Source organism: Macrobrachium rosenbergii, chromosome 52, assembly GCF_040412425.1.
Source record: "Macrobrachium rosenbergii isolate ZJJX-2024 chromosome 52, ASM4041242v1, whole genome shotgun sequence".
NCBI classification, from domain to species: domain Eukaryota; kingdom Metazoa; phylum Arthropoda; class Malacostraca; order Decapoda; family Palaemonidae; genus Macrobrachium; species Macrobrachium rosenbergii.
This window is the reverse complement of record NC_089792.1, coordinates 16,672,621-16,816,799: the sequence shown is the minus strand read 5'-3', so window position 1 is coordinate 16,816,799 and position 144,179 is coordinate 16,672,621. Positions and strand designations below refer to the sequence as shown.

General features: G+C 38.2%; 2 protein-coding genes across 2 annotated transcripts; both read right to left on the bottom strand.

The window, feature by feature from the left end:
• Positions 1-27,300: 27,300 nt before the first annotated feature.
• ND-B12 (NADH dehydrogenase [ubiquinone] 1 beta subcomplex subunit 3) lies at positions 27,301-59,305 on the bottom strand. The gene is made up of 3 exons (XM_067095931.1): positions 59,150-59,305; positions 48,994-49,118; positions 27,301-27,663 (listed from the first exon to the last, which is right to left on the bottom strand). The coding sequence occupies exons 2-3, from the start codon at positions 49,116-49,118 to the stop codon at positions 27,486-27,488; spliced, it is 303 nt and encodes a 100-aa protein (XP_066952032.1). The 5' UTR covers positions 59,150-59,305; the 3' UTR covers positions 27,301-27,485.
• Positions 59,306-62,787: 3,482 nt separating this feature from the next.
• Positions 62,788-92,388, bottom strand: LOC136833718 (uncharacterized). Its single transcript, XM_067095930.1, has 6 exons — positions 91,947-92,388; positions 78,203-78,299; positions 70,497-70,665; positions 69,923-70,078; positions 68,765-68,973; positions 62,788-66,706 (listed from the first exon to the last, which is right to left on the bottom strand). The coding sequence occupies exons 1-6, from the start codon at positions 92,102-92,104 to the stop codon at positions 66,284-66,286; spliced, it is 1,212 nt and encodes a 403-aa protein (XP_066952031.1). The 5' UTR covers positions 92,105-92,388; the 3' UTR covers positions 62,788-66,283.
• Positions 92,389-144,179: the final 51,791 nt, after the last annotated feature.

The window sequence follows — 144,179 nt, the reverse complement described above, 5'->3', positions numbered from 1 at the left end:
GTTATAGACGTTAGGCCCATTGTGACTGGCAAAATAGGCATTTGTGAAATTTTGACTTTTAACTATGAAACAAGAATATTTTCATTACTTTTATATCTTAGTCTTCTCTTCAGTCATTCGTACAAGTATAAAATCATAAAGCTTTACAACCTCTAGCATTAAAAAACTACACAAGACAGAAAATAACAGATACTGAACTCCATCCATTTTCATTTGCAAGAAACTTACAAATTTTACAGTTGGAAAAGCACTTTAGTTTGTATTTTACCAAACCTCAAATTTTGGCAAAAGTAGTCCATACGAGTGGTGGGAATTCATACATGAATTGATGTGAAAACTAGTTGGGTGTTATGGGATGTAGTTTGAAAAACATGCAATGGATATTCTCACTTTTTTTTCCAGAAAATGTTTGAAATACACTAGTCAAATAATAATCTTTGAAACTGACAGTCTACTTCAACTTATAATGTCTTCTTAGTGGAGGATTTTGGCTTTTGACTTTTCATTATAAGCATGTGAACTTCTTTTAACATGGAATAAGCTCCTTAATTATTGTTATTGTTGCTAGAAAATCCTCAAAAGTAGATAAAGGTGTATAGATATAAATTACAACAATTTTTTTTTATAATTTTTACTAATACATGGTTAATACTTGTGTTTTAAGGGTTATATTGTTTTATGTTTTTTTTAGGTGGTTACTTTTATTACTTTTATTATTTTTTTTATTATTATTGGTTAATTTACTTTTATTATTATTATTATTATTATTTTTACTGTATTTTTACGGAGACTGTCTCTGAGGGCAGTAGCATTGGAAATTATTGCTCATTTCACAGCATTTGATTTATAATAGTGTCTTCTCTATTCGTCTTACAATCTTCTTTTCATCAGCATGTAACTGGCATATCAAGTTTCCTCAGGACATATAAAGATTTTCTGTTGTCTTAGGTTTATTTCCTCTTACATGTCAACACGGTCTGTGAGAGTACAAAAGTGAAAGAATTGAGATACATGATGCACAGGTATACATAGCAGCAGGCAGGGTGGTTTAAAATGGGTGGGTCAGTTATTGGGCACGAATTTTGATTGGCGGGGGTTGATGGTGAAATCTGTCCCGGAGACTTTGTGATCTAGGCCTAACCGGTGTTGTGGTCTGGACATGGGTGCCGTATTATTATTATTATTATTATTATTATTATTATTAATAATAATAATTACAGTAGCCCTTCAAAGATCCTAACTGATCAAGTTTTATAAAAGATTAACCTATTATATAATCATGAAAAAGTAGCACTATTTTATTGGGCTATTTCCTAATGAAGTTGTTAATAATGGTAAAATTAATAACAAAGTAATACAATAGACAAAACACTATTTTTGGTTGATTATTCCCCAATTAAGTGTGTTAAGAATAATAAAATTAATTATTTATAGATGTTAAATCAAGAGTATTTTACAAATTTTGCTCATAAGAGAAAGAAAAATAGTATGAGTGATATAAGGATTGAAAGCTGTAAAGTTTCCTGTGCTAAAGGACTCCTGTTCTACAGATTACTGTGCCCCAACTTCTTTTGTTTTCTTTGAACAGGCTATATTTTACTATAGATAGACAATTTAGTGGTAGGTAAATATTTTTTTACTTGTGAGAAAATAGCATATTTTGTTTCATAAGTAATTTTTTGAATATTCAGTTTATAAGAGAGAGAAAGATTGGAAACTTTTTAACCCTCTGAGCTCCGATGACGTAACATGACATCCATAGAAAATAAAAAAAAAACCATACGTATTTTGACATTAGGCAGCATTTGGGTGTTGTTTTAGTGTTTTGGAGGATGGTTTAGCTCTATTTCTTGTGGAAGTAAGGACTGTGTAAAGACAATTATCATTGTTTGGGATGAATCTTGCCTAATGTTAAAATAGGTTATATTTCTGCACTGATAGGTGATGAGATATAAACTATTTTTACAGTAGGTAAGTATCCAAATAATAAATTTTATTATGAAAATTTATATTATAACCATTCAACATTGTAAAATCATAAAAATTTTTTCTTATAGTTTCATGTTGTTTAATATGCGATACTGACATAAATATTCAGTAAACAGTATGTATATTATTGGAAAGAAAAATTGTCATTCTTTTTTATGGAGCAAAAAGAGATTATGAATCGTATTTTTTTATGCCTACAAAACTAAAAAAATTCTGCTCTCAGCTACATTCAGCACATTATTTTGTCCATATCATTTTTGTTGCTTTGCATATTCCAGGGTATCAAAATGAAGGTCAGTTTTATGGCTCCTAAATGACACCAAAACCAGCATTCATTGAAAGCAAATTTGCTTCAAACAATAAATAAAATTATCTCCTGAGTTTTGAAGCAGCAAGCCAAGACAGTGTGTTTGACCACGGACAAGATTTGAACCCCAAAAATTCTAAAGTGGTTTTAAGTTTCCCATACTAATGCATCCTTTTTTATCAGTTTCTGTTCATTGGCTATTTTCATCCACATAACCTTGTATTTTACAAATTTTTATTTAGATAGACAACTGTTCATTTGAAAATTTTCAAGTACAACCAGGTACCAAATTTATACTGATTTGTTTGTTGCTTAAAGTTTGTCATCTTACCTAATACTTTTCTTATCTTAATCTCTTTTTTCTTAATTATGTTTTGTGTAGTTATAAAAAGAACAGAAAAATGTCTATCTTCATAAAATCCATATTATTTTTATTATTATTATTATTATTATTATTATTATTATTTGGTTCTTATCATCATAAAATCAGTATTATTCCAGGCAGTCCCCAGTTATTGGCTGTTGATCAGCTCAGTGGTCTGACGATAAGTGAAAATTGCCGATAACTGAAATTTTGGGTGATTTTTATTGTGATCTGGCAGTGACATTTAAAATGTAACGCCGTACAATACCAAATGCCTTAGTCATGCTGATTTGTTTGTTGCTTAAAGTTTGTCATCTTGAATATTTTTCCTCCTTTTGCCTTCAGCTTCATTATGTTTTGTGTAGTTATAAAAAGAACACAAAGATGCCTGTATCTTCAGCCAAATCCTATTATTATTACTTATTATTTTGTTATTCAAGACTTAAATTATGGATTCTCATGTATTATCCTTGCTCACCAAAATGTGAAGTTACAGGCAGTCCCTGGTTACATCGTGATGGCTTTATTCCCATTTACCACCAGGATTTTCAGAACATCCAGAAAAAAATCATCACTAGTTGAAGATCTGCCATAAACCGGATGAATACCGGGACTGCCTGTAGTCATGCTCCAGAAACTCATCTAGCTGACTGATTTCTCCATAGCATCATCCCCTGTTGCCTTCTGACCAAGGGTGTCCTGAGACTGGATCCAGTCATCCTGTTGACCTGAAGTCCTCTCCAGCCACCTTCTGCAACACTGATTTCTTTTCATGCTGGGAAGAAAACTCATGGACCTAGTAGTCATCCTGAAAGGCTCACAAAATGTGAAAGTTGGTAGCCAAATACAACTACACCACCATGGTTATTTATATCCCATTTACCACCGATTTTCAGAACATCATTCAAAAAAATCATCACTGGTTGAAGATCAGTCTTGGATGAATACGGACTCATATACGCCCGGTCCACCCCTCGCTAGTCAAATATATTCATCAAAAATTCATCCCCCTTCCTGGGCTGAAAGGGTGTCCTCACGCTGGTGTCATCCTGTTGGGCTGAAGTCCTCTACTGACAAAACAGCAGAATAATAACAATTTTAGGGTTTGCTGGGAATGGAAAACAATAAAAATGTAGTCTGCTGAGGCGTTAGCAAGAAAGGCACAAAATTAGAACTCTTTTTCTTAGGAAAATGACGATTTACAACGATTTTTATCTTTACAGCAATTGAAAGTAGTCATTCAAGTGGTACCAACAATGGGGAATGAATATATATGCAATTATAGTTTAAAATAAATCACAAATTATATGGGAAGGATTGCCTAAAAATACAAAAATACATGACAAAAGAATACAATGCAAAGCAAAAATGACATAGAATATATGCTTCACTGAGAAATACACAGGAGGTTACTGTGAGCAAAACCCTACCAACAAGTATTAACTATTAAACTGCTCATTAGTTAGTTAGCTTGCAAAACAAACATTGCACCAAAAATACAGGAGAAATATCCATTCTAGATAAACAATGCTTAATAAATACTAGAACTCTCCAAATACAATGGCAAAAGGCAAAATTTATAGGAGAAAAACCAAGCAAGAGTGATGAACTGTCATTCTTTTCCTGTCAGATGGACAAAACAGTATTGAGTCTGGGGATATTTGAGACCAGAAATAGCGGCTGTTTATGACTTATGAAAAAATTAGATTTTGAACATTTTTCATCTAGGAATTGAATTACAAGTGTCTTTAAAAATGCTACTTATCCAGAGGAGGGGAATGAAGGTTCTCAGAATATTTATAGATTCAGGGAAACAAAGGTAAAAGTTTCAGTACACATGCCTAATACATGAGTTTGTGCCATGTATTTTTCAGTAAAAAAAAAACAGGCATTGATGGGGAAAGGGGAACAAGTGGGACGTCTTCCCATATAATGAGAGAAACTGTAAACTTAACAATGCAAGAGGCTCCTTTCTTGCCTTGGTGTATGAGATTATTTAGGTATTTGGTGTCATTGGGTATAATAAGAACTGATTTATTTGTAAAAACTCAGTGGTCTAATTAAACTATTTAGTAAGAATAAGAACAGTCCTTTAACCTCAGCTGCAGTTCTTTCTGCTTTTAACTTTTCATCTATTACCATCACTCTCAGATCTTGTTTTTCTCAACTAGAACTTTTTTGTTCCAGTTTTTTCCCTCAAAAAAAAAAAAAATTAGGAACTTTGAAATCTCCCAGAAAAATCTTTTGAATATTTTATGATGAATTAGGTAGTTGAACTTAGTATTTTAAATCAAAACCCTGTCTAAAATCTCAAAGGAGTATGAAAAGAGCAGTGATCTTTTAGGAAATGGAAAATTTCATAATATGAAAATTAGCACCTTCAGAACTGTTGAATTGTCAGAGTTTTTTTTAGAAAAAAGTGGACTTTAACATTAGGCATAAATGAATCATTGATTGTTGCAATGAGGAAGCAGTTGTTTTAGAAAGCACAACCTTGATGTTACACAGCGTGAAACTTTCTTTGCCACCCTGATTTGAATCTGCATCCATAACCTGTGTTTAAACAGGAACAAAGAAGTATTATTTTTTGAGCCAGCTGTTGTTGTTACTCTAGAAGATATGCTGTGAACACTAAAAGAAATTTCACAGAACTAACACATGTACAAGTGAAAATCATCCTGAACTCAAAAGACAGAAGTGAAGATAAGAAAACACAGGTCAACAATAGACACCATGAAAAAACATACATATTCATAAGTAGAAGAGAAAATGTTTGAGCATACAGAGTAAGGTACTGTAACCACACGCTACTGGCTCTTAAATACTTCAATACATTAAACTTAGGAAAATTTAAGTGGTAATGGAAAAATTACTCTAGTAAAAAATCTATAATATTTCACAACTATCAATATATTTTAATTGTTAACTGCAACCATCAGAAACTATTATGTTAAAGTCCTGATTAAAAAAAAATCCATACAAAACACATTTGAGTTGCTGTTAAAATGTGTGTGCCAGAGCACCATCCTTCCTTACTGACTGCATATGGTTCTTGGCAATTATTTTCTTTGATTGCGCTCTCCAAAATTACTTGTCATGCTAGCATTATAGTTTTATTATTTTGAAGCCAAATGGTTGTCTTGTTTATGCCAGCTATTGCACTGTAAAACACATATTTTGATTGTTGAAAGCTGTGACTTGGTAGCTTGCAAGTTGCTTAGCAATATTTTTCCTTTGATCACTCTATATAAAAGTTTCATCCTAGGATACTGGTTTGGTATGATTTTAAATCTGAACAGTTTTACTTTTTAAAGGTCTGATCAAAAACCAGCAGGAGATACAGAAGGCTAAAAGGACAAGTTAAAGTTAGTCCCCCAAAAATTTATGTGCTGTAGAGAAAAATCATATAAAAATGAGGTGAAGATAAATTTATATTTTGCTTCTTACCATGCCTTTCCAATAATGCATATTTTTATGCTATTTGTGTCAGCTATTGTGCAGTGAAGTGCCAAAAAAAAGCCAGAAACTTTTAGTGATGACACTTGATGGTCACTGCTCACATAAAAGATAGAGATTTAATGTTTGGAGAGGAGGAGAGAGAGGGAAGTTTCCTACAGTTTGAGGTACATAGATAAAGATAGAGATATGCAGGCTGTTCCCAGGTTATGGTGGGGGTTCTGTTCCAGCGGTATGCCGTAAGTCGGAAAATGCTGTAACCCAAATCGTCATAATAAAAAAACAGTATTTTAAGCATTGCCCTGGTAGTAAACCAGTTTTCTCACCTCCTCTTACACTGTAGTGAACCCTCCTGGTGGCTGCAGCTATGTAAACCAGTTTTATTACCTTGTTGCAGCGCTTACAGCTACACTGCCCAGAAATTAGTTCCAGCCTTCCATCACTTACGGCTTGCCGTAACTTCGGAACATCCGCCGTAACCTGGAACTGATTTTTTGATGAATATATTTGAAAAGCACTGTAAGTCGGAGCAGCTGCAACTTGGGGACTACCTACAGTACTGTAATACTTGTAAGAAAGAGGGAGAAATGTTTGTGTATGCATAAGCAGTATACTATATATATACTAGTACATATATACACACCTGTGTATATATGTCATAATGAAAATGTCATGAATAGGTACTCACCAAAAATTATGGTACCCACTGAAAAGTTCTCAAGTACAGTACTTTATTTAGAACCCTTGCAGTAATCAGACTATGCTGGAGGAGGCAGTGAAAATAAAGCAGTGATGCTACCATTTTATCATTCACAATTATGGGCCACTTAAACATTTTCAGCAAGTTCACTCATTTGTTGTTCTCAATCACAGGTAATAATTAAGTGAAAAACATCACATATTTACATTGCTAGAATGCAAGAACAAAATATACATCAACCATTTGAAAAAAATTATAAATTTAAACTTTTTAACTGCATCATATAATATGATGCAGGGATAATAAGGAAAAGTATCTTTCCAAAAGGAAGAATTTATTTAGACTCATGCTACAATACTTTATCTTGTTATTTCTTCTAGCTACAGACCCATAGTAAACACAACAATAAAATATTTAAAGGTAAAGGCATTGCCATTTTAGTAGATAGATACAGTGTGGTTATAAAAAATAGACAATATTTATTAATTGCCTTATAACCTCAAATGAAATGAAATTAAATCTAGTTAGTTAAATGGATATTTAAATTTTCTGTTGAAAATAAAGAAATTGCTGTCTTTTAATTGGATTGATACTGTAAGGGAAGACAATGACAAAGCCATACTTACCGGGACAAAGGGTGGAATTCCTGGAAGTCTAGTACAGTATATAAATTAAAACTTAGGTATTTGAATAAGAAATTTCAAGTTTTTTAATACCAAATTTTAATGGCTAAAAATTAGCCAACTTTATGTAGGTCCTTATTAGCATCAGAGACTACAAGAACTCTTGAATTTTTATAATTCGACATCAGTGGTAAATCTAACTGAGATCATTTCTCAATCTTTCATCCTTGTGGTTAATGGTTAAACATTTGGATTCAGTAAAATATGAAAGCAGATTGACAATACAGTGTTAGGACCATAATTTATACCCACACCCATTTTGGGATTTATAATGTCAGTGTTTTGATCAGTTAACAAAGGTTTTCTAATAGAAAACTTTTATGCTAGTAATCTTTCTATGGATAGTGTAAATTTGTATGCCTCAAGAGTAATATTTATTATATACTGGATCACACCACATCATCATGTGGCAGTGTGCTAAAGTTAGAACCTGCTGACATACTGTACAGTGACATCCAGTGTTGTCATTGCATATGCAACTAGTAGTGGAAATTTTTTATTAAATATTTTAATAATCCAGTTATATTTACTCATTTACTACTCTTGTCATATAGGTTATCCAAAATTAAGCATAAAACTACTTTTGCATTACCTCATGATTAAAGGGACTCCTATGAAATTTAGAAATACAGTAACATAACTAGTACAGAATCAGAAGGTGCAATTACAGTATATAAATGGGGTTCACTGACAGATGACTTCTGAATAACAAAAGTTATCACTATAGGGCTCAAAGAAATACAGTTATTAAAATTAAAATTGGAGCATAGCAATTTTTTTTACAACCAAAAATTAAAATTAGGGTAAAGGAACTTGTAAAATTTAAATAGGTGGATAACATATATTTCCAGAGTTCTGTTATTACCTGTAGAGAAATTACTTTTTGACACTGGTGACAGTTAGGCTTTTGGAAACTGATGATACCCATGATTGTCTATTTGTTCATAATGAAAAATTTTTAACAAAAATCTGATATCTTCGAAGTGTGACGTGACATACAACTAACAATATTTCTATCTTTTTGTGGTATGCTGTGCTGTATTGTGAATATTTACCATGATGTTAGCAATATTTTCATGTTTATTTACAAGAAGAGAATTTAATATTGGAGTGTCAGAGAGATGTAAACATACTGTAGTGTCACCTTTTAGTGATGTGGATAGGCATTCAACTGTTTCTTCACAGTAACTCTGTGGGATGGTTTTATCTGGTAACATTTATAGTTGAAAACTGAAAATCTCTTCCTAAGTCTAAAACTTTCTGTGAATACCTGTAAATGCTTATGTTCATCCCTCCATATGAGCAAAATGATGTTTTGTTTGCCATATGAGAGTTGGCAGGCTGATGGCCGAGATATGGGAACAATATATGCTAGGATTAAAGAGGAGTATGGAAAGTTAAATAGCAAAGTAGTTTTGTGATGTAGTTCATAAATATTTATTGATGAAAATATATTTAAGGATATTTTATATTATTTAAGACCCATGAAATAATGAATGATTTTTAAAATTTGCTTGATCACACTACTGTAAAATTTGAGACATGTTTCATAAACTGACTTTTGTGACTTAGGCTATATTTATTTAAAAATGTGAGATGTACAATAGCTATGTTGCTTTTGGGCAAGACAGTTTTTGAAGAATTAATCACCATTTATAAATTTTGTGTTGAATTTTGTTTTTGCAAACAGCCATAAGTTTGACAACTCGGTAAAATGATGATACTGCTACCATAGAAATACCATAAACATACATTTACTTGCAGTAAAAGCTTAATGCTTCAGAATGGCATTAAAACTCAAAATTTTACATGAGCCCTTTTCTCCCACTGGCAATGAAAATAGTTAGATCAAAATTGATAGAGGTACTGTTGGCATACCAGCAAGGGTAATGAAGTGACAGGCAGTTATTTCTAAGATGGAAGCTAAGCTAGTCAACATTTTCCATTTCTACAGTACGGATGATTTTTAGCTCTCTTGAAAAGTAAATTACTTAACTTCACCTCATGAAGAATAAGATGTGTTTGTATTTTATAACTGCAGTTTCAATGTTTTCTAATGTATTTTTTTGACAATCAAAATTGTGCAGAACTTTGAATTTGAATACAGCTTGGAATACACTCTATTTGTAGAAGCCCTTAAATGGTCTAAAATCTATCTTATTTTCTTATTTGATAAAATTGTAAGATTTGGTAAAAGTAAGAAACATTTGAGTGAGATTTACAGATTTAAGAACAGCACTTCCAATGCAGAGGGCATTAAGATTTTTAGCTCATTCTGCTTCAACTATTTATTATAACTAACTAGCCTCCCCCAAGTCAAAAGAGGTCACATCAATAAACCATCTAGAATTTAAAGGTTAAATTAGTGTTTACTGTATTTGATTTTTTATTTTATCATTATAAAATTAAAGCAGTTTTATTCCTAATTGTGTTATTAATTTTCTTTTTGTTAACACAGGCTTACTGATTTATGTAATGTATCATTACCTATTCATATTGTAACCAGTGCTATTTTGTGTATTGTACATGATAGTTTTGTATAATAATATACAGGAATAATCTTCCTTTTCATGAAATAAGTAGTCAAATAAATAACATTTGACTTTCATTTCAGTTTGTTTATATATAGACAGTGATAACTGAGTTGGAAGAACCAAACTTCATGTCAACCAAAATATCCACTTAAATAAATCTATGTACTACAGGTAGTTATGGGAGCAATGCCTGCAGTGTGCCTTGCCTAGCACACTGTAAGCAATACAGTACTAAAGTTACTTTGCAGCATCTCTTGCTGTGGTGGTTTCTGTCTTTATCTTTTATCCACACCCTAGGGTCTCTTCCTGTTCATCTCTCCAACTTCTTTAAATGTGTCTTACTCTAGTTTTCATCTATATTCAAGAATAATTCTTTCTGTTGAGCATCATGAGAGTGTACTGTATATGTTAGTTAGTTATGAAAGATAGTTTAACTATTTGGGAATAAATACTTTACAAAACACTTCATACTTAGACTACAATCATATAAATTACAAGTCAAGCTTTTTGATAATGACTTAGTAACAGTTCTGTGCCTTCATCATACATCAGTCATGTTTCAAAAAGTAAAGAAAAAGCCATTGTTCAGTCATTTTTTCCATATAATTGCTTCTTGTTTACTTTTTTTGGCCCAGCCACTGAAGGTTTTGGTTCACCCTGAAGTTGAAGAAATTGCTGCAGATCCTAAAAGTTTTTATTTCACTTTTTAAATGTTTATTTCACTCCTAGGAAGACATAGGTCTCTTCTCTACAGAAGCCAGTTTGTTTCCACATACCACTGCTTCATACAGAATTAGTTCACCCTGCACAACATGAAAAACAGATTACTGTGAGTCTTCCTCCTGTTTTTGGTTTGCACTCCAGTGACACTAGGAAAACATATTTCTTGGCTAGTCTGACATTCTTTTTTCTTTAATTGTTCTTGTAGTGTTTGCCATTCAGGGTCCTTCCTTCTTATGCAGTGGGTGTAGTAGCTTGCATGTTCACAGGTTAACAACAAGAGAAATAGAATGAAGCTACCAGCAAAGTTGGATCTGCCTTTCTATCCACTCTTTTAGTATAACCTTTTTTTATATAAATATTGTTGGTAACCACGATTTCCAATATAATCACTATTCTCAGTTAATGCAATAAAAAGCTTATGTAAAATATGGAGTGGTTAATTAAGAAACAAAATGCAGTGGTAAAAATTTTTAGTTTTTTAAGATTTCTTGTATTTTTGTTGACAATATACAGTAACATTTTGTTATAATGTTTAATCTATGTTTACAAGTAGCTTATTATTCCCCTACAGTAGCAGTGAAACATTTTATAAAGATCTCTTACTTTTAATTTCATTAAACATAGAATTTTTAATTTAATGTAATCTATTTGTAGATTTTTGTAACAAGGTCATTCAGCCTCCAGGGTAAAACTCAGATCCAGTTGAATATCAGGAGAGTAATTTCTTGACTAAATAAGTTAAAATGATCAACCCAATGTTGGAATATGGAATTCATCATATCAAGAGGAATGACAGACAAGTAGTTCTGATGTGTCTTAGAACTGGTCACTCTTGTTTGACCCAAAGCCCACGTCCTCCAGTCCTGATGTTTACAGACTGTAGAGTGATGCTAACAATTAATCATTATTGTATGAATGTTCAAAATATAATCAATAATGAATATCCAGTTTTAGCAACAAATCAGTTCAGTTTTGTCAGAATCTCCATCATTGTCAATAACCAAATTATAAAATTTTTAAAGCAAAATTTAATTTCTATATAATTAAAATGAAGACAAATCTTTTGAGCCAGTTCTATAAGGGCTAAGTAAATTAACTCGGTGGTCTGGTTAAACTACTTAATAGGGTTTAATAACGATAATGCATTCCAGCTCCAGTGAGTATTCTCATGTGTTTCTAAAGGTAGGAAAGGCCAGATTTCTTCCTAACATCAGGATAGTCTGTGAGCATGGCCTTGAATACCTCATCTTATGGCATTTTTTCATTGCCCATTTTATTTTTTGTCATTATTATTGCTCCTGATTTGGTGTAGATGAAGTTAGGTCTGCTCCCCTTTTGGTGGTGGTCTTGGGATTCACTTTTTTTTACCATAATGCATGGTTTTCCACTCTTTGGCCTCTTTCAGGTGTCTCAGTCCTACTGAGGTTTGTAACAGCTTTTGGGCCTGATTTAAACAAGGCATTTAAGAGTCCACACTGAAAGTGTCAGTTAGATAGAGGATCACATCTTATTACATCCTGATCAGATCTTTAGGAAGCATGACCTTGTGGCTTACCAAAAATTTTTTAAGGGGTGAAAGTCATGTTTTGCTGGTTTCTCATAGGTTGGGTTATCTGTAGAGATTTTCCAGCCAGATCTAGCTTGCCAACAATGTGTAATGAAAAGCTGCTCAACCTAAATATATAAGCCATAGTGAGGGCCACTGCCATTGTGTTCTGTTTTCATGGGCCCTCTTTTCTTGTTTTCCATTGGCAGTGTCTCAAACTCCTGGTTATTTTGTTCCATTTCAATAAAAGTGGTTGCAGTACTCCCTTTTCTGAGATTTCTTAGATCTCTTGGTGTTGTTCAGAGCTCAGAATATTTATTTGTTTGAAATACAGTATATTGGGTCCCTGCACATGTAGACATGAATTGAATAATTTTGCACCTCTGGTGATGGGGAATTGGTACTGCAAGTATTTTCAGTTGTCTTTAAATGATGAATGCACAGCTGCAGTTCAAGTGTATACAGAGTATTAGCACATACCTATAACTGAGTACAGTATATTTTAAAATATTATTGTGTTTTTAAATGTAAAATAAAAACCATTTATACATTATTATTCCAAATTTATTATTGATTAAAATAATCGTACTGCATGCAGGTCCTTAGTAATGGCAAAAACCTTGTGATTCCTTTGATATTAACAGGCTAAGAGGTGTACTTTCAGATGGTTAAATTTATATACTTTCCAATTATTTATGTTGTATTTTTCCACTGACTTCAGGGAAAGTTCAACAAAAATGTTACTTGTAGTCGAGAGTCATGATACTCTTTGTCAGCTTTGTTTCACTTTTAAATGTCTAATGATTTATATTTGACAGTGGTCAGTGTCAATTTTTATTTGCCTTTCCTTACTAGGTACTTTGGTTTGCCAGGTAAACACAACGTACTGTTGTCTATTTCAAAGAGAATACTGATTGATGTACTTTGACAAGATCTTTTCAGTCTCATGAGTTTTTTATTTTTCTGACAGTGTTACAGTGGCAATAGCTAGGTCAGTTCTTCCTGATTCAGTCTTCTATAGTTCCTGTTTAGCAGCAGTTTGTTAGACATTCATGATAACTGTAGTCTTGGGGTGCCCCTCTCATGTCACCACCTTTGTGCCTAATGCCCCTGGGTGAGGTTTTGTATTGGCATGCAAGAATGTTGTCTAGTTTTCACTCTTCTGGTTAGCTGCAAAAGTAATGCCTTTTTGCTTGCTTGCTTGCCATGGCTTCCATGCTGACCTGTGTTCCTGCACCCTAATACTATGTTTATTGGATAGTCATCAGATGTAAATGTTCACCATTTTCACTTGACCTTTTCTTATTGTCGAAGTTGAGATTCTGACATCTGTGCTTCCTTGGGCCTGCTTCTGAATATGTGAGAATTTCCAACCAAACGTTTTTCTGTAAGCCATTCATGTACCAGTTGCTCCTGTTCAAACTCTTCTGCTCCCGTGTTGCCTCATTATCACTCCTACCAGTCTGCCAGAGTTTTGTTGGTTCCTACCTGCCTTCATGGCTTTGTCATCTAACATTCTTCTACACTGGCAGTCTTGCCATCTGCATACAGTTGCTCCTGGTTCACATATAGCAATCCTTGGCTACTTTGATTCCAGCTGTACACCTCCCAATCACTTTCAACTTGGCTCTCATAGGTTATACGTTGACAGCTGTAATCCTACTTCCTTGCCTGCAACATCCTCACCGACTAAGCACACCAAGCCTTCTTGTTGCCCCTTTGGCAATTGCATGTCCAGCCATACACATGCTTCTACCATGCATTTGTCTTAATATACTAGTGTGTGTCTGCTTCAAGCCATGCTTTCCTGTATCATCACAACTTTTTCCACCTCTTCCTGTTGCTGACCTCATCCTGGCTATTGCTCACCTGGTGTCTATGGTCTGTAATCTACTGAGCCTTACCAGTCTCTTCCTCATGTCCATCTTCAGCTGTTTGTTTTTTCAGCTGCTTGCCTGCCTCCACATTGCACCTGCAGTTTCTTCATTGCAGAGAAGAACTTTGAACCAGTTTGTTCTCTCTTCAACTGCACACTTACAAACAGCCTCGCCTTCTTTCAGTCAGCCATACCATTAGCCACATGCTTGCTTTCTTCTTTGGCTTTACAAAGGTTTTCAAGATGATCCTACACAGCATTTGCTTTTTCATGTGTTTAAACAGCGCTCATGTCATCATTCCCTCTCTTTCCAGTCCCGGTGGCTTCACTCCATCCCCCACCCCGCAAAGACAACTGAGGTAGCTGGAGACCACTCACCTCAAAAGTGGCTAACCCTTCCCCAGCATTAGTTCTGCCTTCTGTCAGTATTTGCATCCTTCTTCCTGTCTTTGTGTGCATCAGTTATTTATTTTTGTTAGACTATCTTAGCTCGTCATCTCTCATCTTCATTTGTCAATCAATGCCTGATCCACAACACATCAGCCTTTCAGTTGGTCTTAGTGTTCTGCCCTGTGAAAATGTACAGCAGATTCTTCATTGACAAAAGCAGGATTACTCTTTCATGGATGACAGATCTACCCATGCTAGCAGCAGATGCTGCTCTTGTCAGGTAAACAGATGCCTCTATTGACCTTTGCAGTCTTATGTTCCTTTGTGCCTCATTCCAGGAGTTCTTTTCGTTTCTTTACAGTCTTTTTATCTAGTCAGCGTTAGGTTCTTTTCACATGGTCAGTGTCAGCAGCTCATTACCAACTTTATTCAGGTCATATGAAAGTACAGTAATGGGTTTGTGATAAAACTAATTAGTTTTTCAAACAAAATTATTTTCTATACAAACCCATGACATTAGCCAAAGTACCCTTCTCCTGGCCTTATGGCTCTTTCACACTGAATCACCTTGCACAAAAGAGTGATTCAACCAACCTATTAGGACCCAGAGACCAATCATGCATGCATTAACGTACCAGATCCAGCTGTTCTTATTGTCTCCTAGAGGTGCTTAAGATGTCTGGGATTTTGTTTGATATACAAATTAGGCTAAATTAAAGTGTTGTTTCAAAATTAATTTTTTTGACAGAAGGCATCAGCTAACCCAGTGAACCTATCATCCCAATTGCACAGCATGGTGAGGCAGTTAAACTTCACATAGGAATTTTGATCCAAATGTTTACACTGGAAACTCTTTAATATTTTGTGCCAAAAGTCATTTGTATTCTGGAAACTAAAATCTAATTTTACCCTTTAGTCATGCAATTATTTATTTTTTTATAGTAAAAGCCATTAATAGTTTAAATTCCATAAGTCCTGTCTTCTGTGGCTTTGCCAATAAGAACACCAAACATTAAGATCATAGCAAATTTTGGAATCAAGGAATTTTGATGTAAGTGTTATTTATCCCTCTGAAAGATGCAACAATTGTAGATAACTATTGAAAAATTTTGAGGTAATGAAGTTAAAATGTAATGCCTTGTCTCAATAACCAGAATTCATTACATGCAAATACGTTATTTCATTTATAAAACTGATACTTGCTGTCATTTTCATGTAAGACTAGCAGATCCAGCTAAAACAGCAGTTAGTGGTTTTTAAAATTATTATTACTATATTTAGATTATGTTTTTTACATGTTTTGAATAGTGATTATTAATATTAAAGGTTACTTTTAACTGAAAAAGATAATAATCACAGAAAAGAAAAAAAAAATTAAAAATAACTTTACATAAAGTATATAACTTACAAGTCAAAGGATTACTTGAATGAAAAATGACAGTAGCTTTTTTTTTTATTTGAATGTTGAGAAATCAAGGATTGATATTTTTTTTTATTATTGTACAAAACATAATTATCTTAATCTACTAGGTCAATTAAGTGTTTCTCTGTGATTACTAGTCACACTGAGCCCCACAATACAAGAACTAAGATGCATATCTGGATGTCTCTCATCCAAGTAAATGCACACTTTTTTCATAACATTATAATACTTCATTAAGATAAATCTGTTATCTTAGGGAGCAACTCCTGAATGTTTGAAATGGGTAAAAATGAAATAACTGAAGTTGTCTGTTTGTGGTTACCATTTTTCTTTATTTACTTTTTTTTTCTACAGTTGAACTCATGAGTGATGAACTCTGTACACTTTCCTTGATTGTAGGCATATGTGTAACTGTAAGAACACTTGAGTAATACAAACTATTGTATTTTGGCATGAAGAAAGCTGTAATGCATAACTGGTTTTTATTGTTTATCTAAATTTCTTGGTCATTCTGAAGAAATTTAAAATTTTGCAAAAGCTATCACAAACCTCAGTGTCTTGACTAATTATGTTTGTGTATTAAAAAAATTAAGGATATTTAGAATGAATCTCAGTATTACAAATCAGTAGTGCTTCCATCCAATAACAATGTAGACACGCATGATCATGCTGCTGCCTTCTTACTAGATGGATAGAAGGGGTTTAGACTTGTGCAAGTCTAATAGGGCTAACAGAATCCAACAGGAGTGCAGTTCATCGGGCAACTTTAGAACAAATTCTTTGGGTTCGCTCTATGAGGTGCACTTGTCTGTGTAAAGTATTTTTTACTTATAATAATAGCAGTGACAATGGTTTTGTAACTAACAACTCCCCCACCCTAACCACCACCACCACTACCAACACCACCAGATTATTCATTATAATGAACAATATTGTTAGAAAAAGTGGAATGAATGTTTCAAGTTTTAGGAGGTATGCCTTTGTACACACACAAATTCAAGTCTGATAAAATGCAAACACTCATAGTAAATACATAAATTTTCCAGTCTGTTAAAAGGCACAATAGGCAGATGTCATAAGAACTCCAACAGTAGTTTAGTCTTTTGTCAGAAGTGCACAAAGGAGAAAAATAATTATTTTTATGTCAAAGTGTTATGAATGAATATGTTAAGATTAAATTTATTCATAATTTGAAAATATATGAACTCAACTTTTGTGGATTCAGCATGTAATGGGGATGTAATGCTTGCAGCCCCCAGTAGAGAATACTTAAGTATTTTGCTTAGCTTTATCATAAGCTACTGTCTTGTATAGAAGCCTGTGTATTTGATACTATCCTCAATTTTTATTTAAAAATCATTGAAAGTATGTTGTACAAGGGGCTTTTAATCTTGCTCTGATTCCAGAATTTACAGTGTGAAAAATAAGCATTTTTCATTAAAAGAAGTTATATGGAACATGCTTAAAATTATTTTGGGTTAAGTTGGATTCATATCTCTTTAAGCTTCAAAATTGTCATTTTTCTTCTGACTAAAAATTAGTAGACCAAAGGTGCTGAGATTCTGATGAAAAACTTACCTTTTCAATACAGTAATGATATTTGTTTGGATCCATGTAACCAAAGGTTTTCACAGTTAAATACTGTGCAATACTTTTAAGCTATAGAGGCTATGTACGTGATGTCATAACATGCTATCATTTGATGAATTCCAGAGGAAAGAAAGGACATTGCTGCTGGGTAGTTGACTATCAAAATACTGATTCTGGTGTGACTAAAAGCATAACTGTTACCTTAAATGATAGAAGTTCTTTTGTATGGAAAATGGACATGTTTTCAGTAAATAAAAATTTATATCCATCCTATGGTCATGCAGGCAGTACAAATAACATCCACTTATGTAATGCCTCTCCTAATATAATATGCCCAGCTGTGAAAAGCAGTACTGTATACAAATAAGAATTACTGGGTATATATAATTAGTTTCCAGTCATTTATTCAGGCTACTTAATTCTTAAGAAATCAACATACAGAAAAGAATTGGGGTGGGTATGGGGATGGGCTTCCCTAGTTGATCTGGATACTGCAATAAATTACAAGATCTTTTAATCTTATTCAGCAGTTTCATTCAACATTCCATGTCATACCATATACACCACAAAGTAAATGGCTGAATATGCAATGGCTTTGAATTATCTTTTTATCAGTTCCAAGGAATGTATTTTCAAGATAAATATATTCCAAAAGTATTCAAATTTTCATGTTGCAGATTGGAAAAGCAAATAATATTTATTTAGGTTTTCACGTTTCAAGTCGAAAAAACTGCCGATATATTATTTCATGTGTACTTGGTGTTAGTTAGCTCTAATGTCTTATCTTGTTGTAAGAAAACATGTAGTTTTAGGAGGAGTGGAAGGGAATATCAAGGCAATGAACCGTTATAAGGCTAGTGTATTTAGGTTTGTCTTATTTTTCCAGTAATCCCATTTCTATTAACAGGCAAAATTTATTTGATTATCCCAACTTGTTACTCTCAATTCTTTTACATTTTGGGTGGAGGAACACACCAGTGGGTGTTGCCAAATCCTTGAAGTCAATCAACTATTTTCAGCATTAATATTATTCTTCTAGTTGCATATAAAAAACTGTTTGATCATAATTATTGGTATTGTTACAAAAATTTCATTTCTTGAAAATACAGTACCTTATCACTAACAAGAACACTTTGAGGTAACACGGTCATATTTGGTTCAAGTACAGCCACATACATTTTTCTACTAAACTGCAGCAGTAAAAACCATTTTGTCACTTGATGCAATGGCAAAAATGCATAGCTTCTATAGCAGATCTTAGTAGGCACTGAGGTAAATAAACATGTCTCTACATTTACAACAGTTGAACCACAAATCCTTGCTTTTCAAGAATCATCATTTCTCTTATAAAAGGACTTTTGTATTTGGAGCTTTATAAGTTACTGTTGTCGATGTTTTATCACATTTCATCCTCTATCTGTGGGATTAATGATGAAGAATATGTCACTCACAGGATGGTTAACCCATACAAGCGTAGATTTAAAATGCTTCCTCCTTATTAAATACAAAAGGGGAAAACAGAGTTGGATTAGGGTTTTGTAATAACTGGTTTTGTACATAGAAGCATTGCCATAGTGTTTTGAGTGTGTTCAGAATTTTTGTGAAGATGCAATGACAATGAAAGAATATAGACATTCTTGAAAATGCCTTCATGGGAATTTCTGATGGTTCATAGCAAGTGAAATTCTCATACAGCTTAGATTGAGATACAATGTTTGGTAAGTCAGAAAAATGATTAACCCTCCTTGTAAAATTATCATCTTGTCTGTACTTAGCAGACATTTATATGTGCTATGGAAGTTTTTGAAAGTACTCAGTACTGTGTAATTTTTTTTTATAAAAATTTCATATACTGTAACACTTTTACTTACAAATGACAATATTCCAATCTTAGCACATTATTATATTTTAAAACTTGCATCCTCCCATCAATCTAATGCAGTAGGATGCCTATATTTCTTCATGTGGAATTTTGTCATCAATATGTTCAGTACCTCAGGAAGTGTAGCAAGTGTTATGTGGTAGAGGCAGTTTTTTATGCAAAGGTTAAGTAATAAGTTGTTTATTATGTCAGAAGCACTGAACGTATTACTAGAGTAACAGTAACAATAGCTTTATTGATGTGATGCTTTAACACAATTTAAGTAGTTGATATTTCCAACCAAAGGATTTTACACACGTATTGATGTTTTGTAGCAGAAATTCAATTTGAATATCTTGATTGATTAGTGGATTTATTGGAAAGACAGATAAATTAGTTTGTATTTGTCACATAACACCAAAGACCAAATTTATATGACCTGACCATTTTACAAGATGCACATCAGCTGTGTTCATTATGGTTAGGATTATGAAAGCTGTATTGTGTGTTCTTAACTTTTGTCTATTTTTCTTTTTTAATAATTTTATAATGCAGCTACAATATATATTAATTATTGCTGTTGTTAATTACTGATTCCTTTAGGATTTTCTAAGGTTTTTGTATGTACATATAATTTTTTAGGTTTCTTTTTATACAAACATAATTAAAAAGTTCATTTCATATACATCATAGGCGTTAGATGGTGATAAGTAGTCACACTTTGTGGCATGAGCATGCAAAAGAACTGATAATTATTTTTGTGTCCTCAGGATCGGGGAAAGTAATGTTCACAAGAGAAAAAGGCAAAAGTTTGAAGGTACATTCTCCAATTTTAGTCTCATAGTATTTTCTTTTAAATGGTTTTCTTGTATATTGTAACATACAGTCAGTTATTTAGTTCAAATACATTTCTATTTTATATATGAATACCCTCATAATTTTGCCTTTTCTTTTTTTGTGTGCTTCAGGCAAAAGCCCTTAATAACAATAATTAACTGGAAGTCTTTCTAAGACCTGCTTCACACTGAACAATAAAGATTAAAAAATAATTATTGAGTAAAATTTCTTCTTACCTTGTAGTATTTAATATTTAATTGCCAACTATGGTTTTGATGCTTATTTTTTAACCTTTAGACACTTTTCTTTATGCTTGCAGGAACCTCATACTAGGGGAAATTTCTGGTATGGCCTACAGTTGAGAGGACTGGTGACATTAAAATGTGGCACTTTAATGTATGTTTCAAAATTCTTACTGAATTTCAGCCTAAAGTCCTTAGATATTTTCCACAATATGTATGTTAGGTCTAGGCTAGTAGAAGAGCACACTGAATTAATTTTTTTAGAGGCATCTGAGCATTTGTAATAAAGTTGACTGGTACTTCCAATCATCAGAACCAACTTCCTCAAGTAAGCTTATTGTGAAGAAGGTAGCATTTTCATGTGCCCACATTACCCAGTCTATTCAGTAAACAACTTGAGATTTGTTACATCCTTGGTCACATGTTCATATAATTTTAAAACTTAACACCAACACTTTTCCTACTATTTCAGGTCTATTTGCAAGTGTGCACCATAAGCCAAACTATAGTTTTATATTGGTAAAGTCTCTTCACCAAAACCTTGAAAATTCATTACCTTTGGCCCAAATGTAACAAACTATTGACTCAATTGCATGGAAAAATTATTAAATCCATGACCGTATTCACAGTTTCTAGCTTGTACTAGTTTATACACCTTCACTCAAGTTGAACAAGTGCAGTGTACTTTTACCCAAAAAATATATTACCACTTGTACCTTTATGCTGATATTGTTTGCTGTATGTAACCAGGTAAACTGGATTCATCGAAAAAACTAGTCTGCATTTCTGGTTTACAGAATGGACTTGGCACTGACTCAAACCTGCACAAACAATCCAGGTGTAGTACCTCTGCTGCTACTTTCACCATGACTAGCTAGCCATCTATGAAGTCTTAAGCTAAACTAATGCATTAAAATTGCCACTAGTGCCAAAGTCTGGATGAAGACTTGTGAAGCTGTAACAATGATACAACACAGACCTCAAAACTGAAAACACTTCCCTGCCCACAATCTAAGGTATTCCCTTGATGATGGATTATCAAAACAATGAAGTTTGCCTACTTGAGGTCCAAGGATGCATGGAAATCCCCATTCCAGATGGACTGCTGCAGTGACTGGACTCGCACCATCATGAAGGGGGTATGCTGTAGATACTGTACAGGCACCAACTGCCTGTCACCTTAGAGAACACAAGAAAACCACCATAATAATCCATTTCACACTTGCTTCATGATCATTGACAAACTCACTGCCAAAAAGCCTTGACTTCTCCATGACATTATCTTTTATTCTGCAGTTTCGGTATCTGTGAAATCATGAAGGAAGATGTTCTGCCTGAGCCAATTGCTGCCTACTGAGGAATGAGGAATGAAAACATGTTCAACACTGTCTCCAACAATTTCTTCTCCAAATCCTTGGAAAACATGAATGGATCAAGCAGGTCTGAGACCTTCATGTTTCTGATTACCAAGGACAACAAGTCGGACAGATCCATGGTGGTTGTGTCCCACAACTTTGTGACAAAGCTGGCCAGGAGGTACACCACCAGTACCCTGCCATAATTCAATCGTGAGTCTGATCCACCATAATTTATCATGTTCATAAAGTCTACCTTTTATTAAGATAATGAATTTTAAGGGAAGCATGTGTACCATAAGCAGAAGACGACCTGGAGACTTCAGGGTGTCTAAGAAAAAGTAGGTACATGTAGTGCTTTAGTTACAGTAATTTGCCTTGCAATAATTCGATTTTGCGATGGGGTTAGCAGCAGTGTGCAGTGTACAATACGTTGGCTCGACACGGTGGATTAGAGTACATCTAGCTCTGAGATGACCTCACTTGCTCTTGCTGCATAGGAAGTAAAATTAGGTCAGTGTTCATTTGCATTTTTTCGCATTTGACTAAGTAAACCATTTAAAATTCAAATTTATGTAATACAGTATCAGGATGTGCCAAACACCCTTATGAGTCTCCTGCTGGTAGTGCAAAAAAGAGGAAGCATTCCATCACTTTGAAGCAGAAAATTAAAATTACCAACTAGCATGCAGCAGGAAAGGCAGTCATGGTAATTGCACATGACAAGCATCTATTGCAGTCAGTGGTATCCACCATCCTTAAAGACAAAAAATGGATAATGGACACTATAAACACATCTGCTTCAGTTCATTCAACGACTATACCAAAGAAGAAAATTCGGCTTTTGGAAAAAATGGAGCAGCTACTGGTCACATGGATGGAGGACCAGATACAAAAGCATATGCCACTCACCCTCAACCATTCAAACAAAGGCTCGTATGCTTTTCGAGGAACTAAATAAAAAAATATGATAACCAAAACAAAAGTTTTGTAGCAAGTGCTGGATGGTTTTGTTGTTTCAAAAACTGCCATAATTTTCATAGCGTAAAAATTTGCAAAGCAGAAAGCTCTTATGCTGAAGGGGCCACTAAATTTAAGGATGCTTTGCACAAGATTGTCACTGATGAAGGGTACATGCCAGAGCAAGTCTTTAATGTCAACAAAACATTTCAATATCCTGGAATTTCTTATCCAATGACATCAACCAGGAGGTAGTCTCCTGTTCTACAAGGGACTAGGTTTGATTGGGTTCCTAGCCTAGCCTAACTAGTTCCAGCTTAATTACAAAACCTGCGCTTCAATATCCTGGGTCTTCCAGTTTCATGGCATATCCAGAGGATAATTACTGTACCTGTTCTAGAAGTGTTTAGGTTGGGTACTTAACCCAACCTGACCCATTCTGCACCTCAATAACATAGATCATCTTGACTCTCCAAGCCTCAGGATCTGAGGACAGGCTTTCTGTAATGTTAACAAAAAGGGGGTGGGTGGGTTGGCGTCCCATCATATCCTCCACTGACAGTGCAGGTGCTTGGGTTTGCAGTAGCACACTCAGCACAGCGGTCAACCAGACACATTCCAGGATAAGGGATGTTTGACAGACAAGTTCAATGACTAGGGTCAGTGATAGCGACAACTGGTCTTGACACCTCGACGTTTCATAGAATTGTTCAGTCTAGGAATACATTCAATTACCCCTCCAAATCTCGACACTCCGATGTTACCCTTTGGCTCTGTCTCTATGAACCATGGCATAACATCAACCATGCCACATTGAAAATATCGATTCTCGTCCGATCAGCGAAGTTAGCAATGACGGGGTCAGGTCGGTACTTGGATAGGTGACCGTCCAGAGCACCGGAATCTGTTGATGTCTAGGAGACGCGTTTTTGCATCCATGATCATAAACGTTGGGACTAGCCTGATTCATTTGGAAATCAACTACACCTCCAAATTAAGTTCCAACAACTTGTTCTTGGTTCCTACTCAGTCAAGACGTGGACTAGAAGCTCCATCTCTTTTGACTTGATGCAGTTACACACCAGCTGTGAGGAGTGGGAGATGTAAGCAGTAGCTATTGCTTCTGCCACTAATACCAGTTGATCCACAACCCAACAAGAGAATATTGTGTGGCTCTTACAGCAGTTTCAGGAGCCTCAGTGTCCGAATAGGCACTCCTTTAATGGCAACGACATCAAGGTAGTACCACGGTTGCACTACCCTCCTCCAGAGATTTTTCTTCGGAACATTAACCAGGGTGGCAAGCTCTTTCTTGCAACTTAAACTTAAACTTAGACACAGTTCTTGTTAGACTTTCAAGAGTCCCAAGATCCAAGATAAGACACTCCTCGTTGTGATAGCAACAACACCATGGTGGTGCCATGGTCACCAAAAAGGGCCTAGTGTCCTTTCTTCTACCCTATGGCAGTGCAAGTACACGAGCAGACAGAAGTATATTCAGTACAGTAGCCAACCAGACATCACAAGCAAGGCAGATGTAAATACAACAGTTTTTCGATGAAGTCCGGAGATAACGACAGTTGATCTTTGCACCTTGACTTCGGGAATTAGTTCAACCTCCAATGAAGCTTGATCATAGCCCTTCATTTCTCAACAACCTGAAGTTGGCTGTTCTGATCTGACTACTCGTTCTACATGTTTCGAAGATGATCAGTGTGATGGATCACTCTCCTTCTATGGTCCTGTGGCACCAATGACAGTATGGCATCTTTGCTGCCTCCGTAAACTAGTCTTTCAACCCAATCCCAACGATTCATTCGTTAGCTCTGAGTTCCCCAAAAAAAGGTATTCAAATTGTCTTTTCTCTGACTAGTGAGATGATCAAACAAGAGTACCCCACAACTTCCTGGAGGACATCAGTACGTCTTGGACAAGATTTCTCAAGGCCAAGGTCATTGACCTGTCCATCACGCTCAGGAAGAACCTGTCGGTCAAGTACTAGGATGGAATGTAATCATGCAGATCACATTCATCTCCTTTTACCTTGGGACTTTGCCCACAGGTCCTTGGACTCCTTTTTCCTTGGATCCTATGGTGGGTACTAGTCAAGTTATTTAGCTCACCCAGCTCTTGAGGGACAGCTTAAATCTCGCCTAAGGTGTGCGGCTGCAAGGAGGTGTGTGTGGGACTGGCCGCCTCCCTTTCTCCTATCTCTCTTCCTCTTCCAGTGGACAGAGAAACAGTGAACAAGCCATCACTTGCTGGACTGGTGTGCATGCAGGTGATCTATATGACTCAGTATCTTATCTATAATCTAGTTCTATGTGGATTAATAGATGCAAAGCTTTCCTTCTCTCTAGCAAGGAGAAAGAGGGACTGACTATGAGCAAACCAGTTGGTTATTCTTAGCTTTATAGTCTCCAAAACTGTGGGTTCATCCCAACCTTTTTAAATTAAGGGCATTACATTCCCTTAATTCAAAATACCCAGAAGTCTGACGATTGAACATCTCTTGTTCAATAGATCAGAGGCATAGTCTCCTTCATGACCAGGAAGAGAGTACCCAGGTGAGCTGAACTACCTATCAGTTCAGAGATTTACTTAGAATCCTCCCTCCAAAAGTAAGTCTCCCATGTGTAAAGACCGAGGGTTTGTATTCGTTTAAGAACAAATGACAAATATTTGAAATAATTTGTATTTTTCTAACATACAAACCTGCAGTCTTTACATAAAGGACCCACCTCTTACCACCCCTTTCTCTTACCTGGGCCAAAAGGTAAACTATGTAGATTTGAGTGCTCTCCAACTAGGTGGGCAGTCCTTCCGCCCCTACCTTCGGTAACCGTTGCCATAACCATCTCAAAAATCACTGCTGGCCCTGCTCAAAGAGCATACTCTGCTAAACGATGCATGTTGAGAATGAACAAAATGAACTTCATTGAAAACCTTAAACCCAGGTAACCTCTCCTTATGAATACCTCTCTTAGGTAGAATGAGCTACTCTGCTTAGATTATCAAAGATGACTGGTGACATTTACAGGAAGAGGTGCAGGCAAAAGAGGGGCAATCAACACAACAGGTGATAGTGGAGTATATGAGCAGCAAACACACTGGGAGCAGCAGGCCCAACCAGAATCAGAAGATTTTCAGAGGAGGCAGGTGCAACAGGAGTAGCATACACCAAAGGTGAAGGCAGAGCCAAGGTTGCTGAAGCAACCAAACCAACAAGGGTAGTGATCAAAGAAGCAGCAGGAAAAGCATCTAAAAATATAACAAATGACAGCAATGCAACAACAGACATCAATGTACCAAGAAGAAACTCTCCAACACCAAAACATGTGAGCAGGCTGGGCAGCATCAGGCTGCAGGCAGATTCATATCACAATAAAGCTGATGAACCTCCACTTCAACCACAGAGAAGGAAGGAACAAAGCTGACCAAGATACAGAAAATTTGGACACAGAAACAGCAGACATGTTATTCAGTCATCAGCAGCTCCCTTATTATTCCTAGACTTGTAGCATCTCCTCACATTGTCTGACCAGTGGATGTGCGGGGGGGGATGCTGGCCACAAGTATGAAAGTCTGCCCCCAGCAGAGACAAGGAGTAACTAACAAGTTTGCCAAAGCACACTTGAGAGTACAAAACAAATTAATATTAATGATTACTACTCATAGTTGAAAATGATTAAAGATTTCCAAGCACAAAGATGGGAAAACAAAGACAAAAGCCAACGCTGACAGTGCTATAGACAGAATTATAAGGAGTGGTTAATAATTACCTGTGGGATCATGGTTGCACATCCATAGAATAAGAATGTCTGTCTGGAGGCAATTAAGACTGAATATGGGTACATATAATTGATGGGGTTGCAATGACACTTACATTTTCAATCTCCTGTCATCCAAAGAATGGCATATACCTGTATGCACATTTTAATTTTTTTATATAAATAAAATCTTTACACCTTTGAGAAAATTTCAAAATTAGATATACTCATGCCAAATTAAGACCTACTAACCATTCAATAATGATGTATGCCTTAACCAATAAAGGCAGAACAATACCTCCATTTAAAAGTAAAATTCTACTTTACAAAATTCAAGACTATTCCTACTGATGGATCCCAGCCCGAGAAGAACCCTAGAAGAGTTCAGAAGTCTGGTTAAACAAATCATTTATAACTAACTAACTAACCTACTGATGGAAAATGACAAGTTATTTGAGAGGCAGCTACAGAAAAACTGTAGGCTGTATTAGCTTTAACTAAAAATAAAATACCCAGCATAAAAATTAACTTTTAGAGAAAATATTTTTTCAATCTTCCTGTCTGAATTAATCTGAGAAAATATTTTTTCAACCTTCCCGTCTGAATTAATCTTGGATACAATACCTTCACTTTCCAATAATCATTAATTTGTTAAATACTGTAGTGTACTGCAACTGATATATGATACAACAACTTCACTTTCTAGTAATCATTAATTTATTAAATGTATTACAACATATACATGCCATAATAACAATCTTACAAAAGAACTAAAACATACTTTTATGTAAAATCAATATTCATCCTCAATGTTTAAAGTCGAAGTGTTTTTACATAGTCTATTTACAAATGGAGACAGCTGTAAATTGAATATGATCCTCAATGATGTTCTTCATGGCCATGACCATGGCCATGGGCACCTCCACCTAATGCTCGTTCAACTGCTACTGTTGCCAAGGCTAATGGCAGTCCCCACCTCAACCCTCTGAATAACACCAACCTTATACGCTGACCATGGGTCCCAAACTGTGTGCGATCAAACCTCCACACCTCATTCCTGAAAATTACAATGTCAAATCAATTTCTAAATAGTGACCTTAATAATTCTAGACTTTTGGCCTATATGATCAAGGAGATATGACATACAACTTGGGGAGATGACACATCAACCATTGTGTTCCTATACACACCAACTGTCCTACCCATTTTAGAATATGGAAACCAAACACCATATCTCAGTAGGGAATAGTTTGAGAAAAAAAAAATTTTTTTACATGTAAACATTTAATATATTCAAAGCATATTGCTATGATATGATATGACAGAAAAACTTGGACAAAGCATGAAACTAGGAGGGCAGGAAAATATTTTTACAAATAATTCTACTGCAATTTGCATGAAAAAATGAAAACAGCTTAGGTATATCATAAAACATTTTATGAGACTCCTCTCCATCTCTGCCTCTGATGGATAACTCTGACAACGACAATGAATTTAGAGCACTTAAAATTTGTACACAAATAAAAACAAAAATGAAGGTGACAATGAATTTTACTAGTACTTAACTTTGTACACAAAATGAAAACAAACATACAATTGTCAATTTTACAAGATTTTTTTTTTTAATAAAAAATTAGGCTACACAGCCAAGTACTAGGGCACTTTCAGCCATTCAGTGCCTAAGTGTAATAAGAGTTGGAGGGTTGGACAGGAAGTTAGAAATAAGGAAACAGAAATGGAGGTAAAGTAAAAAGCTAAAAGGTGGGTGCAGCTAGTGGCCAAAAGGATCCTGCAAACAACTTTTAGTAATGCCAACAGTGCACCACATAAGGTGCACTGACAGCCCTACCCACTTATAGTGGTTAAATATAAAAAATTATTTGAAAGTCTGTGAATTACAATAAGATTTTCAGTAGTTAAATGAAAGCTACATGATTGTGTTTTTTTCACAAAGTTGATGTGTAAGCCTAGCCTAGGCTAGCTAGTGTTTGTATACATCCATGTAAACTACACACTTAATGTTCCCCTCCACCCCCTCTCTTTCTCTCTCTCTCTCTGCTACAATATTTTTACTGGTACAGTACAGTATTTATTTAATGCAGTACAGTATTGTACTGTACAGGGGAAAACTGTAAGAGGAGGCAGGGTTATCGTCCGCTCTGAGGACAATACTGGGTGAGCAAATGATAACAGAAGAACTGATGCACAGCTCAGAACTAACGAGGCAAATGTAATACGGCTGTATCACCAAATAACTACCAGTTCACACACACCACCATCACACTCCCCAAAATGGACAACACGTTAGCCGACGAATGCAAGCACCAAACTAACAAACAACTCATCCAAAGAACGTGTCAAAACCAAATCGGAGAAACAGTTGACAGAGGTGGCGAAGGGCACAGACCTTGGTCCCGAAACACGCCATGGTTCACTGTCCGCAGGGCGGGCTACAGACAGACGCTAAGGCTCAGATACCTTCTCTTTTGTGGGGGAAACCGAAAAAGGTCAGTAACTATGGGGGAATCTAAGCCCTAATTGCATACGGTCAAATTCTAGCTATAATAAAAGAATATTTCTCAATTACCTATTATTTTTCTCCTGAACCACAGGGAGCAAAAAAGAAGGGAGAGCAGGAGTGAGAAAGGAATTAACCTAGGTTACCAGGTAGGATAATGGAGGAAGAGGAGGAGCAACATCCGAAGACAAAATGAAAATACTCAGTAGGTGTCATGGGTAGATGCAATAATGCTAAAGAAATATATTAAAAAAAGAAATATCTCCTTTCCAAGCTGTGACTGCATCCTGTTTGCAAGGAGGTTTCAATGCCTGTCTGTTCATGTTGTCAACACTTTGTTGCAAATTAGAAACTCGATAAAGAAACCTTTTTTTTTTTCTGTGGAAATGACACCACATGGTCTTTCATGCCAAGCTTTTGTGAAATGGCGTAATATTGGATCATGATTGCATCAGAAAATTTATTCTAGAAGTTTCTATAACATGATCAAAACAGGTGGGTTTGAGGAGACAATCAGTATGCAGAAAATAAAAAGCTTCCAGAAGAGTCTGCCCAAGAGAGTTAGAAACAGAGAGAAAAAAGGGAGAGAGGGCAATCAGAGGTTGGACAATGCAAAGTTCTGATCGGGAGTCTGCCCTTCAGACGACTTTAACACCTATCTCCATAAAATCTTGTCCTACCTGAAATGAGAAGAAGCAACCAGCCCTTCCTGCTTGTGATGAGGAGAAGTCACTAAGCCCTTAATGCCTGAGACAAAGAGAAGCAGCCAGCTGTTCCTGTCTGTGATGAGAAGTCTCCAAACCCTTCATGCCCGAGACGAGGTGAAGTAGCGAGCCCTACATGCTAACAAAGAAGAGAAGTCAGCAAGTCCTCCCTGTTTGAAGATGAGGATAAGCAGTCAGCATTTCCTGCTTGTAAATGAAGTTCCAACCCTTTTATGTCGTCTTCGAATCCATGATCACTGGGCCAGCATCATCTCTCAAACTGAAACTCTAATCACACTTCTGTGTCGTCTTCTAACCCGTGGCCATCGTGCCAGCAACATCTCTACCGAGTTCCCAGCTACCTTTCTGTGACGTCTTCGAGCCCAAAGTCACTGTGCCAGCTGAACCCCCAGCCATGAAGGATAACTCACCAACTCACCATTCAAGTATTAAAATTGCTCTAATTTCCAACCTGTTCCCCATATTTATAACTGCTTTGATTTATTTTGATTGTGTCACACTAAATGAAAGCTGCAGGGAAGCAACATTTTGTTTTCTTTGTAAATAAGGTTGTGAATAAATTTGTTTTCGTGTTGTGAGAGTCTTTTTCATTCATTTCCCATATTTCAATTGCTGGTGTTGAATCTTTATTGTTTTGGTGATTGAAAAAACCTGTAACAATTCCTGGAATTGTAACAGTACGCTTATGGCGTACCCTAACGAAATGATTACATAATCTATTGGCCTCTAGCATCTTCCAACACACAGTGGCCATCATGTGCAACCAAAACATTCGGTTTCCACAAAATCTTTCCTATACAGATTGATACCTTCATCTCTGCTTGTTGTAGATGACATGATGCAAAAACAGAAAAAAAGCACAATACCATAGAGAAGAAAATCAACCAGATATCATCAAAATTATTACTAATGCCAATTCACACCTGCATACAGACACGGCATGAAGAATTCTGACGAACGTAAACGTTCCCGTGCCACCTGGGGGGAAACAGGTGATTACAGAGAGTCCTACCGAGTTAGCCAAACGTTATTTTTTTTATTCTATATGCCGATCGCATCTAATGGCACGAAGATATACACTAATTTTAACAGTATTATTACTATTATTATTCAGTAGATGAAACCTATTCATATGGAACAAGCCCACAGGGGCCACTGACTTTAAATTCAAGCTTCCAAAGAATATGGTGTTCATTAGGAGGAAGCAAGAGGAAGTAAAGGGAAACACAGAAAGAAGAGATACCACTTATTAAAAAAGAAAAAAGTAAATTAATAAATAGATAATGTATTAAAATGCACAAAGAATAGTATTACATTAGTAATACATTGCATTTTTTATTGAACTTCTGAAGTTCCAACTACACGACATCCTCTGGGAGGCTGTTCCACAGTCCAACGGTGTGAGGAATAGTGCTGCTGTTCAGCGAATCTGGTTGCTCTTGGCAGATAAAGGGGATCATGGATCAATTGTGAATGTGAAAGATCTCTGTTGAAATACAACATATGAAAAAGTGACAGACAAGAGACAATCCGTCGATGGTCCAAGTCATAACTGCTACTACTGTATTAGGAAACAGAAACTTACCACCATGAATCACTTTCTCTCTATAAGAGATAAATCTCTAGCAAAAGCAGACATCCACAGTGGAGAACAGTATTCCAGTAAAGGAAGTACAAATAACCTCAAACAGGTTGCACTGATTTTATCACTGTTATAAATATATGAGGCCTTAGGAACAATACCTATCGTTCATCGGCATTTGCTGAAACTTTCATTAGATGTTTCTCAAAAGTTACATGTGAGTCAAAAGTTACACCTACAATAGTTAAAGTCAGACTCATTCAGCAAAGTTCCATCCACCTGAAGAGGATGATGGGGTGGGAAGTTTGTACAAGATCTGCTAATCAAGTGTTTTCATTTTACTGTAATTCAGCCTCATACCCCACTAACTACATCATTTCCTGATCCGGTCCATGTCCCGATTATGGCTGAGGGCAGCTTCATTTCTCAAGTGGAGACTTCACTACACCCACAAGTGTTGCATCACTGGTATACTGAACAATCTTGTTTTCCAGGCCAACAACCATATCACTTGTTACACTAAAAATAACAGTGGACTATCTATACTATCTGACTCCCTTAATCTATTACTGGTACTAGAATATATACTATACACAATAACATGTACAGGCAGTCCCCAGTTATCGGCAGGGGTTCCGTTCTGAGGGTGTGATGATAGCCGAAAATCACCGATAACCGAAAATCAGCAATTTTCGGGGCTTATTGGCGCCAAAAAGCACCAGTTTTGGTCATCGCACCTCTGTTAGGTATGTATCGGTGCCAATAAGCAGAAATCGGCGATTTTTGGTGCCGAAAATTGCAGATTTCGTCACTAGACAAGCTTTGTAAAACCGGATTGCCGCTAACCGAGCCAACTGTTAACCGGGGACTGCCTGTATTACGTAAATTTTTTCAATAAATTTTAAAAATTTTTCACTTTACAGTGAACCTCCGTATTAGCGTTGTCAACGTTCACGGACTCCACGCGTGTGGTTACTCATATCTAGCCATCATTCGCAGAAAATTCGCGATTCAGCGGTATTTTTCAATGAGAAATATTCACTAATTACTGTATTTTCATATAATTTTCATGAATAAATGCACTTTTTGTGATAAAACTATTAAAATAGTCAGGTATAAGCATTTTTACAGGGTTTTTCTGTGTTTAAGCTATCAAAATGGGCAGTTCTAAGTGTTTTTAGAGGGGTTTTAAGCATTCGCGGACTTGACCCATTCGCGGGGGGGTGTGGGACGCATCCCCCGCGAATATGGGGGTTCACTGTATATACCTTTTAATATAAGCAATTACTGTGTAAGCTTTCTACCTGAAATGTGTCACAGATTAACCATTGGTGTGGCTTATGGGTATTAGGTAGTTCCAACTTCAATTTCATGGTCTTCCTCCCATCAGATATCTTTGAGGAATATGACTGGATCCCTAGTAATAAAGTCAAGTGCAAAACACATTTAGTATGATATAAATTTAAGTCATACTTAGAAGAAAGTTGCTCTGTGATTCCATCCCCCACCCCACTACAACCTATAACCACAGCTAGGAGTTGGTTAGGGGGAGAGAGGAGGGAAGGGTATGTAGGCCACAGTAATATATTGTGAAGTTGGATAAGTCTGTTACAGATTGTGGAATAAAGCTAGGATGCATATAGGCACATACCTTGTTTAACAGACTGTACTGTATATCATTCCTACTAGCAACATTATCCATTAGATCATAAAGACAAAAGCCTTGCTGATGATACTGTCATTATTTCATATAATCCCATATCCTAGTAAGGGCTACTCAACAAATTATCAGAAGCATGCAGAATCTTTAATAACACCATCTGGTCTATAAAAATCCAATTAAAAAACATTTTCTTATAATCTCACAACTTACAAGAAGCCCACATTCATGGTTTTTGAATGCCCAGACACCTCCATGAAGAGCATCAGTAGCTCAGCTGCTATTACTAGTCCTAAAAGGTACAAACATAACTACCTGTGAGTTACAGCCCTAAGGTAAAAGCTTGTTTGGTACCTCCTAGTGCCCGCCATTAAACCTAGCCAACTTCCAGATTCCATTTAAAAAGTAAAGAAGTACAGTTGACTCCCTGTAATCATGGGGGTTAGGGACCACAACCACCAGCAGGAAGTTGGACCCCACTCTAAAAACATTTATAACTACCTATTTTAAAAGTTCAAACACCAAACATACCTTGTATTATCATCCTAAAACACTTTACTATCATTTCAACGTCATCTTACAACATTGCTGTAGCCTTAAAAATGCAACTATGTGTAAACACTCTTTCAACTGTTATCCCTATCCATATTCAGGCACGCACATTTTCTTTCATCAAGTATTCAAGCCTCATCGTTTTCTTTTACCGTGGATAGGGCTGGCATTGATACATTAAGTACTGTACCTAAATACAGTATTTAAATATGCATTGAAAAATATACAAAATAATGAGAAGTTTAAGATTACGTAAATAATACGGGTACTCACCAGTGATGAATGTTAATTGATGATGATGAATTAGTTGTGCAGTCTGATGAACAGCATGATGAAGATGTGACCACACAGCAAAGCAGAGGAGCTACATCTGCTCTGGCACCTCTTCCCTTCTTCAGGCGCTTCAGGGGTTTTGGAAGGCTTGGAGGGGTCCTTCTTCATCCACTCGAGAAACATGGTGATAGCCAGCTGCTAATGCTGCTTCTCCATGCTGACGAGGGCGTTGTTATAAAGCGCCTATGCCACATCAAGGGCATTTGCAAACTTTATGGAGCATTCCATAGAAGGATCCTCTGCAGAGGTCGACTCCTGCGCCTGCCTGATCATCCTTGTAAGTCGGGACAGACGTTCCAAAGACAGGCCCTCATCCTCCTCCTCGTCACCATCCACTGAACCTGCCGCGTCTTCTTCCTCGCTGGCAGACTCCCAGCTCTTCTAAATCCTGGTCTGTCAGGGAGTCAGAGTGGGCATCAATGAGAGTGCCTACTTCATCCTCTGTGATGTCATCGGCCTTCTCCACCAAGCATCCTCGCCAATTGGACTGCCTTATCAATGGCCGAATGCTGGATTTCTTCAAGATAGAAGCCCTTATAATTGTGAACACACTCCGGCCAGAACTTCTTCCAGTATGCATTGCGATGATGGTCAGACATGTCGCAATCGTGAATTTATGGCAATACTCCTTCAGAATTAATTCACTGTCATTGTCCATTTCCTTCACAAGGAGCCCAAGGGAGTTCCGGGTGTAGAGTGCCTCGAAGGCACGGATCACGCCCTGGTCCATAGGCTGGAGGAGAGATGTGGTGTAGGCAGGGAAGAACTCAAGCTGGACTCCCTCGTAATAAAGATCCACAGGGTGGCCACCAGCATTATCCATAATCAACAACACCTTGAACTCCACGCAGAAGCAATTGAGGTATTCCTTAACTTGAGGGATGAAGCTCTGAATGAACCAGGTATCTCTAAGGACTTTGGTGATCCAGGCCTTGGGGTTATGTATCCAAAACACAGGCAGCAAGTATTTGTTCTTATTCTTGAGAACCCTGGAGTTTGCATCCTTGTAAATGAGGCCTGGTTTCAGGATGAAGCCAGCAATCCTTCTGGGCCTTGAACCCAGAGGCTCTGGCTTCATCCTTCACGAGTTCATGAGTTACGTCCGTGAAGGCATCTTCCAGAACAAGCCAGTCTCGTCCATATTGAACACCTGTTCTGGATGGCAGCCATTGTCCCTGATGATTTTCTTAAAAGTCTAGGGATATTTCGCGGCCGCTTCCGTGTCTGCCAATGTCGTTTCCCCATGCAGAGAAACACTTTAGTTGGAACCACCTCTGCAAATGGTGGAACCAACCCTTGCTGGCCTAAAAACTTCAGGCCCTGACGATGATCCTGCTTCTTCCTCTTCTTCTTCTTTGGTGGGTTTGTCAATGCCTGAGAAGTTTGCCTCCTGTACGTCGCCGCCTTCCGTAAAAGTTGAAAACTGCTGGTAGAGTTGTCGTGCCTTCTCGCAAATACTGGTGTCGAGGGGGATGTTCTTCTTACAGTAGTCTAATATCCAAAACACCAAGGCCGACTGCACCCATATGATCCTATTATCACGCACAGTGGAAACCTTCTTGGCAGTACCGTAAAAGCTAACATCCACGGCCTTCGACTGTCTCACTCTTTCTTCTGATGTCCACACAGGTTCATTCATGCCATAATGGTGGGCCACTGCAGCGTAACTTTTCCCTTCCTTCAACATATCCATAAGTTTTACCTTCTCCTGGAGTGTCATGACCTTCCTCTGGTGCTTAGGCTCTGCCAGAAGCCTTAGAGGGAGCAGGGCATTTAGGGGGCATCCTAGGGCAAAATTAACACTGTGAACAAAGATGGAAAGTACACAGATATACAAGCGACATACTCGATCCCAATCAATGGAAGGATATGCTTTGAAGTGGCAGAGATGGGCTCCGCAGTACAGGCAGTCCCCCCGTTATCAGTGATCTGGTTTTTTTTCGGTGGTTATCTCTGCCGTAGCTTTAAAATCAGCAATTTTCAGTGCCGATTTCCACTTACCGGCACCAACGCATACGATTTTCGGTTATGGGTGATTTTCGCTTATCGTCACACCATCAAAACAGAACCCCTGCCGATAACCAGGGATTGTTTGTACTGTACATATCTTCACGAAAGTCTTGGGGGTAGACAGCCAATGAGCGCCAAGGATAATGCATGGTGCTCCTGGATTGGCTGCTTTGCAAATTCCAGCCAATAGTGTGTCAAGTAGCACTGTGCCAAGATATTCCAGCTTCCCGAGATGCATTTTCCTTTTGTGAGAGCTCTGTGTTTGGAATTTCCAGGGGTGGTTTTGGGGCTTAATATTTTTTGCTGGAAAAAAATACATTTATTGACATTTTGTTGTGTTTACATTAATATGACGATAACACCCCACTGGAATGGCTTCTCTTTTTCACGCTTCATTTTGTCACAGAGTTTTGTGGAACACATCTTTCAATTTTACGTGGGAACTTTCACCAATTCATGAACTTTTTAATGGGCCGTATCTCTAAAATTATCACTAAATTCGCTTTTTCATAGAGCAACACTGCATCGCTAATTTTTCATTAAAGGTTAGAGAGTTTGACATGAGAGAGAGTCTAATTGATTCTGAGAGTGAAAATAGAAGTCTAACATTCTGTTATTTTGCATTATATTTTGCTGAACTTTTTTCATTAAAGGGTATACTGTACAAAATAATTCAATGATAAAAAATATGAGAATTCTGACAGCCCTTCACCTCAAGACATGTACTGTAAATGTGCTTAGTTGCCAATCCCAGCTCTTCACTTTGAAGCTGCAGTGATGAACGTCAACAGAATTACCCATAACTAACATTTATTTTTGCCCGTGCTTCTTTAAAATTTCACTTGATTTTCATTTAATATTTCTTTTTTCCTTGTACTGATTTCCATGGTATTTTAAAAGTAGGGTGAGGTGGTTAACTGTTAAGTGTATTTTAATCTAACCACACTGTAATCCAGCAAAATCACTAATAATGCCAGATTAATGATAGTTAATGTGTATAAGTAAAAAAAACATGTTTTGTACAGAATTCATAGATGCCAAAAAGCAGAGCAACAAGCTTCTAGCCAAAAAAATAAAAACAATCACATTTAGGTAAAGAAGGCAAAATGCAAAACAATTACCACAGGGGCAAATTTGGAAAATAAGTATGAAATATGAATGACTATACAAAAACCGAAGTACAGGAACAACAAAATCTGAGAGCTAAAACAGCAAAGTATGCTTTCTTGAAGGCACAAAAATGACTCACTACCACCACAGGTAGGTGTCGAGTTACGACAGGGTTAGGTTCTTGCATGCATGTCGGAAGTCGATTTTAACGTAAATCGGTTTGCAATTCAGTCTACAGGTATATATAGGCTGGCCCATAGCCTAACTCCTTTTACCTAAAGCCTACCATGGTTTTATCACCATGAGTATGTTCTTATACAGTAACTTTATCTTTCTTTACAACAACGATTAATGTATATGAATTCATTTGTTTTACTAAGAATTCAGTAAATTTGCCTTTTTACATTGTTGCATTCCCTTACCATGAATTAAACTAGCGAGTATTGTGTCACTCATATTGTGTTGTAGACTGGATTCTTAGTTTATTGTTTTTTATAAGGATATTATTAGTCTTCTGCTTTGTTATAATCCTGTTTTCCCATTTTGCCTGGCAATATCACGGAAACCTTGCGTATGTAACTTACCTTTCGTGTATGCAACTTATCCTGTGTTTACATCAAGCCCACATTTGGTGTTTTGTCCTACACAAACATACAATTTAGTTTTTTTTTTTTAGTTTTAACCAGATATCATATTTATATATTTAAAGTATGTACAAGAGAATATTTTATCACTGTTAACATTATATTTCATTTAACAAATTAATTTTCCAATTCATCTCAATGTTTTGTAACTTGCCCCATGTTTACATCTACGTTTCATATGCTTCAATGGTAGGCTAGTGGCAACTATACCCAAAATAAAATCTGTTTAACCCTTTAACGCCGGAAGCCCTATTTTCAAAACGTCTCCCGTATGCCCGGCCTCCGAGAGGTAGCGCGAAGTGGAAAAAATTTTTTTCAAAAATCACAGCGCTTTAGTTTTCAAGATTAAGAGTTCATTTTGGCTCCTTTTTTCTCATTGCCTGAAGTTTAGTATGCAACCATCAGAAATAAAAAAATATCATTATCATATATAAATATTGAATATATGACAGCGAAAAAAAAAACTCGTATGTAATTGTATACAAATCGCGCGCTGGAAAACGGTTGAAGCTAATGAGTTAATTTTTTAGTTGTATTGTACACTAAATTGCGATGATTTTGGTATATAACAGATTGTAAAACGATTAAAAGCAACACAGAGAAAATATTATCACAAAATGATGCATGAATTCAATGAGCGGACGAAACAAAATATTTTTTCAAAAATTCACCAAAAATGAAGTTTTTATGATAAAACAAAGTTTTATGAATACTTACTTCTGGCAGTTATATATATATAGCTATAGCTTAATCCCTGTCGAACCGGCAGATTTTTCAAAACTCGCGCAACCGAATGGTAGGTGTCCGATAGGTGGTTAACAACCCTTATCGGTGGTAGCTGGAATCATTCCCGTTTTCAGTTCCTCAGATCATCTCTTGCCCGACCTGTCTCCTGAGGAGGAGGGTGGGATTTAAAATATATATATAACTGCCAGGTAAGTATTCATAAAACTTTGTTTTATCATAAAAACTTCATTTTTACGAATAGAACTTACCTGGCAGTTATATATATATAGCTGATTCACACATTTGGAGGAGGGTGAAAGACAGCCAACATTGTTGGGAAACAACTAAAAGTTGTAGGTAAACACCTTGGATTCCTTACCTGCTAAGGTAGCTGACTTCAAAGGTTCCTGCCTCTTGAGCCGCTTTCCCAGAGCGCCAGTCAGGTGAAGACCTGTTATACTGAAACAACTCAATCGAGTCTGTCAACGGGTGAGACCAACAACGTGACTAGACTTCTGTACTTCCTATTCCCCTTCTATTACCTGTAACCTTACTCAATCTAACCACTAACCTTGCAGACTAGATATACACCTATCTAGTTAGACTGGGGTTGCTTTCCCCACAAGGAAGCTTCCTCAGACAACCATAAAAACACCAACCCAATTACAGGTATCCCAAACAAAAGTTAAGGTTGAGGGGAGGCAGTCACCCTTTACCCAATACCGAAGCTGTAGCTACATATGGGCCCAAGGCATAACATTTTCATAATCCACTCTTACCCTCTCTGAGGTAATGAGAAGCGAAAACAGAGTCACTTCTCCAAAAAGTGGCCTCCCATAATTTGTTTAACTGACATATTCTTTCTATAAGCCAGAGAAGTTGCAATGGCTCTTATTTCGTGAGCCTTCACCTTCAACAAACCAAAGTTCTCCTCTTCACATAAAAGGTGAGCTTCTTTATTGTCTCCCTCAAAAAGAATGATAACGCATTCTTCGAGAGAGGGGCTTTTTGAGGATCCTTCACTGAACACCACAAGGAACTGGAAGAACCTCTACGCCCTTTGTCCTGGAAATATAAGCCTTGAGGGCTCTAACTGGACAGAGTAGTCTCTCCTCCTCTTGGCCCACTAAATCAGTGAGGTTAGGAACCTCAAACGTCCCGCCAGGGTTTGGAAGGTTCTCATTCTTAGCAAGGAAGTCAAGCCTTCATCGCATATTGCTCCATTACGATTGAAGCCTACTTGTTTCTGAATAGCATGAATCTCGCTTAACCCTTTTTCGCTGTAGCAAGAGCGAGAAGGAAAAGAGTTTTCTTTGTTACGTCTCTCAGGGTTGCTTTTGAGATGGGTTGAACTTCCTGCTGCACAAGAACTTCAAAACCACATCCAAATTCCAGGACGGGGGTCTCAAAGTCTGCGTTGTTTCGAAAGACTTTAAAAGGTCTCTCAAGTCTCTATCTTGAGACAAATCAATGCCTCTGTGCCTAAAGACGGTAGACAACAAGCTTCTGTATCCTTTTATGGTGGATATGGCCAGCTTAGAATCTTGCCTGAGGGACAAGAGAAAATCAGCTATTTGGCTCACAGAGGTAGTGGTTGAGGAAACCTTTATGCTGCTTTTACACCAAGATCTAAAGGTTTCCACTTTGATTGGTAAACTCTCTGTGAAGAGATCCCTCCTCGCTCTGGCGATAGCTCTTGCAGCTTGAGCTGAAAATCCTCTCGCCTGACAAGCTTCGATAGTCTGAATGCAGTCAGTTGAAGAGCGAGGGGTTTTGATGATACCTCTCGAAGTGGGGCTGTCTGAGAAGCCTTGGACTTGGGGAAGACTTCTGAAAGTCCACTAACATCTCCACTACCTCTGTCAACCACTCTCTTGCTGGCCAAAAGGGGGCTACCAGGGTCATTCTTCCTGAATCTAGAGGCAATTTCTTGACTACTAGATTGATTATTTTGAACGGAGGGAACGCATAAGTGTCCATCCCCGTCCAGTCCATCAAGAAGGCGTCTACTGCTATTGCTTCTCTGTCCGGGACTAGAGAGCAGTAGTTTGGGATCCTCTTGTTCTGGCTGGAGGCGAAGAGGTCTATTGAAGGCCTCCCCATAAACTCCACAGTTTCTGGCAAACTTGAAGATTGAGAGTCCATTCATGGGCAGAACTTGCCCTCTTCTGCTGAGCATGTCTGCTCTTACATTCTTCTGCCCCTGCACAAATCTCGTCAAAGCTCCACCCTGTGGTCTTTTGTCCACAGAAGGAGCTCTCTTGCTGTTTAGAAAGAGGTAAAGAACGAGTCCCTCCTTGTTTGCTGATATACGCAAGAGCCGTGGTGTTGTCGGAATTCACTTCTACTACTTTCCCCGCGACAGATTCTTTGAAGGCTTTTAAACCCAACCAGATGGCCATCAACTCTTTCCTGTTGATGTGCCATCCGATTTGTCCTCTTCCCAAGAGCCTGAAACTTCCTTGTTCCCCAGTGTTGCTCCTCATCCCGACCAAGCATCTGAGAACAACACTAGGTCTGGGTTCTTTCTGCGTGGGAGATTCCTTCCCCAAGATCGACGGGTTCAGCCACCAACTCAGATGTTTCTTGATCTCTGCTGGAATGTCGAAGGAAAATGAGTCCTCCTGATTCTTCCTGTCCCAGATTCTTGAAAGGAAGTGTTGAAGAGGCCTGAGGTGCAACCTTCCCAGAGAGACAAATTTCTCGAGGAGGAGAGGGTGCCCAACAAACTCATCCACTCCCTCGCCGAGCACTTCTGCCTCCCCAGGAAATACTGAACCTTCTCGAGGCACTTGATTTGTCTTTCTTGTGAGGGAGAAGCCCGAAACGAGCTGAGTCCAGAACTATCCCCAAATAAAGAATCGTCTGACTCGGTTGATCTGAGACTTCTCTTTGTTGATAATGAGACCCAGATCCTGAGCAATCATAAACGTCTTGTGTAAGTCCTCCAGACACCTGTTCTTCGACTGGGACCTTATCAGCCAGTCGTCTAGGTACAGGATACTCTTATCCCTTCTTGATGAAGCCATCCTGCCACATTTGACATTACTCAGAACACTTGAGGAGCTGTGCTGAGGCCGAAACAAAAGAGCTTTGAACTGAAGCATTTGTCCTGGATCACAAACCTCAAAAACTTCCCTTGAAGTGGTGGATGGGAATACAGTGAAAGCGTCCTGCAGGTCCAGGATACCATCCAGTCCCCTGGACGGACTGCTGCCAGCACAGACCGAGTCGCCTCCATGGTAAACTTGGTCTCTCCACAAACCGTTCAATGCGCTGACATCCAGGACCGGTCTCCATCCCCCGAACTCTTGGGCACTAAAACAGACGATTGTAGAACCCTGGGGATCCTAGTTCCAAACTGGTTCCATCGCTCCTTTCTCCAACATCTGGTCTACTAGATTCAGGAGTGCCCCGTTTCAAGCGTTCGAGTATTGAGCCACTAGGGCTAGTGGCTTTGTTGAAAGTGGTGGTTTCCTCGAGAAGGGGATCTTGTATCCTTCCTTGATGACTGAGAGAGACCAGTTGTCCGCCCCCTCTTGCTTCCCAAGCCACAAAATAGAGACAGCCTTGCTCTACTGTTGTCTGGAGGACTTGTGTTTCAATTTCTAGAGCGTGTTCTAAACGTCCTTCTGCTAGTTCTACCCCTTGTTTCTTGTCTTTTTCCTCTGAATTCAGATCTAGAAGGAACTCTGCCCTGAAAGGGCTGTTGAACCCTCTTTTCTCCTTTTTGGCAGCTGGAGGAATTACTGAAGGAAACCTCCTAGCCAGCGAGAAAGTAAATCTTGCGTAGCTTTATGTGCCAGAGTCAGAGAAATATCCTGACCAAGGACTCCGAAAACAAATGTTCCGAGAGGGGGCGTAAAGGAGCTCCGCCTTCTGTGCGACTGTAGTAGATTTTGACGTGAAGGAACATAACAAAAGCCTCTTCTTCAAAATCCCTGCAGTGAAAAGAGAAGTCATCTCATTTGCTCCATCCTCAGAGCCTTATCCATACAGGCCATAATACTGGAAAGGTCTTCAATTCCTGTAGCCTGCATGGTTTCCATCTTCTTGGATAGATTCCAACAGACCAGTCTAAAAACTGAACACTTCAAAAGACCTAAAAATTCCTTTAATGAGATGGTCTAGTTCCGCCATAGACCACATCACCTTAGCTGAGTTAAGGGCATGTCTTCTGGAAGAGTCTACTAAACCAGAGAAGTCCCCTGGGAGGAGGCAGGTACTCCCAGGCCCAGAGCTTCTCCAGTGTCATACCACATGCCTGCCTTCAAGCAAGCCTAGTTGGAGAAAAGAGAAGGAGGACTTAACTGCTTGCCTACGCTCCTAAGCCAGTTATCAATCCTGGTCAGAGCCTTCTTAGCAGAAATGGAAAGCTTCATTTTAATAAAGGCTGACTGCTTCTCGATTTCTTCCTGTTAAACTGGGACTGAGGAGAACGAGGAGCAGCAGGCTTAAACTCCTCACCATACAGCTCCAAAAGAGAGCGAGAAAGAACCTTATAGTCATCAGCCGCATTAGAAGGTTTATCTTCGTCCCTCTGAAACGTCTTCCAAATCATGCATTCCTTCCAACTCTGTCTCTTCTCTTCCCGCTGGTGTACCCGGGAGGACGACGATCACCGTAAAGCGCCCTGGCGGCGAGAGTTGGTTACGCCCCTGGCGGAAAGAGCTGGTTTGCCCCTGACAAACAGCCCTAGAAGAGTCCCGATGTCGAGAGCTGGATGCGTCCTGGTATCGCGAGCCGGAAGCGCCCTGGCGTCGAAAGCATTGGATACGCCCTGGCGCCGAGTTGATGCGCCCTGGCCGAGAGGAGTAATGCGTCCTGGCGGGGTCGAGGAAGTCCGCTGCGTTCTTTCCTCCCCGGAGAACCGAGGTCGAATCTTGCTGAACAAAGGAAGAGTGTTCCAAGCGAGAGGAAGAAAATTCCTGTCGCGCAAGGCGTGCGAGGAGAAGAGTCGAGCCTCAGGAGAAGAACCCTGAGGTTTTGCTTGGGAGAAACGAAAAAATTCTATGTTCCAGGCCAGAAGATCGCCTCTTGTTGACTCGAACGGGAGAGGGATCCAGTTCTCTTATCCCTAGAGAAACTTCAGCAGGGGACTCTTCTAGATCTCTTCACTGGTAACTTGGAGTCCACGCCTGACCGACTGGGAGGACGACTAAAGGCCTGAACAAGAGAAGCCAATTGGCCTTGCATGACGGTCATAATGATTTAGCCGCAGCAGCTGCATCTTGAGGATCCAGGGAGAAGGTTGTCGAGACAAGCTGGGAGCAGGGAGAAGGATTCCTCGAGAATTCTCCGGAAGCAGAAAGAAGAGAACTCTCCTCCTCCGAACAGCGAGAGAGAGCATTCGGAAAAAGGTCTTGACCTTTTGCTGGAGAGGCGTTCGGGTCGTCGCCGGAAGCAAAAAGATTCAGGGAGCTCCACGACACTAAAAGGGGAGAGCGAGTCCGGGTTGATCCTCTTGCTGCAACCATCTTCTTTTGGTCGGTCTCAATCCCCTCAAACTGCCATCTACGCCTAGGAGAGGGGCTAGAGAAGACGCAAGCTCTTCCGACACGCCTTCCTGTGGCGGTCATAAGCAGCCTGGGAAAAAGCAACAGGACTGCTTGAGGCGACGGCTGATCGAGAATACGTCCTCCCTTCACCCCATTTACGATCGTCGACATACCTTCTCCCTAGGTCCTGGGAGCTTGGTAGAGGTCTAGATCTAGGGGCATGACAGGGTCGATCAGTCGCCACCTCCACTGCACTAGCACAAACATTATCACAAACTTCACTTGCACTCTTTACCTTTCTTCAAGGCTTCAAGTTGATCCTTTAATTCTTTCATCTCAGCCGCCATCCTGGTGAACTGAGGGTCCATAACAGCAGATACAGTTCCTGTAGAAGGAGCGGGGTTACCACCTCGGGAGAAGGATCTACTTCTAAGGGTGATTTAGGAATAGAAGGGTTAAAAGAAATGTCTAGGCTAACATCACTCACAGACCTAGATTTAGATTTAGAAGCCCTCCGTGAACTTATCCATCTCTAATTTACGCACATTTTCATTTCCATCCATTTCTTTTCATCCAAATCCTCGCATTCTTTACATCTTTTATCCAAGGCACACTCAAAACCCTGCACCCTAAACAAACAGTGTGAGGGTCCACGAAGCTTTCGGTAACCTAACCTTACATTCTTCATTCACACATACAAAAACTTAGGATCAGACATCTTATCCAAGAACAGTCAAAAGAATAAATCCAAACAAGCCACAAAAGCGATTGCCAATCCAAAGGTCAAAATATCGCCACCAATAAAAGGTCCAACACAGCGACCTAGGAAGCGAAGGAAAACCCGACGGAGAACCAACAACAATGTTGTCGGTCCAACCGGCAGAGATGATCTGAGGAACTGAAAACGGGAATGATTCCAGCTACCACCCGATAAGGGTTGTTAACCACCTATTGACACCTACCATCGGGCGGTTGCCGCGAGTTTTGAAAAATCTGCCGTTCGACAGGATTAAGCTATAGCTATATATATATAACTGCCAGGTAAGTTCTATTCGTAAAAATCAAAATATTGTGCTAGAGACTTTCCAATTGTGCCAAATGAAGGAAATTGATTGAATATTACTAGGCTGTAAAGTTTTTTAGCTTACAATTGCATTTTTGAACCATTTCGATCGAAAGTTAAAGTTGACTGAAGGTTGATTTTTTCTATTTATCATTATTTCAATGTAAATATAAAAACCTGTGAAGAGCAAAAGGAATGATATATTTTTTGTTGTATTCTTACATGAATTGCAACACATTTTGATGTATAACACTTTATGTAACGAATAATATGAAACGGCGAAAAATTACGGCAAGCTGATGCAAGAAATGACAGGATTTTACGGAGTCGGCGTGCGCCGAGTTTAAGGAAAATTTTTTTCAAAAATTCACCAAAAATCTACATATTGTGCTAGAGACTTTCCGTTTGTTGCAAAAATGAAGGTAAATGATTGATTGTTACCGAATGTAATAATTTATGGCTTACGGATCGTTGCCGATCATTTCGGTCGAGTCAAAGTTGACCGAATGTTAAAGTTTTGTCCGTTATCGTGATTTCGTAAAATATTAAAAACTGTGAAGAGCTAAAGGAATGACATATTTTGTTGTATTCTACATGAAATTTCGCACATTTTGATGTATAACACTTTATGTAACGAATAATATGAAACGGCGAAAATTACGGCAAGCTGATGCAAGAAATGACAGGATTTTCAGCGAGTACACGCGACGCTGCTGAGCTTCTAAGGAAAATTTTTTCAAAAATTTACCAAAAAATCTAAATAATGTGCTAGAGACTTTCCGCTTGTTGCAAAATGAAGGTAAATGATTGATTGTTACTCGAATTTAATAATTATGGCTTTACGGATGTTTTTTCAATCATTTCGGTCGAATCAAAGTTGACCGAATGTTAAAATTTTGTCAGTTATCGTGATTTCGCTTAAAATATTAAAAACTGTGAAGAGCTAAAGGAATGACATATTTTTTGTTGTATTCTACATGAAATTGCGCACATGTTGATGTATAACACTTTATGTAACGAATAATATGAAACGGCGAAAAATTACGTAAAGCTGACGCAAGAAAATGACAGGATTTTCAGCGGCGACGCTGGAGCGAAGGAAAAAAATTTTTTTTCAAAAATTCACCAAAAATCTAAATAATGTGCTAGAGACTTTCCGTTTGTTGCAAAATAAAGGTAAATGATTGATTGTTACTCGAATGTAATAATTATGGCTTACGGATGCGTTTTTGATCATTTCGTCGAATCGTTGACCGAATGTTAAAATTTTGTCAGTTATCGTGATTTCGATGTAAATATTAAAAACTGTGAAGAGCTAAAGCAATGATATATTTTTGTTGTATTCTAAAGGAAACTGCGCACATTTTGATGTATAACACTTTATGTAACGAATAATATGAAATGATGAAAAAATTACGGCAAAGCTGACGCAAGAAATGACAGGATTTTCAGCGGAGTTCGTATGCTGCTGAGCTGGAGGAAAATTTTTTTCAAAAATTCACCAAAATTCTAAATATTGTGCTAGAGACTTTCCGTTTGTTGCAAAATGAAGGTAAATGATTGATTGTTACTTGAATGTAATAATTATGGCTTGATGGATGCTGTTTTCAATCATTTGTCGAGTCAAAGTTGACCGAATGTTAAAATTTTGTCAGTTATCGTGATTTCGATGTAAATATTAAAACACTGTGAAGAGCTAAAGGAATGATATATTTATGTTGTATTCTACATGAAATTGCACACATTTTGATGTATAACACTTTTATGTAACGAATAATATGAAACGGCAAAAAAATTACGGCAAGCTGACGCAAGAAAATGACAGGATTTTCAGCGGAGTTCGCGTGCGAGCGGAGGAAAATTTTTTTTCAAAAAATTCACCAAAAATTCTAAATATTGTGCTAGACTCTTTCCGTTTGTTGCAAAATGAAGGTAAATGATTGATTGTTACTGAATGCCAATAATTATGGCTTTCACGGATGCGTTTTTCGGATCATTTCGGTCGAGTCAAATTTGACCGAATGTTAAACTCACTTTGGTTGCTGGGTTCTTCTCAGCATCTCAGTCTAAAACTCGCCTCACACGCCACTTCCGACAGGCAGTATGCGCCTTTCACGGTCCTGACGCCTTGTGACATATCTACAAACGTCCTGTTGCAGCACGAATACGCAAACACTCGCCAAAGTTCTGCAAAACACGCTCATGCGTCAAAATATCGCTCCCGAAGGTCCCGACGCTGATGCTATCTGGCGTGAGTAGGAGGGAATTTGACATGCGCGCCTGGGTGATGCTCAAAAACAACACAACACCTGGATTGAACTTCCAGCATCCGCCAAGGCGTGTGATTTGAAATCTTTCCATAAACTAGGCCTATAATTATTTTTCCGCGAATATTTAAAAAAGCATTTTCAGTCAACGCTTGCAACGTCCACTCGGCATTCGACAGACAATTTTTGACGACGTTTAAAACATCCAACAGGTGTTTAAGGGTTAACCTTATTTCAGTTGACCCTGCTGAATATTGCACCATAGTAATTCTGTGCCATACTAGAAAATACTCCACTATCACTGATATCTATAATTTGATCTTAACCAATTTCCATTTCATCATAATGTTACAAAACGTTTTTATGATGTTTGCATATCATATGTGGAGCACATGCGTTCCAATTTCATGTTTTCACATTTACTTGGATTTTTTAAAGTTTATTCTGAGAATGCTTCTTAACTCATAGTTTTTGCATGGGAAGCATAATATTTTATCCTTTTTCTTTTAGGAATGCACTAGAACTATTGAAAAGCTTTCTCACTGCGTTTCTTGTTACCCGAACATTATGCAAACTGAATCTTCTTTTGAACTATCCAGTACTTGTGATGAATTCTTGTTGACAGTCATAACCTGCACATTCCTTAAGGGGTTTAAAGAGACTTCTAGCCTTTGCCTGGATGGTGTTCACTTTTTAATTTAGTCTTCTATCCACACAATTCATAACTGTTCCATTCACAGATTGGCCCTTTCCTTTGCTCCGTAATTACAGAAGAGTTTATTGAAGCAAATCTTTAAACAGCTTCACGTATGCACTCTCAATCCTTAAGAATTGTTGACTGTTGAAAGTGAAATTTCTAGGTCACATGCTTTGGTCCTTATTATTTTTCCTACTTCATACTCATTAATTCAAAGTTGATATCCTTCTTGCCCCTCTGGTTGGCTGAAATGTTAGTGTGCATCCAAGAACTTTGGTGTAAATATTTTAGATGGATGAATATCAAACTGTTAGTCAATCCTTCCAATCTAACTAAATATTCTTAAATTATTTAATTGTATGATCATATACCATGCTGGATATACATGTCTGATAGTGCGAGGCCTGTTTTACACGCATCGCTGGGACTGCTACTCGTAAGCACTGCCTGCTGCATGATGTTTTGTAAATTTTTATAACTTTCTTATTTTCGCTAATTTTTTTCGCTGTCGTAATCACGAATTGTTGTAAGTTGCAACTCTCAAAAGTCAACACCTATCTGTACTGCAAACAGAGGAGCTACATGACCATGTAAAGCATTTTTGTTTTTGTTCTTTTTGAGTGTGCAAAAGAAGCTGGTGACCTGGGAATTAGGCTGATGTAAACTGATGGGGTTGTGTTCCTCAATTAAGGTTTGTACCTATGAACACAGCTAGCTCAAGGTCACAAAACACTCACTTTCTAACACAATGTCTCACCATTAAAATGCTACATGCAAATAATAGACAAATAAAAAACTAAACCTCCTGCAAAGAGGAAAAGTCATAAAAAAACTAAACATGTTTAAGGATTACAGCAATTCCTACATTGTCTACAGTATATAATACCTTAAGGTACATTTATATGTGAAATTTAATCTCATAAAGACAAGTGGACAGGAAATAGCAATAAGCTTTGAAAAGTCATGAAAAAATAATTATCTAAAAATACACGAATCTCATACCTTAGCCAAGGATCTTTCAATCCATGGGATGCTAGAGCCCGCTGTACATTTACCAGTTCAGGAGCATTTTCTACTTTGTAAATTCTCCAGTCTGGAACTTTATAAGGGGCTCCTCCACCACCCATCTGTTAACAGAAAAATTCATGTATTACAATTTCCTGAAAAACATCAGTATACAGTACATTGAACTGTAATTACTGTAGTAACACTGACCCAAAGATGCTCAATCAAAAACCTTCAAACTAATGTGCTTCATTAAAGTTCTGTGGCAAACGTTCTACATAAAATATTGTTTACAATATTGTATATTACTGTCTTTCTGTAATCCTGTATACATCCAGAGGACTCTCGTTACATGATTGTTTGATGTATGACTTTTTACTTATCACATATACTGTATATTAAACAAGATTATTTAAAATTATCTAGGATAAAAATCATAAATTTCGCTATAGCAGACTCCATAATTACACCATCAAAAAATCCCAAATTACAAACTACAGTAATCTGCATTTTTCCTAGGTATATAAACCAGAGCCTTGTATGTAAGAGTATTCTTCAGCACGGGCTGGAAACAGTCATTAAAGCTTGCAAACAAGATACAGTAGTTAAATGGAGGCAGGTGGGTGAGCAGGAACCCCGACTCACCTGCCAGAAGCAAGCACTCTTCCCTTCAGCATCAGGGACTATGCAGATTGGTTGAGGTGAGACTATGATTTGTACACCTACGAAAATACACATTACTTTGAAAACTTAAGAGACACTCTTTAGGTAGGAGGGTAATCTCTCAACTGACTGGTAAGTTGAATCTGTACCGATGTTAAGTTCCCACTCACGATAGTGACCAGGGGACCTGTGACCCCTGGACCTTCTATCCAATCTGGCATAGGGATGGCAGACTGATAAAGCCCTGAACCAGTGACAAGTGACAGGGACTCTTACTCTGGGAAAATCCTTATAAAACCAAGTGTTACCAAAGGAAATGGGTAACAAAAATTGGAAAACAGCTGAAATCTGGTCAAATTTAACTGATGGGTTCAAATGATAGCTCTACCCTACCACCCTTGTTAAATGGGAGAGAGGAGTGAGTCAACACCTTATGAATTATGAACTGAAGCTTTAAGACAAGATGCTCAGTCATGAAGCTCATCTACATCTGGACCTGGTCCAGCACATACTCACCCTGACTACTGCCTGCAGAGGAAGGGATAGAAATATGTAAGGAAGAAAAAGAACCAGTCACTTAACCATTCAACCTCCAGTACTTTAAAGAGCAAATTTTTTTCCTGAACGGCAATTGGATGACTGCACCTGTTGAGCACTCACCTCATGTCCTAGGGAGAAAGCGTGACAACATCCCTCAGGTAGAACAAAATAAAGGTATTCCTAGGGAGAAAGTTTGTGACAACATCCCTCAGGTAGAAGAAAAAAGAGGTATTCTGGCATCTCCTGACCCCTGTCCCCAATACCTGTAAAACAGAAGTTCCAAAATACTAGGGACAGCCAAAACCCCTGCCTTTATGACCTTTCATTCAAACTGTACAGTTGTCCTTGCCAAATGAGTCATAAGCCTGTTTGATGGAATCACAAAGCCATAAAGAAAGTGTTCTTGAATACCTCCTCCTTATGTCTGCCAATACTTACAATGAGGTTCCAAAATTCTGCCCTAGGAGGTCACATCTGTCTTAAGCACTATTAAGTACTAGCATAAAGCTTGTACTGGGCACTTAAGCATCTCATCTGGAACACCATCAACAAAGTTCCAGGGGAAGGGAACCATTAAACTCTTGAATCTTTCATAAAAATGACAAAATAAAGTTTCATATATACTTACCAAGTAATTGCATAGTTATAGCTTCAACTCGCATGGCAGCTTAAATTTTGAAATTCTCGGTGGGGCTTCTCTTGTTTTGTGTAGGTGACTAGCCCCGCCCACTTTTGGGGAACAAGAGGAACAACATAGCAAAGAGCTTCAATTTGTTTATGCCCTTATGTCTATGTGAGGGGAGGAAGGAGGTCTCCGATTCTGTAATTACTTGGTAAGTTTATATGAAACTTAATTTTATCATGAAAATAATATTTTCATGTAAGTAACTTATCAAGTACAGTAATTACATAGCTGAATCCCACACTGACAGGACGTGGGATACATGGACATATTCTACTCCAAAACAATAGTGATGGTAATGAATTTGAGAACAGAAAAAACTGCTAGCATTGATACAATGCTTGTTGTTTCCTTACCTGGTAAGAGAGCTACTGCAGGAAGATAATGCCTCTGGTTGGTGCTCATCTTAACCTGTAGTGGCATGGCGGTGTAGCCATGGAGAGCCTCTACTTTAAGTGGGAGCTTTGCAGAGAAGGACATTTCCGATGGCTAGCAAAGCATCAATAGTTGCCCCTGCCCTGGTCACAGTACCACAATAAAAAAGAACCAAGACAAACAACGCTGTCACCTACACCACATAATTAACAACCACCACCCATTCACTAAAAAACTGGTGGGTACTCCAGGTACTTGGTAGCCCCAGGCTCCCCAAGACTCGACACCCTATACAGTATCAAGGCGGAGGCAACAAGGATGGAAGGAAAGCTTCCTACGCTGCGTCCCCCAAAACCATGCCAGCCACTGACAATGGACCCAGGGTACTGAAATTTTCAAACACCATTTCCACTTCACGCAAGTAATGAGTTGCAAAAGTTGACATACACCTCCATTACGTCGATTGAAGAATGGAAGAGGAGAGAAGTTCCGTTCAAAGCTAATGAGGTAGTGACCACTCTGATCTCATGAGCCTTAACTTTAAAAGAAGGCAAGATGTTCACTTCTCCAATCTGGGAATGCACTTCAGGTTTTCATTTAGAAAGAATGACAAGGCATTCTTAGAAAGGAGTTGGGAAGGATTTTTAACTGAGTACCATAGGTTGTTACTGGCAGGTCCTCGGATTTTTCTCAGTTCTGTGCAAATAATATCTTAATGTCTCACAAAGCAAAAGAGCTCTCTTCTTCTCTTTCAGAAACATTAGGATCTCCATTAAGTTCTTAATAGTAAAAGAATGGGGCCAGGGCTTGGACAGGGTCTTGTTCTTGGCCAGAAAACCAAGGGTAAAAGAAGAGAGTGCATCCCCTTGAGAGAACCCAATCCTTCTATCAACAGCAAGAAGCTCACTGACCCACTTAGCAGTTGCTAGAGCCACAAAGAAGAGGGTCTTCTTAGTAAGATCCCTTAACAAGCAGCTTCCAAGTCACGGATCTCCAAAGAAATCTGAGTATCTTCCTGGTTGGAGCTATCAAGGCACATACAGGACGATCGTTGGCTGCTCCTCTACCCGGGTGTTCAAAAAAACACAGGCAGGAGGTAGATACTAGTCCGTGAAAAGAACTAATATAGGTGACACAGGTTTCCCCTTCAACTTGTCGGATCTGCTGAAACCCAATGTCGGTATGAATCACTATATTAGATGCTGAAAGAGTGAACTAAAGAAGTTGTATTTGCATATATTATATTATAACACATTAGAATCATGTATCATCATATCAACAATACGAAGAAAATGTAAACAAAGTCAAACGGCAGGCAGTGAGGAGAAGCAGCAAACATCCTTCCTCGATGACGGCCAAAAGCAAAGCGAGTGTTTGCCAACTGGGTGGGCAGGACTCCCACCCGTAGTCGGTAGTTTACTATGCACTTCATCACCTTTTTTAAAGTTAAACGGCAATGTTCCAGTTCCTGCTGAAAGTAATTCCTGATGTAAAGGACCAATGGTTTGTATACCGTGTTGGAACAATTCAAAATTTAAGCTGCTGTGCAAGTTGAAACTATACCTATGTAATTACTTGGTAGGTCTTGGCTTAATCAAAACTGACTTTTTCCAAATTTTTGCACAAACTCAGAAACAAACCAGAATGAGAGAATTCCCTAACCCTCCAAATGTCAGAAAAGACACAACAGGCCATTTAACCCACAAATACTTCACTGCAGCTAAGACTAACAGTCCTGAGAGTGAGATCTCAGCCCATGGCCTCCTCCAAAAGTGCATATGGAACCTGAGTTATGCTACAGAGAACAAGATTCATGTGCCCACTCCACTGTCCAAGTTCCTGATCTCGGGAAAGACTGTTCAAAGCTCCTCATGAACATAGAAAACTCTTCTGAGAATGAGAGACTCATGCCCTTCAGTCAGAAGATGTTGGCAAAGCAGAGCAATGAGACTGGTCTCCAACAGGGACTGGGAGGAACTAGTCAAGGTGAAGAGAGACCTAGTCTTGATCAGCTGAAAGTAACTCCAGCCACAGAGAAACCCTGTTGGATCATTTTCCCTGGTACACATTAGCTGAGGACACCTTGAGGTACCCAGACATCTCCTGGGCAGTCCTATAAGATAAGCCTCTCTTCCACACAAGAAGCTAAATAACCTCCAACTGTGAAGGCTGAGAGTCTATACAAACTGGTGGTGCCTCAGGCCATGTGGCTGGCAGAGAAGAGCGAGCCTCGACCATAAGAGTTAGTACATCAGGAAGCTGCTAAGCATGGGGCCAACAAGGAGTTAACCAGGACAGGAAAGAAATTGGAAAATGAGAGAGGGGAAGGATCCTTAAGCAGCCCTTGAAAGGCAGATTTCTGGTTCTAACTACCTTGAGGAAACAGACCTCTCAAGGGCTCTAACCCTTGTCTGCCTAATTTCTCAAGGGCGTGACAGTCATCCCCCCGCCCCCTACTCATGGAAGCTGGAAAAATGGGACTGCCTACTTCAGCTTCCCAATCTCTTCTTCCTCTTGCTTCTCCTTCCAGCCAGAGGGAATGGCCAAAAGGGGCTGGGAAGGGTCCTGCCCATTCTTAGGAGAAAACCTGGGATCCTTGTCTTGGGAAAATCCTCCCCAACACAGGACACAGATGGCATGGCAGCCCTTGATTTACATTTCCCTATCAGAAAAAGTTGACTACAAAAGGCAATCTTTTCCCAACCTCCCACGCCTGGGAGATTGTGGAGGGTAAAATGGAAATGGAATTGTTAGCAGAGAGGGGGAGGTCAGCAATCCTTGACTGTTAACATGTAAGGATATAAACTACCCAGGGCTCTGGACCTGTTGCTACCAAAACACCCCAATAGAATTCTCTATTTTTAGCAGCTGGAGCTGGGGACAGCCTGCCTAAGCTTCCCCTTCCTTTCTTCATCTCCATTCATTCCCTTTGAGCTGGAGCTGGAAAGGGTGACTAAAATTGCTGGGAAGACTCCTGGTCCTTTTTCAGGGAAGAACCCTGGGCTCTTTATCACTGTGTACAGGAAGTCTGTGCCAGCCTCAGCTTCCCCCTTCCTTTCTTCATCTCCCTTCACTCCCTTTGACCTAGAGCTGGAAAGGGTGACTAAAATTGCTGGGAAGACTCGCTGGTCCTTTTTCGGGAAGAACCCTGGGCCTCTTTATCACTGTGAACAGGAAGTCTGTGCCTGCCTCAGCTTCCCCTTCCTTTCTTCATCTCCCTTTGTCCCTTTGACCTAGAGCTGGAAAGGGTGACTAAAAATTGCTGGGAAGACTCGCTGGTCCTTTTCAGGAAGAACCCTGGGCTCTTTATCACTGTGTACAGTGGGAAGTCTGGCCTGCCTCAGCTTCCACTTCCTTTCTTCATCTCCCTTCACCCTTTGACCTAGAGCTGCCAAAGGGTGACTAAAATTGCTGGGAAGACTCCTGGTCCTTTTCAGGGAAGAACCCTGGGCTCTTTATCACTGTGTACAGGAAGTCTGTGCCTGCCTCAGCTTCCCCCTTCCTTTCTTCATCTCCTTCACTCCCTTTGACCTAGAGCTGGAACTGGGTGAGCTAAAATTGCTGGGAAGACTCCTGGTCCTTTTTCAGGAAGAACCCTGGGCTCTTTATCACTGTGTACAGGAAGTCTGTGCCTGCCTCAGCTTCCCTTCCTTTCTTCATCTCCCTTCACTCCTGGCCCTTTTGACCTAGAGCTGGAAAGGGTGACTAAAATTGCTGGGAAGACTCCTGGTCCTTTTTCAGGGAAGAACCCAGGAGGGCTCTTTATCACTGTGTACAGGAAGTCTGTGCCTGCCTCAGCTTCCCTTCCGTGCCCCTTCTTCTCTTCATCTGCCTTGACCTAGAGCTGAAAGGGTGACTAAAATTGCTGGGAAGACTCTGGTCCTTTTCAGGGAAGAACCCTGGGCTCAGTTTTATCACTGTGTACAGGAAGTCTATGCCTGCCTCAGCTTCCCTTCCTTTTTACATCCCCTTCATATCCTTTGACCTAGAGCTGGAAAGGGTGACTAAAATTGCTGGGAAGACTCCTGGTCCTTTTTCAGGGAAGAACCCTGGGCTCTTTATCACTGTGTACAGGAAGTCTGTGCCTGCCTCAGCTTCCCCTTCCTTTCTTCATCTCCCTTCACTCCCTTTGACCTAGAGCTGGAAAGGGTGACTAAAATTGCTGGGAAGACTCCTGGTCCTTTTTCAGGGAAGAACCCTGGGCTCTTTATCACTGTAAGTTGTACAGGAAGTCTGTATCTGCCTCAGCTTCCCCTTCCTTTCTTCATATCTAATTTGACCTAGAGCTGGCAAAGGGTGACTAAAATTGCTGGGAAGACTCCTGGTCCTTTTTCAGGAAGAACCAAGGGCTCAGAGAAAATTTATCACTGTGTACAGGAAGTCTGTGCCTGCCTCAGCGTTCCCTTTTTTCTTCATCTCCCTTTGACCTAGAGCTGTTGAAAGGGTGACTAAAATTGCTGGGAAGACTCCTGGTCCATTTTTTCAGTTGGAAGAACCCTTTTCTCTTTATCACTGATTTACAGGAAGTCTGTGCAAAACTGCCTAAAGCTACCCCCTTCCTGTTGTTCTTCATCTCCCTTTCCCTTTGACCTAGAGCTGGAAAGGGTGACTAAAATTGCTGGGAAGACTCCTGGTCCTTTTTCAGGGAAGAACCCTGTTTTTCTTTATCACTGTGTACAGGAAGTCTGTGCCTGCCTCAGCTTCCCCTTCCTTTCTTCATCTCCCCTTCACTCCCTTTGACCTAAGAGCTGGAAAGGGTGACTAAAATTGCTGGGAAGACTCCTGGTCCTTTTTCAGGAAGAACCCCTGGGCTCTTTATCACTGTGTACAGGAAGTCTGGGTGCCTGCCTCAGCCTCTCCCTTCCTTTCTTCATCTCCTTCACTCCCTTTGACCTAGAGCTGGAAAGGGTGACTAAAATTGCTGGGAAGACTCCTGGTCATTTTTCAGGGAAGAACCCTGGGCTCTTTATCACTGTGTACAGGAAGTCTGTGCCTGCCTCAGCTTCCCTTCCTTTCTTCATCTCCCTTCACTCCCTTTGACCTAGAGCTGGAAAGGGTGACTAAAATTGCTGGGAAGACTCCTGGTCCTTTTTCAGGGAAGAACCCTGGGCTCTTTATCACTGTGTACAGGAAGTCTGTGCCTGCCTCAGCTTCCCCTTCCTTTCTTCATCTCCCTTCACTCCCTTTGACCTAGAGCTGGAAAGGGTGACTAAAATTGCTGGGAAGACTCCTGGTCCTTTTTCAGGGAAGAACCCTGGGCTCTTTATCACTGTGTACAGGAAGTCTGTGCCTGCCTCAGCTTCCCCTTCCTTTCTTCATCTCCCTTCACTCCCTTTGACCTAGAGCTGGAAAGGGTGACTAAAATTGCTGGGAAGACTCATGGCCCTTCTGCAGGGAAGAACCCTGGGCTCTTTATCACTATATAGAGGAAGTCTGCACCTTCATGATAACAGACACAGGAGCAGCTGCCCCCTAAAACTTGGCCACACTTCCCTTCAACACCTTGTATGGTTGCACGTTAGACTATGGCATCCAGCTATCAGAACACCTTTTCTCCATTGCCATCTCAACTTTACTCTTATGAAAGAGCAAAGAAGAACCCATGAATAAACCTTTCCCAAAGAATGAGGCTACTCTCAGTCAAAACTTGAGAGAAGTGTTAACTGCTGGTAATGTCTTCTCAAAATAAGCTTGTCCACAGGTCTGCACTATTGATGTGAAGGTAAAGTCAATGCCTTTCCTGCCAACATCTACAATCTCAAGAACTTTGCTATCTCATCTGAAGATGATACTTGGTGACAGCAAAGTCAGCATGGTACTTGCTCAATCTGTTGGAAAACAAAGTACTCCTGAGCCATTGATTAAATTCAACCTGAACCTTGTCGCCATAAGCAAATACAGTAATGACCACAGCAATTGGAATGACTGTCTAACCTCCACAGTGCACCTTCGAGACTTTCTACTGATAGAGTGCATTTGATGGCACCATAGTTGCTTCCCCAAAATCATTATATATGTCCACTAATTAACAAAATAATCTCTTGAATGTGCTCATCCAACTTGGCTTAGAGTGGTTCTTAAAAAGATGGGATACTCAAATCAAGGATTCCCCCAGAGTTTGGGGTATGTAAATGATAATGGTGTGTATTCCTGTGGGAAAAAAAATATGTATTCATTTGCTTTGGTCTATGCTAAATTTCTACATTCTTTAGTGGATGTTTTGAATAATTTTTATTTAATTTCCTATTCTAATTACTTATTTTTAAAAACACCCAAAACATAAAGACTTGTTCTATATAAATAGCCAAACTGTGTACATTTCCACAGGGAGAGGGAGGTAATATACTATGTTTAAGCTATTTGAATTGCATAAAATTTTCTAACTCTAAGAAATATTTTTATATACATCAGTAACTGATTAAAGTCTCTGTATATCACAGTTCCAATAACAAGCTTACAGATGTTTGAAGCTGTCAAATTCTAACCTCAAGCAGCCCAAGGTACTTGCACCAAAACTACTTAGGGCATATTGAATTGATTTTACAAATGTATTGAAATGACTAGCCTGGTTTTGAATATGCTGTCCTAAGTTACATTATTTAATGAAGTATCCTTGCATAAAACTGAAGACAACTAGGCTACTGTAGCCTGGTTCCTGCCAGTAGCCAACAGGAATATTTACCATCTTTTGTTTGCATTTTTTAAAATTTTTATGTCATTTGTTTAAGATTATGATATTTACCATCTTTTGTTTGTGTTTTTAAGTTGATCCCTAAGGGACTAGTACTGAATACAGTTAGGTTAGGGAAGGGTTGGATGCACTGAAATCCACTTCCCATTTGGAGGTCGTAAGCACAGTAAGGGATCATGAATTGCTTGAGGGGGTCCAGGAGGGGCAAAGCCTCCCTGGCTAGGTTAGGTTAGGTAAAAAGGTAAGTCTCATTTGGTTATATTGCACCCTTACTATGCATTCCCTTCTTAGTAGTGTTGAAGAAATATAGCTCCGTGTCTTGACTCAACCAGACCTTACCTTTCTAACCAACTTAGGGTGCAATCCCCTAACCTGACCGGAAGGGCTTCGCCCTTCTTGGACCCCCACCCAAAGCAACACTGAATATCCGTGTCTCTCTTCTCTGCATACTAGGCTACCCAAAAACTGTCAAATTCTTTAATTCATGGTACCTATCCTATTAGGGGTAATTCTAAGTATTAGCTCTGCGCCTGTTTTACCCTGGAAACTGGTATATGGACTTCAGGGGTAAATTACAGGTTAATTACATCCTGCGACAAAAATTTAAGGTAAATCCATAATTAGCAACCAAAATACTGTAGAAAATGTCAAGTTAGAAGGATATCGCCGCCGCGGAGCTACTACTTAGATCTCCCCATGGGGGGGATAAGAAAATTATATAGAAATCTCTCGAGAATATCACTGTTTGACCTAACCGGGTATTTACCGTCGTTTGTTTTAACACATATAATAATGGGGCGTTAAAGACGAAGAAGAAGGTATTTAAGTTTATTACATTAACACTCGATTGGGAGTGTTTACTCGAAATTAAACTGTAAATTTACCACCATGTTCATTACCATATACACTGTTTATTACATTAACACTCGACTGTCAGGCTAACTAAACTGTGATTGACCTTTTACTCGAACTTGAACCTAGCTTTGGTTAATCCGGTTACTGTATGTCTGTAAATTGACTTGGATTGCGTAGCCTATTTGCCAGGTAACCTACATAAACTATTAAGAGCAGCTTTTAATCCTAACACTGCAGTCCAACTGCAAAATGTTATTTTTCACCTCTTAATGTGTCAAATAACCGGTAAAGAGAAAATTCTCACCCTAAAGACTACCCCTGCCCTAAGAACAGCTGAGAAAACTTACGGTGTCAAACGTCTCTAACCTTCGGTTGATGCTACAAATACAACAGCTGTTCCAGCAGTTCGTAGCAGACAACAACTCAGCGCAAAGGAGCAGAGCCAGCAAGATCTTTTTGCAAACAGTCGATGGTAGTAGTAGTAGTAGTAATGGTGAACTGTCCTCTTGAAATTATTCCTAGACTCGCCCTAGTTTTCCTGTGATTACCATTGTCTGCATGCACTCTCAGAAGCACTGTGATTCCGTACGCTTCAGGTAAATCTTTTACCGCTCTATTTTTTTTTGTCGAGACATATCTATAAAGAGTAAAATTTCGATCAATTCGTCTTCATCACCTTGGTATGGTGACTGCGTGAAATATTAGTGTCATACACTGGGCAATGAAGAAACATTCCAGCTTACATCTTTATATTGTAAGCATTTGGTTTCTTCATGCTTCATTCTCATCCACCTGTATAGTTCTCACGTGTTTAGCCTACCTCTTCTTATTAACATCATATATTTCGTGATAATAGCAGGTTTATCCTGTTGCGCTCTTTTCGAATTTTCTGTGGGTATTTCAAGTTGACTTCTAATTTATTTCTCTCCACCGTGCTTTATTTGTCCAAATTATCTACGATTCTTTTTTAACTGTTCGTCTTTTAAAGTGCTAATACTTGCTTAATTCAGGGCGTTATTTAGTTTACATACTAGCCCATGGTGTTTCATAAAGGAGACTATTTCGTTGAAACTCACCTGACTGGTCCCTGTGTAACATTCACTGTAAGACAATGGTTTATATACCTGGGAAAAAAGTTTGTTCTTACAAAGTATAAAAACATTAATCTTATTTAGGATTCCCCAACACATTAGCTAGGAGGGGGTGCAGAGAGTCTGCAATGACAGTAAGTTAGAATGCGCAAATTCTAAAAAATGGAGTCACCAGTTCACCCAGAAATGTTAGTTACCGATCGCGTATGATTAGAGGAAGTATGACTTCTGCAGTAGTGGGTCCTGGACTCCTGTAACCTATACAACCTGGGTACCATGTAGATGACTGGCAACCGCAAGACTTTCGTTAGAAAAGATAGCTCATCTAACAGCATTTGGACTCCTGATAATTATAGAACCATGTCTCTCTTGTTTAGGAAAGGCGAAGGATGGTACACCCTACACCTTCAACCTTCGGGGATGGATCTGTTATGGCCAGGCAAAAGAGGATTACGGGGATGGACTGTTCAAAGTACGGCACCCGTCCAGGCTTACCCGTCCACATAAAACTTGGGTAGCTGCACGGCCCATTCAGAAGCCACCCTGGGTCTTGAGAAATAAGTGTCCAAGGACCTTACGGGGGATGTCCCCCCGCAGAAGGAGAGGGTGGTTCAACTCTTCATGATACCTGAGCAATCAAGATGTTCCTCCTTCAATGAGAGGGATGGAGACTTTTCCTTTATTTCATGGACTCTAGCACTAGGCATCATCATCATCGTCGGACGATTGGTATGCCCATATGATGAACTTTCAGACCAGAAAGATAGACTGATTGATTGTTTAATTTATTCATCTGGCTTGACATCAAAAGTCAAAGATGCTGACAGAAACTAATGTAGAGTTACATATACCTCTCTATATCCCCATATACATAATTACACTTACTAAAAGTCATGAGACAACTTTATAATAGATTCATAAATAACAACCATAACCTGATAGTACCCTAATTAAAATTTACATATTCATTTGGCAAAAACATAGCTGAAATTCATATTTCAAAAGGAAGAGCAGCTTCTTCTATGAACTTAAAAAACGCCACTGGATTTGAATACAGCTTCCTCTCTATCATAGACAAAGAATTCACATAGCCTGGCTCAGCTATCAGAGAGGAAGCATTTTCATAAGTTCTTAAGAGTGGAACACTCGACCAGCAAATGCCTAACAGTCAACGTCACCAAGGAGTCAACACAAAAAGGCTGGGGTTGCCCAAAAGACGTGCGTTATATAGGTATGGCCAGTTCTCAGACGACCAAAGAGCAGTCCCATTTTCTTGTCATATTACTATATCTCCAATAAAAATCATCTAACAATTTCTAGCTCCTCCTGGTTGCTACAAACCAGACTCTCATGAAAACTGCCAGTTTGTTTTGTTTCAGAGGAGGAAGACGTAGTCGTCGGCAACCTGGTGCAGAGTGCTTAGTTGGAGAAACAACTCTTACCACATTAATTGCAGAAGTTAACCCACTTCCCTCGATACAGCATTGCTGAAATCGTTAATTCTGTAAGAAATGTCTCTTTCACAGGGACTCCTGAACTACCTACAGCTATGAATGGCAAAGTTTTCTACAGATAGATTGGTTGAAGCTACCAGTTGACCATCTGTTGGTCGCATCTTGAGTTCCGACCGGCCAGCGAAGAACAAGAGGAATTTGTTTCTGGTGATAGAAATTCATTTCTAGCTATAATCTGGCAGTTCGATTCCACAATAAGCTGTAGGTCCGTTGCTCTGGTAACCAAGTTGGTGTTTAGCCACGTAAAAGTAAATCTAATCCATCGGGCCAGCCCTAGGAGAGGTGTTAATTTCAGCTCAGTGGTCTAGTTAAACTAAGATATAACTTAAATTACAGATAGATTGGTTGAATTTTGACAGGTAGGGTGACAAAGAGTTGACCATGGAAGGTGTTTTCTTGGCATCTTGATCATGAGATCCGGCAGTTCTAGTAAACAACAATTGGCTTGGGACTAATTTTAGCTTCTCAGATTTAAAGTGAATAGTAGACAATCATCTGGCAGATCAGGGGAAAATAGTACAAACCCTAGACACCTAGGTGGTCTCGGAGATATTCTCTGGCAAATGATCGGGAGTTCCTTGTTTAACCAAACATGTTGACCACCAGTATATTTAACAGCCCCCTATACCCATCTACCTTTGCTATGGTACATTTTATGGCCCCGCAGTCTAGCCACCTCAATTTCATTCATGCTGCAGCTACTCTTTCTCTTCCTGCTATCCTTGGAATTGGAATATAAAATTTAGGCTGAGGGACCAGTGATAGGACCTTTGAGGTCATTCGGCACTGAAAATAACGTTAAAACAATTGTTAGTAGAGGGTGGAAAGTATGATGGAAGAGACCACGAACGGAGGTACAGCAAAAGGAATAAAAGGGGTTGCAGGGCCAAAATGGCATTGCTAAGAACCTTAAGTGATGCCTACATGTACTGCATGAGGCACACTGACAACTCTCTTAAATTCCCTATTGGGTTTCTACTCTCACGAACTTTCATTTCACAGTTCAGGGTCAACCATCTGAAGGGTTCTCAAAATTTGTTTGTTCTTGTAATACAATTGGCATACTGTAAACCCATTTTACTCCATCTATATCTCTTTCATTCTGAGCACCTCATGTGACAATATTACATGTAGTATACAGCATACTGTTAATCACACATTGCCCTTAACAATTACAGGACCTTTCATAATTATACTTTTTCCTTTGCTTCCATTTCAGTTAACAAATGACAGCAAAAAACTGCAAAATACATAACTGGCTTTAAATCATATTGAATTGATAATCCACGCTTCACATGTAACTAGTGAAGTATAGACCACAGAATCGTAAATTTTTAAATGAACGTCCTGGCACTGGTGGAAAATAAAATTACAAAAACATTCCTGGTGTGAATCCTTTATTTGAACTAATTCTATCACATTCAAACTGAAATAGAATATACTAAAACACCAAATGTTCCTGTTGTGTAAGGCCATATCTGTTCAGTATTCACTCCAGTATTTTCAAAAATTCATTAATAATATTTTCATTGTTCATTAATAATTCTTTGAAATGAGACATGGGCGGCGTTCCCAGTCACCCCTGATCCGCGAGCTCAGGTAATGTGTGCAAATCCTACTGATTAAATAATAATAATGATAATAATAATAATGACACCTACAACTACTTATAATGATGACGCCGATGATCATCTCTGCACCCGTGGTGTTATTGATCTCCCAGCAATTAAGGGGTAAGGTGGGAGCTGTATGTGGAGAGGGCAGCAAGGATGGTGGTGGTGTGTATCATGATGGTGTGGTAGGGAGACAGCTCGGGTTGTGAAGATGACCTCTCTCTGTTGCTGCTGCTGCTGCTGTCACCTATTTTCATCTTTTTATATAATAGAAAAATAAGCATTTTTCATGGGACTATACAAGGCAGGACATTGTTGTGGGAGAATGGGGTGTGGAGGGTGGCGTCAGTTTTGCGCCATGGAACTCAGGAGTTGTCAAAGAATTTATTCTCAGATTACTGATATACATTAACCTTACAAACCTTTTGGTTAGCAATGATCTGTCATTTCTTCTACAGCCCATCATTACACTACTTTAAACAATACAGAGCATAAAACACGAACACTCATGTATTCCCTACAACCATCATCATAAGCCATTCTTCCAGCTACTACCACTCAACTTTTGAATGGTTATAATGGTACTAACTGGTGACGAATTTCCATGATACACATCTGTAATGCATGTATTAAACAATTGAATTGTGTAAAACCTGATTCTCCATAATAAGGATAAAAATCTCAACACTTTCACATAATACCATACATAATTAGCCAATGAACATTTTTTTGCATAAGCAGGTCAACATTTTGATACCCAAGAGGATTCGTCAAAATTATCATTCATATGTCCTACACATCAAAAGGCAAATGCTTATGATTATAAATTTATCTGGAATAAAATAAATCAGGGGTCTAGTTAGTCAAGTGTCCAGAAAAAATTAGGTGGGCAACATTCAACTCCTGACAATTCCATGGCAGAATGCTTTAAGTTACTGAAAATATGGATGATGGGGGAAGAGTTGGGATACTATGGAATGCATGGCATCAACTGCTCAAAAATTATTAGCAGGATGTCACCCACGTCATACAACTGTATTATAAAGGACAAACAAATTTTCATTGCTCAAGACAAAACCAATCAGTGACATAAATGGAACTATATACTCCATTCATCGCCAAATTCAAGACTTTACATATGGCAGTTGTCTTCGAACATGGCTAGAAATCCTGCTGCAAATCAATGATTTGTAAGCTCCTGGGCTTGACTGAATAAATCAATAACTACCTCAACCAGATGGAAAGAGCTACAACATTGGAAAAGCAATAAATATTAAGCATGTCAACCTTCAATACATATTATTGTTGAGGTTCACATCATTTACAGTGACCAAGGGAAATTTTGCCAAGTGATCTGAACAAATAGAAAATGAATGAGCACGGTGGAGGTAGTTAGAGCACTTGATGCACATCACCATTAGTGTGTGATGACATGTTTGCATGTACTGGGGCATGCATGCTAGTGAGGATATACAGTACTCCTCACAATCTGCAACTGTGTGTGAGATGTGTGCATACGTTACCATACATTCCCCATTTTCATAAATTCACTCGCATCATGACAGCAACTATGTAATGCGCATCAATATGTATAGAACATGTGTCTGGCACAGGGACATGAACAAATACTGAGGTATTCATCTGCCAATCAGACAGCTCAAAGTCTTACTGCAGTGAATTTCACACCCATTCATGGACTTTCAAGTGCTACTCTGATGCACTTGAGTAAGCTAAACTTTCCTTGGAATAACGTCTCAACAAGTTAACAAGTTTAATATTAACTGCCAAGGGTTCTTTACCACAATAAGTTAGGTCATTTGCCGAAAAAAAAAAAAAAATGCTATTTTTTTTTTTCCTACTGGTTCCCTAGAACCTCCAGTAATAACATAGGATCTGACTTCTCTTTCATCGTAGCAAGTTTAATGCCAAGCAGTTCACTTTAGTCCAAAGTTTTGTCACCTTATAAAAATCAATTAAATAAAGTCTGGCTTCTAGTCAACACAGGGAGCTAACTTTCTCTGGTTATTATAATTTCAAAATACACCTAATTAAAAGATACATGTATAAAAAGTGAGAACAAAATAGGAAAAAACATGACCCTCTGCTTTAATCATACCTTATTCTTTAGACAGCTGTGGCAAAGTAGTGATCTAAATCATACAATCTATCATGCAGTTTAATAATACAAGAAGGGCATGAATTAGTACCTAGTGCACCAGTACCCACTTAATACAATAGATTCTTCCAATTCCTTCATTCCTATCCTGGAGCAGCCCACAATCTTTGATGATGATGATGATACTTTAGGGTGACTATTAAATAACAGCCAATGAAACCATTGGCGCCTTGAGAGTGGGTCTCAGATAAGTATGCAACACTGTTGTGACACCTCATTATTAAGTCAAACAGACTTCAAATAGTAACCCACAGAAACAAAATACTTGTTTACAAACACTTGGGCCACTGATTGGTAGTCTTGTTCACCATCAATTCAATGAAATCAAATTGAATCCCAATAAATGTCACTGGAGAGAGAGAGAGAGAGAGAGAGAGAGAGAGAGAGAGAGAGAGAGAGAGAGAGAGAGAGAGAGAGAGAGAGAGATTTCAACAGCCATGCTAATGCAAGGTTAAATTTGGGAACAAATAAATGATATCACTGCAAAGAAAAAAAAAATGCTACTGAATAAGATGGCTGAGGGCTATGGAGGGGCTTCAATATTATGGAGATCACGGAGTGCATGAGGTGACAACTTTGCACAAATTCTAAAATGTAAAACAGGCTAAAATACTTATATAAAATATTTATGAAAAAGTTAAATAAAATGGATGAAGCATATGACTTTGGATAGGCCCTTTGTAAAGGAGGCATCAGGGATGGGAAATATCTGGGCCCATCCAGAGTCACACAGGTTTCTTCTGAGGTTTGGTTCAGTAATGATTTTGTCTATCTTGAGCTGTAAAATAGAAATGCACAAACAAAATATCTCTCCATGATAAAAGCCTCTTGGAATGTACATTAAACAAGAGTGAGCGAAGGTGGGGAATAAAGATTTGTTGGGGTACTGTTACTGGGCGACATATATACATCTGTCACAACAGTGTTACATTCCCCCAAAGACACTACATAATCTGCTTCTGGACCCGTTATGGGTAGCGTAGAGGGGCAATGAGTAAGTCTCTCCACACACACACACACACAGGCAGTAGCATTCTTAGCAAGCCACCATAAGGTGCTGCTACAATTGGCTAGCCACCTTGCTACACTATTCATCCACTTTGACTTTCTTCTGCGCTGGTTCATCAGTGCTGTCTGCTGTGGGGTTGGAGGACACAACTGAGGTTGCAACTTTCTCAACTGTTGGAGCACTTGTTTTTGTAACTGAAGCATCTTGTGATCTATCTGCTGTTTGGCTAGTGGTATCTGGCGTGTCTGGCGCAGGCTCACTTGGGACTTCAGAGACAGGCTCACTTGGAGCCTCTGAAACTGGCTCACTTGGTGCTTCCGAAAGCGCTTCACTTGGAGCTTCTGATACTGCCATAGAATCATTTGTATCTTCACAGTTTGAAATAATAGAAGCTCTACTGTTCTCAGCATCTGAAGTGCCATTTGTATTGGCAGTAAGATTTTCTTTATTAGCAAAGGCAGAATCCATTGAATCATTGCTCTCTTCAGGTACAGGACCACCCTGAAAGAATGGGATCAACTCAATACATTCTTTTGTCTACATAGGAGATTTTTCATAAAAAAAAAAGAACTGAACAATATTCAGAAGTTATTGCATCTGCAGTTCGAGTATCCTGTCACCTATAAACAATTATGGCATGACTGGAGAAAACCATAAATGTCAGATTCAAGGTTTAAGACCAGCTGAAAAACTGATTATGTATCTTCAGTAATGACAGGAGTGTTACACAGAAATAAAATATGAAAAAATGTAAAACCTTCAAAAAAAGACAATCATGGTACTGACAGACTGATCAAACAGTTTTCTCTATGATTAATGCCTACCTTCATATATAAAACTAAAACTCTGTCATGTTTGTGTGTTTGAATACACATTGGGAATCCCAAGGCTTCTGGAAATTCCAAAGGCTTCTGGGGCTTCCAACCCCCCCGTTAACGGGGTAAAAAAGTGACCCAATGGGCCACAGGTGGTCTAGGCAAGATATATGATGGTACATTGTCAAGATGCCATGATGTACTGTATATACAGAAGTATGGAAATTGTCTTGATGAATAAGCAGTAAATATCTGGATTAGAATTCATTCAGTATTATAACTTTAATCTTCTTTGACAGGAGTTGGAGGTAATTTAAAAAGACCACTGAGTTACACTAAGCATGCATTTATAAAGCACTTCATAGCATTCATGGGGTATTTTGCAAACAAAAAATATTCCACCTGAAATGCTAACTCAAAATTGTGTCAATAGCTCTTCAATGACCTAGTGATATTTTTAAATTCTTCGCTTTAAACTACTTTTTGTAATAACAGCCAACTGTTCATCTGTTTACTCCTTCCTCATCCCACTCCTGAACTGTGTGTGTGAAGGACTGCCTAGATTATGATCTCCACAGCACAATGTAATGCTAAAAAATATTTTTTTTTACTATTTTTTATTCCCTATTTCTCTTATAATCCATTCCCTGTAAGTCTCTTCCAGCCTGAGGCAGCCCTTAAATTATAGTGCAAACGACTCTCAGTTCCATTCAGGAAACTTTAAATAATTACAATCTATCTTAAGTTACAGTGCAAATGACTCTGATTTCACTAAAAAAATCTTTCAAATACTTATATATTAATTAAAATTCCCCTCCCCACAAGATAAGTGCTACTAATAACTTTTTTTTGGTTAAAACTTTCATTATATATATATTGCCTCTCAAAAGTGCAAATGACTCATAGTTAAAAATTTTCAAGTTAAAAATTTTTATAAGATTTATAACCTTTCATGAAATACATTTTTCTCATTTTTCTGATGATATAATTGCACTATTATAAAGTGTGAACAATATGTTCATAAATATATTTTGCACACAATTATGGGTATGAAATTCTTCATTTATGCAAAAAGAAGTTAGATTATGCATCAACAGTAAGGGGAGACATTTAACTCTCCAACAAAATTTCTTTGAGGATATACTATACTACTCTATGTTTTTTGGGGTGCTTGGCATAACATTACCTAGAGATTTTAAAATTTTCCTATTTATTTTTCATTTTCCCAAACATATCAAAAACTGTGGCCACATTATACAAACATGCCAACGAAAAGAGGCATCAAAATCACGGTTAATGTTTACAATATACCTCTACAGCTGTTCAAGAAAAACCTTTTTCATAATTACTGCTACTCTACAGATCACAAAAATAATTAATGATTTTACCTACTGTACTTCAGATTCTTTTAGGATGAAACGTCAAAAAAGTAATTTACTGTACAAAAGACAGCAGAACAGAGATCCCAAAGCATTGCTGGTTAGCACAAAACTACTATTTTTAGCTCTAGCAGACAATACAACATCAAAATAATTGTTTGTGTCTTGTTCAAAATACACTTAAGTTCCTACAGAGCTTTACACTCAAAGAAAAAGGTCAAATTTAATGTCATCTTCAAGAACATGTTTGTTCCTCATGGGTATCAACTATCAAGATCTTTTGATACCTGATGTAGAGTAATTAAATGAAAAAAGATGAGATACCATGCAATAATGAAAATGCAAATGTACTACCCAATACTCACATTCTTCTCTTTTTGTTGTACATTCGTTTCCGTGTCCCCATTTTCAGTAGGTTGCTGCGCCTGCCCTAATGGACCGGTTGGAGTGGTAGTGGTGGAATCGGGTGCAACACCAGCAGGCATGTCATCCAGAAGTTCCTTCTTGCATTCAGAAACCACAAAATGTGCCCAAAGAGCCATTTCCACCTTATGAGGGTTCCAATCTCCACTACCTAAATACCAGAATTAAATTAGGAATCAAAAAGTGGAACAAGGAAAAACATTAAAAAGTTAACCTTAAATAAAGTAAACCAACACTAAACACCAAGTGCAGTACCAAGAATATAATGGTCAACACTTAGGAATCAGGAACCATCCAGGCCAGTTTATATTCCTTCAAATCTAGTAACATTGTACTGTTCATATACATTCCATTAATATCTAAAGTTGTCTTTTAGATTAATATATATCTTTAATTACAATCAATTCCATTTGATGAGAAATATAAAATAAATGGAAAAATAATCATTCAACACACCAAAAGTCAAATTTAACCATTCAATTACTAATTCATTCAGCAATCAGCAATTCTGGTTTACACTACTGTCACTGTCTACTACACAGCAGTTTCTTCTCTCGAAACAAATACCAAAAGGGTTCACAACAGAGGTCTTTCCAGATGTATGACTCCCATGGGCAAAAACATGAGAGAGACTAGATATTTAAATTCAGAAAAATATTCCCCATTCACACCAAAATAATTTTCTTATAAAAAAAACCTTCAATTAAGAGTAAAAATTTATCTTTTAAATAAATAATCTACTTTATTCTCAGCCAGGCCTGATTGGGTACTCACACAGCTAAATAACATTTTGATACTGTTGGGATAACCACCATTTTTGAATAGTCTACAGGCCTCAGATGCAAGGTTCTATATAGCAATTTTTCATTTTTAATGGTAATGTCTAGTTGACCACTTATAACAATGTCAACAATGGCATACAACAGATGCTTCTTGTGACTCGGACATGAAATTTATATTACCCAATAAACAGGAGTATCCTCAAGTGGCCTTGAAGAAGACAGGTTCTTGCCAAAAATTCAATCTGAACACATACCATTTGCTAGAATTATGAAAAAATATAAATCTCTGAAATAACAAAAACTAAGGAAATACAGTACCTTCTTTATTTAATCTATTAGCCGCCATTTTCAGCTGTTCCACAAAATTCAAAAGCTCTTTTGTAGTGTAGTCAATGCCTTCAATTTCTGGAATGGCCAACAGGCACTCATCAGCCATGAAGCCACACTGTTCTGGACTGCCAGCTGTGAGAATTGCTGTGGAGCAAACGATGGAGTTACAACTGAGGAGCTACAACAACTTTTTGAATCTACTCCCTTAGACATAATGAAAGTATTAATGGTAAAACTACAACTTCAAGTATTCTAAAATGAAAAATGAACAAAACATTTCCTGTGAAATTATAGTCTTTTGAAAATCCAATACTATAAGCTTGCTGAGCATCTTGCAATGTCTTTAAAAAGTTTCAAGACATGACAAAATTTCAAAAACCATAAATATACTAATGAATGAATGCAGTCTATCAATTTCACTTCAGGTTAAATTCAAATTAAAAATACGAAACACTCTGGAGGAGGCTACAATCTGGTATTTTCACACGCTGTCCTAAAATGCACCAAACATATACCATACCATGCTACAGAAGCGCAACAAAGAAATCACTGGATAACTTACTTGATGCCATGGCTGGTCCAACACCCTTCAAGTTACAAAGGGCTTGGATTGCTGAGGCTAAGTCATCTTTTTTCATCAATGCTCTGAAGGCTTTTTTCGTCTCCGTCATACACAAGCGTGGGGTATTCATCTGAATGAGGTCTTTTAGTCTTGGAGAAAACTTGCCACGCTGGAAGAAAAGAGATGTTTAGTCTTCAATATGCTGCCCAAAGACAAGGCAATAAAATGGTTACATGAAGTGATCTGTTACACTAACTTGTTTTTCATCTAGTTTTGACTGAACCCATTATACTAACTTGGTTTTCATCTAGCCAATATTTGTTTTAAAATAATACAGATTCTCTGGTGACTACTTCCACCAATTTCCTATAAGCATTCTCCAAGGAGGTTGTAAGTGCTTATGATACACTACAGGTACTGCTGATACCAGTACTGCAAACCTTAGCTGTATTAAAAGATGGATGAGAGAACAGATGCAAAAATAGCTATCAACCCTTCTGTTTGGCTACTGCCATAGATCTTACTGATACAGTAATGAAGTATCCGTGAAAAATACTGTTTCATGTAAAGGATTTGGATTCTCAAATGCAACCCTCAGCTGCTTCTCCAACAATTAAATTGAGTTTATGAAACAAAAAAACCAGTTTTTTCAGGGCAATTTATAAATCATATGAACAAATTTCCAATCTCAAATATTCCTAGAGGCAGCATCTTTTGTTTTCTTGACAAAGGAAGGACCATTCTCATATATCACATGGGTCCACTATTAAAAATCAATAACCTTTTCCCTGTTCATGTGCCTGAATGAAAAACAGGAAGACATTACAGCCAAAAAGTTGAGTCAATCATCTATCACTATACTTATACAAATGGCCCAGGTTCAAATTCTGACAGGGAAGATGCCCTATCAATTATAACTCCCACAGGTGCAATTCACTCCCAATATACATGATATAAATTTAACACAACATTAAAAAACTAGCTACTTTTAGCTATAAGATTATTCCTGTGTCTTAATAACTTGGTCCAGTTTCTTTGATAAAAGTTAAGTCTTAAGTCCTTCATGGTATTGCTATTGCAGCTGCCACTACATCCATACAACCTTCACACTTGGAGATGTAGCTATTTCCACTGAAAAGCAACTACCATGAAAGTTGATGCCAGTATCTATGTTTGATACAGTGAGGCTTCTTGAGGATCAAAAGGTTTTTGCAATTGCATGTCAAAAGATTTCCAACTCTAGAAGCCATATCTGAGCAGCAGCATACAATCAACAAGGATTGGTTTAACATCGAGAATGTAAATACATCTCCAGGAAGATACTGGGATAATGGATAAAATAAAAACCTTGGATCTCAAATCAGGCTTGGGACACAATAAAAAATAGGCATGTAAAGGTATAAATAGGAAGAGAAAGCAAAGCAGCATGTTAAGTTCTCAATCACATATACTGAAATAAAATAAAAATTAAGAAATGAAAGTATATTTGAACAGGCTAATTTTAACAGTCGTAAAAGAGAATGACACTGATGTTAGGGTAGCCCATAGGATAATTAATGAAATGCCCATGAGTGCAAAGAAAGAAAAAATACCTGTCAAAAGGACAGATGGGCCAATATATTAGAAGAAGAAAGAAAACACTGGGCATTTTTAGGTGGAATCAGTAATCAAGAAACCTGATAAAAACACCAGGTTATCATGGAATCATTCCAGAGGATTTTAACTGAAATTAATGGACACAAAATACATAAAATAAACTGTTTTGCAGATTATGGAATATGGAAAAAAGCCTGATGATTTGGTCAATACATCAAAGGAAGAGGAAAAGTTTCCATACTAAATACAGGAAACCTGTTTAATAAAAATATTCAGTATAATTATTCTAAATAGGCTGGAGATAGGACACTAATATAAAGGAGATGAACAATGTTTAGATAAAACACGAGAGTTACACCAATTAAATATTTGTGCTACAGGGCAGCAGTGTATGGAATTTAAAAATCCCCATCTCATGGCTAGTGTTGAGTGTGAAAAGACATTTGAAGGCATCCAGAGTCCAACATCAAGGAAGGTCCTGTACCACCATAGGACTTCCATTAATATGGACTGCTGAAACCACCCATGAAAGAGATACACACTGATCTTATGGATGTCTTGTCACGTTAAACTGCAGTAAATTGTGGGATTCTGAGATGTTCTTTTGCCTTTGCCATTTGCCCTTCTCATAATTATAATTTTATAATAAATAAAGAGGTTTGATGGATGAAGTGCTTTCCATAATTTTATTTTAAAAAAGTAAAAAATGGAAGAGGTTCAAATTGGAACAACAGAAACCTGACAGCTTAGACTTGGAATACACAGATGATCGTCTTTTGATCAAAAACACAGCATGATTTAGAAAGCTTATCTATAGAATATCACATACCTAAGGGTTCAATACAATAAATCTCGAAATAACCTTAGTAGTGAGGATATTATGAAAATAATTTTTACTAAAATTTATATCTCGGACGTGTCGAATTTTAAGAGATAAAAGCTTTTACAGTGGTTTGGTAAGTCATTATAATGAAATAATTTTTACTAAACGGCATACAACATAAAAATATAATACAAAGACCTGCATTGCCATATGAACATGAATCATGTCAGGGCAATGAAACTATACCCCTAAAAAATTTTGTTGATTTGCGAGTAAAGCTTCAAGAAGAATATTGGGAGTCAGATGGTGGGATAGAGAGATAAATGGTGAAAAGGATAGGGAGGTGGCTTGAGTATGTCCACACAATCGTGAGAAGAACTGCTTTAAGAAAATCTGGCTTGCAACTGGGGCACTTTAAACTATTCAGTACTTAAGACAATGAACAGGAGTTGCAGAGTGCTTGGACAGCAAGATGAATGAATGGAAGTGGGAACAGGTAAAGTAAAAGGCGAAAAAGTGAGGACCAATAGAGTTGGAAGAAGCTGGAGACGAGGAAATTTGTGGCAATTACAGCACAGGAATGACGAGAGGCGGACTTTCCCAGGGTCCCCGTGTGCCTTGCAGTGTTGGTGGTGATAAATATGATTTTGATTATGAAACATTAGTCCACAAGGGGAGGCTTCAGACATTGGCTCCAAACTACATAACTATACAAATTGACTATACTTTACTTTTGTTTAAAGCAAAAAGTAAAACAATTATAAACTACAACAAACACTATGGAATGAGAGAAAAAATAGGGCACTGCATAAACTTGATGATGGTATTCCCTGGGAAAACAATGAATTTGCTTTGATGTGAGAGAAATGTGGTATGATACAAATGACTGGGAATGAGCAGTAAAGGTGTATCAAACTTCATCAATGAATAGGTGTGACTGATTATTTTCCTTATAAAAAATATTTTCATAATAAAATTAATTTTATATATACTTACCAAGTAATTACATAGCTATAGTTTAAACTCGCACGGCAGCCTAAACTTAAAGAATCGCGGTAGTACTTTCATAGTTTAGTGTAGGTGACAAGCCCTGCCCACTAATGGGAGTACTGGAAACGACTTGGCAAAAACACCTCATTCTGTTAGTGCCCTTATGTCCATGAGAGGAGAGGACGGAGGGCTCCGATTTAATTACCTGGTAAGTATACAGTATATGTAACTCAATTTTATTTTGAAAATATTTTCATATGGGTAACTTACCAATTAAATAGCTGAATCCCACATTGAATGGGGGTGAGATACATGGACATATTCTATTCCAAAACATTAAAGGCATGTAGACATGAGTTTTGGGGAAGGAGTCTCAGGAAGTCCACCCACAACCGTAGCAGGTCCTGGAACCATTCTTTCACGGGCCAGAACGGGGCTATGAGAGTCATCGTAACGTTGCAATGAGCCCAGACTTGTTCAGCCCTCCTCTGGCCATGTTGAAGGGCCGAAAGGCACAGAGGTCCAAGTAGGACCAATCTTGCAGGATGGCATCTGCTGCCCATGCTAGAGGGTCTGGGGCCGGAGAACAAAAGAGAGGAAGGCGATGGTTCCTTGAGGTGGCAAACAGGTCCAATGTCGGCCTGCCCCATAGTTTCGCAGATTCCAGTAGACCAGGGGATCCAAGGACTGCTCGGTGGGAAGGACCTGCTTTCGACAGCTCAATTCATCCGCCAGAATATTTAGCTTGCCCTGAATAAACTGAGTGACTGGACTAACTCGATTTTGATCTGTCCACGGTAGAAGGTCTCTAGCTGCCTAGCAGAGAGAAAATAAGTGAGTGTCGCCTCGCTTCCGTATGTATGTTAGGGCTGTGGTATTGTCTGAATAGACTACCACATTCTTGTTGTGAACTAGGGTCGAGAAGCACTGAAGACCTAAGTGAATGCTTTCAGCTCTCTGACAGTGATGTGAAGGTTCTGTTCTTCTGGTGACCACGTCCCAGAAACTTCCCAGTTCCCCAAGAAGACTCCCCAACCTAGAACCAAGGAGTCTGAATAGAAGTCTAAGTCTGTGCTTAGAGGATAAAGAACTTTCCATCTGAAAGTTATGTTGGAACCGCCACCACTGCCAATCCGATTTGACTTCTGGGTTTATGGGAAACATGTAGGGTTCCAGCTGTGTTTCCTTATCCCAGTGATGTGAAGGTTCTGTTCTTCCGGTGACCACGTCCCAGAAACTTCCTAGTTCCCCAAGAAGAATCCCCAACCTAGAACCAAGGAGTCTGAATAGAAGTCTAAGTCTGTGCTTAGAGGATGAAGAACTTTCCATCTGAAAGTTACGTTTGAACCGCCACCACTGCCAATCCGATTTGATCTCTGGGTTTATGAGAAACATGTAGGGGTTCAGCTGTGTCTCCTTATCCCAGTTGACCATGAAGTAGAATTGCCAAACTCTCATATGAAATTTGCCTAAGTTGACGAATGTCTTGATGGACGACAGAGTCCCCAGTAGGCTCATCCACTGATGGGCTGAGCAAGACGAAAGACCTAGAAACTTATAGACCGTCCGAAGGGAGCTGGTGATTCTCTTGGCAGACTGGAAAGCCCAAAAGTCCAAGAGTTGAGACTCATCCCCACATAGGGGAACTCTTGAGAAGGGACCAACTGGGACATCTGAAGAGTTCCAGAGAGAGATGTTCAAGTACTTCATGCACTTTTCTCTCGAAGGGGATCGAAGAGGCAAGTCGTCCAGATACAGACTGATGTTTATGCCTTAAAAATGAAATCACTATTAGAGGGGCGAGGACTCAAGTGGACACTTGAGGCGCCATAGAGAGGCTGAAGCAAAGAGCCCAAAACTGGAAGATTTTAGCTGGTGCCAAGCGTTTGGGAGCTGGCACAGGGTGCTCCAAGAGGAGACAGGTGCTTAGGCGCTGATGTGGGGCGCCGGAGGGCATGTCCTAGAAGATGAACCTTAGATACTTCCTGTAGTCCAGATGGATGGAGAAGTGGAAGTATGCATCCTGCATACCCATAGTTATCATCCAATCACCCTAGTGAATGGATGAAAGGACTGACTGGTTCGTCTCCACCTCTAATTTTGTCTTCCAGACAAAGAGACTGAGGGCGTTTATGTTGAGGACTGGTCTCCAAACCCCAATGATTTGGGGACCACAAACCAGACAGAAGTAGAAGCCCTCTGAGTTGAAGTACTCGACTTCTATGGCTCTCTTTCGAAGGAGAGAGGAGACCTCCTCAAAAAGCAAAAGGGCAGAATGTTTTCAAAGCCTCCTAAGTAAGCCATCAAAAAAATGGGAAGGGATTAAAGGGAGGCTCTCCATGAACAGAATGGAGTAGTCCTCCCTCAGAACTTTGATGACCCACTATTCTGTCCCTCTTCTGATACTCCACTTCTCCCAACACTCGAGAAGACTGGCTCCCACTTGTGCATGGACGACTTTTTCCTCATTCCTTTCACTTTGTTTGGTTTAATGTACAGCCCTCCACAGGGATAATTCCCTCTCTGGCGGGGTCTTGTACATTTTCAAAATAGATCTTGATAGTTCTGGCTGAGAAGCATACAGTGAGCAGGACCTAGACTGGACTTGGGCTTACTCCCACGAAAGGGATGTAGCTGGAGAGGAGAGACTGCCTTAGGAACAAATGCAGACAAATCTTTGGGGTGTCTGGAAGAATGCGCCAGAAGTCGACTTCCGTTGGAGGTCTGACCTCTGGGCCTGAGTGACTCCTTTAGTGGAAAGGGAGCAACTTAAGCATCTTTTTTTCTTCAAAAATGCAAAGAGAAGAGAGCTGCAAATTCAAGGGAGTCATCCCTGATGGTCTCGTCTACACGAGAAAGGACTCCTAGCCAGTCCAAGGTGAAGTCTACAACTAAATCATTGCCATCTTTAATCTTCTTTACTAGCACTCTCACCATTCAGTCCAAGAAACTTAAAGCTTCGAGCAACTCGAAGAGGTCAGGTTCTGCCGATGAAAAACATATTTTTCGCCGATGAAAAGGCTGAGGATTGGGAAGGAGGAACTTACCCGGTGGCATAGGAAAGAAAACTTCCACAGATTAAGCATGATAACCAAACTTCAATCTCCTTGAATGCCTTCCTAGATGAGGAAAGCACCATTGTGGGAAACCTAGGTCTGTCATCTGCAAATTATGTCTCCTTACTACAAGGGTCATAATAGACTGATCAGTCTGTTTTGCAACCTTTGCTACAGTAGCGAAAACTAGATGAGCTTGAATCACACAGAATAACAACAAAAGCTGGAAAACTAATCCTGAAAGCTATCAAAGTTTGAAGGCTACTCAAAATAAGCACCAATACTTCATCGAAATCGATCCATACAGCCAAAAATCAGTAAACAAAAGCTGCAGCAAACCCCAAATGTCACTCGACAGCTGGCAGAAACAGAATGAAGTTTTCTACAAAGACGTTTCCAGTTCTGTTAGTGGGCGGGGCTTGTCACCAACACTAAACTATCGAAGTGCTACCATAATTTTTTTAATTTAAGCTGCCGCGCAGTTGAAACTATAGCTATGTAATTACTTGGTAAGTTGCTTACATGAAAAAATAAAGGCAATACATATAAGTGGAGCTGTGACAAAAACTAAACAGAGATTAAAAATATCTGAATTTAACCAATATTACTGACAACAAATTTTCCAATAAAATAATTGTGAAGCGACTAGCAGATGTTACTTACAGGTAGAACCAATGAACACAATATCAAAATTAACAAGATATTTATTTCAAAGAAAACGTTTAAGTACAGAACATGGCAAATGGCAGATAAATAAAAAAATAATGGATATGAGGATAGCTGCAAACCATGAAGGGAGGGTAAATCCTGCATAAGTTATAGTCTAGGGTAACTGGTTACTGACAACAGGTACAAATAATACAAACATGAATGACTCTTCTGTATGGAAGAAGACAAAAGATGATGTCTGAGAGACACTTGAGACCAGATATGTTACATGGGGTGATGAGACACATTGTTTACAGTATGAGTGTTTGTGCACCTTTTATCTAATAAATACTGACTTCATAAGAGCATAAGCCAGCACTGAAGGCCTTCACCACCTGCTGCATTACTTTCATTTTCTTACCAACTAGTTATTTGGTATCTTTATATTTGTCTTTTTTCAATTATGCCTTGCTTAGAAAATAATAACTAAGGGAATTAGTCACAAGAGGTTAACTAATGCAATTCTTGCTCTTTTCAAGTCAGAGAAATGCAATATATAGAACTCTTAAACAGAAGGAATAAAAACTACTTACTGAAAGTTTCCATTTCATACACTGACATAGTTCTTCATGAGTTAAGTGAGCATCTTTCCCTCTTGCCTTTATCCTTTTTGGAAGTTCTGTTTGGTACCTGTGAGGAATAGTGAAAAATTATTACTAAGTACAGTAATATATTTGGAGCAACCTTAAAAAGGTTAATAAATAAGTTTCAAAAGGAGGCAACAGACTGTTTGTACTACTCTACTGTATTGAAACCCCTCACCTGAATGAAAACTAGACAGACCAGAGGATACATACTCATCCACATTGTACACTATCATCATCCCCAACTCCAATAACCATTAACCAAAATGTTTTACTTCTGGCAACTAGAACCCTCTCAAAGAAAAGTGAAAAATGACACTATTCCCTAAATTTACTGCAATTCCAAGGGTAAATGAAAGCACGAATTCTCAGTGTGAGCCATATGGCCCTCCCTGGGGGCTTGAGAAATTTTCAGCTGCCACAGGATAAAATTAAGCAAGTAAAAAATGCACCAAAGTTTCTTCGGTCGCAATTGAGTTTTCTATGCAGCATATAATGGTGTATGAACCACAGCTCATGAAACTTTCAGCCACAGTCCGGTAGTGGTCTGTCTTATATATAGCGTTGCCAGATGCATGATCGTGGCTAACTTTAACCTTAAATAAAATAAAAACTACTGAGGCTAGAGGGCTGCAATTTGGTATGTTTGATAATTGAAGGGTGGATGATCAACATACCAATTTGCAGCCCTCTAGCCTTAGTCATTTTTAAGATCTGATGACGGACAAAAAGTGTGGACAGACAAACAAAGCCATCTCAATAGTTTTCTTTTATGGAAAAATAAAAATGGGGGACCCACAGATAAAAGATAGGTCAGCTCAGTATATCTGATTTGAACTTAGCCAGAAACTTACTAATGCCATATGGACATTTTCAACAAGCTGAGTGTCATGAGCAAAAATTTCCAAGGGAAATGTTATCATGCAAGATGATCACTGCATTCAATGGGAAACTTAGGCAAACCTTAGGAGCAGCAGCTGTGTAATGATAAGTTTCTTTCTCTAAACTCATCCAAATACAGTACCAACACTGGTTTGTGAATCTGTTCACTGCCAATGCACCTGATGTTGATAATCAACCAACAAGAAAGCCTCATGAAACAGCAAACCTACATAACAGCTCCAGTGAAGTTCAAACACAGAAGAGGACATAAAAAATTTATGAAGTTGTTCTTATTCGCCACTCCAAGATCCTATTTGAGTGGGTCTGGCTTAAGTCAGGTTATTTCTGTATTCTTGAAGACTTGAAATTCCCTTGATATTAAGAAAACAGACACTCGGACAAACATTCATGAGACGATACCCCTGCACCAGTTGCAGGGATCCCACTTCGTGCTGAAGGAAGATGCTGACTGTGCAAACGACTGCCATATAATTAAAATTTTCATCCAAAATGTGATGTCCACCAATTTATTACTTGAGAAGGAGCCCATGGTTCTATCCAAATACAACCTTTATTATATCTACTTCCCATGATGCAGTAACTCAGGGGCCACAGCCATAATAAGCTTGACTATGAAATAAGTTATCACTGGCATCTGTGCCTACTTTATACAAATAAATTCCATGCAAACAAAATGTTCAGACAATATATTCAAGAAAAATACAGTCAGAGAACAATAAAAAAAAATTTACTATAGAATTACAGTATTGTTGTATAGTAGTTTACATCATCTAATCTTTGGACATTTATTCAATAATAATCCAATTTTGCCAATTGACACCATATTTTCACATTATGATAGTGTTCAAAGTGTGGCATATTAAGATAAAAATAATCTAAAGGGAACATACACATTTACAAACAGTACCTCTATTCTGTTTCTTCAGAAATTGTTAACATTTATTAAAATCAATTTTATCTTCAATTAACCACGAAAATAAATGGACAACTTTTAGTTGCAACATTTTAAATTGCTGCAAGACTGAAATTTATATTCTAGTCTACTTGGTTCAATGTTCACAGAAGCAAGAATTTTTAACTCAACAACTGACTTCTAGCCATGGGATAAACCTTATATATCCTTATGTTCAGTGTACCTTAACACATGGTAGCTTACCAATAAAAATATTCCATTGCCCACTGCCATGTTAAACCAAAGGAAAGCAATAGCATGCACACAAAATTTTATAAATACCTAATAAAATAATTGTCAGTATATAGCACAATTCATGCTCTGGCAAAAAGGCATTCAACTTATACTTCAAATATTCTTCACTTGGAGAAAAATGTGCTGGCTCATTCATGAATAACATGTGAGGAAATAAAGTCCCAGCAATATGTGCCTGTAACACTGAGCACTGCAACAGGGCACTTAATTTTACAACAAGAGCTTTAAATTACACAGACCACTGTAGGACTCACTTGCAATAAACATAATTTACAATGCCTAGAGAACCAATGCTCTTACTCAAAAAGACCCATTCCTACAACCCCATTAATAAAACTCACTTGCATTAAACATATAAACATGACAAATTAGTTTTGAAAACAAACAAATTACGTAACTGCATAAAAATTGCCTTCCAGAGCTATTTGAGCCAAAAATTATGAATTTTTGTATATTTTAAATACTTGGTCTAAAAATGCATTTGCCTAGTAGTGGTTCACGCAGATACTGCACCTATTCCTAAACACATGGAGGATTTGAAAAGATGATTTAATGCACACCTAAGATTTACTCAATCAATGATTCTTCTCCTTAAACCAACTTACAAAACTCTTCATTCTATTTGCTTGACTGATTTCACTTCCATCCTTTTCAACAAATTTTCAGGTGACACTACAGCTATATTCTGAGCTTTTCCCAAACTATTCCTTTGGGGTAAATAACTTCATGCAATTACCAGTGGTTACTTGCACGTAAGCATAAAATTCATATTAGGTGAATATAATTCAGATAAAAAATCAATGAAGTAATAAAATTCACAATCAAATGAAGCTGGACAAATGAGAATGTTCTTCAACCAAGCTTAAAATTACCTCACACCACAGATTAGCAAGTTTTGCAATTATCAGGAAAATGTGGTCACATGCAATTTATGTTGCTAAAAACAAATATAGCTCAGGAGCAGGTAGCTGAATTGAGTATTAATATGGAAAGATGTTTAAATTACTAATATTTATGCATTTTCTTTTTCATACTGATAAACACCCCACATCAATCATGAAAAATATCATGGAGGCAAATAAGAATTTGAAAAACTGGCCATACACAATCCACTTTCATTGCAGTAAAACCTTGTAGCCTATTTGAACTGTATTTTGTATGTGAAATTTAATGTTTGCAGGTTCTTTACAAAAACTATATTCCTGCCAGAGGCTAAAGCATATTTATCTCTGGAAGTTTCAGTTATTTGAATAATGAGTAAACCTTATCGCTTTTTGAAAGGCTGGTCATTGAAATTTAATTCTAAAAACTGGCATAACAACTATATTATCTTATTAACCACTACCAGTCCCGTATAACCTCAATACTCTTGTCATTAACCCCAATTAAGAAAACCAATGCCAACATTGCACATTCAAACAAGGTGGAGATAGATCACGTTTGAAATCATGCCACTAAACACAGCCATCCAATAATGAAATCCAAAGGAACAGGCTAACTGTACTTAATGATTGTAAATAAATAAGCAAACAACAACAATGGCCTTTGACCAGTTTTTAAGCCATTTTAAGGTGATCAATTACATTTTTCTTCTTAATACCTTAATGAGAATTACTATTTTTGCTGACCAAATGCAGCCATCTTCGTTTATGGAGAAGGAAGAAATATCAACAAAAATGCTTAAGGGCTCTTGTCCGAATTTCAACAGCTTTCCAATATCTGACCAATTTAAGCGATTACTATTAACCTTTATTTTCTCCTAATGTGGCTGAAAAATTGGTCATCTTCGAGATTTCCACTTGCATCACCCAGTGCCATATATTTTCTTTCCTTTGTCTGTAACACTGACATGGACCTCCTCGTTATATCAATGTTCATGATATGCCTGAGAGGTTATATGCACCAAGCACAACCACCTTGGAGCCTAGGTTAAAAAAAATAAATAATAAATAATAATAATTTTGGGTTCAGTTGATGGAAAATTTTTCCCCATTTTCTGTTCCCAAAACATGTCAGCTTTGCCAGACGGATGATGTTTTGCATCTTAAGCAATGCTTTGGGTCTTTAGATTGGGTATTTAAAGGGACTCTGACGTTGCCACACCCTCTTTATGAGGCTACTCTTTACAGTTGGTGTATAATTTCATTTAATAATACAAATATTTAGAAATTCTAACTTTTAGTTGCCATGTAGAATACTTCATTCATTATCGAGTTGTTTGTAAACAACCTCACGTGTCGGCATATCTTAGTTCTTTTAAAAAGGTTGTTTACCCAGACTCAGGCATGTTGTGCATGATTTTATGAAGAATTACTTGTTATTAACAAAACATTTTCAATAATACTGAGTTAGTAAAAGATACAGATACTTGCAAGAATGTGGTTGAAGGCTCAGTGAAAATAAGTGCAAATTTTCTCATAAAAATCAAAATAATGACCAGCTGGTCTCTTCAATTTGTGTGGGAAGAGAGAGGAGATGAGCCATGAGCCACATGTGGTTAGTGAAGGGCCACGTGGTGATAGTGGAACGAGTTGTAAACATTTGTCTACCATGTTATTGTGTAAAAACCTTATGAAAAGGTGTGACTTAACAATCTGCAGTACAATAGAGTCAACTTGTAATATCTCTTGTACATAATTCACAGTTCCCAATTCATGTTCCAAAAGCAATGCTACATCTTGTACACAAGTGTACGGAGATCTTACAAACACACATTAGCTATTAAAACCGTAAAGAGGCCACATGCAAAATGGGAATGAAGCTTTCCAAATTGTGGAAAAAGTAGCATCAAAGAAACATTTCATGGACATACTACAGCCACCTGTGCACTATAAATGAGTGCTGTGGAGCACAACCTTGGGTATGTGTATCTATTATAAATGACATTATAGGTGGCATTCCTTTTAAATCAAGTATTCAGGAATAAGAGAAACAATAAGAGGTCATCTCTGATACCCAAAACACTGAAGAGGAGAGCAAAGCAACAGGATGATGGAACATAAAAGGCTGGAGCTTTTTAGGCTGGCAATCATCAGTGGCACTTGGTGCCACCTACTAATGAGGTTTAAAGGATGCCAAGTCCTTGCATGAATGAAGACTGAGTCTTATCTGGAAAATCCATTGTAAATTTTAAAAACAAGTCCCCAAAAATACTCTTGGGATTGTTTGGAAAGCCTTTTGCTGAAGAAAGTTTTAAGCTAGAAAAATTTTGTTTTCAGGCATAAGATAGATTTTTTTTTACCAGCTCAAGATGCTTTTAATATGCAGAATATAAGTTCAAGGACACAGCTATATTTTTCTTTTGAAAAAGATATACATAAAAATTATAGGATATAAGTGGTTTGTCTAAATAAAAACAAGCTTTTTATAAATAATTGTAAAAGGTAAACAGCATTAATTCTTTTGAAAAATATATTAAAATATCATGATCTAAGTTCATGTTTTCTCTTTCCTTTTAAGAAGTTGAATTTTTAAAATAAACTTATTTCATAATTTCAACATTTTCAAATTAAGATTTTCTACTAATTCTTTTTAATTTTTAAATGCAAATTTTGTAATTACATAATTTGCATTTAAAACAAAACAAAAATTAGAAACCTCTTTATCTGAAGATTTTTGAAATTCAATACTTTTATATGACTAAGTTTGTTAAAAAAAAAAAAAAAAAAAAAGTATTGGTCCAAATTGCATAACATTTTTAGTAATACTGAAATCATGTTTTTAAATCTCAAATTAAAAATAATAGCCATTTTTGCAAATTTTTAACATTTTAACCTATGACCTTAAAGATGCTTTTGAAAGAGTACTAATTGTGTTTTGTACTTTTGTTGTTTACATTTTCTTTCCTATTATTCACATACAAGCATTAGGTTTGTTTTAAAATTTTTCAAATAAATAAAGTATTCTGCAGCTGTACCAGGTTGCTATTTGTTTTATAAATGTTTACATAATAAACGTTCTGCAGCTGTACTGGGATGCTATTTGTTTTATAATGTGCACAGCATAGGGATTCTGCAGCTGTACTGGGTTGCTATTTGTTTTATAATGTGCACAGCATAGGGATTCTGCAGCTGTACTGGGTTGGTATTTGTTTTATAATGTGCACAGCATAGGGATTCTGCAGCTGTTCTGGGTTGCTATTTGTCTGTACTCCACAATAAACAATACAGTTTACGAATAGCACATTATCTACTTGAATATTTTTCTTCTCATTCTGTCCACAATAAACAATACAGTTTACGAACAGCACATTATCTACCTGAATATTTTTCTTCTCATTCTGTCCTTTTTATTGACTAACAAAATCACTAAAAACCAACAGAGGCAAAACAATGCTCATGGTGGCTGGAAGAGGAAAACAGAAAAGTTACAATCAAGAATGTGGCTAGGTAGTGGTTGTGGAAAATGTGTGGGAGTGAACTCTACTGTGTACTAAATGTACTCTATGGTGTCACACAATGCTCAGGATTCAGTGCCTAAGATTATACAATATCCATGGCGTAAAGAGATTTTAGAAGCTTAAAATGGATTACCAAAGTAACTGGGGAAGAGGGGAGTTGAGAATGCTGTTGTGAAAGAAGACAGGCAGGTACTGGAAAAGATACAGCATCTGTTACCTTGAGGGCATACTGAACTGTGCAGCAAGAGTTGAAGAGCAATGAGAGCAGCTGCAGTACAGATGAAATTGAAAGAGCGAGATTATAGGTAAATAAAAATATCCCATTAATGGAGGGTTAAAAACCATGGGTAAAATGCTAAAACTATGCAGCAGAAACTAGGGTACTGACAAATAAAAGGTGTGACAATAAATGTCAAGATTCATGGCCATGGCCAGAGTACTGTGGGAAGACCTTTCTACAAAAGACATGGATTGGACATGTGATAAAAATGGACAAGGCACAGTTGGTCAGAAAAGCAGCAAATATGTTACAGCAGGACATATGACCTGTAGTAAGGCACAGAATATCACGGAGATAAGGAACTGATGAAGGTTTAAACCTGATGGGAGTTCAGGCAGCGACAAAAGACAGCAAAGAGTGCTAGGTATCATACAATGATGTTGTATCTGATTTTTTTTTTTATACAATCTCCACTGAAAGAAGCTACAGTGGCACTGTTAACATGCAGAAACTAATCTTTGTATGTCCCCCGAATTAAAAAAATAAAATACCAATGAAACTTTTGGTCTAATATGCCGCTGTTTATCTTTTCTTGCAACTATAGCATTAACCCTTGTCAAGTATTATGTTTCGACACTGATCAGGTTAGATGTGGTGGGAAGGGTTGTGGGAGATCATACACTGTGTAAATCTGCTGTTCTTTGCAATAGATGCAATTACAAAAATTGTTGATAAAACATCAAAATCATTTAGCTACAAACTTTACTTCGCTGTACTGATAACACTTGTAAAACTAAATTTTTTGCATACAGCAACAGGCTATCAAAAATTTTAGACATATGCAATTTTCAGAATAATCATAACCATAAAATATTTCCGCAGATATTTTGCTGTGGTGGAACGTCTGTCATTCTGAAAAAAACAAATACTGTAGCATAACATTTAAGACTCAGTACTAACTTAAATATGGCATCATTCATAACACATGCCAAAAAATAATTGGTGTATTATTATTATTATTATACAGAAGATGAAACCCATTCATATGGAACATGCCCACAGGGGCCATTGACTTGAAATTCAAGCTCCCCAAGAATATGGTGTTCATTAAGAAGTAAGAGGTAAGAGGTATCATTCTCTCATTCTTTAATGACAGAAATGGAACATTAATTGTTTAAACTTAGGGGATACCACTAATCATAAAAAAGTATGTATCGCACCTTTGTTGCATATTACCCCCCCAAACTTCAAGGACCAAATTTATCACCACCATCATGCTACAACAACTGAAACTGTTCTCTTATTACCTATGTTTCATCTCAACATCTTCAACCTCTTTCTTTTTATTTGGATTTAATATTCACATTTCATTAACTTGAAGGAAAGTTGGCTCAACATTCCCTTCCTAATAAAACTCCTAATCTCTTCCCACACTCTATGGTAGAGTTATACCATTTTAAGTAAATAGAAACATGGGGCCCATACACAATGCTGCTCCTTTTCCATAAACATAGTACTTGAATCTGTTTACTGCTCTCAACTTCTCTCCACATGGGGTATTGTACATTGAATGCATCTTATAACTAGTTTACAATTTTATTATTATTTACTCTTATACATATGCAAACACAAAAAGCTATAACGAAAACCAGTTTGCATGTACAATAAACTGTGCTTCTACATACCTTACCTGAAGCCAAAGTATGAGCATTACATGGTCAAAGCTATGACTAAGAGATTTTCCTTCTCCCATTCAAAACACCTTTGGACATCATAAATCATAACCTCAGCCTTGGGCATTCAAATGCTGCTATGGAGAGCTTTCCATTGTGGGTGTCCAGGAAAGGTAATACCAACAGAGGCAATGTGAAGGAAAGGTAAACTAGAGACTGGAGATTAGGAAAAAGTAACGAGGTCTCTAATAGGCTCCAGTCGTTGAAGATTTAAAAATGGTATGACTATATCTTCCTTGATTCCATGACTCATCTCTTCCCTCATCACCCCATCAATTGGTTTCTAATTATCAAACCCACACTTACTTTAAACTTTCTCGCCCTGCAAACACCTGTTACCTCTTTCACTAGTCTGCAATTTCTCTTCCACTATCCTCTAAGTGAAGATCAAACTTCACCCATTACAATTTGTTACCCTCATAGCAAAATCCTGGATCACCAAAGACAGGCTGCAGCACCATCCATAATCCAAACCCAGCCATTATGACAGTGATTCATAATTTTTTGTAGTCTTCAACTTGACGCCGTAACCCCAAATTTTTGTGTTTTCCTTATTCGACTCATACCCAAGGGCATCTTATTCCTCAAAATATGAACCCAAATCAATTAGGTGGTCTCGAAAACTGTAAAGTATCACTTATTACCACTATGAACCTCTAAAGCCGTGACAAAGGATTATACAGCCATGGAGGTACAACACGCCTGTCTCTGGTGTTGTGTAAACGGAGTATAGCGTGAGTGGTAGAGGCACGACAGGCGGGAGAGCAGCGTCAAAAGCGACACATGGCCACACCAGGAACGCCACCTCCTCCCACGCATCACTCTCAGCAGTCAGTCGAAGCTATCCCTCTGTGCAAGCATGTCATTATCGCGTTTGGGTAGGAAACTGCTTTTAATCGGAAACCTAAGTGCTAAACTTGACGATAGACTATAAAAAGAGTGTGGATTCTAATTTCAATAAACAGAGAAGGAAAGAAATGAATTTGACAATTTATATTACCCGTCGTTTATAAGAAGACAAATTTTATGAATATTTACGTATGACCCAACGATCTTTTGATTCTTTGTGCAATACTACTGTAGAAGTGGCTCACAAAACAAACCGAACTATAGGCAACCCATCTCTCCCGAAGGTCGGCTACTAAACAGTGTTTTCAACATGAGGAGGAAGCCTTCTCGAATTATTTCACTGCAGTTGGAAGAGTTCCATGGCAAAACAAACCTTACCAGGCCATATTATGGCAAATATGACCTAAAGTTCATAAAAATTCATTGTCCCTTATACTTTCAGAATTAACTAGTATTTGCATGACATATATTGTTAAAAATATGAAAGTTTTTCATTTTAAATATCCCTACTTCATCTTTTAGATTTTGTCTGGTTATCTTTCCAGCTTCATGCATGGAAAAATCCCCCCTCTGTCTTTATATATATATATATGTATATGGGCCTATATATATCTGAAATTATATATATATATACCAATATATATATATATATATATATATATCATATAAATATATATATATATATATATATATATATATATAATATATATATACATCATATATATAAAAACGCCCACACACCATTAACTTACCATCAGTAAGCAGTGATTGCTTATATCTTTCGAATGCTTTTTAACACAATATTATTTTTGTGGAGTGGATCACGGGGGATTCCACAAAGCTTTCCTCCGAAACCCATCCCCAAATAATTCTTCTGTCGCCATTATGTCCAATCACGACCGACTGAATACGTGACACTTTCGGCAACTGATGGAAAATGTGTGGTCCTGGGGCGAAGACGCCGGAAACCGCATATTTTAAAACATGCTGTAACTGCAGAGGGTCGAGTCTTCCCATTACGGTGTGGCCACTCTAAGATACGTTACATTTCAAATGGAAGGATTTTAACCCTTTAATGGCACTGCTCACAGACCAAATTCAATTTTCTAACATGCTGACCTTCCATTACAATGATATTTTGAAAGATTTTAACCCTATAATGGCATAATGTAGATTTTAACCCTTAATGGCATAAATTTCAGTTGTCTAATGGCTTTGGATGTCATTTTGTCAATTATGACATTCAATTTTGTTGTAAATACTAAGTCAGACCTTTAAATATTCTGTGTATAAACTGTATAACAACAATGGGGGGCTGCAGTGTTAACAGGAAAACTTAACATTCTCATCAATGTTGAACCCTGATCAACTAAATTCTTCTTCATTCACACTACTATTTCTAAGCTAGGGGGTCAGCTGTTTTGATGCGTCTCCTCCAGCTATTGGTCAAAGGCATCTTCCCTTGCCTAACTCTTCTCCAAATCCTTCTCTTTATCATGCCATCTAATCCTCTACTTCCCTCTTTAACCTTCTAACCCTAACATTTCAATCTCAGTGCTCTCACCCTATCAGTGATCTTTACCACTCCACTTTCAATTCCCTCATTTTCTAGCTTCTCATACAGCAACATCCCCAAAATCTGGTATGGTTCAAAGGTATGGCATATGGCTACAGTTTTTTTTTACCACATACCCTTGCAGTTGTCAACCACAATTATAAGGCAGACCAAAATGCCTACCTGCAAGGCAGCTGTCTGTTTAGTTGCCATTTATGATGTGCAGGGGTACAGTGATGGCATTCTTATGCCTCCACCACACAGCCTCCCAATCAACTCACTCCCCAGGTAAATTTCAAAGTATGAGACAATATTCTATGGAAAACAAATCATCTTTTCAAATATTACTAAAATTATTGAATGGTTGTCATTTAGTTTTATGCTGTACCTCATATCGTTGATCCGAATTCTTACTCTTTTAGGGGAAATTATTTAAGAATGGATTAAACATGGCTTTGATAATTCTGGAAATTGTTTGATTTTATTAGAGCAACTTTTGGGATAAAATGTTGGACTGTCATAACAAAAGTACTCGGGGAGTTGTTAAATATCGAGCAGTTACAAAGTTTAAGAGTTATATGATGGAGCACTGGAAGATTTTTGGACCTACAACATTATGCTCCCCCCAAAACCAAAAATGCTATGAGGATAATGAAAATTTGTGAAATACAAGAGTATGTCCTATCTGACCTGAGACTGCCTCCCCAAAAACCTGACCTATGATGCCATCCATCATAAGAATGCAAGGATGTCCCTGAACCTAACCTAGGGTACCAGATCCTCTCTAACCCGGACACCCTCTACTACTGACTAAACCAACACAATTCTTTTACTATTAACATGTGTTATTTTCTAAATCATAATCCTACCACACACGTTCCCTAGTTTAGTAGGCAATATTTTCATCCTAAAAATATGAACCTCTCACCTTTACTCTATACAAGGTAAAATAATGCACCACATCATACTTTCATCACTAAACCATAACACCTCACATGCACTAATTCTGAATCATTGTATCTTTTTACTTTTCAAACTTCAATTACCCTCTTTAGGTTATATCAAGTCTTTTCAGGACTGTAGCTTTGCACTTCAGCCAGTATTACTCATCTGTCAACTATTTTTTCTTCTCCAAGATCCGTTAGCTCATAATCATTTCCCTCAGCATTTACTTCCCCATGAATTATTCATTGTACTCAGGATTCTTGCTCAAGTCCACAAATTCCAATTTCCAATACTTACCTTCTTTCTCTTTTCTTAATTTCCTTTTACAACTTCCTACAATCCTACAAACAAACACACACACACACACATCTGCAAGGTCCCATCAGCCCTGTCCTCAAATTTTACATACTCCCAAAATCATGTTTTTTAGAAGGCATTTTTTTTTTATTTAAGCAAAACCCCATCTTAATTACCATTTCTTTTAACAACATATACACATTTTGTCTTAATTAACATTTGTTTTAATAACATATAATTTCTTTGGAGGTCATGCATTTCAAAAGAAATTGAGACTAACTACCTCATGCCAAAGAGATGCTCAACTTAAATACAAGGTACACAAACCTTCAATAAAATTTTGGACAAAAAAATACAGCCTATTTTATAAAATTTCTTTTCATTTTGACATTACAATAAACAATTAAGCAATCTAATTTATTCTAAGTCACCTCTGCAGCAATTTCGTGAGCTTTCTCCTGGTTCTATAAAAACAATTCAGTTGACTATGCATATATTGGAATAATAAACAAAATACTGCAGACCAATCCATTCTCAAGAACAAGGCTTGGACTCTCGGTAGTGGCGCAAGTAGCCTACATGTCCGTTACCACGTAGGCCTTTCTTAGTTAAGTCAGCTAATATTCTAAAGCAGCAGCAGCATTCCACCTTAAGAATAAAGGAGGCCTTTGCGGTTACATCCGCCATTCGGCCTAACATCCTCGAACACAACTTCGAAGACTACCATGGCCTGATGTTCTACCGCAGTGGCATCTGGACACACCCTACTACTAACCATATTTACTACTATTCCATTAAAATTCTGCAAACCACTGGAATAGATTCCAGAAATTAACCCGCCCCGTACACTTTTGGCTATATACATGATTGGGTACCTTTCCTTCTCGGGTATTTCCATACCCTATTCGGGTAGAACCGAGCCAAAATTGACTGAAGGGTACGTCGCGCTCCGCATCTCTCTCGCGGGTATCGGCTAGCTATTTACAAAGGGTTAGAAAATAGAAACATTGTAAAAAAATATAATCTCATGGATCCTCACATAACCCTGGACAATTTCCCAGCCTAGCCACCAAACACCCTTCCACCCCCCAAGCCTCCCACAAAGCCCCGGGAGCAGCCCCCATTCCCCCTCCCGTCCCCAATCCGCCAACACCATGGGTAGACGCGTGCACAGCGTGTTGGTGTCGTCCTCTCATCTAAATTTTGGCGCCCTATTACTAGCAAAATTCGAAACACGTGGGCCTAAACCAGTGCCACAAACAACTACTCAACGAGCAATTAGAGTAATGAAATAATATTATATTTCGAGACAGCAGTGTCTAAAGGCGGCGTTGCCAAGTCTCGCAATACTGGTATTGGGGCCTCTTGGTGTTGCATTTGTAGCCGTGAAACTGCCTCTTTGGGAGATTTTACAGTTCACCTTCAGGTCAGCTGGTGCCTCCCGCAGTAGCAGGTCACCGATTGCACTACAGAACGCACATGGTTTGGCAGGGAGACGCAACATGACGTTGAGGTCTGCACACAAAGTAAAGGTTCAATGACATACTAGACCACTTCACTGTTCTCACCACTTTCACAACCTTACCATTTGTCCAGTTTAAGAAATTCTTCGGGCTTCTTGTTCTTCTGCTCGGCTTTCAGCTTAACCGCTTCTTCATACAGGCCAATTACGAACGTAAATTGCGCGGCTGTGCCTTGTTTAAAGAAATTCCTGGGATCTTTGAGCGCGGTGGCGGCGGCCATCGTGGAAACTCTCAATAACAGCCACAGCACAGACCTCGCTCCAGTCCGGCACACTCAATACTGCCAATCTCTCCAGACACTTTTACACTTTGTTTACAAAGCGTCTCGATAACCTCGTTGCACGGCGGCACTTGAATCCTTCGGCTGTGCGATGCTTCAGCTTTGACTTTGAAATCTAAGAAACTAGTGAGCGTCCTCGCTGAATTTCTATCAACAATTTGGCGAATAATTTCAGCGGCTCAGATCTGGTAATACTGAAGTCCGGGGACGCCGATCTCCCGATTGGCCGGCGCGTCACCTCAGTTGGGGAGGCGGCCAATGGGAGGGGATCTCCGCTTTTCCCAACCCAATCGCAGAGCGGCTGTTCTAACCGCCAGCCAATGACGGTGTCGGGCCACACCAGGCTCAGGCACATCTGTGGTAAATTTTTGCCCGTGTTAAGGCGGTCTCAACGTGCATGTCGAGTGATAGATTGCAGGGAACATTGCTAAACATCTATGATCACCTCTTACTATAGAAGCAATGTTAGTTCATGAATAGCATAACCCGTTAAAGGCAAAAATGAAAGTCATTAAATCCACTCCCAGGCATGGAGGACCGAGAACAAAGGCGACGTCCATTAATACAAACTGAATATTTTCCTTTGAGGTTAATAGATTGGTTTAGCCATGTGGGTTCCGCCCCTCCTCCCACGCCAGCCTCAGCAAGCAGGGCAAACGTTTCTTCAAGGACAGGCAGAGGAACATTTGTGGCAGATATTACAACGTTTGGCAGAGGTGTTGGGGAAGAGGCCGCATTGACGCTCTCACTCTCCCATTGCTTTGTTGACTCTCTCTCTCTCTCTCTCTCTCTCTCTCTCTCTCTCTCTCTCTCCAAGCGTTTAACTTTATGACAAATGAAACGTCATCAAGTGATTATTGTATTTACAATCTCACGCGGTTAATGATGATTCTTGCAACTAAAGTTTAACATTCATTAGTAATGCGTCAATAGGAAGATACTGTAGAGAGAAAAAGAATCACTTTCAACGTCGTTACGTTGTAAGGGCAAGTTTCAAGCGTTGATTTTTCGCTACTTGGCCAGTATTTTGGGAATGGGAAGTGCTACTACACCCATATCCGTATAGACCTCGGCTGCGACCCACCGCAGCCAGACTACTATCGGATACACCATCTGGTCAACAGAGGCACGGAGTTGAAAAGAAACCTGTCCAGATCTCTCTCTCTCTCTCTCTCTCTCTCTCTCTCTCTCTCTCACACACACACACACACACACACACACATATATATATATATATATATATATATATATATATATATATATATATATATATATATATTGACGATAGAAATTATATTTTATGTTGTCTCATATATATATATATATATATATATATATATATATATATATATATATATATATATATATATATATATATATATATAAAAAAACAAAAAAAAAAAAACAATCGATTTAACGATCCTGTAACCGCTTCTCTTCATGTGACAAGTTAATTCTCTTTCCGATTTTTCTTTCTGATTCACTACCTCCTTTATTTTAAAAGACAATCAATTTCTTCGCAGTTAACCCCATCCGCTTCAGTCCCGTCGGTCCTGGGCTAGGAAAGGTCATTGGTTTGGCCGTCCCCGTTGCCCTTTGCACTTAAAAAACTGAATGGTCGGTAGAACACGCGTTATATTTGTGTGTACGTGCGCCAGAAAAGAGAAATATAGATCTGTAGTCTCATAACGTTTGCCCAGTTTATGTATTCTTTATTATTTCAATATTTATCATTTGCACGTAAATGAATCAGGGAATTCAAGGCACGCGAGAAAACAATGTCCAGTATGACAAAGAACAAATCGACTAATACACTGGGGAAAGAAAAGGCAAGAGGAGAATGCTCACGAAAGTTTCCGAAATGTTAGGCTTTATACTTTAGGTGTAGGATGTGTGTTTGGTGTCAGCATAACACATCCTCGCTAGACCGATAACAGCTTGGAGACAAAAACAAAATTACTTTTTGTCCAAATGTCAGTCGCCTTTCATTCATTTTTTTCGTTTCTCGTGTATATATATGTGTGTGTGTGTGTATATATATGTGTGTGTGTGTGTGTGATTGCTTCCCACGTCGCGTGACGCAAATGATCTATGAAATTCGGCTGCTCTTTTCAGCCACTTTATCTTTCACAAATATCCACTCATCTTCAGCCTCCCTTTTTCATAGTTCTCATATAATTATGTCTGGGTCCTCTAACTTTTTGGTGGTCGCAGAGCCCAGCCGACACTCTCACGTACTTTTCCACATGTATTGGGCGAAGAACAAGTCCAAGCTATCTTCATTTCCGTTTCCCTTTATTATCTCTTCTAAATATGGAACTTCCGTAATTTCGCCTGTCAAACGCGGCTGATGCAGGGCGAAGTGTGACAGTCTTTTTTTTTTTAGATACAGTTTTCATCTGCTCATTTTGAACCTAGTAAATAGTTGTGCTTGTATATTTCATGAGTTTTCTATATAAATCAAGTCGGAAGGAAAGATGTCAATTTCTCTCTCTCTCTCTCTCTCTCTCTTGGCAAGAGCACAATGAACAGAGATATTTGTGTTAATGCATGTTCATGGTGTGTGTGTGTGTGTGTGTGTGTGTGTGTGTGTGTGTGTAGGCTGACTGAATTTACAGGAGGCACTACAGTGCTCGTCAACAGAATGGAAACCTGAACAAATTCCTGGTGTCTGACTAAATGACCTTCAAGCTGACAACGGCTTGGCGCCTCGTCTCTAGTGAATTTTAACGTCTATGTTAAAAACGTTGATTGTTTGTACATACCGTTTGATTTTTTAATGAAAAAAACGTCAAATATATATATGCTCTTTGTTAGCTTCCTCATAGTAGTGGTAGTAATTTTTTACTTATATATGTGCAATATCATAACAGTATTGAATTCCACGGTGAAAGATTGAGGGAAATTATTTTTGGTAATAAAAGTTTGTGTGATCATGAATATTTAAGTCGTAATTTTAGAAATGTTAAGTGTTTGTGTGAATATGAATATTTCAGTCGTAATTTTAGAAGTGTTAAATTTTGTGATAAATAATGGTAATACTTCAGTCGTAATTTTATAAATGGATAACATTTATAGGATAAATATATATATATATATATATATATATATATATAATATATAGTTGATATGGATAACTATATATTATATATATATGTATATAAATATATATATATATATATATATATATATATATATATATATATATATTATACTTGTTCTTCCTGATAAAACCAAGTCTGAATTCTCTGTCGCGTTCACCTAACTGCTGAGACAAAGACGAACGTTCTCTGCAAATTCAACACCACCATCGTTTTCGTGCACCTGCAGAGTAGACTTATATGCAACCTATCACTCCCATAACACACTTTAGGACATTCACTTATACGCTCCACGTACTCCTCATTGGTCCCAGTACTTGGCTTGGGCCTAAATTCTATGTTCAGTTCAATTCAGTTCAGTTCTAGCCGTTCTTCGATACTGAGGCCTATTCATTCCAACGCTTCCTGGGTTACTGTGCCCCAAGATCATCTTCCACCCAATCTCTCCACATGTCTAAACACCTTCAAAACATGATGGCCCATCTTTTCAACTGTGCTGTATCTCTTTTACCAATTCTTCTCTGGGCATATACATCACAGTTGATCTCACCAGCTTCCACCTTTTGTTTCATTTGCAATCAACGCTTATAATACTTCACATTTCATCCTTTACTCCCCAAGACACTTAACACTGAAGGATTTTACAGAATACTGTACAATCCCATTTTCTCGCCTGTCATGATTCATTGCTGTTTGCAATAATTTGCACTCACATATCTATGTGATCAACCAGTTGCATTGTTAACCAATAATACTACTACCTACTATCTAGAATTTTATCAGCACTTTCAAAACTCTTTTCACCAGTCTCAGACTCCAGTGGACTGGTGCAAGTGTCAGCTGCAAAACCAGTCACGATATCCGGTCCTTTTTTTTCTTCTGCAAAACCAACAGAGCATGTAACCTTTTCCTCGCTGACTATATATATATATATATATATATATAACCTTTATATAAATTTTATCAGCACTTTCAAACTCTTTTCACCAGTCTCTGTTGACTATGATTTTGTGTTCAGATCGCCTGCTATTATTGACTCAGCACTGTATAGTTAGAATGTGTCTAAGAGAGAGAGAACCTGCAAAGCACCAGCCACATCTTGGGACTCTCAAAACACTGTGGTTAGACCTACCCGTAGATAGACTCATACAGAAGAGTCGAGACTCAGAGACCAAAAAGCGGTCCTTTCTTTCTCTTCTTGCGTCGGGATTACTCCCGTTTTCAAACACAACGAACCACAAACATGTATCTGAGTTATCTGAACAGTGTATTTTTATTAAGTGTGTGTGTACCTGAGTAAAAACACACAACAAGGTATGGTAACATAATTACACCTAAAATAATATCTGTAAAGACCTTTTCAAATTTTTCGTGTTATATGCTTTATCTTTTGGAAGAATTTTTCCATATATGTGATGTGTTTTTATTCTTAATTTTTGCTTTACATTTTTGGATATTTAATCTTTTTTGCAGAGTATATATTTCCCTTCCCACATTTTTATATGATTGATTTATTTGCATTATTTTGTTTAACACGTGGGAATTAAGCTTGGCTCAATCAAGTTTTGTTATTTAACTTAAATCTTTCTTGAATAATTTTTGATGAATCTCTCTCTCTGATTTCTTTGACTCCAGATTTCTCAATTTTCCTCTCTTTCCCTGAGACTGTTAATGTCATGTATAATCTTATATATTTTTGTATTTAAAATATTATATATATATATATGATTTGAATTAGAGATAGGGTATGAGATGTTTTAATATATCGAACCAGGGAAATGAAATATAGAATATATTTGAACTTTTATAATGTTAATGTATATAGATTTTACCTCACACTGTTTAACGAACTTTACTCTTAATGTAGTTTCATTCTGTTCGTCTTGAATGAGGGTTATGAGGTAACTATAATTGTTTAAGATTAAAAATATCCGATTTACCAGGTTTATTTAAAGAACAGACACTGACACTCCGGGGTCACCATATATTGGTGCACTTGGGACAAGCACTTAGATTATGATTTGAAGAATACACTTCACATATACTGTTTTCCTCTTAATGTACTCATTCTGTTCCGAAAGGTATATAAAGGCGTTTAAGATTAAAAAACCGAATTGTTATTGAGGCGCTTGTCATTTCCCAGAGGATTATGATCACGAATAACTTCATTCTGTTTTTTCTAACTCCCTCCCTGACCGAGCCAAGAGTGTCTTATTTATTTGTCTGCCTCCTCACAATAGCAAACGCACTTAAGAGTAATGTTTCAGCTAAAACGCAGAAAAGTTGCCAATTTGCCAAATAGCACTTGGTTTCTTTCACTGAAAGAAGGGCATTCGCTTAGAACAGTTGCCAAATTCAGTTAGTATTGAATTTTTGGATCATTTGCTCGGTGAAATTTGGTGCTTTTCTCTACAACGATTTCCTTAAATACGTTCAAGATGAATCTATGTTCAACAAACAATAATTACTTCTTTGTATACCGTATCTCTCTACGATTCAGTTTTCGTAAGCCTGCAAGAGAGGGCACTGACCTGAAATATACATTATGTGCAACATGTTTGTGCAATTGCATAAGTGAGTGCTCCCCTCATGTCAAAGCCCCAGTACCTTTGTAACAGTCATTAAGTACAGAAAGATATGATTTGTTCATTCAACTAGTGAAAGGAACAAGAAATAATAAGAATCCAAACCACAGACTGGATTGACGCAACTGCCCCATGGAAATTCCTTTCCGTTCCTCTAATCGACATTTTTCACTCTGAGCAAAGCTGGATATTATCAACGCAGACCTACGAGGAGCTTCGAGGGAAAACAAAAAAGTTTCAACGAGATGAAACTGTTTGAGAATTAAACTGGTTCAATCGACTGCATTCCACTGAGCGATTCCTGGCAAAATAGATGACGTGTTATCCAAGTTCGTGATTCTGTGATTCACGCCATCCAGTTTCTGCGATAAAAGGACATGGTTTAAGCGGGACGAGGAGCGCGTTTGAGGGATATACTTGTTAGGCCGAGTAGCTCACTGAAGGGTCGTGTTGATAGCAAGTCAGTGACTTGAGGTGAATAGTCGATGAATAAATGCTCTTGGTCAAGATTGTCTTAGCTGTATCTGGTTACACTCAAAGGGCACAATTAGTAAGTTATTTGCTTCCTTTACGCAAACTGGTTGTCACAGGAAGAAAATGGAATATTGCGAAGAAATATATAATCTTGCAATTGGAAAATGCTGAGTAATTTATGGCATGGAGTCTACGTTTAAGATGTTGTATTAAGATCATCCTAAACATACTAGACTGAGTCTCTCTCTCTCTCTCTCTCTCTCTCTCTCCGGGGAAAGCTAAATACTGCACTGTTCTCACCTTGGGAAAATTAGTCATTGTACAGTACAAAGCGCGCAAATGATTACCCGAGTTCATTTTTAGACGCATGATCTTGTTTATAATTTGACATTTAACCAAAGAAGCTACGTACTGTGTCCATATATTCATCATTAATATGTCACAGCGTCTTATTAATAACTAGAATCTTCGCTCACGCGTGGATTGGTGACAAGACATTCCATGCAGCCAAACACGCGTACACAGACGCACATACACATCGGCCAACGATTTAAGGTATGCAACCTTGCAAACACGCGGCTACCTGTTCATTCATAGCTCTCCTGTGATACCAACATGTGTCTGATGGCACCTCTGCTGCCTGTACATTGGCTGACACACCCAGAATAATCCAGGGAATCTCTGTGACAGAATAGCTGGCATTTCATACGAGATGAAATCCGCCCCCACCCCCGCCCTTTCTCTCTCTCTCTCTCTCTCTCATGCGGTCGGCAATCTTAATCTGATTACAGCTTTAAAATCACACACCTGCCCCAAATGCATTTATGCGCCAAAGGTCGAGAAAATACCTCCCGGTGGAATACTATTTTGACACTGAATCAGAAGTTTCTGAACATATCTAACAGCAACTATAATCAGCCTTCGGCAAAGAAAAAGAAGCGATTTACTAATATCAGCAGTAACCGATTCTAATCATCGTACAGCATTCTCTTTCGTTATTGCTGTTACACAAGATCTGTGCATGCATTGAGGATATTTCCGGGATCAGACACCATTAACTGAACAGTCCGCACGGATTTATTTTGTTCTGGTTAAAAACAAGTAAAAAACGAGCCGATTTTTCTTCGGCGCAATCCAGTTTTCTGTACAGTCGTATAATGCTGTATGAGCCGCGGCCTTGAAACTTTCACCCACGGCCCGGTAGTGTCCTATCCAACAGCGTTGCCAGACGCACGATCATGGTAAACTTGAACTTTAAATAAAATGAAAATTACTTAGGGCTAGCGGGCTGCAATTTGGTATGTTGATGATTGGTGGGTGGATGAGGGTTCTTCTCGGGCAGTTGACATCAGCATACCAATTTGCAGCTCTTTAGCCTCAGTAATTTTTAAGATCTGAAGGAGGACAGCGGACGGACAGACAAGTAGCCATCTCAATAGTTTTCTTTTACAGAAAACTAAAAAGGGAGAGAGAAAAGGAACTGAAATGCTGGCTACTAGAACCAAACTTCTCCCGCCAGAAGTTAACGCGACCGACAATAAACTAATCAGAGACAAGAAAAAAGGTAAGAACAGTAACTCCAAGTAGAATACCTAGCAACTTCTTTAAACAACTTTATAAAGAAATTCAGGTTACACGCAATATTTGAACAAGCTATAATAAAAGAAGCCAGGTTCTTCGACAAACATGGACACGATGCCAGTATAGAAAACGTTCTTGACGGATAGGCGACAATAACCATCCTCTAATTTTGGACAATAAAAAATCTTATTTATTTCATTTCACCTTGCTCACACAGTGCATTTATAAAATTCTCCTTGTACTTTTAGTGATTTATTTATATTTCCATCTATTTATTTATTAATTTGTTAATTTAGCTTTTGTTTTGATGTCAGATCGGTTCTTCCTGTATAACTTCTGTCAAATGAATACCGTATTCTTTGGAAGCTTGAATTTCAAGCCAATGGCCCCCGTTGACTCGTTCCATTTGAATAGGGTTCAAACTTCTGAATAATAATAATAATAATAATAATAATAATAATAATAATAATAATAATAATGTGCAATACATATAAGCGTTTACTGATTCTCATTAAAAAAACCCAGAGCTTCCCATAAATGGCATTGTGTGAGGAGAGAAAGAGGAGGAGGAGGAGAGATTTCCTTGTCCCTTCCACATTTCAACTCACGCAAATGTCGCTATCGGATCTAATCTAATCTAATCAATACCAACCATAGGGATGTGAATGAGACTTTCGCAACAGGTGGCTGATATGAATGGAATCATCTCGCAGTGTACACAGTTGACATGTTTTAATGCACGCATGCATGCATATGTATAAACACACATTCACTCACACACGCCCACAGAAACAAAACAAACACAGTGATTAAAGCAAGAATGTGACAGCGTTTATTATTATATATATATATATATATATATATATATATATATATATATATATATATATATATATATATATATATATGTGTGTGTGTGTGTGTGTGTGTGTGTGTGTGTGTGTGTGTGTGTTTGTGTGTGCGCGCGTTCAAACCGCACTTCTAAATCTTTCTAATTCTTACTCTCTCCCTACTTCCCAGAACCTCTGAACTGTACACTTTTTAGCAACCTATTAATATCCATTCTCTACACATGATTGCACATTCTTGCTACATTCTAATCCATCCTTTCTCCTGTTAACCTTTTCACCACATCTGCTGCCTACCTCCATTTTTCTCTCTCTTTCACTTGTTCTATACCATTAACACTACATAACTAATCAGCTCTACAGCAGACCTTGTTCCTTGCATTTACATTGAACATCCACACTTCACTTCCATAAAGGAGAAGTTAGTTTAACAGTCTTTTCATATTTCCCAACCTTGGCTTCCATACACACTTCAAGCATCTTCTTAATTAACTTTGATTTCAGTAACCCATCACCCAATATATTTACTACCAGATATTCCTTACGAAGCAACTGCTACCATTCTTATCTATTTTTCCAAAAATGGCTCTCCTGAGGACGTTGCCAGCCTTGTGGTCTTTGACAGGTTTTTTGGCAACAGCAATCCATCAAAGCTGACTAACCACCTGGTACGTAATTCATTGTTCAGGTCAACATTTGGGCGATGGGATTTTTGTGGAATGTGAATGTGCTAACCTTTAGTTAGACAGACGGGAGTGTTGTGATGGTTATAAGAAAATTGTTTTCAAAATTAATCGTATAAATTTTAATTGGGACCAGCACTTTTTGAAATGAGATTCACTCCTTAAACTAGGCAGTTTCATTTTGGGTTAATACAGTAGTTTTATGTGGAACTGGACTATTGATAGTAATGTACTGGTACTATTGCCAATTAAAGCAAATACTAAATTACTGCTCCTTTTCAGTATCGTTTCTATGTAAATTTAAATTTCATACTTTTTATATTATGTTTTTGAACATACTATAAACATGTTGAGAACTACTGCTCTACAAACAGGGCTCTGAAATATCCAGGAATACCAAAGTCCTGATTAATATTAGCAGTTTCCAGCCAATTCAGTGAAATTTCTGAGGCATTACTGTATATATGCATTTGCATGAGAGAGAGAGAGAGAGAGAGAGAGAGAGAGAGAGACTGCTGATGTAGCTCGCCACGTGCCCCAAGTTCAAGACCCAGTCCGGCCTTGCAAGTTCACCTCGTCTAACAAGTGATAGCTATTGAGCAATAAAGACAAGTAAAAAGAGGAATTTAAACTGAATTCTCTCTCTCTCTCTCTCTCTCTATATATATATATATATATATATATATATATATATATATGTGTGTGTGTGTGTGTGTGTGTGTGTGTATGAACGTGCGTACATATGTATGTCTACATATGTACACGCATAATGCAGATACACAGGTTTTAATCAGCTTCAGCTCAACACGTAAATCCCTGTAAAGTAGGAAAACATATTTTCTCTTAACTTCTTTCCTCGCTTCTAATGATTACGAGTCCTCCCTATCAACTTACGATTTCTGTTATTTGTTTCTCTTCAGATAATTTCTTATTGTGGTTATAATTATACGCTTATAATACAATTATCTTAACTGTAGTTAGTTTTTTTTATTATTACTCTTCGTTTAATTATTATCCGAGTTCCATTCTGAACCAGTCAACATTTCGCGCTGAATGCACGAAATAAAAGGAAAGCTCAATGCCATCACTATCACTCATCTTTTGTTCCGCCCCGAGCTGCGTTGCTTGTTGGGGTCCCGCGGGAGGGCTTGAGCAAGGGGTGGGGGGATCGGTTGGCTTGGCGTGGGATGGGGGAGGAGTGAGACATGGCTGCTTCCGCCTGCTTCATCACATTGTTCTGAACGTTGATGATGAATCCTACCTGGCGGATTCTACTTAGAATTATTAACACGTCAACGTCATTTCTGAGAAGGATTTAATGCCTTTACGAAGCAGTTAGGTGTGGAAACCGGAAAGTGCGGCGGAAGAATTTTGCTTTAGGTAAATTATTCGCTCAGCCTTCCACTGCTACGTCAACACGCGCGCGCTCACACACACACACACACACACACACACACACACACACACACACACACACTCTCTCTCTCATACTAGCACGCACGTACACATTCACGCACTCTCACAGATGTGAAGTTAAATGACTTTCTGCCTAGGCTAAGCGGAAACAGTACGGTAGATGTTTTATTATTTACGTACGCACTCACAGTCAGTTGCTACAGATCTGTCTTACCAAATAAAATGAATCTCGGGGGATAACCGCCGATTTGATTTCAATATCCCTCCCCACCTCCTTCAAAACTTGCCTAAATAGTTCGTCTTATAGAACTCTGTTGCTCTTTTGAGAGACACTGGGAGCTCTGAAGAAAGAACAGAAAAATATTCTATCCTCTTATATACAGTATATAGATATGTGTGTGTGTGTTTGTGTGTATATATATATATATATATATATATATATATATATATATATATATATATATATATATATAAACCTGTCTCAGGGAAAAACAGTTCCCTCTGAATGCAAATGCCCCAGTTTTCAACTACACATAATGAGGACAAAAGCATCTACGAGTCACTGACCGAATTTTTGAAAATTTATTGGGAACTTAGAGAGAGAGAGAGAGAGAGAGAGAGAGAGAGAGCACTCGTTGTTAGTTTTGCCTTATCCTTTTTTTAATCTTTTTTCAAGCCGTTGAATGGCTCTTGCGTTCGACGTTTAGAGTTTCAGAGCTATCAGTTAAATACCGTTTTGCAGACCACTGAGCTGATTAACAGCTCTCTTGACTTATTTTACGTGGCTAAGAACCAGTTGGTTCAACGGGATGCTTATTGTAGAATCGAACCACATTTAGCGAGAAATGAATTTCTATCACCAGAAATAAATTCCTCTAACTCTTCATCAGCCGGCCGGGAATTGAACTCCGACCCATGTGAACTCAACCGACTCAGCCAACAAAGGGCTTTATATAGCTACGCATAAGCTCTTTACTGTTTATGACTTGTATTGCTGTTTTATATTACAGTACTTTTTATTGTTTACTCATTTACCTTTCATTTCTATTTTTCTATGGTTTCTCTTTACACATGTATGTATTCTATTCTGTGGAAGCCTACTCTTTTAGACTTATCCAGTATGAGTGATCATTTATCCTTTTATAATGAAAATGATAATAATCGACATCATGAACCATTACTCATGTAGACTGTCTTAATGCTCTTCAAAACTCTTTATTGTAAAAAATGGTGGATAATTATAGGCCTACTACCCGTGTTAAAACCACTGACCGAATGACGCTAGGTCTAGTTGATTAAAGCAATCTCTGTTGACTAAATGAATCCATATTATCCAGATAAAGAGCCACCAAGAAATCTGGCATCACTGTAAAAAGCTCATTTGTGTTTTCTTCATCTTCATGTTGCAGTGACAGTTGCATCAAAATCAGAGGAAAATAAGTATCATGGACTTTAAATTGACCTGTGAGTTTTAAAAGGGTTAAGGTCAAAGTTATTTGTTGATAAATAATTGCAAATCCCCGAGGTAGATACCTTTTAAATTCAATTAGATTCAGTGGAAAATAAAAAGGCAATCTTTTGATCAGTCCGAGACAGAACAAAAAGTCAAGTTGATGAATATGGAAAGAAAAAAAAAGTTATATACGCCGTGGTCATTCAGCAACCAAGTATCATCAACACAAGAGAAAAATGAAATGCCTGTAAATAAGATTTCAGCCTTTAAACTGACCTTTGACTTTAAAAAAAAGATTTAGGTCAAAATATTTGGTAGAAAATTAATCATCAAAATCAGAGGAAAAATAAAGTGATTACCCTTAAATTAACATGTGACCTTGAAAAGTAGGCAAAGTTCAAGCACATTCAAGGGAAGCTCCAACTTCTGGGTATTACATGTCGCGTTTTATTACATTCGGTTGAAAATTAAATGTTCACCTTTAAAACTACATGTAACGTTGAAAATTAGACCTATGTCAAAAGACTCAAATAATACTTTTATTCCTCAGGATCGAATTCTGAAGAGCAGACTAAGTATCATAAAAAAAATAAAATCTGAATTATTTGTTCAAACAACAAGTAACATTTTCCTTTGTTCAAGGAAAAACCAAGTTGAGATATTTGGATGCGGCCAAGTAAAAACAATTTTTTTTAATGGCAGTTAATGACCTTCCCTGTTGCTATGTTCATTATGAAATGTTCTCCGATCTCATTATTGCTTTTAATGGTTTTGTGAGTAACTGTTACCAGTGATAACACAGTTACATTGCAATTTCTACCTTTACACATATTCATTTTTCCTTATTTATTTCCAAACATTTTTAAACCTACTCGTACATTTATTTCTGCTTTGGCGCAAAGTTTTATTCCCCATGTTATGTTACTAAAGGAATGGGTGATAATATTCATAATTATATGAGAATCTTAAGCCTGAACATGGCTAAAACAATGATGTCCTTCCTTATAAAGTTCACTGAGAGTCTGCTGCATGTATCTATTCCCGCCGAAAGTGGGAGAGAAAAGTAGCTACCCTGGGAATTAGTACTAACTTTGGGAGGCTGCCCGAGACCAAAGCGCTTCCGATACAGCTTACCTACGTAGTTCCTTTTAATTGATGCTTTGTGTTCATTTTTATCTTTTAAAAGAATACGTCATTATCACACGAGAAGAGAAGAAAAACATTTTACCATGTCATCATGCTATGCGTATGCTAATGTACATACCCATACCGTCCAATATTATGGAGATATTTAAGCGTATCGAGACAGCCGGATGACCTTCATACCATCCCAAAGCTCGGACCAAGATATCACCATTCAGGTTACTTATGTAGGTGCTAATGGTTAGAAAAGCTGGCCCCAGGATGGACGACGGCAAGTCTAAACGTAGACATTATCACCCGTAGGGTAATGCCAGGCATGGCTTTGTTAAGCTTTCCCTTCCACAAATCAAAGACAGGGGAGATTAACTAAAGCCATCGGCGTTACGCGGTGTTGGAAGTGATGATGATGAAGAGACAATCGTTGTTACACACAGAAAAATACATTGATACACACTCATAGAGAGTAATTATCTGGGGATGCTGTCTATATACCAGTACTACGTGGTTCGGTGGTCTTCCACCAGGGCCTCGGTGCAGAGTCTTGCGGCCATCTTGAAAGGTCTGGTAACCGCACAAATTGAACAGGGGCTTAGTGCGACTGTGATTTTTTTTTTATCCTGATCGCAATAATGCGATGCGCGGCTTATAGTTGCCAAAATAGGAACAGCAAGTCTTCAAGAGAAAATGGGATAACATTTCACAGGTAAACGAAGCATAATAGAATTTATTTATCCTTAATTTTGTGCTAGTCAGATATATGTTGTTGTAGCAGTAGAACTGCGTTCTCTCTTTAACATGTCTCATGTGTTCAGCAGATTATCGTGGCACATAAATGTAGTGGCAGTTTAATTTGATATCAGAATATCATTAATATGTACTGTACATGCCACATGAGATAAAGTAAGAACGATCTTGATGGTCATTAAAAAATCTTAGTAGTACGTAGGCCTGTATAGGTATAACACTAGATATGTCAACCAATCTCGTCTTTTAAGCATGTTACTGTGGTGCATGAGGACGCCTGCTGTATTTTATCAGTCATTAAGAATTATCTGCATCATGTATGTAGGCTTGTATGATATGGTCTATGCCATCATTTTTTCAGTTTTGAACATCAAACGCAGTGTTCGAGTTTACGAAACGTCACACCTGGGGAGAGCGTTTCAGGACGACGTAAACAAAACGTAGAAAGCAACTCCTGTTATTCGATTTTAAGTTAAAATGTGTTTTTTTTTTTTTAATGTAGAAAATCCTTTCTGTGTCAACATGTCACACTTTCAACATATTATTGTGGCACTCACGGGCAATGGCGACTTCAGTTTTTAAATCGCAACTTCAACATCTTATATACGTCACATCATATAAAGTAAAAACGAGTTTGTCCGTTACTGAAAAGGCTTAATAGTAAGTAAGCAGATGTGTAGGTTACTGGTTTTGTCAACAAGTCTCGTCGTTTAAACATGTTACCGTGAAAGTATTTTAGGATGACTTAACCATATACTAGAGAAGAACTCATATTACTCTGATCGAAGTGGAAAATATTCGTATTTTCATGTGTAACAGACCTTGGCCTAAAGTATGTTTTCATTGAACCGAATGTCTCACGGATTGGTAATAGCAACAAAATGAAATTTGTATAGCCAAGGCTAGACCTATGACCTCCAATTTCATTTGGTAAGGTGCTATATCATTTAAACCTTTCTCTAAGTACAATTTGTTTTCAAATATATAAAAATAATTTCTTTATGGTAGAAGTTATCGAACCATCACGGTAAGGAAAAAGTAGCCTTTAAGAATGGTAACAGCAAGGAAAAGAATCTTAACCTAGCAAGTGCCAGGCCTGTGCCTACGGATTCTGCATGCATTTGTATTGTTAATTATTCCAAATAAGTCAAAATTACTTTATGGCATTCCTTACCTAACTATTCTTTCTCAGTGTCGCTCTAAAGCCAAAGCCGGAAAGAAAATGACTGCTAGCTTTTTTCTCCCGTCGGTTTTGTTTACAAATATTTGAGACTATACAGATTAGATTGCAATATTCTTTACTCCAACTACAATAAACATTAGAATAGAAATATTTCGAAATATATTTTACAGTGATGGTTAATTTACCTATAAAAATAACACATTCAAATAATAGTTAAACAAGAGAGAGAGAAAAAAGAAAAGCTGCCGTATTGCTTCGTCTCTACAGCATAGTACTTATGAGGTCACATGCTCGGTAGGGAGATCGCCACTCCATGTTATTGTCACTCTATGTACAAACCGCGTCTTAATCCCTTACAGATGAGATGGATAGAATCATGAAAGTTTTCTGAAAAATGGGCAGGCTAAATAAGATCTGGAAATAAAATAGATTGAAACTGCATACAAAAGTAATGTTATACTTAAGCCCATTACGATCTGTATTGCTATAGGGACACGAATCATGGTATGCCAATGAAACTGTGTCTGAAAGACTTTGTCGAATGGTAAATAAAGCTTTAAGACGATTATTAGGAGTTAGATGGCAGAATCGAGTGAGATATTATACCATAAAGGAAAAATACCGACGTTCCTCCTGTGGACACCAGAAGGAGTCTGGAGATGATTGGAGATTTGGGAAAATACAGCACACAAAAGGGATTAGTGGCCTTGATTGCATTTACAACCACATTTCCATCCCTTACTCTCCAGCTTAAAACACCTTTCTTAACTTTTGTTACAACCAAATAATAAATGATCGTATATACTTCCTGCTACTAATCTTATCATCATTACATCAATAAACTTTCCCTTCCTTCTGCTCAGTACTAACAAATAATCTTGCAAACTCTTTCTCACCACTTTTCCAAGTATTATGAATATTCCTCCCAAATGCATTACCAAAAGACTTGTGCTACTTCTTTTCTGTCCCATATCTTTGCAATTAAATCGCCTAGCACAACCACACTCTGATACTCCCATAACCCAGCAAGGCACAGATCCACATTCCTTAAAAATTCCCTTTCACTTTTTTCCATTCCTGGACCATACACTCTCAAATATTAAAGCTTTTCCCATGCTGCACTTAGTCTTACCCAAACATTCCTCTCCCTAATTCGCCCGTGCCCAGTCTTCCTGAAAATACAAGCACTAGCCATGCCCCAGCTCTACATCGTTCAGCTACCCTAGACAGATGCTGGAAACTGAGGAAGTGCGTCCACGCCATCGATTTCTTGATACTTCCGGACTGGTATCTGTATCGGAATGCGTGATATCGACTGTCACAGAGGTCAGAATTGATCTGCCACCTGCTTTAAAATGATGTGCGAATTAGCCGTGACTTGTTGCAGAACTGAAAGGTTCATGTTTGGGTAATGGGTTACAACCTTGTGTATCCTCACCACTGTTCGACCTTGTATCATCAATAGTCGAACATGAATCGTTTATAATTGTTCGCATTGCATCGCTTTATTGTTTACGCTAATCGACCTTGTATCAAAACACTGCCTGTATTACTCGACATTGCACACTCCCCGTCTGGGGGTAGTGCCGTCAGTGCATCTCATGCGGTGCACTGTAAGCATTACTTAAGGTTCTTTGCAGCGTGCCTTTGGCCCCTAGCTGCAGCCCCTTTCGTTCCTTTTACTGTACCTCCTTTCATATTCTCTATCTTCATTTCACTTTCCACCCCCCTTTAACAGTTCTTTCTTAGTGCAGCTGCGAGTTTTTCCTCCTGTTACACCTTTCAGACCTTTTACTGTCAATTTCCTGTTCAGCGCTGAATGACCTCACATGTCCCAGTGCTTGGCCTTTGGCCTAAATTCTATATTCAGCTCAACTCAACTCGACACTGCATCGTGGAATTGTTGTTAGCGTGCTACTGGACCTTGTAATACATCATTGTTAAAGAGACTAGTCCCCCGTATTGTACAGAATTCAACATTTATAACCCCTTACAAATTAATTCCTCTTAGCAATTTCTTCCGGGAAATCAGCGCGAACCAATACTCATGATTCACATCGACCTAACAACACTCCAATTTTATTTTCTACCGTATTGATTTCCGTAATAAAGTGAGATGTCTAAAAAACTGAACCAGAACTGCATGATCACAATAAAAACAAGCAGAAGCCGGAAGCAATTAAATCAGAATAAAATAAAAACCGATCAGCACGACCACAATAAAGAGAAAAAGCAGAAGCAGGAACCAATTAATTCAGAATACAGTGTGCGTCGTCGCCGTCCCCCGCCGAGCAACAGGACAGCCTCGCCAAGATGTGCCTTCTTATCTTTCGTGATTTATGTAACTCACGTAAGCGTGTGCGAATCACATCTACTGTAGGCTCTGAATCACATGGGTTCAAGCTTGAATCGAAACACGAGGTACAATCCTGTAGTACAAAAAGCAGCAGGTAACTCATAGAGAATTGAGCGCATTGCTGTATCTTAATCGTTATTATCAACATCTTTCCCTCAGTAGACCCGTGAAAGGGAGGTTTGGAATAGACTTTCATGAGAGAGAGAGAGAGAGAGAGAGAGAGAGAGAGAGAGAGAGAGAGAGAGAGAGAGAGAGAGCCATTACGCTGCTTATGTGCTGCTCGCAAACACACATCCATATTCACATGCACGTTCATACGTGTGTCAAAATATGTCAGCACGCATGTTCTGTAAATGCATGTCTGGGTGCATGTCTGTAGCAGCACTTGACAGATAAATCATTAGAGCAGAGAGAGAGAGAATCATTAGAGAGAGAGAGAGAGAGAGAGTTACGTGGGAGATGACTGAAGCACTTCATAAGAGAGAAAGACCCAAAGAACGCAGATTTATATTCTATATTGAAAGGGAAAAGGGGAACAAACAAAGGGAAGAGGGGAAATATACTGCGAGGGGAAGGCATCTCATCGAACACAAGGCGAAGGAGAAGAATTAGAAGATGAAGAAGAATTAGACGATGGGATGATAGGAAGAAGGGTGAATTGATGCAGTCCGAGTGTGTCTGTGTGGCGTACGTGCCCGTCTTATGCCAGCAGTTCGGGTTTGCACATACATACATACATACATACATACGCACGGCCGCGCAAGCACAAATACAGGAAACTTCCATCATTTGGGAATTCATATATGCCCGGTTACAGATTGGGAATGTACATATTTCTGGGTACATATCGAAAAATAGATTGCAATTAAGCGATATTGATAAAAAACAGTAGCACAGGAGTTCAGCGATGAGTTTTGTTACGGGGTATCAATGAAAATGTTCTCTGCACGTCAACCTTATTCCAATATCCTGAATGACAACGACAGGTAAATCTGGAGCCTCGTAGTGTTGATCTCTCTCACGTAAGCTCTGTAGTAGTGCCATGCTCCATGTAAGCAACATATACGCTGCGTACAACGTGGTTTACCTTAGTTTTTATAACTCATGAAACATCATAAACTGAATGCTTTCAAAATAAGAGCTGAAGAAAATGCTAGTTTTTACCCGTACCAGCTCTTTGCGGGAAACCAATTACCGTTACATTCTGCTCAAATAACTGTCAGTTCAGGGTTAAGTCTCCCGTTTAAACTGTCATTGTGACAGAAATAGATGTAGTGAAGAACGCACCGGCAGCGGTCCTTGTATACAAGATCAAGAGACTATGTCTCCCTCCCCCACCTTCCCTTTACCTGGTTACTGCCTCCCAACCGCTGATACCGAGTGTGTTTGATTGTTTACTTGTTCTTTAAGATAACAAAGAAGTCTTACATAATACCGATGCTCGAAGTAGGGGTCACGTGGTCCTACTCTTCCTCACCATTGAGAGCCAATTAATGGGAATGTCTCTTTCTCTCCCTTTCTGATCGCTTAAACCCGCTTATAGTGGACATCGGTCTTGTTTATACCGTGTTTCAAACCTCCGCAGCAAATTTTAGGCATCAGGGTTATAGATTTGCAAATGAGAGCTCAGTATGTAATTGATCAGCCGATGTTTACTTTAGTGTGGAAGTTAATTGATTCAATTATCCGGTGTGCATATTAGGCGACCTTGCAACTACGTCTGAATTGGCTAAAATGTTAAAATTGGCAGGCCGACTCTAACCGAGCGGTTTGGGCGGCAGCGGACGCAGCTTGAAATGTTATAAATAACCTGCGAGAATTACTTATGAGTGGCTTAGGTTACATGAAAAACAACGCTGTGGGTAATAATCAAAGTAAAATACAGTGTTTGTTGCTTTGAAAATACAGCTGTGAATAACACGTGCATCCTCATAGCAAACCTATGGAGATTATGTAAGTTATGTTTGATTGTTTCACAAAGTTTTCGTCATACTTCATGAACAATTACTTATTAATATGAATGCACCAATCAGTTAATTGAAAGGATTTTGGAGGTTCATAGTATTCACAGTAGCCACCTGAACACGTGAAACAAACTAACATTGTTGGCGGGTTTAAAATGATCTATGGCGTTGCTGGGATGTTTCTGGCGAGAGAGAGAGAGAGAGAGAGAGAGAGAGAGAGAGAGAGAGAGAGAGTGTGTGTAGGAGGGGGGGGAAGGTTAGGGAGTACATACAGCATGAGGTTGGAAGCGAGAGATGTGGAGGGGAGTGGTTTGCGGGAGAGAGAGAACTGGTGTGTCTATGCTCCAGTCAACTGTCAACAGCGCCTGCATGAGGAACATTGAACCCGCACCAAGCCTCAATGAAAGAAGCGCGTGGCATTGGACAATGCAAAATGAGGTTCCCTTTTTCATTTTGGAGTCTTTTCTTTACCAGATTCCAGCAAATAACTTTCATGGTGTTGCAGGCTTCTCTGAACGCTCTCCAATTCATTCGTTTTCATGACATTAGTGACGAAATAGAAAAAAAAATAGTTTTGTAAAGTAACAAAAAAAAAAAACTCGCTCTCCGCGCCGCTGTGCAATCGCACGGTTTCATCTCGCTGGGGTAAATGAAAGGGAATTTTGTTATCCTTTCAGTTTCACAGTAAATGGATTTATCAAATTTCACTTCAGCTGAGCATTTGTATCAAAAGTCTATTACAAAAGACATTCCATAAAACAACGCTTTCATTCGAAATTTTGCCGGAGTACAGGGATCGAGTTCAGTATAGAGCTTGGCATTTTACTCGTACTATATTGTCAGCCTTCGTGTGCTAATGAACGATATAAATGATTTTAGATTAATGAAAAGATTGTTTTCAAGCTTCATGTTTACGGGAGACGATTTCATATTCAAACGGAAATTCGTTTGAATAATTCCAGTGTTCGCAACACATTGGCCTTCATTAAATGAGCATGATTGATTATTCATATGTGAACCTCTCGATAACCTGGAGGATTTAACATTGCACAAGTTAGTAATTCGATAAATGCTAGAGTTTTCATTGAGCTAAGACAGTAAGAGAATGGCTCCAGATAAAAAAAAAAAGACTGTCACTGCTGCAATTTTACTTTAATGACTGAATCGTGGATGAACCATGTGCGGAAGATTTCCATAGCTTTAGCTTCGTTCATCCGTTAAAAGGCTCATCAATGGCTTGTTGAACTCCCCTACCTACACTAAGTCATTATCTCTCCCTATCTCTACTGCAATGTCGCGCTTTCTGGATTTAAAAGCCTTCCCTTGACGATATCTCTTTCGCTTGATTTATCCAGCATTTTCTACGTCTTCCTCTCCTCCTCCGTCCTACCATTTTCGAATTATGCCCTCTTTCTGCCTGTCTATTGTTTTCCATTCTTTCCACATGAACGAACCATCTCAAAACACCGATCCATACACCAACCTTTTTTACCACTTCCTTGTTTCCCCATTCATTTCTAAATTTCTTGTTACACACAAAATATACTATACAAACAGTTCATCTCAATAGCTTCCTCTTTTTTCATTCGCTTTCAACATCCACTTTTCTCTTCCATACAGGAGAGATGGCTCAAGAATCCATGCTTACATTTCAGCCTTAAATACTCTTTAAGGCTCTTCCTAATCTTTTGCACACATCCTGCTACCTTCTCTGCTTCAAGTGTTCTGAGACTCCCCTCTAAACTCATTCTAATATCATACCTAGTATTTACTCTCAAATACCCGTATAAACCAATTGCTTCCATCCTTCAACATGCATGTTAACATTCAATGATACGTCTTCATAGTTTTCTTTCACAAATATAAACTTACTCTTGCTCACATTTACTCTTTTTCTTTCTACTCTTGCAGAAACTTTCAACCTCTTTCTGTGGCTTCTGTAATTTTTCATATTCCCCAGTCTATAATTAATCCATTCCACAATTCAGTCACCAGTCATTTTCTTATCCCATAGCTTTGCATCTGTGTCTAGATTACTTTCTCCGATTTCTTACATCACCCCATGTATAAAGATCTTTAAAAAATCATGAAGGCATAACACTTACTTTTACACCAGACCAGTCACTCTTTTGTCTACGTTTTCTCTCTCTCCCTCACACACACGCATACACACTTTACTTCCATCACAAAAACTTTCAACTGCTCCCAGAAACTTATTACCCACACATATCATCAAAGTCCACATCGTCTCTGTCGATTGTTTCATAATCTGTCTGTAGACCCATGTATTAGATATTCCATATCTGAACGTCCAAATAAGAAGATATATCGAAGAACTATACTCTAGTTTCTGTCAAATAAAAAAGGTATGGAGTTGCAAACCCTATGCCCCGGCTATTTGGTAACTTTCACAATGTGCAGTGTGGCAAAAATGCTATCGTCCCTGACACTCCAAAAGAGTAAAGACATGGTTACCATTGACCTCATGTCATGAACCTCTTCTACCTCACAAGACGCATTTTCCACCATCAAGGGGTCTCATATCCAGGGTACAAAGTTTTCTGTACATGGTGTTCATCCACGATTCAGCTTATTGTGTGAAATTATCATGTTTTGATTTTACCACATGCTAAGATTTGCTCGGAAAATCACAGGAGATGCACTTGATTTAGTATAAGCGAAACAAACGGGAAAATAAGTCAGAAAAATCCGTACGGATCTTCTGACTGTTATTTTCCTGTGGTTTTGCCTATGATACGACATGCGTCTAAGTAAGTCTGAAGCACACCTACTGCCAACGATGCGGGCTGAAATACCGGACTTCTAGTGTTTTTGAGATATTCCTTCCGGACGATGACCCCGAGCCTATTGAGGACATGTCCCTGGAAATACGTACGTATGGCAACCCCACCCATATGTATCCCGCCTATCTATACAGATCTATCGCTTTCAAACTTCACGCGTGAAGGTCGTAAAAATGAAAAATTGATCCACGCCAACCTCTTCCTTGCCCAAACGTGTTTTACACATTTCACACTTCCCATGTGAACGAGGAACAAGTGTATTTATTTCCAAGTCATCCAGTCAGTGGGATCTGAATAAGATAGGATTACCTAAGCCGAGCAACTTATCGCCTTACCTCCCTTGGGATACCCAATACCTTGGAAGAATACAGGATCAGGGAACAGGATGTTGAAAACTGGATAATCGAACGCAACCTGGGATATATCAACATTCGAGTAAGAATGAAAAGGAAAATTAACATTGCTACTGAACTTTAAATGTGGGTACTGGTGCGTTTAATAACTAAACGACGCGACGTTGATAATGGACGAGAACGTAGAGTCAGCAGCTGAGTACAATTAGCAAGAAAACAGCTAGGCATAAAACGGAAAGAAGTGATCTCTAAAGGAAACTTGCCATCTAGTGTCAAAACTTGAAAAAGGTTACACCTGTCAAGCCTCAGAAATGGCCAAGAGTGAGATTTTATATCACGTATTTCAGGCAAGAAAAGTTATGAAACAGACAAGTTCCTTAAACTCTAAATTAAATACAGAATTGTGCAGCACAGTTCGATATACTGAGAGATGCTAGTTCATGTGAAATTAATTATTCTTTTTTAGTAAACTATGGCTGGAAAGTTAAATATTATTTATTAACTGAAAAAAAAAACTGAAAGGCAATTAACCCAGAAAAGGATTCATGTCCCCTAAGTAGTGCTTTCGTGTTCGCATGACTCAAACACGAAATGTGGCACGAACGAAAAACGAACACTCGTCATGAATTATTTATATGCAATATCAAGCCCACGCCACATATCTCATTTCGACTATCCACAACCGTTAGTGTAAAGTGATGTAATGCATTTAGTAGTATTAAAACACCACGAACATATAGCTAATTACTGAGGAATCCTGGGTTTTATACTTATCCTGAGATGAACAATAAATCCTATACGAGTGTAGTCCCAGGACAGAACAATTATTCTCTGGAATCATATTGGAGAATTATGATAAAAAAAAACTGCCAAATAATGAACGAGGGATATTCATATTTCTATTTGCTATGTGCAGTCGACAAGAAATAGAAAACGCCATCCGTAACTTTATAACTTGAGTAGAATGCTTAGTAAATTCCGAGGAAAAATCCCGTTCTTTTCTTCACTCTTTATTACGTCAGAAGGCAACTCGATCCCTAGTACATTAACTTGACTAAGCTGGCCTCCCTACTACAGTACATGAAACACAGTACAAACATTTTAAAGGATAACGAGCCCTGAACACACGGAGTACTCATCTATTACTGGGATTCAAGGTCGTCAGAAGGGTCTCGAATCATTACGTATGCGCAGGGATCGTTTACAATGGACCATAATTTCGGACTTATCTTTTAAGTTGCTCTTTAGGATTTTTTTCTTCTTCACCTCTTTGTATTTCTTTTTCTTTTTTTTTTTTTTTAGTGAGCACACTGATTTTCATGTGTCTTGGCAGATGTGCAATAGTATTGAATTCTGTCTTTGTTATTTAGAGGAACGGGAACAGAGACAGGTACGTGGCCTTAGGAGAACCAGTTTTGCTCATTGTTCAAGAGATAGATGTTCTGTATATATAATATATATATATATATATATATATATATATATATATATATATATATATATATATATATATATATAATGTGTGTGTGTGTATGTGAGAGAGAGAGAGAGAGAGAGAGAGAGAGAGAGAGAGAGAGAGAGACGGAGAGAGAGTTACACTCATGCACTGTTACTAAATACTGAGAAATCAGAAGAATTGGTTGTTTCATCACCGTGAATTTCCGGCCAGCCAAGGAAACAGCGCCACAGAAGATCCCTTGGGTCATCGAACATAAATGATGAAAAGGCAGAAGGACTAAATCGGGAGTCGGTAATGAATTATAAGTAATGGCTGGAAAACACGAGATCCCTCTCCGCTGTTCCTGATCGGCTTTTCATTTTACGTTTTACCGAAGGTTTTATCCTCTTCAAAACACTTGTCAGAACATTTCAACAAAAATATTTCGATGAAGATAATGCATGACTTGCCTGGGATTTAAAGTGCACTTCGGTTTGACAAATGATGAGCATAATGTTACTTGGCTGAACGAGATCTCTCGTAATGTAACTTAAAATACCTCTCGGTTGAAATCACAAGTAGTCTCATCCAGTGTCTCTCCTAAATGGTTGACATCTAAGTAGCGTCTGTCCGTCACTGAGTCCGAAGTATTACCGTGTATCAGTTTTGTTGTTGTTCTCCCCAAGATTATTTTGATCTCGAATGAGTTCGTTTTAAGAATGATTTTTATTTTACGGTTTTGATCAGCTTTCCATAAGCCTATTAGATACTCATATACGTGCTTATAACACAAACGGCCTCGGTCCCTCTTTTTCACAGAAAAGAAAAACAGAGAGAGAGAGAGAGAGAGAGAGAGAGAGAGAGAGAGAGAGAGAGAGAGAGAGAGAGAGAACAGCGCGACCGGGTTTCCTTGACTTTATAACTTGGAATCAGACAGACGTCAACTCGTGCGATCGATATTGAGACCGTTCGGTGGTTTATTATTGTTCTCATCAGGAGCTGGAGCATTGCCTGGCGCTATTCGCTCACAGGAAGAAGAAAACTTCGATGACAACGGAGTGTGTGTGTGAATGAACAGCCCTCATAAAAGTTTCCTCTCGATGTTGACAAATGGAGTTACGCGAGTAAACATAGACACGCAGTTTATTTACAGCTGTTGTGCCACTCGAAGACGGGAATACACAGCTATCTAAAAATAGGTTTGAGAAAGTCCAATGAAAGCCAAGTAGACTTAACAGTAGAACAGCAAAGCTGAACTGGGTTATATATAGCCGATGATAGACGTGTGTGCGTTTTATAGCGCTACTCACCTCTGAGGAATGCAAGTTTTACAGTCAATTCTTCGTGCATGACGTACAATAAGTATGGCCAGTTTGCCATGGATACCTCTCCTCAAGCCCCCACCACCCCACCCCACCCCCTCCCCATCAGCGTAATCACTTGCAGCTTCGATGTCAGTAACCTTAAAACCTAGTGGCGTTAACGCAAATAAGCCTACAATTGAAGAGAGAGAGAGAGAGAGAATTATCATGAGCTCTTCTTTTGAAAGTTTGATCGTTTTAACCAGGGACATAAACTTTTACTTTGCATAATTTAAGAATATTTCCGCCTACCAACAAATTGCCATTCCTCTATTAAACGACATCTATTCATAGAACAGGAAAAAACATGAGAGAGAGAGAGTACCTTCGAGAACCTTATATGTTTCATCAGAATACTTGTACTAAAAATAAAAGGCGTCTGGCTTTTGATGTCATCTTTTTATTTGAGTATTTGGAAACTCATACTTACGTGGGAACTCCAAGGTAAATAGTGGGATCATTCACTATTATTGTCAATCTAAACGTTGTGGTTGATGAATATTATCCTCAACGGGTGTAAGATTATAATTTTGGTTCATGTTATTCAAAACTTATTTTATTAAGAAGTCTGCAGTCTTTTACGTTGACTGCTGGGTTCCAATAACGAAAGACTGAATTTTCGACTAAGTTACGTTAAAATTAGAAAAACGATTGCAAAGGACTCCTTAAAAAAAAAAAAAAAAAAGCTGCCTCAACTAATCTGACGTTATCCGTTATAAAGTGAAAGTACCGCACCGGAACTGCAGACAAACAGAACTGTAGCAGTTTTCGTTGGGAGTAATTATCCGAGCTCAAAGTTTAAGCGACTGTAATGCCAATTACCTCAGGAAAAAAAAAAAAAGGGTCGCGTTACTCCGTATGGGTTGGCGCGCTCAGGTCTTCCTAATCGACGGGATTTGTTAATATTAAATTCTCGATAAAATGTTCTGTGTAATATACGATGCGTAGGAAGTTTAATCCCTCAAAAGAGCCACTAATGGAAAAGGACTGAACGTATTACGATACGATCTAAATGGAATCAGACTTTTACTGCTGCTTGGTAAAAATGTTGCATTAATATTATCAATATTCGTGTTGATAATTGTAAACAAATAAACTAAAAACAATGTTCATACAAAAAAGAGAGCCCATATTCGAAAAGGAGACGGATATAATAATAATAATAATAATAATAATAATAATAATAATAATAATAATAATAATAATAATAATAATAATAATATGTGCGTGCTTGGTAAAACGATTTTTCGAATACATACTTTTTGATGAGGTTTTCACTCACTTATTTTTGTACAGTGACGGAAATACTCAAGAAAAACGGGTTATATAAAGCAGCGTTGTCACATCTCCACGTTTATCCATTTTCCCGCATCATTCCACGATTATACTGTCACCAGATTTTTTTTCCTTTATCACTGCGATTATTCTCTGCCACCTTTCACCGTGAATAATCTTCTTTATTACTCTTCATTCTGTGATAATCCTTTTAGCACTCAGTACTCAGTTCTCCACGATTATCGATAATCTGCGATTATCCTCTCTGCACTCCGTGAACCTCCTTTAATCGTTCTTAAATCGGCGATAATCCTTGACCATTCGTCCCACTTATAGTAATTATCCTCTGTCATTCATCATTCACCTGTCTACATTACCTTCCCTCCTCACCTTATCTGTTGGTTTTGACCTTTGTGGCTTTTACAGTAGACCTAACCTAACCCTAAAGATTCCTCTTTTTCTCGCTCCCACACGAGAGAAAGAATGCTTCTGTTTTCCCATGGAACGAAAGCAATTCCTCATCGATACTGCTGCTGCACGAGAAGGATTATTTGCCCTGATCGAATCCGGTTCCTTAACTTGTTTGACCTTTTCCCTTCTAGTTGATTGCCTGGCTTAATCACACTTCGATGGAAGAACAAGCAATTCAGTAAAACCAAGGTCTATAGACCTTGAGTAAAACTATATAAACTTCAACTGACGAATAAATGGCGCCCATCCGACCGACAAACTGCGGGCCGAAAGGAAGGCTCCTCAAAATAAGCAATGATAAGGACGACGATAAACAGTACTTCTTCATACAGAAGAAGAAATGCTGAGGCAGTAATACAGTGCTCCTTCAGTTGCCAATAGGACTTGCTGAAATAAGCGGAGCGAGAGAGGTGGGGTTGATTTTTCTAAATCGTTGAAAGATAACTAATTTTCTGGTTAAGGACGGTTTAACGAAGACCGTGGAAAGAGTCTCGAGACTTTTTCACAGTCTTCGTTAAATCTTCCTTAACCAGAAAATTGATATCTTGCAACGATTTAGAAAAACCAGCCCCAACCCCTGCTCCGTTTATTGCAGCAAGTCCTGTTCGTAATTAAATGCAGCACTTATTACTGCTTCAGCATTTCTTCTTCTGTATGAAGAAGTACTGTTTATCGCCGTCCTCATCATTGCTTATTTTCAGGAGGCTTCCTTTCGGCCCGCAGTTGGCCCGTCGTACGGGCACCATTTGTTTGTCATTTGAAGTTTGCGTAGTTTTACAGAATTGCTTGTTCTTTTGTGTCATAACCGTTCTTGAATAGATGTCTTCAATTTCTTCTTAAATGTCTGAGTTTTAGCTTTTATTTGAGTATGTGGGAACTTCTATTTCTCGTTTTTTATGTTAATTGTTGGCGGAAATGTACATCAAGGCTCATGTCTGATATTCAGTTCTTTATCTAATGTTACCCACTGAAGCTTAATAAAGGTGGGGAGTGACCTTAACCCTTGGGGATTTACTCATCATTGACTTGGCTGCCATGCTCTTTAAACCCTGAACTTCTTGAGTACGTAATTTGGTAGTCTATCACAAAGTAATCTCATCTTGTGATTACATAGTTACTTTTAAGAATTTTAAACGTACTCGCACTTAGGTGTTGGATTTCTGTATGAAGAGTGCATCTCTCGAACGATAATGTCACGTTTTTATTAAGTTAAACAATTGAAGCATCGTATTTAGATGTTCATCGGTTAGTACTCCTAAGTATCCTACTGTCCATACTGTGTGCACATTTATAGGATCTATTTTTAATATTTTAATATGCGTCTGTTTATATTCTCATTTATACAATCTTCATTGACCCCTGTTTTGATGGTAATATCATCACTGATGTCCCTAACCAGGTGAAACTGTGAAACATCTGCGAAAAACTTACACTTCTCTTCATGAGTGTTTCATAAGCCATGACAATACGACAGTGTACAGTGCATACTAAACAGTGTCGATCCGAGGACACTGCCTTGTGGTACTCCTCTTGCTAGAGCTTTTGATGGAAAGTCACAGTTTTCGACGCTACTTCCTGTCATAAGCTAGTATATCAAATGCCGCTATCAGTTTTAGTAGTAAGATTGTTATTTCGGATTTATCTTTAGTTTATTTTTGGTCATTCATCACAGAGCGTTCTGAATTCACTTCGAAAAGCGTCTCTCCATTTGCGTCTTTCAGTCTTTGATCCATTTGGTCATTAACCCTCTGTCAGCATTTGCTTCTCTCAAGAAGAGAACCATATTCTCTGTGCCTCCTCTGTCTCACCTTATCCAAACTCCCGTACTCACTAAAATAATCTTCACACACCGACTTGCAAATGAGTTATGATAATGTTTTCCCTTTACAAAACCTCTCATCTTCACATCCAGACACGTACTGTTTTTATCACCTCTTCCTACCTGAAATAAGTTATAATTCTCCCCAATGAACCCATGATCTATCCTCAAAATCTACTCATTCCACTGCCATATAGCCTATTTTTCACCCACCTCTTATTTACTCTATCCTTGGGGCCAGCCCTAGGAGAGCTGTTAAAAAGCTCAGTGGTTTGGTTAAACTAAGGTATACTTAACTCTTCTCACACTGGCGATACTATGCTGGCACCAGTTAACTGCAGGGGTCAAATATGTTTAAGTTGGAGAGAGGGATGGAAAAGTAGCTGCAGGTGCAACTGAGACAAGAGGGTTTAATCAAAAGGAGGTAAAAACAACAAATAGGGAGAAAATGGATGAAAGATAAGAAAATGGAAGGAGCATCCAAAAGTCACAGCATAGGAAGGACCTTTTGTGGTTGTTGAGGGTTAGAGAGAGAGGGAATAACAGTACAAAGTGTTGAGGTGATGAAATTAGGGGTTTGGTGAATGCAAGACAGAACATTTGAGGTGCAATTGCATGACCGAAGAGAAGAACATGCTCAGCATGCAAGTAAACACCATACAGGAAGATAAATATGGATGTTAAGAGGGAAGTGAGATAAAAAAAGAAGGAAAGTAATGAAAGTAGAAGCTGAATGTGAACAAGCACTTTAGAGAGAACAAGAAGTTGTTCTGGAAGGAAGTAGATGCACAGAGAAAGGTAAATTAGCAAACTGGCTGTAAATGAATAATGCAAATGGTAAGATGCTGTCTGACAAAAAAAATCAGTCCTGGATCAATGGAAAGATTGTTTTCAAGATTTGTCAAATAAAGAGGATAGTAGAGGGACAGACAAATGGCACAAGGGAACAGAGAAGAAAGAGATTTGTGTAATTTGAAGAATGTTTTTGGAAGTGACTCTTTACTATGTGTTTAGGTCACTTCAAGAGTTTGGAGTATTAGAAGATCCCAGATGTTGATGAGATTACAATCAAGGTGCTGCAGTATGGCAATGGAAGGTGTGACTGGGTAGCTGATCATGATGTAGAAGTTACTTTGGATGAGAGAAAAGTTCCAAATGAACGGGTTCATTTGTAGAAAAGTAAACGTAATAGAGAAGAAGAACTGCAAGTAAATAACATTACTTAGAACATAAGGGAAGTTGCATGGTAGGTTTTTTGACTGAGAAACTAAGAGAGATAACAGAAGGACTGATAGGGGAAGAACAGTGAGGGTTTAGACAAAAAGAGAGTGTGTGTGTATCAAGTACTCGGTATGACAGTGATAGACATGAAATGTGGAGGGTGTTAAGTATAGAAGATCTTTGTTGCAGAAGATCCTGTATTGAGTGATTAAAGATGTTTAGGATTAAAGTGAAGTGTGTTAGAATGTGTGGTTTAGAGGGTGACTGGTTGGTTGTAAAAGGGCGATTCATGTCTCTATGATTGTTTAGTGTCGTTACTAAACGTAGTGATGGGGCAGGTCAGAGAAAGGAAAGTACTATAACAGCAAAGTACTGGAATGTGAAATGGAGGTTGTCAATGGAGTGTGGAATAGAATATGTTTGCAGACAATGCAGTTCTAATTTGGATGTCATAGCGTACTGTTGACTAGTGAAAGAGTTCTAAAGTATTTGCAAGAGCGGGATGCTGAGAGTAAATGGTAGCAAGAAAAAGATTTAAGGTTTAATGGAAATTAGAAAGACGGCTGGTGGGAGAATGGAAGTGGTTGATTCATATACTGAAGGTACTTGGGAATAAATGTAATGATGCAAGGAAGGTAGCAGTATCCGCCAAAAGATTTGGAAGAGAAATGGAATGTACGAAGGGTTTGCTGAGTCAACTCGCCTTTGTAGAAGTCAAGTTGGGATGAGATGTATTGCTAAATTTTGAAACGGTTGAGTTACGTGGAGAACAATAGGTTTGTGAAGAATGAGGAATGATAAATTTGCACGTGTCCAAAGGGTGGAGGGTATAAAGACCCAGAAAGTGAGGAAATTTAGGGCGTTAGAGATATTGGAAATGAGGGGTCATAACACTTAGAAGAGCAGGTTGTAGCAGTAACTATTGACTTATTTTGTTCCTTGAGTCTGTTAGAACGAACGACTTTATATATATATATATATATACTTATATATATATATATATATATATATATATATATACATACTATATAAATATGTTTTACTATTATATATATATAGGCCGTTGATGATATATATATATATATATATATATATATATATATATATATATATATATAGCCAACTGCCTACGTGGTTCATATTATACAATAACAATATTCCATGAACAATTTTGCTCCCTGAGTCCTACCAATGATGTTGCAGTCACGTTCTCTTCTGTACTCTCGTCGCAACAGACTAAGCTTTACTTTGACATGGTCATTTTCACTTGTTTTTTCAAACCTCACAAACAAATAAGAAAATTAAAATTTGCTCAGACACTTGGCATTGCTTCACTGAATTACAGTATTTTGGAGAAAGTTATCGATTTTGGTAAATATAACATAATTTAGTGCGAAAAAAGCGAAGGAAATTGAGTTATATGGAAAATCACTGGTGTTACCGAATGCACCCTGTGGGCCCCACAGACTCGCGAGCCGTGCCTGGGTACGTTTGGCAAATACCAAACGCCCAGGCTACAGCCTACGACTTCATTTAAAGCGAGGCATAAAAATACAACGAACTTCAAAGAACGGTTCCATTGATTTCGACTCAACATTAATCAAACTAGATTTGCTTGAATCTTAGGAACGCTATGCCAGTTTTTTGTCTAATTATTTCCACAAAATATCAGAGGACGTATGTTTTATTTATCAGTCCCAGGTAATAAAATCAGGGGAAAACCTTGTCCTATACAACAAGTAAAGCGAAACCCAGACCTCTCTCCTTCCGTCTGCATGTAACATTTAAGACCAATCAATGCAGCTGATGTTAAAATCGGCCGTCACATGCGAGCACCCGAGCTTCCAGATAAGGAGGGCGAATATTAGTCTCATTTTTGGTCGTACTTCCATCGCCGCTTTTCTTCTCATTTTTCAAATGAAAATCGTTTTTTGTCGAATCTTACGTCAACATGCTAAAACTGTGCGTATCTTCTTTATGCTTAATTCAACTCACATTCTCCCGGTCCCGAATAGCAGTGTGTCGAACACTGGTTTATTATCTTCAAATTACTTTCAAGCTTATCTGGCTCACGTACTGGAAAAGATAATGTTTTAAATTTAACCTTTTAGCTATTTATTACAAAGGAGACTGCCAAACACAGTGTAAGATTTTTTTTTTTTATTATTTTCTGGTCAAAGTGGTTAAATAAAAATTTAATCCTAAGAACAGGAATATTAGTCCTAGTAAAACCTGGTAAAGCAAGTAGTGGTCACTACTACTACTGCTGCTGCTGCTGTACTGGGGTAACATGCAAGGACCCTCTTGCATAGCTACACACCAGGCGTACCGTGCGTTTGTGGGGACCAGGACAGGAAAAAGAAGAGATGGCAGGTAACGAAGGAAATGAATAGGAAGGCATTGAAAAAAGGCTAAACTCATCTCGTTGGATAAAAAAAAAAAAAGCTGGCATCAGAGGGAATTTATAATCATTTCCCTAGTGAGAAAGAGAGAGAGGTCGAATGATTGTTAATCTGGCACAAACAGAGTTTGAACTTCGCTCAGAGAGAGAGAGAGAGAGAGAGAGAGAGAGAGAGAGAGAGAGAGAGAGAAGAGCGGATTAAAGCAATCATGATTCGAAAACAGTTCTAATCATTATCAGTCCTTAACTATGTACGGCATTAGAAACATTTATTTATTTCAGAAATTTATTTCAGTCAGCCTTTTCTCTACACGCAACTCCAGCTGTTAGCCGCTTTCCCCGAACGACATTTACATAAGCTAGAAATTCTTAATTTTTAAACACGTAATAAATCATGCATAATTCATGTTCATTCAATCAAGCAGATGGTATAAAATGAATCCTTAATTTTGACAGAATGAACACGAAGAAAATAAAGATAAATACATTCTTGTCAGCCTTTGTTACAATAACAGGCTCTCCCCAAGCTCACTAATGGCTACAAACGTACAGGGGGGAAGCGGAGTGTTTTTCCTTTGATGGAATTATGCAGCGCGGTATTTCACTATCTAAGCTTAGACTTTTCATTCTCTCGTGTAGAATATATCATTTACTTGTCATACATAAATGAACTACTTTCTGATAGTACGTGGAAAGGAATAATAAAAGGAAAGAAAAAAAGAGAGAATGGCAGTGCTGTGAACAATGTTTTCTGAGCGAGATTTGTCTGTCGGCAGGGCTAGTTGCCAAAGTCGATATTCTCTCTTCTAATCCCATTATTAAATATGCTTACTCAAGTTTCGCTCACATGATTGATGAAAGGTTAGTTTTCGGTCCTGAGTGATACAATATGACGATAAAAGATGTCAAGATAACGGCATGTAGTGACGTCATACGATTCCCACCCCTCCCCTATCACCTTTGTCTCTTTTCTCCTCTCCTCTCTTCCTCTCCTGTACCACCCCCATGTCTTACCACCTGGCCAAAACTTGTCCCAAGGTCACCAATCCTTGCCGTAACCCACATGGCCTGGACTGACCTCAAACACAAATTTCTAGACTTGTTTGGCAAATAAGGGCGCGCGCCATGGTTGGAGGTACCTCTTCTTGGCTGTGGGGCGAATGGGGGAAGAGGGGTGTTTGTGGGCGTAGGTTTGCAATGTGGGCGATGTAAGAGATTTCATGTTGACCATTCTGTCCTAATGGTCAAGCCAGGAAGTGAATGGTGCAAAGGACAACACGTGTTTGTCTACGAAAGGGATTAGGTCACGCTGCTTCTAGTCATAGAATTTTCCGTTGAGATGTGACGGACAAAGGGGATGGCAAAGCTAACCTTCGCCGTTCTCCTACGGCTCTGACATAAATTTCTGAATATTTATATTACCTTTCACACTAACCTCTGTCAGCTGATTGCATAATAGTGGAATTATATAGCTATAAAGGAGTCATACAAAGAGTCATCCTTTGGTTTGTTATAATGTTGGCGGGGCGAGGCCGGAATTCTTCCTATAAGGTTGAGAATCTCTTTACAAACCCACGTGTAGTCAACCTTAATGAGAAATATGTGAAAACGGGGTTTTAATTTCGCGATGCATAGTCATACAGCCGCTGCTATCCCTTTAACTCTGAGTCGGGGAAGGATGGTAGACATTGCTCGGTGACTCACTACTGGAGAAAGATACTGTTGAGGGTGTTCAATGGATGCGTGAAACAAGAAAAAACGTCATGCAGTTCTTCGCTTCAAAAGTTTTGGCGGGCGCGCAGTCGTTTACCCGCGACAGCGGTGCCACGTCTCCACGCACACAATGTAACACGCTCATACTTACACACACGCACACTTTCGCCCATCACTCTCACGCCTTCCTTACATTTGCCAAAATACCAATCAGGCGAGTGAGTGCATTGCTGGTGCAACAAGTAGTTCACACGGACATCGTGATGCATATCCTTATCTAAGGAAGCTGATGATAGGAAGAACCGAGTTAAGAGTTGGGGGTGGGGAGAGGGACGGGGCTTGTACAGAAAGGGGGTGAAATGAATTTTAGGAGAGTCATCATATATTTGGCTGTATTTAGGCGATTTGCCCGTTTTGTCTGTTTTACTAAATGTGATAATTTTTGTGGGAAATCGCTTGATTTAGGTTTCGATTCAGTCTCTAGTTAGTAGATGTGGCACCATGGCATGACCTAGAACATCCTGTGGTTTTACGTGACGTTGATGTGATTATGATGATGTTGGATACCCACACGCCCACTGCACACCCACACCGCCCACACTGTCCAGAGTCATCACATATTCATAGTGCAGCCCCTACCCGAACCCCGACTTCCCTGCACCGCCCTAGCAAGAGAGGAAATCAATACAAGATGTGGCAGCGTGTGTGGTGCAGCCCCCACAGTACATCCGAACCCCGGCTTCCTAAGCCCCCACCACCCATACCTGTCCCATCCAAGCCTATCATATGAACAGCCGCTCGTCTAACAACACCTGTCCCGTAATGGATGATCATTATGATACCACTCATCTAAAAGAACTCGTTTATTCCATTCCTTCTACTTTAATGGTTGCATCCAGCCCTGATCATCCGTCGCCTTAATTTACTAGAGACAAATTACAACGCATTGTACCAATGCGTCATCATGATTCTAATCTATTTTTAGCAATGAGAACGCCAATGTGAAACATGAATGAATGAATGAAACTTACTACTCTTGTATAACTTATTAACAGGTAATCGTATAAATGTCAGTGGCTTGCCGTCCCGATATTCCGTTGCTGAACTGAAGCTTTCATTTTGAATCATATTTTCGCCCTTTTATGTCTTTTCTATTCAAACCGCTACCAGCATTGTTATTTGTGTGTGCATTTTTTTACATTCAAAACTTTAGCTTCTATCCACAAGTAGTAAAATATGTTACCAAGTGAGTAAGTACATTTATTAATACTTTTATTTTGGTTAGCAGAATGTGCAGTAATCGCATTCACAGGAACGCTGCAGTATTAAAGCTGCAGCCACCCCGGAAGTCAGCTTTATTCTCATCTGAAAAATAATTTATCCAATGGGCTTTCCATAATTGAAGGATCTCACTGCATAGCATTCGAAAAGCAATCTCACGGGAAGGTGTCTGATTACCAATTCCTTACGCACATGACATCATAACGGGGTTCGATATTTCATGGCTTTCTCCTGGATCAAAGCCAAGTACGCCATGGCCTTTCATGGTGTCTTGCAAGCAGTGATATTTCCATTTTCATTGAACGTCCGATCGCCGAGTCAACGTGTTGCTATCCTTCGTAACTGTAGATCGAAAGGAAAATTCCCTTGACGTTTTCCAAATTGATATCCATTACTGAGGCAAGCTATCCCGGTTGGTTTGCAAGCTCACCTGTAAGAACACAGGTAACATTCAAGCTGTAAGTTGGCATTTGCCGCTGTGTTGCTTGTATGCAGTACTAGTAGATGGATTTTACCACCTCTCAAGACGCTACCATAATTACTTTATTTTATTACGGCGATTCTCATCACGGCTCAGTCTTCCAGCTTCGTTCGTTTCTCCCCCAACTTTAGCCAACTCCCTCTCCCAATTCCCCCACTTTCATTCCTCCCGCTCTCTCTCCCTCTCTCTCTCTCTTTCTCTTTCTCTCTCTCCCTAGTTCCTCCTCCCATCCTCCCCCCACAACGCTCCCTCCCCGTCTTTTCTGCCCGCGGTCTTCACCCTCTCACGGGTCTTCCCAACCCCACAGCATGCTTTGCTCTCTTCCACATTTCTTTATACGTGTTTTCCCTTTTTCTCACATTCTCATTCCTCATTTGCATCTCACCTTTCGCCTTGTTGTTTTCACGTTCCAGATCTCTCTGTGATCAGAGGGTGACTTTATTCCGAACGTAATGTCGTCTTTTTCATACCTTCTAATCCCTAAAAGTGCCCAGTCATTACCAGCCCGATAGATTCCTCGCATCTTAAATACCTTTTCTCCATCAATGTGTCATTTTACGCCCTCATTTTTCTTGTTTCCATCTTGCTGCTCGGTGTCTTTGTTTTCCATCCCGCCATAACTCAGCGCAGTCTCCCCCAACTCCCACCCCACTCTTTCGCTTCCAGCCCGCATCATTTCCCCCTCCCCGGCCCTTCTCCCCAGCCTTCTCTTCCTCCTTTTTATTCTTCTCATTTGTTTCCTCAATGTTTTTTTTTTTTCAAATTTCTTCTTGTCATAACTGAATAAAATGTTTCACTTCCTTACATTCCTCTTCTCCAAATAATATTTTACCCATTATCTTCCCATCCAATATGACGGTTAAAGCTTTTGATGCTATCTGTTTCATTTACGTCCTGTCTTCTCCCTTTTTTTTTTACATGTTGCATAAATTCCTGTTACACATGAGAATCATCGCATGGGCGGGATTTGTATATTCTTTATCTCCATGAACAGTTTCCATTTCTGTTCTGTAATTGTATATTATGTTATCCTATTAACTTTTCTTTCCTTAATAGATTTATATTTTTCCTGCAGCCTGCTTTCTTTTCCCGCTTTTCTGTTTATCGAATTCTTCTCATCCCGCCTTTCCATCATTTCAGCTGTCGTCTCCTCCTTCTCTAATACGCGTTTCATATACTTGGTATGATTTTGCATTCCTTTACAATGAATATTTTCCCATGGAAGCTACTCGTGTGCTTTCTCATTTCCCTCTGGAGGCCGTTATTACTGCTACTATTATGAACTCGTTTCCTCATTAACAAATCTCTCTCTCTCTCTCTCTCTCTCTCTCTCTCTCCCCAGAATTACGGTACCTCGGTCAGAGCTGCGGATGGTAGTTGTTGTTTCAGATTTAGCTGGCCTTGTGCCAGCAGGGTTCTTGCTCCTAGAGCAGCCCGTAATGCGGATGGTAGGCAACGTTCCAAGGTTGGAAACACGCCGACTCGACCCTCTCTTGCATTACCGCATTGCTCCTCTTACCAATCTATAGCGCATTAGGCGATGAGGGCTGCAGCCGGGGCAGAGTGGACGTTTAACATGATGGAACGAATAGGAGTCAGTTTCTCAGAGAAGAAACTGAACTGCCTCGTGAAATGTGGGAGATGTAAGAGAGGGGAAATGAAAGCAGGGAAAGAATTCCAGAGCTTATCAGCAAGGAAGTGGGTGAGTCACTAATTTTGCACAGTTTCCCATCATGTCTCCTCAGTCCAATCTCCTCTTTCTTCTGGATGGTTATTTATTTTACATTCTACATTTTTTTCACACGTTTGTCACCATTTTGCATCAGCTTTCCTTCCATCACGTCTTCTCGTTGGATGGGTCCAATCTAGCACTCTTTCGAGTTCGAGTCTCCGGCTTTTTAGAGAATTTATTTCTGGTGATAGAAATTATTTATTTTACTTTCCACAATTTTAGGTTCTAGGTAACCAATTGGTTCTTAGTTTAAGTCTAACCTGCAGCCCTAGAGAGCTGTTAAGCTCAGCTCAGTGGTCTGGTTAAACTAAGGTATTCTTAACTTTTAACCTTCCTCCTCCTTATTCATTCATTGTTGCCTGTTTACTAGTAGTACCGTCAGTGCCCGGTGCACTGTACCATAGGCATTACTTAAGGTTCTTTGCAGCGTCCCTCCGGCCCCTAGCTGCAGCCCCTTTCATTCCTTTTACTAAACCTCCATTCATAATCTTTCTTCCATCTCTCTTTCCACCCTCTCCTGACAATATTATTGTTTCATAGTGGGTTTTTCTCCTGTTACGCCTTTCAAATTTATTACTGTCAATTTCCCTTCCAGTGCTGAATGACCTCATAGGTCCCAGCGCTTGGCCTCTGGCCTAAATTCCATATGCCATTACCATTTCATCATCTTGAGTTTCACCTTCCTTCTTTTCATCATCTATCTACTTTTTTTATTTTCGTCTTCCTTTCCTCCGCTTTTTCCCAGCTCTTCTTTGCGTATCGACCTTTCGTTATCAACTTATTCCCCGCAGTTCCCTTCCGTAAAGTTTTGTCACTTCTCCCTTCTAGCAGTTTCCGCGCCTCTCTCCTCCTATCAGTTTATCACAACTTTGGTCTTTATACCTGTCTGTATTACTCCTTTTAACAGGTAATCAACTCTTCCCTGATAATTAACTCTCCCAACATTTGACCAGTAGCCGCCTCTTACCACTTAACACTTCCTCCAGTAATTTTAGCTTTAATCCTTTCCTACAGCTGCGTTCTCTCTCTCTCTCTCTCTCTCTCTCTCTCTCTCTCTAGCAAATGATTGATTAATCTCATTTGTCAGCCGCAACTACTTCATTTCCTTCTGATGAACTCATTTATTTAGACCTCTTCGTTGTGTTTTGCCGTCGAAAAGTTTTTTTTTTCCTTGTGACTGTTTCATCTTCCTTCACTAATTGATAATTACATCCCCTCCACCCCACCCTCATAGGATTAGATTCTACACCATCATTTGACTCTTAGTCACCTGTGGCCATTTTTGACACTTGTTTGGAGCGCACAAATACAAGATCCCTTTTAATGCACTACCATTCCTTCCTGCTAACGAGTGAATTGTTCTGCCTTAAAGTAACTGGTTAATTGATCTTATGGTAACTGATCATCACCTCTTGCCCCATTTTATATCACCAGTTCAACTTCCACCACATTAAAAACAGTCATGGTTTGCGTCTACCGATCACCACGTGATTATTAGTCACATATTGCATCTTGTTACTAATATCACCTCAGCTCATCCCGTTTATATTCGCCAGTCGCTCTGTTCATCTCTTATTATTATTATGCTCCATCTCCCACCTCCCAGCGACTGCATCTTCTCTGAAACTCCATTTATCTGTTATTCACTCACATAATGCTCCTCTTATCAACGCTCCAACCCCAGCTGAACGCTGATCACTTGTTTCCCCTTATATATCCTATGTTCCTCTCCTGAGCATTGTACTATTGTTACTTTTCAGCCAACCATTAGTTGGTCTATTGGCCTCGTTTACCACTGATTAATTTCCCTCAGCTGAATATATTAGTCACGCCTAGTCCTTTCTCCATGTCTTTCATCTTCTTGGGCAATCTGTTTGTCCCTTTCCACCTCTCCCTCGTTAAACCATCTCAGAATCACCTGACTGCTAACTGTTATTTACCGCTTATCCTTTCTTATCAGTCCTTCATCTTCCTCTGTCTCTCCAACAGTTAAGACGTTCGCTGTTTCAGCACTACTTCAGCTCTAGACCTTTATAACATACTTCAGTTAATTGAGAATCACTCCTAGTCCCTTTCACCATTAGATCTTTATACAATTATATAATAGTTACTTTTTGTCCCTTTATTAACTCTTCGTTACTGATTTATTTCAGCTCAACCCCTTCACTGGAGGGGTATCTCCGACTTTATCTTCGACTCTAACCAAATATACCTCATTTCTCACGCCTTCATTCCACTATTTCTTTTCCATCTCACGTTCTGCTCAGGATAGAAATTTTTCTTTGACTTACTTTAACCAAATAGTTTAATCAACTTTTCCATAGTTTTTGTCTTTGAACAGCAGTAAAGGGCCGTTTGGTTTCCCATCCTGTCGGTTGAGCTGGCTGGTCTGGTCTTAATCGGTTGAGCTGGTACTGAAGGTTGCTGGATGCTGAATGCTGAGCTGGTCTGCTGAATCGGTTGGAGTTTGGATGTGGTTGCCACTGGCGTTGCATTCAGTTGCTTCATGCCGGTTGGTGGCCGTTTTATCAGCATTCTCAAACCTTCGCTGTGCCATTGCCTCTGTACCGCTGCCTTCCATACTTTAGGTTTTGAGTTTATTGTATGAGGCACCTTTCCAGTCCATATTTTTATGTTGATTGATTGGTTTTGTCTTTCTTCAACTATATGTATCTAGTTATATTTAGCTCCTTATTGTATATATATATAGTATATATATATATATATATATATATATATATATATATATATATATATATATATGTATATGTGTGTGTGTGTATATATATATATATATATATATATACCTCTCTCGTTTTTGTTTCTTTTCCACATTACATAAAAATGTATGTTCATCAGGAACAATGATTCAATAAAAAAAAAAATAGAAAACAAACCAAGAAATTCGAGCTCAAAGTTTATTAGGAATTATAGTAGTCCCTGTGATGAGGAATACTATAATTCTGATTTAGACTTCAATACAGCGGAAATTTTGGCGTTTTCTGAAATTTGACGGACCTAAGATGACAAAGCCGTTATTGAAATTTCTTAGTAACCTCAGATCTGTGCTCCGAAGGCGATTGCCAAGACAGTTGAGATGCTGAGTAAAACTGTACAGAGAAATTTAATAAAGATCTTTCGAATGCTTGCAGGTGAACATTTAAGACTTATATACGAAGAATAATATCGACTTTTGTTGCATTGCTTGCTAGAAAGAATAATTTTTTAAAAGAATTAATGTCTTCTAATATGTACTGCAGAAACTTGTGGGACCTTAAATGACTGATTTTAACTGAGACTCAAGAGTTCTTTTCTGACATAATGTTGACTGACTGCTAATAACTCCAAGTCCCAGCTTTACATAGGACTGAGAATACTTTTTTGAAGCTGTCAGTTTATTTAATGATTGCGTCCTTGTTCATCTGACTTTGTTCAAGCTAATTCTTAACTGTGAAAAAAAGAACACTCAGGAGTAATTCTGCTTGGAGGGATACCGGATTCAATAGTCAAATCCCAGGATCACATGGTTAAGCACTCAGAAAAATAAATTTAAAAAATTAATATGAACATTGTTGTTAAAAGCGAAAGTGACTGCGTAGTAGAATGCTCCCATAGCTATTCTGAATGGTTACAAAACTTAGTAGAATGCTCCCATAGCTATTCTGAAAGGTTATAAAACTCTAATGGTTTACAGGTTTTGAAGAATGATGATTTGTTTCATAAACACGTAATAACACAAGGAAATAATAATTAAAAATATCAATATGATTTTAGATTTTAGCAGATATTCGGAAGTTGCTGAGAACACTGTTCTTTGAATGGTAAATCTAAATGGATCAGTTATCTTCTTTGAGCAATATTCTAATTCACAGTCCAGTGAGAACGTGATGGAATATTTCGATAACGCTTTAAGGATAAGGAGTAAAAGACTCAGAATTCGGGAATAAAAGGTGAATATGTTTTAAAAATTACAAGGTTAGATATAGATTAATATGTGCCACTAAGATATTTCTTCCGTTTATGTGTGTCAGGTTACAGCATGTGCCATATTGTTGTCACATCCTGCGACCTCTCTTGATGAAAGTTTTTTTTTTTTAAGAAAATTTATGATTCATTTGGCCTCTGAAATAAAAAAAGGAATTTCGAAAGCCTTACCTGTTATACATGAATTGTAGCTATCACTTTTGAAGCGCTTTGAAGTGACCAAGTTTTCGATTCTGTCTCAATGTTATCAGCTAGAGCAGAAATATCTGTGGTGCTTCTGAAAACATATTTTCATAAAATGATAGTGGGAAGGAATGTTATGAAAACGTCCACATAATCTCTGATGTGAGAGACTCAGGGCAGGAAGTTTTGTAACTTAAAATAATATCAGTTTTGGAACGTACTGAAATAAGAGAACGTTTTTATTTATGAGAATAAAATTCTTGAAATATGTTTTTCGTAAGTAGTCCTTTGCAAATTATAAAACGCTGGTCACGAGGAAAATGAATAAATTTAATGAATTTCGAGTTATGTAAATATTTCTGACCGAAGAAGAATGCAACCATGTTTTTTTTTTTTTTTGCATAGCTTACGCGATTAGAACACTTTATGATGAATTATACAAAAACATTAAGCATTATGTTTCGGCTATTAGTATGAAGCTCATACCAAGAAGCCCTTTAACAATCTTCTCCATTTAACTTTAAAGAAAGACTCAGTCCTTTAATGACTTCTGGTACGATATACAAATTTAATTGCCCCGGATATGACCTGGGGACAAATGTCGGCTTCGCACGGATGTTGCCAAGGGTGAGGATAGGTTTCCATCCTGGTGTTAGCTTTAGAGTTTAGAACAATGCTAAAAGAAATTTAAACATAAAATATGATGATTTTTAGGATACAGTCCCGAACGAGTAACTTTTACCTCTTCTTGAGTCCTTGTTTATTAAACAGATCATTGGAGATTAAATTTCCAGTCTTCAGCAACTCTGCTGTACCTGTTGTGAGTTCTCTTTGGACCCCGAAGTGACCTTGTTAGCTTACTCGCATTTTTTCTGTTGAACATAAAGGTGTGTCTCCTCTCACTGTAGTTTAGAGTACATTTTTATTCTTTTGCATTTTTTTTATCACAATCTGTTATAATTTTATTTTTGTCTTAGTCTTTTTAATAATATATATATATATGTATATATATATGTAGAATCTACTATCTCTTTTATAAATATATATATATATATATACAATGTATATAATTTATATATGTAGCTTTTTTATACATTTGTCACTTTTACCAGATACATATGAAATTAATTGTAATAGGTCCCTAATCAGAAATGCTATTGTCTACCTAACTTGATTAGGGGACCCGAAGTTCGTTTCCGGCTACGACATCAGAATTTTTGATATTTCTTGCGCTTGATCTTAAAGCTTTAAAATAACAAGATCCCAAGTGAAGAAATGTGCATTGTGGCTAGAAATTATGATATATATATATATATATATATATATATGTAGCCATGTGTGTGTATAGATATCCCTTTACATTTATGGCTCTAGGAAGATGGGAAGAGGTAATAGAAATAGTGAGCTGTGGGATGAGGAAATTAAATAGTTAGTGAAGGAAAACAGATAATTTGAGGTGCTTTTGCAAGACAGTACGGAGGATTGTGTGTAGGAGTACAAGAGGATGGATAAGGTGCTCAAGAAGAAGGCAAAAGAGGGAGAGAGAGAAGGTATGTATTAAAGCAGTGGTTCTCAACCTTTTTTTGGCCCATGTACCCTTTCACCATAAGTCAGAATGTCATTCCTGCCCCACTTTCCAAGACTGTCTGCCTCAAAAGGTGGATTCCAAATAGTGTGCAACAAAATATTAACACAAACAATAAAAATAGGAGTTGTGGAAGTTGACCTCTCAGTTGAGGATCCACATTTAGTAGATAGAGCCAGTTCGAGCCTGAATCTGTGGAGTTTGACAACCACTGTATTAAAGAAAAGGGAGAGAAGGTGGGTGAGATAAGTTGTTCTCTGCATAGGGGGCTAATGAACAAGTGGATTAGGATAAAAGATGTAAATGAGAATAATGGATTACAATCCTTGGTCGATATGAGTATTTTGAGGAGTTGTTTTATTGGCTGAAAGACACAACAGTGGAAAGAGTTAATGTGAGTTTGATGAAAGCTTGTGGAAGTTAATTTTGAGGATTTAGGGATAGAGGTAAATGGTGCCGTATGTGAGGAGGAGTTTGAAACCACCAGTAAAGCCGTGGAAGTGTTCTGCATGGGAGGTTCATCCAAGATTTAACAGTGTAAGTGTGAATATGGCAATGATCATATTCCTTTCTTTGCTTTTGTTGGGGGAGGCAACATCTGACAAGGAAATGGATTGATGTATAGAATTATATATATATATATATATATATATATATATATATATATATATATATATATATATATACACATACATTAATGAAAATTTCAATTTCGTGATTCTGGTAGATGGCAAGCTTGAAAATTGTGCTATATTCTTAGATTTGAATAGCAATTTACGTCTTATGAATACTGATGACACTTCCCTTACTTCACTGCAAAATCTCAGTTTGCAGATTATAAAACAACTGTTTCTGAAGTTATCTTTGAAACCGTATCGTTTCATTAACGGGTCTGAGATCAACTGAGATTTATGAAGCTTCGTATCGAGTGAAACAACGCAATGTATTGGATGAATGATGAAAAGCATTAGGATTACAATATTCGTTCTAAAATATTTGTAAAATCAAATGAAGTTTCTCTATGTCACGGCGTTAAAACCAATTGACACCGGAACATTTTGAACCGATTAGAAACAGGCCAGTGCGTTTCAAAAACAGGTTACAAAACAGGAATTAACTGAACGGTTAAAGGTGCATTACTTGGGTACATCCAAAGGTTTATTCCCTGGATACTTCTTTATCTTCTCCCCTCTCTCTTCCACATCCACGTCCCCTTCCAGTAAACCTGTTTTATTTCGTTTTTTTATTCCATGTTTTATCGCCATTCCTTTAAACCCTTTCGCATCTTGCTTTTCAGTAACATTTTCTTATTCCCCTTTCCTTGGACTCTTTTCTTTGCCTCCATCGTCGCAACTCCATTACTTCTTTTCTCGTTTCATTACTTCTCCAACATATCTACATTTCCTTTTTGTGCTTATACTTGTTCTTCATTTCCTTTTCCTCATTCTTCGTCATACATGCCCTCAACTCTTTTGCTCTCTGTCCTACCTTCATCAGTGTTTCACACTTCTGATTCATTTGGAGAAATTCAAATTTAATGTTTACATCACATGCTTCCTCTTTAGTCTCCTTGATTCTCACCCGGATGATGTTAAAACTCTGGGCTACTGAAAATAACTACCAAAGTTGACCTATTGTCGATGGGAACTTTGTCTGCTTGAACGTTCGAGCTACATGTTTGAGAGGTGGAGCCAAAGAAATAAACGAGATCTAAACAGTGTGTCATAATCCGATGAGAGTCTGTTGGCAGAAGCCATCGAAGCTTCTCAAACTTTTTTTGAAATCGTCAGTGATAATGTTTTAATGTCTGATGCATTCTTTTCTCTGTCATGCACTTTCCGCCTGAATTCCCTTGTTGCCCAAAGTCATCGTCGTACATAATACTTGCCGGTCCGATGCTGATTTAATTCCTAGAAAATTCCAGATACTCAAACCAGTTTTGATGTCTGCAAGGAGCCTTGTTTTGCTTATCACTAATATCATCACTCAAATGCCCAAACAATTTTCTTTGGTAAGATTTTTTCTAGTTTTCTTTGAAATTTACCAAGTGTAACAGGTAGCATGTAAGGAAAATTGCATATTTTCTGGGTGAATGCCCCAGCCTTGGAGGGACTTCGGACGATGATTTCTTTCTGAGATTTGAGATAAAGGTGATGATTATCTTTAGCCCAGATTCTAAGAGACGAATGGTTCTGTGATTTTGCTCATTTTCGTGTGCTATCTAAATTTCCTGAACAACCTCTTACATCACACCAGGGTTTTTTTTTTTTTTTATTAATTTGAATGTAAGTATGCTGTATTATAAACGGAAATGACATGAGAACCAAACCTGTATAAGGTTGTAGTTTAATCATACATTTCTACCTCAGATACATTCATTTATTTTCTCGCCTCTGTTTTCAGTCAATCATGTCTTCTCTCTCCCCTTGTTCTGTTGCTTCGAGACCCTTCCTCAATTGTTATCATTCTCATTTTAACTCCTCATCGTTTCATCTTGTCCCTCTCCCTTCGCTTTCTTCATTTACCTCCACTTCCCCTTACTTCCATTTGCAAGGTCTTAAGTCTAAACCATTTCCACTTTCTTGTATTTATTTTTCATTTTAACTTGCTTTTCATTCGGACGTTTTTCTCCCTTTTCTAGAGTACTTTATATTCTCCCATCATATCCTTTGGTTCATGTTTCTCTGTGGTTCTATTGTCTTTAGGTACCGAGTCTTTCAAAAATAGTTTGGAATCTCACATTTTTGTTTAACTATTTTCATCGTAATTTAACCTAATTTCTTCATCGTTTCTACCTGAATATCTTTCGCCAAAGAAAAGTGCTGTTATTTTCACTACTGTCCTGCCTATAGTTCTTTTCCGAATGTGTACCTAGCATCCAGTATTCTTCCATATCTCTTAGTTTGACTCCTCAAACCCCTGCTTATCTTTTCCATCCTCATTTCTGTTTCCCTCATCCTTCTTTTCAGACAGGGGTTGTCAAATCCTTTCTTATCTCTGGCGCTTTTATCGCCTTTTATTTGCTATCGCTAATCACCATAACTATCGAGACCAGTACAGTCTGTCTCGACCTCTCATTAGTGGGTCTCGATCTCGTCACTCGATATTTCCTGACAGAACTTTATTTTAGTTTTCTGTAAAAGAAAACTATTGTGACGGCTTTGTCTGTCCGTCCGCACTTTTTCTGTCCACTCTCAGATCTTGAAAATTACTGAGGCTAGAGGGCTGCAAGTTGGTATGTTGATCATCCACATCCCAATCATCAAACATACCAAATTGCAGTCCTCTAGCCTCAGTAGTTTTTATTTTATTCAAGGTTAAAGCCAGTTAGCCATAATCGTGTGGCAACGATATAGGATAGCCACCACTGGGCCGTGGTTAACCGGCTCATAAAGCATTATACAGAGACCACCTAAAGATAGATCTATTTTCTGTGGCCTTGTTTATACGCTGTAGCAGCTCTACAGAAATCTCGATTGCGCCGAAGAAACTTGGGCGCATTTTTATACTTGTCTTGCTGTTACCTTCGCTGTGTCCTTGATCTCCTTTGTTATGGCACGACTCTCTCCCGATAATTAATCTCCGATTCTCTCGTAATTTCCTCCTTCTCTTTTAATCCCCTTAACTTCATTTGTGCTTTCATTTAGCCGTTTATGAACTAATCTTATTTTTCATATCTTACTCTTCATGTATTTCCACCATTCTCTCCTCGTTAACGCTCTTATCCCATTCTTTTCTGCGTCCTGCTTTAATGTTTTTCGTTCCCCTCCCTCTCCCACGCCATTCCACTTCTTTTTCCCTTTTCTTTTCGTTAACGATCTTATTGATTCCAGTTTCTTTTCCTCGCCCTCACTTTTGTTTTGTATTCTAATTGCCCAGAAGGTCGTTTTTATCTTTTTACTTTGCTGCGATAATAATTATTATCTTTTTACATTTGATATATAACTTTCACAAATGAAAACTGCTAATTTTACTGTATCTTATTATTTATTTTTTTAATGATCCTGATTTTTCTTCAGACCAGTCTCTGGTTATCTTGCCTCTTTCTTCCTCCTCCTCCTTTTATTAGTTTGTGCTTTTGGCATCTTTCTCCCTTTTCTGCATCCTTGTTTGTCTTTTGAATCTTTACTCTCAAAAGCCTGATTTCTTCTCTTTATTCTCTCTCTCTCTCTCTCTCTCTCTCTCTCTCTCTCTCTCTCTCTCTCTCTCTCTCTCTATATATATATATATATATATATATATATATATATATACATATATAATATGTATATATTATATGTATACATACACACATATATATATATATATATATATTATATACATATATGCTGTAATATATATATAAACTGTAATTATATACATATGTATATATATTTATATAAATTTGTATATATATATATATATATATATATATATATATATATATATATATATATATATATATATATATATATATATGCAGGTTTCATTTTGGAAACAATGCGTGAGGTTCTTGAGATGATGAAATAACAGTATAGAGATTCTAAGTTATTGGTCGTTCACTGAAAGACATCCCCGAGTTCAAGCTCGTATATGGAAGACTGCGCTCCCCTGACATAAACTGCTTTTGCAAGCTGCGTTCAAAATTTACGGTTATTCTCAAAGTAAAATGAGGAATTGCAGTTGACAATAAGTAATTTATCCTGTACTGAGAAACTGTCACTTCTTAACTTCCCACTGTGTTTTAAGAATTCCAGAACAAGGATATTTAATCGTATAGGCTATTTAATCGTATAGGCTATTTCCGCTTTTCTGTTAACCATAAAGACCAACCCATTTCTTTATTACTTAATTAAGTCATTTTTTCTCCAGCTTTTCTCTTCAGTCACAATAGTACATCCCGTTTCTCTAGATAGTTATTTTCTCTTTTTCTTTACTATGTTCAGGAATCAATTATTTTCTCTTTTTCTTTACTATGTTCAGGAATCAATTATTTTCTCTTTTTCTCTACTATATTTAGGAGTCAAAAACTCAGATTCATTATAACCTTAAACAATAAAAAAACATAATAGATAAACAGAAGAGTGTCTAAAGTGAACTTGATATATTTCTGTAATGGAAGATGGAGTACAGGCTTTAGGCCGAAGGCCAAGCGCTGGGACCTATGAGGTCATTCAGCGCTGAAAGGGAAATTGAAAGTGGAAGGGTTTGAAAGGTGCAACAAGAGGGGAAACCTCGCAGTTGCACTATGAAACAGTTGTTAGGAGAGGGTGAAGAGAAAGATGGAAGAATGAGACTATGAACGGACGTTAAGTAAAAGGAATGAAAAGGGCTGCAGCTCGGGGCCGAAGGGACGCTTCAAACAACCTCAAGTAATGCCTACAGTGCACCGCGCGAGGTGCAATGACGGCAATACTCCCCTGTGGGGATATTTCTGTAATGAGTCAGCTGCTTTATTTCTACAATGAGTCAGCTACTTTATTCTGTAGTGTAACCAACAGACAAAGAATGACAACTAAATGCAAAATTAATGTCAGGGCATGAGTCTAAATTCTAGTTAAAACAAAGATTTGTGATATAAAACTGATCATGAAACTCTCGTGGTATTGTTAATTCGTACAAAATATGATTCAATAGAAACTTTTCAAGCAATGATTAATCATCACGAATCAAATATGAATAAAAAATGTCGTGTCAGAGCAAATAATGAGACTAATATGAAACATATTCCCCCGGGGCTACTTTATCACTAGGTAATTTTACTAGCATTTTTAAAATCTGTATTTCCGTCGTTTCTCTAACTGTACAGTTTATGACCACAGGCTTTACAGCTTACGCTTTCTTTCAATGTCACACGTAAGTAGTCACTGAACTCATGAACGTATCATAGTGAACACAGAATAAAACAAGTAAAAAATGCGCCGAAGTTTCTTTGGCGCAATCGAGTTTTCTGTACGTCGTATAATCAAGGCCACCGAAAATAGATCAATCTTTCGGTGGTCTCGGTATAATGCTGTATGAGCCGCGGCAACTTTATCGTGATTATGGCTAACTTTAACCTTAAATAAATAAAACTATTGAGGCTAGAGGGCTGCAATTTGGTATGTTTGATGACTGAAGGGTGGATGATCAGCATACCAATTTGCAGCCCTCTAGCGTCAGTAGTTTTTAAGATCTGAGGGCAGACAGAGGAAGTGCGGACAGAAAAAGCTGTCACAGTAGTTTTCTTTTCAGAAAAACAAAATAAGTCACAATATACCACATGAATCAAATAATGTACATAGCATATGCAGAAGAGGACATAATTTACAATCAATATAGTGCAAAATATCACTTGCGAACAGTCTTCGTCGAATGGGCTTGTCTCTCAAAATATTGAATTAGACCTCCCGCACAAGAAATTAGTTTAATAACAATATCTGCAAACATAAACTTTGAAAATTAATGACTTGGCGAAACGTACATTTAAGTGGTTTACCCAAATAGTTAGCATTTAAACAGGAACTCATACGAGATACATTAAAGTTTTTATCATCATTGCTTATCTCCCAGATGCCAAATTTGAATTAACTGACTTACATAATACGAGAAATAGTTTAGAGAAACAGGACTAATTTAACTGTGGATAGTACCAAAATAATTGCACATGTAAATTAACTGCATATGAGGAAAAAACCTGTATTTGACTTTCTTGACTGAATGTTCCCACACCCATGGAAAATCTGGTTGCTTATCTCGTTGAGCTTCTCCCACTAGCATATGTTTCTGTGCTTTCATGGGAGTAATTGAAATTCTCCCTCTGTAATTCTGCAGGTGGCACACAGGTCTTTGTTTACTGCTGCGCGCAGCTTTCAGTTCAAACATGGAATACAGCTGGCCTCATGTAAGTCAGCTTTGTGAGTGATAAACAGGTGGAAGCTTGTTTTCCCAGTGAATGGTAACTTCACATCCAGGAAAGACTCAACTGCAAAAGTCAGGCAGGAGACATTCCTTTGTGCCAAGCAAGGGATGTAAGGCTTAAGGAGGCGGTGTAGAAAAGATGGGAATGCTAGTGCTCTAAAAGTGTCACTAGCGAGGGTTAGTCCAAGTCCTGGATATTGCAGACTTAGTCGACTCATCTATGGAGAATGTAGGCCTACTTTGGGCTTCTATGTGACCTGAAATGATGCAGGACTGGTGATTTGTACGTCAGAAGGCGTAGGTCATGACTGTAGTGAGACAGAGCTATTTCATATAAGCAATTTACAGTTGGGCAGATTCTTGGTCATCTTAGTTTTTCTGTTTCAAACTAAACCCATTTTTTTTTTCATGATTTCACCAAGTTTACACCTACCTGACATACATATGTACTTGATAAGGATGTAAGCCTAAAAATTTGGGATTCTGAGATAAGTCTCTCTCAATGAGGCATCTGAAAGACAAGTTGAATTTGTTGTTCAGTTTGATTATTAATGAAATATTGGAGGGAAATAGAGGTAAGGATGAAGTAAGGTGCAATCCGTGAATAGACCAATGGTAGAGGCACAAGAGATGAAAGGAAAAGGCAAAGCAACTCAGATACACTTGGTCTTGTCCCTCTTTATGTTGGCGCTCTGAATGGAAGAGGTGAAACTTAGTATTTTCAAAGTAACACAAGCAAATGCCATTCTATCTTCCTTCTACATAATCATGAAATTGCAAAACATTACATTAACAAATATGCATCACTGGATGTACATTTTCGAGATGATTCTTAGGAATATTTAGAGGAAATTGCCACTTCCCGGACTATACGATATATATATATATATATATATATATATATATATATATATATATATATATATATATATATATATATATATATATATATATATATATATGTGTGTGTGTGTGTGTGTGTGCGCGCGCGCGTGGGAGCGCGCGCGCGTCATCGTCTGTTCCATCAGTATTCTTAGAGTCATATAGACGATCTCTGTAGGGTCGGGTTGTTTAACTAAATGCATCCTTTTAATTGTTTTCCGCATTTTCATTTCTTCCTTCCCTTTCTTCTCTCTCGCCCGTCTTTTCCCCGTACACCATTTCCCAGTTCATCTCCTTCACTCATTTCCTTTGTCGGTTTCACTCGTCATTTCTCTACGACTTCATCTTTCATTTTTCCGCTCCTCCTCGTTTACTATTTCCCCTTTTCATTATCATTTGTCATCTCGAGGCTCTTACCCGATCGTCGTATGTCCTTTCATCCTCATTTATTAGTCTCTCTCTCTCTCTCTCTCTCTAGCTGCATTTATTATTTCCCCTCTCGTGCATTTTTGCTGTTCTGTTCTTCATTTCTTCTTCTTCGCTTTCGTTATTAAGGTTTCTTCCTCTGACACTACCTTCCCTTGCATCACGGTTTGCTGTCCGTATCACCGCTTTTAAACC

What these genes read in the sequence shown, in the direction of transcription:
- ND-B12 (XM_067095931.1), bottom strand. Translation starts at nt 49,118, where the DNA reads ATGGGTGGTGGAGGAGCCCCTTATAAAGTTCCAGACTGGAGAATTTAC. An exon ending in TTGAAAGATCCTTGGCTAAG is followed by an intron (nt 27,664 to 48,993) that starts GTATGAGATTCG and finishes TGTAATTTTCAG; the next exon opens with GAATGAGGTGTGGAGGTTTG.
- LOC136833718 (XM_067095930.1), bottom strand. Translation starts at nt 92,104, where the DNA reads ATGGCCGCCGCCACCGCGCTCAAAGATCCCAGGAATTTCTTTAAACAA. An exon ending in TTTCTTAAACTGGACAAATG is followed by an intron (nt 78,300 to 91,946) that starts GTAAGGTTGTGA and finishes TATTCCTCACAG; the next exon opens with GTACCAAACAGAACTTCCAA. An exon ending in TAATAGATTAAATAAAGAAG is followed by an intron (nt 68,974 to 69,922) that starts GTACTGTATTTC and finishes TCTGGTATTTAG; the next exon opens with GTAGTGGAGATTGGAACCCT.